The sequence below is a fragment of the Drosophila subobscura genome, chromosome O (genome assembly GCF_008121235.1).
Source record: "Drosophila subobscura isolate 14011-0131.10 chromosome O, UCBerk_Dsub_1.0, whole genome shotgun sequence".
NCBI classification, from domain to species: domain Eukaryota; kingdom Metazoa; phylum Arthropoda; class Insecta; order Diptera; family Drosophilidae; genus Drosophila; species Drosophila subobscura.
Window position 1 is genome coordinate 12,172,580 of NC_048533.1, and position 135,275 is coordinate 12,307,854.

The 135,275-nt window shown below is 44.7% G+C and overlaps 20 protein-coding genes across 22 annotated transcripts in view; 9 read left to right on the forward strand and 11 right to left on the reverse strand.

Moving 5' to 3' along the window:
• Positions 1-12,210: 12,210 nt before the first annotated feature.
• Positions 12,211-82,550, forward strand: LOC117897016 (acetylcholine receptor subunit alpha-like 1). The gene is made up of 11 exons (XM_034805587.1): positions 12,211-12,221; positions 25,749-25,757; positions 30,912-31,371; positions 60,458-60,667; positions 66,934-66,978; positions 71,788-71,897; positions 76,462-76,642; positions 79,309-79,769; positions 79,831-80,042; positions 81,050-81,360; positions 82,344-82,550. Exons 4-11 carry the CDS (start codon positions 60,476-60,478, stop codon positions 82,548-82,550), a joined length of 1,719 nt encoding a protein of 572 aa, XP_034661478.1. The 5' UTR covers positions 12,211-12,221; positions 25,749-25,757; positions 30,912-31,371; positions 60,458-60,475.
• LOC117897017 lies at positions 12,787-13,431 on the reverse strand. The gene is made up of 3 exons (XM_034805588.1): positions 13,362-13,431; positions 13,107-13,304; positions 12,787-13,045 (listed from the first exon to the last, which is right to left on the reverse strand). Exons 1-3 carry the CDS (start codon positions 13,420-13,422, stop codon positions 12,825-12,827), a joined length of 480 nt encoding a protein of 159 aa, XP_034661479.1. The 5' UTR covers positions 13,423-13,431; the 3' UTR covers positions 12,787-12,824.
• Positions 82,551-90,909: 8,359 nt separating the features above from the next.
• On the reverse strand, positions 90,910-91,913 carry LOC117896772. The gene is made up of 3 exons (XM_034805249.1): positions 91,583-91,913; positions 91,289-91,497; positions 90,910-91,235 (listed from the first exon to the last, which is right to left on the reverse strand). The coding sequence occupies exons 1-3, from the start codon at positions 91,802-91,804 to the stop codon at positions 90,923-90,925; spliced, it is 744 nt and encodes a 247-aa protein (XP_034661140.1). The 5' UTR covers positions 91,805-91,913; the 3' UTR covers positions 90,910-90,922.
• Positions 91,914-93,122: 1,209 nt separating this feature from the next.
• LOC117898887 (F-box only protein 11) lies at positions 93,123-94,221 on the reverse strand. The gene is made up of 3 exons (XM_034808570.1): positions 94,034-94,221; positions 93,459-93,973; positions 93,123-93,390 (listed from the first exon to the last, which is right to left on the reverse strand). Exons 1-3 carry the CDS (start codon positions 94,214-94,216, stop codon positions 93,123-93,125), a joined length of 966 nt encoding a protein of 321 aa, XP_034664461.1. The 5' UTR covers positions 94,217-94,221.
• A 58-nt stretch (positions 94,222-94,279) lies between these two features.
• Positions 94,280-98,702, forward strand: LOC117897195. 2 transcript variants are annotated; one of them, XM_034805896.1, is made up of 6 exons: positions 94,280-94,791; positions 94,849-95,060; positions 97,816-97,975; positions 98,035-98,246; positions 98,333-98,443; positions 98,500-98,702. In XM_034805896.1, the coding sequence occupies exons 1-6, from the start codon at positions 94,492-94,494 to the stop codon at positions 98,681-98,683; spliced, it is 1,179 nt and encodes a 392-aa protein (XP_034661787.1). In that variant the 5' UTR covers positions 94,280-94,491; the 3' UTR covers positions 98,684-98,702. The 2 variants fall into 2 exon arrangements, with proteins under 2 accessions (XP_034661787.1, XP_034661788.1); XM_034805897.1 differs by lacking the exons at positions 97,816-97,975; positions 98,035-98,246.
• A 1,587-nt stretch (positions 98,703-100,289) lies between these two features.
• On the forward strand, positions 100,290-102,232 carry LOC117896997. The gene is given in 7 exon segments (XM_034805557.1): positions 100,290-100,915; positions 101,003-101,158; positions 101,160-101,179; positions 101,231-101,347; positions 101,568-101,619; positions 101,621-101,934; positions 101,999-102,232. Coding segments are annotated over 7 exon segments (1,095 nt in total). The 5' UTR covers positions 100,290-100,600; the 3' UTR covers positions 102,120-102,232.
• Positions 102,233-109,833: 7,601 nt separating this feature from the next.
• On the reverse strand, positions 109,834-110,951 carry LOC117897210. Its single transcript, XM_034805914.1, has 4 exons — positions 110,511-110,951; positions 110,212-110,438; positions 110,044-110,154; positions 109,834-109,986 (listed from the first exon to the last, which is right to left on the reverse strand). The coding sequence occupies exons 1-4, from the start codon at positions 110,712-110,714 to the stop codon at positions 109,845-109,847; spliced, it is 684 nt and encodes a 227-aa protein (XP_034661805.1). The 5' UTR covers positions 110,715-110,951; the 3' UTR covers positions 109,834-109,844.
• Positions 110,952-113,419: 2,468 nt separating this feature from the next.
• Positions 113,420-114,973, forward strand: LOC117898825. The gene is made up of 3 exons (XM_034808492.1): positions 113,420-114,285; positions 114,354-114,563; positions 114,650-114,973. The coding sequence occupies exons 1-3, from the start codon at positions 113,420-113,422 to the stop codon at positions 114,930-114,932; spliced, it is 1,359 nt and encodes a 452-aa protein (XP_034664383.1). The 3' UTR covers positions 114,933-114,973.
• A 1,061-nt stretch (positions 114,974-116,034) lies between these two features.
• On the forward strand, positions 116,035-117,894 carry LOC117898824. Its single transcript, XM_034808491.1, has 4 exons — positions 116,035-116,417; positions 116,663-117,170; positions 117,230-117,538; positions 117,607-117,894. The coding sequence occupies exons 1-4, from the start codon at positions 116,069-116,071 to the stop codon at positions 117,860-117,862; spliced, it is 1,422 nt and encodes a 473-aa protein (XP_034664382.1). The 5' UTR covers positions 116,035-116,068; the 3' UTR covers positions 117,863-117,894.
• On the reverse strand, positions 117,889-119,174 carry LOC117898827. The gene is made up of 3 exons (XM_034808493.1): positions 118,270-119,174; positions 118,101-118,211; positions 117,889-118,046 (listed from the first exon to the last, which is right to left on the reverse strand). Exons 1-3 carry the CDS (start codon positions 119,172-119,174, stop codon positions 117,911-117,913), a joined length of 1,152 nt encoding a protein of 383 aa, XP_034664384.1. The 3' UTR covers positions 117,889-117,910.
• Positions 119,175-119,531: 357 nt separating this feature from the next.
• On the reverse strand, positions 119,532-120,595 carry LOC117898902. The gene is made up of 3 exons (XM_034808584.1): positions 119,898-120,595; positions 119,725-119,835; positions 119,532-119,667 (listed from the first exon to the last, which is right to left on the reverse strand). The coding sequence occupies exons 1-3, from the start codon at positions 120,593-120,595 to the stop codon at positions 119,532-119,534; spliced, it is 945 nt and encodes a 314-aa protein (XP_034664475.1).
• A 245-nt stretch (positions 120,596-120,840) lies between these two features.
• LOC117898903 lies at positions 120,841-121,549 on the forward strand. Its single transcript, XM_034808585.1, has 2 exons — positions 120,841-120,933; positions 120,989-121,549. Exons 1-2 carry the CDS (start codon positions 120,841-120,843, stop codon positions 121,547-121,549), a joined length of 654 nt encoding a protein of 217 aa, XP_034664476.1.
• Positions 121,550-122,419: 870 nt separating this feature from the next.
• LOC117898912 lies at positions 122,420-123,134 on the forward strand. The gene is made up of 2 exons (XM_034808601.1): positions 122,420-122,889; positions 122,951-123,134. Exons 1-2 carry the CDS (start codon positions 122,420-122,422, stop codon positions 123,105-123,107), a joined length of 627 nt encoding a protein of 208 aa, XP_034664492.1. The 3' UTR covers positions 123,108-123,134.
• A 95-nt stretch (positions 123,135-123,229) lies between these two features.
• LOC117898830 lies at positions 123,230-124,087 on the reverse strand. The gene is made up of 2 exons (XM_034808497.1): positions 123,471-124,087; positions 123,230-123,409 (listed from the first exon to the last, which is right to left on the reverse strand). The coding sequence occupies exons 1-2, from the start codon at positions 123,962-123,964 to the stop codon at positions 123,253-123,255; spliced, it is 651 nt and encodes a 216-aa protein (XP_034664388.1). The 5' UTR covers positions 123,965-124,087; the 3' UTR covers positions 123,230-123,252.
• A 512-nt stretch (positions 124,088-124,599) lies between these two features.
• Positions 124,600-125,497, forward strand: LOC117898916. Its single transcript, XM_034808625.1, has 3 exons — positions 124,600-125,036; positions 125,098-125,208; positions 125,265-125,497. The coding sequence occupies exons 1-3, from the start codon at positions 124,600-124,602 to the stop codon at positions 125,404-125,406; spliced, it is 690 nt and encodes a 229-aa protein (XP_034664516.1). The 3' UTR covers positions 125,407-125,497.
• On the reverse strand, positions 125,430-126,315 carry LOC117898829. The gene has a single exon (XM_034808495.1). The coding sequence runs from the start codon at positions 126,201-126,203 to the stop codon at positions 125,502-125,504; it is 702 nt and encodes a 233-aa protein (XP_034664386.1). The 5' UTR covers positions 126,204-126,315; the 3' UTR covers positions 125,430-125,501.
• A 9-nt stretch (positions 126,316-126,324) lies between these two features.
• Positions 126,325-127,484, reverse strand: LOC117898828. The gene is made up of 4 exons (XM_034808494.1): positions 126,967-127,484; positions 126,722-126,910; positions 126,558-126,662; positions 126,325-126,503 (listed from the first exon to the last, which is right to left on the reverse strand). The coding sequence occupies exons 1-4, from the start codon at positions 127,347-127,349 to the stop codon at positions 126,365-126,367; spliced, it is 816 nt and encodes a 271-aa protein (XP_034664385.1). The 5' UTR covers positions 127,350-127,484; the 3' UTR covers positions 126,325-126,364.
• Positions 127,485-128,578: 1,094 nt separating this feature from the next.
• LOC117898822 (tRNA modification GTPase GTPBP3, mitochondrial) lies at positions 128,579-130,290 on the reverse strand. The gene is given in 3 exon segments (XM_034808486.1): positions 128,579-129,169; positions 129,171-129,653; positions 129,720-130,290. Coding segments are annotated over 3 exon segments (1,482 nt in total). The 5' UTR covers positions 130,215-130,290; the 3' UTR covers positions 128,579-128,665.
• Positions 130,291-130,601: 311 nt separating this feature from the next.
• LOC117898821 (golgin-84) lies at positions 130,602-132,562 on the forward strand. Its single transcript, XM_034808485.1, has 2 exons — positions 130,602-132,001; positions 132,063-132,562. Exons 1-2 carry the CDS (start codon positions 130,651-130,653, stop codon positions 132,275-132,277), a joined length of 1,566 nt encoding a protein of 521 aa, XP_034664376.1. The 5' UTR covers positions 130,602-130,650; the 3' UTR covers positions 132,278-132,562.
• A 32-nt stretch (positions 132,563-132,594) lies between these two features.
• Positions 132,595-135,275, reverse strand: part of LOC117898820 (C2 domain-containing protein 5) — a 7,207-nt gene continuing 4,526 nt past the window's right edge. Inside the window, exons 5-10 of one of the 2 annotated variants that reach the window (XM_034808482.1) lie at positions 135,216-135,275; positions 134,041-135,153; positions 133,890-133,977; positions 133,446-133,829; positions 133,118-133,390; positions 132,595-133,039 (exon numbers count right to left, since the gene is read on the reverse strand). The exon at positions 135,216-135,275 is cut by the window's right edge and continues 280 nt beyond it. In XM_034808482.1, the coding sequence (XP_034664373.1) occupies positions 132,977-133,039; positions 133,118-133,390; positions 133,446-133,829; positions 133,890-133,977; positions 134,041-135,153; positions 135,216-135,275 (1,981 nt within the window). In that variant the 3' untranslated portion in view covers positions 132,595-132,976. The remainder of the gene's footprint in view (positions 133,040-133,117; positions 133,391-133,445; positions 133,830-133,889; positions 133,978-134,040; positions 135,154-135,215) is intronic. The other variant, XM_034808483.1, reaches the window with a different exon arrangement.

A 135,275-nucleotide genomic window follows, 5' to 3' on the forward strand; every position in this document is an offset into this window, starting at 1 on the left:
ACTGGGAGGTGCCCTGTGCCTGGGCTCCTTTTGGGTGTTCAGTTCGGTCAAGTCAATTAATTGCCGGGGAAGCTATCAGTTTTATGACGAGCAGTGACAAGTCGTGTTGAAAATGGAGGCGCATTACATGCCCCATTCGGTGGCGTGTTTATGGCACCGTAAAATTGCCGCTGCTCAGCATCAGAATGTTGCATAGTTCTTTTTGGGCCGCTAGGCGGATGTCATTAATTGCGCATTAGTTTGGCGAAATCAAAGTGGGAAACAGCCAACAAGGCGTATGCGCAATCTAATTTGAACCGCTGCGAGAGCGCTGAGTGTTGCCCACTTGAATTTGTGGTTGAATCTTTAGCTGCGTATGTGATGGGGATTTAAACGGGAAATAATAATGATATAATATTATTATTATTATTATAATATTTTCGAGCAGTGACAGCCACGCCCTGCAGCTTAAGCACACGTTAACGCCCCAACAGTTACGCTAGAGCAAAGCAAAGAAAAGGAGAACGAGAATCAAAGAGCTAGAAACAGAGGGAGCGAGTGGCAGAGGGAGCGCGAGGCAGCGAGGCAACGAGAGCGAGTGGCCGCCCGAGCGAGAGACTTATCTGCTGCGAGTGCGGGTGACGTCGCGTCATCAGGCTTCTTTCTTTCTTTCTGACTTAACAACTTTCCACTGACAAGTTTCAATGTCCTCTACCCCCCCCCAACCCACCGCTTAACTATGAATACTTTGTCAAGTTTTTCGCCTTTTTGGAGGAGCGACCAACTCATTGTCGTTGTCATCATCAGCATCAGCGTCAGCATCCTTCTTCAGTGTTTTTTTTTGCCAGCCACTCTGCTGTCTCCTCAACTGTGAGATTTGCAGCTTGGACTCGCAGCTCTGCAGCTCAACTGCGGATGAGATTTCCAGCTGGACTGAGCTGTGATTTCCAGCGCTCCTGCGGCGAGTGTGATTTGCTCAAGTCAGTGCAAAACATGCAAAATAAATTAGCTGTAACAAATGTGGATGCAATTGGCTGTTTGTGGGCGTGCCAAAGGCTTTAGACTGATGATTCTATGTCTAGAAATCAGGCAAAAAGTAGAGGCACCCACTAATCATTTGATATTCCCCCTGTTTAAGTTGCTGCACAAAATCCTGCACACAGGCTGCTGTGTAAATGTTTTGGCAACTTCTTTGCAGCCAGCACTCAATTTACACAGCAAATTGCCATTGCCATTGTCTTGGCTTCTCCTTATTTTGTGTCGCAGCAGCAAAGTCCAAGTCGAAGTCGAAGTCGTTGGCTCTGCCGCTTGGCATTTCCTGCTTCCGGTCTGTTGTTGGCAGCGCCACGTAGTCAGCTTTATGACTGACCCACTGGCACGACCACCCAGCAGCAGTCTCCTCCCTTCCTTTATCTTATGCCGCTTGCCTTTTGCCTCTTGCTCTTGAAATATTTGCGCTTCATTATCATAAAAGAAATTTATACAAATTGACAAAAATCCAAGCAAATGCAAGAAATCCCTCACAGATTTCGAAAGTTTTAATTGCGCGTCTTGGATTTTATGGATGTCAATATATGCGCGGTGCAAAGAGATCCCTTTGAAAATTCATTGTCAGGCTCATCAATATTGGAGGGGCAGAGGCCAGGGGCAGAGGCCAGGGGCAGAGGCACAGGCAAAAGGAATGGAGGCCAGGAGCTGCCTGCGACATTATTGCGGCCACTCACTTTTATTGTTATTTTGTCATGGCATTTCGGGGGCTGACAGCTACGATGGGCATGAAGCTGAGGCTGCGATTGGGCTTGGGATTGAGTTTGTTGCGGTAGGCACAGATTTGATTGAATGCCATTTGTTTGGCAGGTGCTGCGCTCTCTCCACTCCACTCTCCCCCTGTCCTTTGCCGTTGATTTATGTGCTGCTTATGAAATAGTCTGTAAATTGGCCTGACATTGATTTCGTCTTCGCTGGCATTCAGCCATTAGTCATCAGCGTAGCGTATTGATTGACATATGATAACCAGCAGCAGCAACGGCAGCAGCAAAGCTTTTATCCTTGCAACACAAGCACAAGAGAGAACACACACAAAAAATATGCTCCAAATTGCATTCAAGCGTTGACACCCATTAGTCGACGAGCAAAAGTGGGGGGAGAAAAAAACTGAAGCGAAATCCAACAAACGGAAAATGGAAATGTGTAAAGCGAGCGGAGGGAGAGCTTCAGCAAGGCCTGCACTTGGCATCAATTTTTATATTTTAAGCCACAGGCTGCCTAACACTTGAGTCGTGAGAACAATGCAATGGCAATGCCCATGCAGCAGTGGCAGCAGCAGCAGCAGCAGCATCAGAATGCGAGATTGCAGAATGCACAAGGGAGAAAGGCACAGAGAGAGAGAGAGAGAGAGAGAGAGGCAGCAGCAGGCACTGGGGAGACGGCAGCAGCAGGCACATGATGGCAGAAATGCGAGAAATCCCCCGAAAAACGTAAAATGCAAAACGAAACCAACAGCAACAGCAAAGCGGCAACTGCAACTCGAGATATCCAACAGTTTTGATGTTGTTGCCGCCCAAAGACAAAGGAGGAGACATCTTTCGGGGCAAGCCTGGAAAAGTAACCGAATGAAAATCAGTGCGAAATGCTTTGGAAATTTTTAGCAACCCGAACCCGCACTTCCTCGTGCTGCAGCTGCAGCTCCTGCTCTAGCTCCTGCTCTAGCTCCTGCACCTCCTCCTTTAGCTCCTTGCTACTCCATAGTCGCTCCAACTGCCAAGTGCTTGGCATCTGCTGGCCTGCACTGCCTGCCACTGCTTTGTTGCTATGCCTTTTGTGGGGATTTATTAACTAAGTGATCGGATTTGTGACTGAATTTAGCTCAAAACTGAGTCGGGGTTGGGCTTGGTATTTCATAGAATTATAATTTTTAAGGGACATAAAGTTAGAATATAATTGGTTGGAGGGGAAATCCAAACTCAAGCAAATAATTGGTGGTGAAGGGATTGATATCTGTGAACCCCTTGATGCAGTCATTTCCCTATTGCAGCGAGAATTTATATGACTCCAATCAACAGACTCTTCTTGAAACTAATCCCTGATCGAAATTCGAACAATCAGAGTTCTGGAATTAGTGTGTGGAAAAGAGCTAAGATTTCGAATTTAATTCCTAATAGATTAATTTTCTAAGATAAACAACAAAATGTATTTCAAGTCTGATCAAACTCAATTTTTCATGTGTTTATAATGAGACTTTTAAGGCATTTTTACAACATATATTTAGGACCTTAACGATCGGCTTTCCTTATATTTTTGGGCAACTTGCGTACATCTCACGGAATTTCCTTTTCATAATTCCCTTTAATATTTTTAATAATCAAAAATTAAGTATCCCTTGCCCTAATAATTTCCTAACTAAAAGAGCTCCACCAAGAGCATCTAATTGGCGACTCGCTGGCGCTCATTTCGCTCAGTTTGATATTTGTTTTTTGCTTTTTGCCTGGGTGTCGGTCGGAGTGCGTGCTTTTGGCGTTTATGTCAAATGCAGAATTTCCGTTTTCATACTTTCTGCACTTGCTGTTTATTGTTTGCCCTCGGTGTGCGCCTCTGTATTTGTATCTGCGTATCTGTATCTACGTATCTGTGTGTGCATTCCGCATTGCTTTGCATCTGTGGGCTGTTGGCTTGCACGAGTATTTTATAACTTGTTGGCTTAACTTCCATGGAGTTTTGTCTGTTTTGTTTTGCCTCAGCCCCAGCTCCAGCCCCATCCCCAGCCCTCGAAAACTGCACCCAAGTGCTTGTGTTTGTGTCTGTGGTTTGCGCTTAGTTTTGGCAATTGTTTTTCGAAAATTCTTCCTTAAGCTGCAAAATGTTTGTTAACAAACAAATTTTTTTGTGTGGTCTGCCACGGCTGTTGCCAGTGCCCCACTGCTGGCGCTCTCTAATGAGAACGATTTCAGCTGGAGTTTCGCTCCTAATTAGTTTGATTCTAATAGGTGCAGTTAGGCAGGCACTTGCCACGAATTGTTCGCTGCGAATAATTGTAACGAAATCATTTGCATACGGTCGAGGGCTGAGCCTCAAAATTGATGAGTTTTTTAGCTGTCAGAAAATAATGGAAAATTCTCTTCATGCACCCAGCTGCTGCCTCAAGCCAGAGCATTGCTGCAGCAATTCGATTATCAAGTTATGTGGCCAATATCAATATTGGGACAAGCGTTTGTGCCATTGATAATTGAAAAGTGTGCGGCCAACGATACGTATGAGTAATGTGCACTGGGAAATCTTTCCATTGTTTGAGCTGCAACACTAGCTGAGAGTGTGTGGGTGTGTGTGTGGGTGTGTGTGTTGAAGGATTTCCGTGCACGTATCTAAAATGAAAATCAAATATCAAGTGGAAAGCGATTCGAGGTAGTGGCCCAGGCAAAGGCAGGACGAAATTAATTTGTGTGCAAATATTTTAGTATATTTTCGGGATGTTCTATCTCTCCCCTGTGTGGGGCTTGTGCTGCTGGCAATTTCAATTTCTTTTCGTAAGTAATGCTTCAACAATTCGCCACGCTAGGAGGCACTCACGTGCACGTTCGGTCGGTCGGTCGGTCGGTCTGCTGATTAAGGTAAGGATTGCCAGCTGGCAAACATGTCTTGGGCTTGCATTTTGTGCAACACAAATGGGGCAGCGAGGCAAGGTAGCGTGTCCTTGCTGGCTGGGGCTGCTTCATGGTGAAACATTAAATTGTATTAGCCTAAAAAACATTTCATTACCTCGGTCGGACAGAGCCCCAACCTAAAGCAATCAGCCTGAAACAGCATTGGGGAGATTTAAGTAAAATCCAAAAGGGAACAGGCAAGAGAGGGAAAGGAAATGGACTACCCGTAGCATGCTTTGCCGTGTTACTTGCCCCTGGGCGTGCAGCTAATAAAAAGGAAAATATTATGCAACAAGTAAGCAAAAGTATACAGCAACCATCCCCAAACCCTCCTCAATGGCTGCCAGGCAGACTGCAACGAGTGGCGCTTTATTAGCTGACCCAACCCGCGGCAGCCTGCCTCCCGCCCACTCATAATCCCGTGTAAAATTGTTTTCAAACTGCTGCAGAGTGCATCGCATTTCGTGTAGCACTAGTTCGGTGCTGCGGGGCAGGCATTGCTGCTTGTAGCTTCTTTTGTTGCTCAGACAAAACGAGTGGCAAAAAAAAAGTAGATAAAAATACGTTTGTGTGTGTGTGTGTGTGTGTGTGTGTGTGTGTGTGTGTGTGTGTGTGGGGCAGGAACATAGAAATAATTTCAATCATGGCACAGTAATTCCCACAGCACCTTCAATAGCCCCAAAACGAGACACGACCCGGTCTCAGAACTGCTTTGCAGCCTCTTAAAGATGCAGAAATGAATGCCAGACACTTGGAGGTTGGCTGGTTCCCATTTAATTGCCAGAGTGCTGCCACAGTTGCAGCTCAAGTAGCCAAACAGAAGGAAAAAATATATGGAGAGTCGGGTGGATGTATTCTGTGTAGAGTGTGTGTGTATTTAAGTAGCTATTCAGGTTGCTCTCGCTGTATGGGAAGTGTATTTTCCAGCTAAACAAAATGTGAATGGCTGCAAAGAAATTGCTAGAGCGGATGGCAGGCGCTTTAAAGATTTAATAGAAATATGAAAGAGCAAAGAAAGTAGTCAGGGAGAGACTTAAAATTTGTTATTTAATTTTTATAATATTTTTAGCAGCACGGAACCAAGGGGGAAAGTCGAGAGAGCTGCAGAAAAATATATTTTATGTTTTATAATATTTGATATTTAATTTTGAAAGAATTCTATGCATAACAGGAGCAAGGCACAAGCAGGAAAGAGCCACAGGAAAATTTATTTTGCAATTTTTTCACCATTAATTTTGGGTCTCTTTGCTTTTTCTTTATTTATTGCAAACATAAATCAACTAAGAAAAATTAAGATCAGCTCAAAAATTCCTAAAAATGAGTCAATCTTTAGAGCATTTGCTGCAGTTTGGGAAAGTGCTTTAATTATTGTACACATGACTCTATTTGTAGTCATTTTTGTTTGCTCTTCCAAGATTTCTCCACTCTCTGCCTTCATTGATTCCACGCTCTGCTCCTTCTATTTAAACATTGTATATTTAATTAAATAACTTCCTTGTTAGGGCAGCGGTTCCAGGCATCTCTGTGTTAGCCAACAACTAACTAATTTGCTGTATTGAGTGCACACGCTCAAAAACATATTTCCACTAAATAAATTTTAATTTGCTTGAAGCAGTTCATGCACGAATTTCCCATACAGCCACACGAAGCAAAAAAAGGACCTGCACAGGATATGCCAACACATTGCTATTTATGAGTTAATCAACCATGAACTTTAAAGCAACTGCAACAAAAAAAACGAAGGGAGACACCAAAGCCACGAAACCAGCCACAACCGCACTCCAGAAGCCCGATAATGAATTTGCATTTTCTCTCTACAGTTTCTAGAGGCATTTTCCGGGCTGTTGTTTTCGAGCTGGACATGACCACGAAACAAAAAGCAAAAACAAAAAACAAATGAAAACCAATTAAAATTTAATGATTATGCAGTTCGCATAGAAAACGGAGCACAAAAAACACTTTGGATTTGGTTTTTTGTTGCCGTTGATTGTAATGCATTTAGGCAATCATTTTTGGGCTACTGTCTGTGGGTTTGACTAGCTGGAAGCTGCGTGGTAGCTGTGCCATGCTCAACTTTGATTAAACAATTACTTAAGCAATGATTAAAAAGTGCTAAAATATTTAGGTATTCACTTGGCCTATGTCCCTTTACTCATGGAAAGTATCCACTTGCCCATGCCTTATGGAGTATCCACTTCTGCCCACTTGCCTCTTGCAGCATTTCCCTCCCCCGTTCTGCATTGGCATATTGTGAATACCTCGTCATGAGCAAGCAGCAAAGGAAACGATTCAGAGACAAACAGGAAATCAAACGCAAGCCACAGCTGAAAGGCAATACCGAGAGCCGCGCCGCGGAAGTGCCCAAGATGAAGAGACACAACAACAGACGGACGAAGGAGTGGATGAAGAAGCATAAGAATAAGTAACTGTAGCCAGCCTGCTGCTGCTGCTGCTGCTGCTGCTGCTGCTGCTGGTGGCCACGGGGTTGATGACAAGCAGATTACGTTTCCGTTGCCGCTGACAAGCGAAACCGAAACCGAAACCGGAAGCGGAATGAGTAGCGTATAAATGTATTTATAATACACAGTGAAAATATGTCAAACAGAGTCCGAACTTTTCACTTGAGTTGAAAATGCTGTTACTTAAAGCAAAGCCAGAGGCCCAGGCCCAGGCCCAGGCCCAGGCCCAGGACGCATTGCAAATTAGCAATTGCCTATGTGAAAAGTGAAATGAACGGAAACCTCCACACCCAAAAGGGACAGAGTAAACACAGAGAGAGAACCACTACAAAAAAAATAGAACCAAGGGATAAATGTATGAGCTGAAGGCCAAGTGTAAATGTGGCCATCAATTAGAGGGCGGGGCAGATCGATGCTTGGGCTGGATTTAGCCATTTGTTGGACAGCCAGCGCTGCGCTTCATTGACTGCCCTAAGGCGAAGCAGGACTGCCGCTTGTAGAGTATCTGCTGTTCGCCTCAACCAAGGACCACCGCTCGTTTGTCTATTTTTGCCTGCTTACAGGCAATTTAAAGTGCAAGTTTCGAGTGGCCAGGCCTGGTCCGGGTTCAGGTCTTGGGTCTGACCGGAAGCAGCGGCCAACAAGCAAAAGGCTTAGGCCCAAGGAACTCAAGTTGCTATTGACAGCACACCCTCATGTGTGTGTGTGTGTGTGTGTGTGTGTGCGAAAGTATGCATGTCACTGTGGTTGAGTGTAGGAAATGAGTTTCAAAGTGCTTAAAAGTGCCCGCCCGCCTGCCTGCCTGGATGCCTGGATGCCTGACTGCTTGCTGGCTGCTGTTTGGCTTTCAGTGCGCTGGCCCGGAGTGTCAGCGTTGCGCTACATTAGATTAAACAGCTTAAGAAGTCAGCGAGGAATAGCAGGAACATGGCACAGCAAACTGAAATTCATGGCAACGTATCGTATGAGCAATGCTGCCTGCCCTCTGACTTGGAGGGGTTGCTGCTGCCGCTGCTGCTGCTGCTGATGCGGTCTTCTTGTGCGATGTGGCAGAAAAATTAGTGACCCTGAATTAAATTGTCATTATTTTCAACTCACTCGAAAAGATGCGCAAAATACACACACACACACAGCACACACACACTCGTACACTCGCCCAAGTGTTAGTATTTTGGAGGGTTTGCTGCAAAGCGGATTTAATATGAAAATTCCGCATTACGAGTTGTTTGTCGTCACACTTTGTGTGTACTCCACACACACACAGACACACATATGTAGTCTGTGTGTGTGCGTGAGTTTTGCGATTGAAATTCAATTACTTGTGTCCCTTTTTGCTGCCGCTCCCCCAAAAAAAAGTGGAAAAAAATAAACCATAACGTGAAGCGGGGCTGCAAAAGTTTTTTGCCGAAAAAAAAAAAACCAGAATGTTGCCATATTCAGTGCTTGTGTGCGTTGCTCTGTTTGTGTGTGTGTGTGTGTCTCTGTAAGCTTTATATCTGGTGAATGTCATCTCGCCAGAGAGAGGGAGGGAGAGCTCTCCGCAGCATAACTTTGAACAACTGTCAGCGGGTGGGCTGGGAGTGGCTGCCCCTTTGAGGTTGGTTAACTGTCTCATGCGTGGTCCGACATTTACAGTTGCTGCAGCTTTTAGGCTGCCGCTGTGCGCACGCTTTTGTGTGTGACTGTAATCTAGGCAACAGAAAAAGAGACACACCGAGAGACATGCCCAAAACATGACACATGGAAGTTACTGCCGAGAGACGAGCCTCGGCCAACGCATAAATCAAACTTTTGCCTTGCAGGTGGCCAGGAGGTCAGTCAGTCGAATGCTCGGAAGGGGTTCCAATAGAGAGACTCAGCTCAGTTTTTGTGTTTATTTTGCCACAGAAATCGGTAATTCATTTTGCAATTCGTTTGCACTTTTCAATGGCTTTTCACCTTCATTCGGAACAAATTACTCTCACGAATATTTAATAAACTTAAATGCGATTAAGCAAGAGAGCGGAGAGGCTCTATATTAAATATATTTTTAACAGAGTTACAGACAAAAATGATTAAAAAAAACCATTTAATAATAAATTAATTACCGCTTGAGCAAAGCGGAAAATGCATTTTAAATAAACTAAATAAATAAATTAAAATAATTTGAGTAAAATCTGTTTGAATATAAATTGTTGAAGAGTCCAAGTGGGTAAATTAATAAATTTGAAGAAAACCAGCGATAAATAAAAATAAATAAAAATTTATACAAATATAAATATTCTTTTGCTAAGCCTGCAGGCGCTTAATTCAGACATTTATTGTTATTAATTTTGGTTTATTCATTCGATTTTTCGCATTTTTGCGATGATAAAAGTTCTTCGTTGCTTTGAAAATGATTTCTTCTATCACTTATGTACCCTTCTTTTCGCTCAGTGTATGCCACACACCATGCCCCCATTGCTGTCTGATCGACACATGCTTTTTCAATCATAAAACCGCCTTCGGTGGCAAGCTGCTTTCTGCCCGGGATTGGGGCGCACATAAAATTAATGAGACGCAAATGCAAATTGTACGAAATAAATCCATAAAATTATATTTTAAACACGTGGCCCTATCCCTCACCTTTCCCATACACATGTGCCAAATCATTTATATTTTTTGAGCTATTTGTTGTTGTTGTACCTTTCACATCCATGGGAATGCCATACATTTGAATGATTACAACGCGCAAATATTCAATCAACTGTTTGCCTGCTTCTGGCTGCCTAGAAGCAGCTCCCAAATATTCTCTCCTCCTGATTGTTCAATTTTATTCATTTCTTGCACGTTTATTATTTTAAATAATCGATTGTGGGGCCACATATATTTATGTGAATATTTTGAGAGAGCGAGAGGAAGAGAGATCAAGTTGTTGTTTGGGTCTTGTATTTTATGGCCGCAAGCTAAGGACACTCATTATGCGGTTCGGCCAGTAATAATAATGTGTATAAGACACAAGAGCAATTGTGTGTGTGTCGCAGCTGTGGCAAAGCCGAAGCAGCAATGCTCTATCCATAGAGAGTAGCTAAAAGTAGTAATATTACACTGAAATGGTGCCCAAACTGAACCGATTGGTCGTAGTTGCCCGCCTTTCTGTCAATTTTGTTTGTGGCCACTAAATTGGCCAACAACTCTGCCCCGTACCCTCTGCCCCTGCCCTGCCCCTGTGTGTGTTTGTGTGTGAGGCGTCACAGCTGCGGTTCATAAATAAAAATAAATACATCGCTTGATTTATATGGCCCTAATGAGCTCAGCGGCTCCCCAACTCAGTTCAGTTCAGTCGACTTTGAATGCCGCAACAAACAGGAAAAAAAAAAAAAAAAAGGAAAAACCACCAAAATAAATAAATAAAATCCGCCAGCCACATCATGTAAATGCTGTGCAAATAAAAAGATACTCACGGCCAGGGATCGGTGCTGGAATCCGGCCATAAAAGATGGCTATGCAGTTGTCGAAGAGTCGCAGTGTTGCCTACTTTTCAGCTGCTTAGCCGGCAGGGCAGAGGCCGTTTATTTGATACGTGCGATACACACACAAACACACACACATAATCCAAGGGGGCTGGATCGGGGGGAGACACCATCTACACGTACTGGCAGGCAGCGAGCTCCTCCACTCTATTCGACCAATTTGGCGTTCAGCATTTTGCTCTACGTTTGATTTGCTTTCAGTGCGTGCCCATCATCATCAGCATTAGGCATGATTGTTGTTGTTATTAGACAAATATCTAAAGAAAGAGATAGCTGTCAATGGAGCCAGATAAAGAGGGAGGCGGAGGGGGAGGCTGAGATGAAGTCGCACAACAACTGCTTCGGGCAAATAATGACGCTAATTTTGTATGGTCCGGTAACATTACCATTCCACAGCCCCAAAGCGAAACGAAACGAAACAAAATAACTTATGTGGCGCATATATTTCAAGTCTGCGCCGCATCCCATCTTAATGTCAGGTGATTTGACAATGGCATTTATTAATTAAAACATGTGTCGCACGCACGAGCGCACAGGCAGACAGGCACAGAGAGGCACAGGTCAGGTTTAGGCTCAGACATTCATTGATTTGTCGTCGCCACTCAGACTAAGAAAAAAATGGTCGGAAAACAAAGCAGTTTATAACACAAAAGGCTAAGGAAGCTATGGAACAGGTTTATTGGAGGGAGAAGCTATAACTAAATCTATTTTTTGAAGTCAAACTATGGATGGGGCACAAGAAAATCAAGCGATTTTCATTTATATCAGTGATCATCCCCTTTGATCATTCAAAGACTGACCTAAACGGTCGAAAATACTTTTTTTAATTATAAATCAAAATACGTTAATCAATATTAACCCCTCTTTTCACTAAAGCGCTCTCTAAATATTTAATAATTATTTTTTAGCCCGCAAAAGTAAATTCTTTAAACTATAAAACAGTCAAAACCCATCGAAATGTGGCAGAATGCGCTGAAAAAATTGATACCAAGATCGATTGATTGTCGCTTGGCAGCCCTGTTGGTCCGCGATTGTTGGCAGCCCTGTCCTACCAGTTACTGCTGACAACTCTGGCCACTGCTTGCACTGCTTGTTGGGCACAAGAGCTCGACACGGCACGGGACAGCACAGAACTCACCGCAGGCCATGGGACAGAGAGAGCGAGCGCAAAGCAAATGAAGTCACGTACGTGCGATTTTTCTTCTGCTTTGGGGGCACATATTAAAATACGTGCGTCTTGCTTTTACTATAACTTTTACACACAAACACAAACACACACACACATGCACATCCGCATTAATGGTGGCATGATGAGGCTGGCAAGTTAGCGTGTTTGTTGCCCCACTCACAAAAGGGCTACAAATGACTTAGGCGCTGCTGCCCGTCGCCCGTCGCCCGTTCCGCTTTTCTTTGGGTTTTTTGTTGCTGTTTTTTCTTGTGGTTTTACGAGCATGTGCGTGTGTGTGTGTATACTCGTATTTGTTTCAATTTCAATGACTGCAAGCAACATTTGCACTTAGTAAATAAAAGATATAACAACAAGAACAACTTTTGCTGTGGCTGTGCTCGGCTTCGTTTAAAGTTTCTGCCACATATTTTTGCTAAATATTTTGCTTTGTTCTCTGTTCGTCGTTGGACAGCAGCCAGAGAACAGCGACAAGGGAGTCCAGAGACCAGAACCAGAGCAAACCCAGCGCCACTCATTTGCATTTTGGCTGTTTGCAGGCAGTGTCAGTGCTCGGCAAACACAAAAGTGGCAAGTGGGCAGCAGTGGGCAGTAGGCAGTGGGAAATGGGCCAATGAACTTGCAGACAAAAGACGGGCACAAGGCCTGGAGCGGGGCCACCAAACAGTAGGACATAGTCTGCTCCATTTTTTGGCAGAGGGAAGCACTGTCCAAAAGTTGATCACTATTTTGGGATCACATCGAGGCAGCAATTTCAATAAGGCAAGAAGCACTGACCCAGCAGCGATGCAGCGATTCCCTTTTGTAGATAAAGGACATCCCCACCCAAAAACACTCTCCAAACAATATCACAGCCGCCTCTCGCCTGTAGTCTGTGTGCCGTGTCCTGTGTTGGCCATTGTTGACTTGATTTGTATGCGCCTTGGCCTGGGCCAATGGCCAGTTTGTTTTGGTTTTTCCCCCAGCTTTATTGAATTTCCTGTGATATGTAAAGTAAGATTTCTCCAGGCAATCCCCAAGCCACTGGGGGCAGCACAAAAGTTTATAATATTTTCTTAAACAAAAGGCACTTTCATAGCTCCCAATAAATGCCCAAAATAGTGAGGCAGAGCAGGAAGAGTACACTGCTGAGGCAGCTCCTAGCTGCTGCTGAGTTTTTTGTTTCACATTCACACGAGTGCAGGCAGAGCTCACAGGTTTCATGCCAGTCGGAATGCTGCTGGTAGTAGCTGCCCGTCAGCTGTTGACAGCCAATTGCTGGATTCCAAAAGCAACACCAGTCCGTTATGTCGGCTGTAAGTGAACCAAAATCAAGCCACCAATACTCAGTTCGAACTGTAACCCCAAGGCTTACCGGTGACCTCATAATAACTGGGCACACATGCCGCCAGTGTGCCATTGTTGGCGGTTTCATTTGGATGCGAGTAGGCTCGGATTTTCTCACGATCTGCTAGACTGTCACAGAAGATGCCGCTCTGGGTAACCTCCGGACATTCGCTCTTAATCTTGTGACAGCCGCCGCACTTGGAGATTTGCACTTTGGCAGCGGAGACTGTTGGAAGGTGAATTTTATACTTAGTTAAAGGTTTTAATTGCAACTGAAACTTACCAAAGAATGTGCTCAATAGTGTCACAAAAGCCAATTTGACAATCATTATGGCTGAACACATTTTTAGATATTGAAAGGAAACTGACAGACTGTGAAATTTCTTTTTTGAAAAATATTTTCGTAAAGGTTATTTATGTGCTCAGCGACCTTTTACGTGCGTGTTCATGTGTGCTGGAGAATGGTGTGAAAGGTGAGAGCTGAGACAGGAGTGCTGAGAGCTACAAGCGGGAAGCGGAAGGCTGGAAGCAGGCATCGGAAAGCTCGGCTGTGCTGGCGGTGAGAGCTAGGGGGGCCGTCCTCCAAAACTGATGAGGGTTAATTTGCCAACGGCTCAACAATTCATCAGCCAGTCCAATTAACTAAGCGCGACCCATTTCCCGTGCGCTGCCACTCCTCGGATGTTATAAATTTAAATTTAAAAGCCAAACAAAACTCGCATTCCCATTTGCCGACTGTCTGGATGTTATCACTGCTGCTGCTGTCGGCACAGCAGATGCTCTAGAAATTAAGAAAAACTGCCAACCGGTTGCAGGAGACACTGAAATGGAGAGTGATTCTCTGCTCCAGTTGCGCTCGAAGCAGGAGGAGCCATCTCTGTGTAGCACCTCGGATGACACCGTTTGCACTTTATCCTTGTCCGTTGTTATCGTTTATTGCTGCCCCGCCACGGCCAAGGAGTCCGTGGTCCGAGGCGAGCTTCTTTGAGAAATTGTGGCACAATAGTCAACGTGTAACGAGAAAATAATAAATGCCATTAATACAGGCAGGGAGCAGAGCAGGAGGCAGACCAGGGAGACGTGCAGACAGTGACAGAAAGGGGAAACAAAAAAGACAGAAAGGTGCACAACAAAAAGAGAGAGAGAGAGAGCAAAAGCGTGCCGGATGAAAACGAATGGAGTATGAAATTGAAAACCACAAAGCAGAGTAGCAAAAAGAACAAAAAAATAAAATAAAAAAATAAAATAAATACAAAATAAAACACTACGAAAGTAAACTAAAACAAAATAGTAAAATAAACATTAAAAAAAAGTGTGGAATAATAAACAGGATGAAAACGAAAAATGGTCAATGGTCAAAATGGTTTCACACACACTCATGCGGCGGTGGCAAACGGAATATTAAATAATAATTTCACACACTAAAAAGTAAAAAAAAAAATTTGAAGATTTTTCTTTGATATATTTGAAATTATATTTAGATCAATTTTGCCAGCTACCCAGCCTCCCACGCCGCCCTGTCTGCCAGGTGGCGATTGTCACGCACTGGCCGGGGGCCTGAGGCTCGAGCCAAATGCTCTTCCACTTTTATTGACAAAACTCGACGAGAATTTGTGTGAAATGTGCGTGCGCGACTTGGGCCACGGCTATCCTTTATCCTTTGAGGCTCTGGGTAGCTCTTCATGTGTGTTGGCAGGGTTGGGCGTGGCACACAGGACACACGAAATTGTTGTTGCTGCTGTTGTTGTTGTGTCTTTTGTTTCCAGACTCTTGTGCCACTTGACATTGCTTGCGGTTTGTTAGCTTGAGGGGAGGGGAGGGGCAAACGAAATTCCAGTGTGCAACAATCTCGTGCGGAACATTTTGTTATTCAAAACACGACGGATTACCGTTCATTCCGCTTACACAGAGAGAGAGAGAGAGAGAGCGTAGAGAGGAGCCGGCACCTTGCTCGTTCTCATGTCGCTGGCGTTGTCACACGGCGCACATTTGTTAGACACTAAGCCCGGTGTGTGTAGGCTCCTACACTGCCAGGGATAAGAATGTTTATTATCTTTATCACACACACACACATAGAGAGAGCGAGACGCACACAACTACATGGCAGTCGCAAACCGCAAAGCAACCGCACGTACAAAAAACTTAAAGGAGCGCCGCCTGATGGCCCAAAAGTGACAGACAACAACACAACAAAATGAAGCCGCCGCATCCGAATACCGTAACCGTATCCGCATCCGCATTCAACTTGCCTTTATTTTCTCGTTTTGCTGGCCATTGTCTTGCGTAACTAACTTCAAAATGGCGCCACGCCGCGTCACGCAATTATGGCCACGCCTGCATCTTGCTCGGCTCCTTTTTTCCTACACATTTTCCAGTTTTTATTTTCGCTTTATTAAATGCTTCAGGTAGCTACTTAAACACGTTTTCGATTAGAGCAGCTGCTGTCATTACTCAAAGTCGAAGGGGGTTTGCGGGGGTTTGCGGGGGGGCATCGACGGGGGATTTCGGGACGAGTCTCGTCAGTCTTTCACCTGTAGAAAGATGGCGGCGTTTACCTTTGCCTTTTACTCTTGGCTGCTGTGGCTGCTTGCGCTTCTTTTTTTCTTTCTTTTTTTTTGTGCTTATTTTTTTGTGCTTTCTGTACATCTTCAATATTTTATAATAAAGCGAAATTCCAGGAAGAGCTAAACAAAAATGTGCAGCAACAGCGGCAGCAGGCGGGTGCCAAGAGGGGGCTAAGTTGCGGGCTGCTTGAGGAGAGGCCAAGATGCGGGTGTGGGCTAAGTCGGTGTGTTCTCGGTGGTTACTGGAGTGTGCTGATAAGGCTTAGGATCAGCTTAAAAAGCAAAGCAAAATTTGCTGCATTAAAAACTAAGGCGACCCCGGCCCGGCAGCAGCACAGCACAGCATTCGGGGGTATTATTTTCTTTTAATCAGTGGGCTTTACTTTTTATTTTTTGAACATTTAATGTGGAGTTTTTTAAGGCATTTTATTGATGGTCCTGATGCATATGTTCTATGTCTTTATGCCTTAAATTTGAGCATTATCTGGAGGGACTTACTGGCACAAATTCAGCTTGATAGTAGGCAATGAAAAGTTTATGGCCCAACCACAGCAGCTGGAGCTAGAACACAGAGAACCCGCTGGAACCCTACGAATCTGAGAATCTGTGCAGTCACGAGATGAATGCCACAACCTGTCATAATTTTATATTTTTAAGCCGCAGAATGGCCCACCCGGAAGTGAAGTGGGGGTTGCTGGTGCGGGAATCTTTAAGAGTAAATCTCAGAGTAGCTGCTTTAATGTTGTCTCCTGTATCCTGTTATCACTGGCGACGTGCAGCTGTCGCTATTAGCGTTCGACACACACCGAGGCTGAGGTGCTGCTTGTCTGCTCCTTTCATTTCTTTCATTCGTTCGTTGCTGGTGGGGGTGGGAGTGTTGACAGGATATTTACAGGATTTCTATCAATATGCCGGCATTAGCACGTACGCCTGCAAAATGAACGTGAATGTTAGTAATGCCACAGGCAGAAAAACACTGTGAAAACGTATGGACTGGCACGCAGGGAAAACAATGTCACAGGAAAACTGGAGCACCCCAAGACTGGCTGCCTGCTAATATAATCATGTTTCAGGGCAATACTACACGAGCTATTAGTATGCAGATTAAACAACAAATAGGCAGTAGAGATAGTTGCAGTTTATTTATTTACTCATTAATTTTAAAGCAAAACTGACTGCAGATTATGTTCGCAGAAACTGGAAAAAATGCACCCAATTTTAGCTTGATTTTTAATACTCTTCACCCATATTTATCCTGATTTATTTTTGATTTTTATCAAGTTTTATTGAGATCTTATTTCATTTAATTGAACTTTTTACTGAATCATTTTCACATTTCTCTCAATTTTAGCTTGATTTAATTTCCCTTTTTGGCCAATTTCGGCTTGATTTGATTTTATTTTCTTGTCAAATTTTAGCTAGGTTTAATTGCAATTTTTAGCTTATTTTGGCTCAATTTATTTTTGCTTTTTACCAAATTGTATCTTGAATTATTTTCCCTTTTCACTAAGTTTTAGTTAAATTTGGTTTCACTTTTTAACCATTTTATTTGGATTTAATTCCACTTTTCGGCAAGATTTAGATTATTATCTTTTTAGTTTTCATCAAATTTTAGCTGAATTTAATTTCTTTTTTCACCCAATTTTAGCTTGATTTATTTTCCCGCCCAGTTTTGCTGATTGCTGCCACGATTTCACACGATTTCTTTGGGCAAATTGAAAGATCAACAGGGAACATGCAGAACCCTTCAACTTATTTCCCTTGAATTATTTACTTTTCATTTGCAGCCTTTCCTGGCAGGTGGCTCAACGGGTTTAAAAACGAGCGCCCGCCAGTGGGCCACAGTCAATTGTTGTCGGTCAAACAAAAAACTGGCACAACACGAACAAGGAACAACGCAGAACGAAACAACTCAGAACTCAGAGCGAACAACGAAGAGCTCAAGTATTTGTGCTATTTAAAATTTGCTTTACGAAACGTCAAGTGGTTGGCAGCAGCCGCAGCCTCCGCCTCCAGCCTCCAGCCGCCCACTCGAAGCTGAAAGCTTCAGCTGCCCCTTGGGCTGGCAGCTGGCAGCTGGCTGTGTGGGACTTGGCTGGTGAGCCTATTGGCCGTAAATTATTAATGATTACTAGCCCGAAATTACAGTTAACTCACTTATTTGCTCATTCGCAAATGAAGGCCAATTGCAGCAGAGGCGAAGCGTGGCAGCGTGGCAGCGCGGGGGCACTGGGAACTCATTTATTTTTACCACAAACTGGCCAAAAGAGATAGGCAATAAAGGGGGTGTGGGGCATGTTTAAGGTCTCTGGCTAATTGTGGGTCCGATTATGTTTAAATATTTATTTTGATTGTTTGAAATTTGCGACCGAGAAGCAAAACCCGAAAACTTCTCTCATTTATACGCACGAAAAATCCATTTGATATTCATAAGAGCTTGCTGCAGAACTTTTTGTGTTATTTATATTTGATGTGTATAATTTTATGCCTGCTGCGTATAAAACAGAATTTAGTCCAAAAATTATGTAGAAATATTTGCCAGAGACACAAGGGAGAGGGAAGAGATTGAGGCTCTGTCTCTGTGTTTATTTTTTTGCTGTGTACTTCCGACTGAATTGATTTTCATTAGGTACATAGGATAGGCCCACATCCGAATCAAAATTCAATTTTCTGGGGATACATTTGACGCTGATTGTTTGATTGAGGGCCGCGTACTCCGGCCTCGTAATTCGCTGACTCTATTATGCCGTCTCTGAATTGTCAATGAAGCTGAAAGCAGCAACGAATTTTCACTGATCTGGAAGCTGATTTGGTGCTGTTTGCTTCTTGCTCACAGCCCATGCAGAACCTGCTCTTATCCACTTCTATTGCTACGTTTTAGAAACGCATTTGAAATATAATTAAAGTCCAATACGAATGCTGCTTCGAGCACTTTTCGAGTGAGAGAGTTGTCCCCAAAACAGGGACAAACACACACAAAAAACATGAATGGAAAGCGGAGAAAGCGGAGAGAGTGAAGAGTGAGCAAAAAAGGAAGCCTGCAGATTAAGAGAGTGTTGGGGACAAACTATTGAAGAACTATTGAAAAGTATTCAGGCAAAGTCGAAGCTGGGGGGGTGGGGCCTGTGTGGGGAGCTACGAGTGGCCTGACACAGAGACCCAAGAATGTGAACAAAAACAAAAATTTCTTTCTAAAGCACTCAAAAGCCCAAAAAGCGTGGATGCAAGCAGAGCAGCAGGCACACAGAGACACACACACAGAAGCAAGCAGTAGGCAAGCAGTGCAGAAACAGAGGGAGACAGAGACAGCGAGAGAGAGAGCCTCGGCCTCAGTTAGTTGCACTGAAAAGAGGATAAACTGAATTTTTATCTTTAAACACACTTCAAGTGCCATAGGCGTCAGTCAGTGCACGAGTGGGAGTGGCACGAAAAACAAACACAAGTGCAGTGCAGTGCAGTCTCTGTGTGTGTGTGTGTGTGTGTGCTGAGTGTGGCAGCTGCAGCAGGTGTGGGCGCAGGTGTGTGCTTTTGTCAGAGCCATGTCCTTGTTACTACTCTGATTATTATTCAAGTCATCAACGATGGAGCATAAAGCAAGTTTTGAAGGGGATTTCAGCTCTGTCACCACCCACCCACACCCCCACAGTCGCTGCACTTGAAGCTCAATGAGAGCAGCGCTGAAGCCGCCGCCAAGTTTGGAGCGTAATGTCGCAGATTTCCATTAAATTTTAGCTGCTTTGGGATCATCTGCCAAACTATTTTTGCTACAGCAACTATTTATGATATTTGTTGAGCATTGTGGAGGCATGTTGGAGGCTGCCGATGAAGCTGTTTAAGTCAGCCGCGACAAACGCTTGCCAGCCACACCCACGGGGCACACTGGGGAGGCACATTATGCGATAAGCCTCAAGGTAACGACGACATTGCTGCAGCGCGCTTCTACACTCCACTACACCATCTCCTTTTTTTTTTGGCAATTTATTGCCAACCTTCAAAAGGCGAACTATGCCAATCTCAGCGGCTGAGACTGAGACTGTGTGCGCGAGTTGGCAGCCAAAAAGGGGCAGCAAAGAATGAACAAAAAAACTGAAGAGGTTTTTGCATAACGGCAAGAATTAATTTTTTAACACGCACACGGAGCAGCTCGAGAGTGAGAGAGAGAGAGCGACTCAAGACGAGGAGCGGATACGGACACGGATACGGGACACGGGATACACGCTGCGCGTTGACACTGATTTTGACGCATTGCTCCCCGAGGATGTGACCCAAAAAGTCAGTGCGGCAAATGAGCAAAATTGTGGGCGGAGGAGGAGCCGGTTAAGTGTTCAACTGAAGATCTAAGCATGAGCAAAATATGAGACATGCCAGCACGGGTGGAGGAGGAGAGCGAGTAGCGGTCGTTAGTTGGGTTTCTTTTTTTTAATTTGCGCGCTTAGATTCTGACAGTGTGAAAGGTAGACAGGCAGACAGGCAGACGGACAGACGCAGAATTTTAATATGCAAATGGAAGAGCCAAAGAGCGCAGAACGCAACGAAAAATCTAGGAATGTGGCAAACCGCTTTGACTCGCACTCGAACAAGGCTGCCAGCAATTGATGGAACCACGAGCAAAGGAATGCAATGCAGTGCACCAAAAGGGGTTCAATGCCAGCCTCCAAATGCTCTGCTGAGCTGTGGGAGCTGTAGCCATAGCTCTGGGGGCGTTGCCAGTGAAATGAAACAGTGTGTTCCCGGGCCAAAAAAAAAAGAAAAACAAAAAAAAACCTGCAGACTTCTTGAAGCAGCGGCCCAAGCCCAAGCAACAAGATGCGCGCTCCGAGCGTCACGCAAGTGCTTCAACGAGCCCGAGCAAAAGGAGAAAAGGAAAGGAGAAAGGGGTTGCAGTGGGGGGAAAAGAGTAAGGAAAATGCTGAAAAGCATGTCAGTTTCATGCTCGCGGCCGCACTTAACATTATTTTTGCTGCAACAAGAACCCCACTTCTTTTGTGGACGCGCAACAACGGGGAGGGGGAGGGGGAGCTGCAGCCCACCCAGCATAACGCATACGCAGCGTGGTACGTGCGCGAGCAGGTCAAACTTAAATATTTAATGAAGCGCTTAATGTGCGACTTCCCCCGTGCTATAGCGACCCTCTTCACCACGCCTTACCCCCTTGAGCAGCCTTAATTGCCGAGCTCACGGCAAGGCATATTTCACTCTCGCTCTCGCTTACTCTCTCTCTCTCTCTCTCTCTCTCTCTCTCTCTCTCTCTCTCTCTCTCTCTCTCTCTCTCTCTCTCTTTCACTCTTTGTTGCTGGTCAAGCCTGGCAGCAAAAAACCTGCAAATATTTTTGAGCAAATTTTTGCCTAATGCAAAAAATATTTTATTGTCCGCTCGCTACCTGAAAGCGGGGGACAGATGGGGCAGAAAATTCAGTACCATAAATTTGAACAGAGACAAAAAAGAAATACGTAGAGTACAGTGTGGCAGAGGGTGGGAAGGGCCGGGAGCGAAGGGTAAGCAAAAGGGAGAAACGGTAAAGCGTTCTCAGTGGGTAAGCAGCCCCAAAAAATATTTGCGGCGGTCCTCTAAGCCCAGGCATGCGGTTGGCCCAGGCATGTGCAGCATTTCAAGCAGCGCACTTCACACAAAAGCAAAACAATAATACATACACAGACGCACACACACACATATGTATATACATTCTCCAACACACAAACAATGGACGCTGGGGGAAGCCCATTGCCATACAATTTTTGGACGTTGCTCCCGTCGCCCACGCAAGGCAACTAGATGCGATGCAGGTGCTGGATTAGATATGTCCCGGCTGAGAATAAACTCGCACAGGCCAAGCGTGTGCCCCAAACAGTTGGCTAGAAACAATTTACACCTTCTTGGGGGTCTGCAAAAAACAAAAGGGTGGATGGAGCAGGGCAGCAGAATTCGAGAAACTGTGGCAGATGGAAAATAAAAGAAGAAAAATTCCGAGGGATCAAGAATCATTGGAGGTGTAGCTTATTCTTTTTTAAAAATATAAATAATATTTGTGGACTCTTGATTATGATTTTAATAATAATTATAGATTATAGACGACAGAGAGAACACATTGGAAAATTTGATTTAAGAGTCGACAACAGTAGGCAAAAATAAAAAAAAATAGTTAGGTGCCCGGAGACAATTCAGTTTGAAATTTAGTTAAATAATTATCTTTAAATTGTTTTTTACTACTACTACTACTAGTAGATACCTATTAAACCTGTCTATAATTGATAGATTAAAGTAATTCTGTTGTGTTGATCCTCTGCCTTGTGCTTTGCTATATTCTTTCTTGTATTAATGTTCCCTTTCTTCCTTTAAATCTTTTAATGTTTTCTTATTATCAAAACAAATCTCCATCCTAATACAAAATCTTACTCTCATATTTTAGTAGACCGTAAACTGCTTTTAATGCAATTATTTACTGCTCTCGAGTGTTGTAAAAACGAACACCGACTTTTGTGTACATTTTATGTGCCACTTTTAGCGGGAAATCAGCCGCCAAGCCAGCACTGAGCCTCACCATGGCGACAAGGCATTAAAACATTTGCACGAATTCTGCTGGCCAGCATTCTTTTAGCCAGAACAATGCAATGGCTGGGCCTGTTTAACATTTAAAGTGAACAATGAAATATGTGCGCCAGACTGGCTCAGACTCAGTCTGTGGGGGACGAAGGGATTCGCTCTAGGATTTATCCATTTACTACACATCAAAAGTACCAAGTCAAGGTGTTTTGTGCCAAGTGCGCTGTTTATGCGCTGTGTGTGCCGCTGAATGGACTGGCAGCTTGTCCACAAGTTAGCCAGCCACACACACACTTACACATGTACCTCCTGGAGAGATGGGGTGGGGGGTTTCTTTTTTGGTCACGACATAAAGGGGGAAGGAAGGGAAAGGGCTTGCCAACGGAACGAAATTCGGTCAACATGTTGGCCATGACGGCGACCGTTGGCTCCAGCTCAGCTTAGTGGTCATACTGCCCACATGTGGCCATAATTTTTAAGCGCCAAATGAGCGGCCATCCATTGGCCATGATGTCCGGCATTTGCCGTTTGCCGTTTGTCCTTACAGTCCAGTACAGTGCGACATTGTCCTCGCTCCGGCCGAACACGAATACCTTTGGGACGTGGGCCAAAATGGTCAAATACCGTGGACGTTGGCCGGGAGCTTGAGGCCAACAGCAAACCAGCATTAAAGAGGGGAATATATTGTGGCTTTTTTTTCTCTAATTGTTGTGGGTTGACCTCTAGATAAATCTTTACACTATAATTGGCCAGGGAAACTATGCCAATAAATTGTTTAATATTCTGCCAATAGACTGTTCAATATTGAACAATATTTCCTTTATTTGACTTCCTTGATTTCATTTCAGTGCACGATTTAGTGCCTTTTCCTGCACCTAATCACAGGCAGAGAACTTTAACCCTTTTGAGTCAAGAGGGCTACGCCCAAAAAATACCATTGGATTCATTCATGTGTTGCACAAATAGAATAAAGTTAGCTTGGGACACATTAAACTTGTAAATATTGTCACACACGTACACGTGCACGTGCAGGAATAAACGTGTGTGTACATGTAAATATAGGCAACCTGAATCGGAAGGTCTCGAAAATGTAAGGTCAGTTTAGTTGTCGTTGGAAAAATGTTGTTTTTTCTAATCATTTGTGCTTGTTGTTCTTGAAGTACGTTGAAAATATAAGCTAAGAGTACGATTTGGGACACTCTAAGTGGCATACTAAATGTGACAATATTTTTAATTGACAGCATTGATGTTGGAATGCAAAAGAAAATGGAATTTTTCACACATTCAATAGAAAAATAATATTTACAAATATTTTAAATAGAAAAATAAAATGGAAAGAGAAAGAGAGAGGGTTTTGAATTGAATTTATTTTATTTTATAATTAATTATTAATTTTTAATTTATTTATTTTTATAATTGTTATTATTTTTTTGTTAAATTTGTTGATTGCATATCTATAATTATTTGTCCTACTTTTTTTATTTTTTGTTTTGTTTTCTTAAAATTAATTAAGGAAAGAGTCACAAGCGATTAAGTAAAATGGAAATTTTGAAAATTAATTAACAACATGCAAATAGTCAAAAAATATTAAAACATTTTAAGATTGTTCAGAAATTAAATGTTCAAGCACTCTTCAGTGCTTCATTAATTTCATCCATGCTGACTAAAATTTCCATAGTGCTTAAAATGAGTTAAAAAATTAATTTGTTTTAAAATTAAAAAACTGCTTGGACAAGTAGTTGCTTGGTCTGCAGTTGCACCTCCATCCACTGGTTGCCTGAATGAAAAAGAGCTGGACAAATTACACCTGTAAATATTGCCACGTGTCTGCACACTCACACACACACACACACAGGGAAATCCAGATAAATACCTGGGAAATGTTTCCTCTATCTACGCACCCTGAATGCATTAAAAAAACAGCGCCAGGAGCAGCAGCAGCAGCAGAAGGGGGAGAGAAAAAACCCAATCGCATGCAACACGAAGTGGCAGGGCGCTGGACAAGGCAAAGTGGGTCGAGCCGCACATTTTGTCAAAATTCCGACCCACTGCCCACACCCAACACAGCAGACAAATGGAAGCCAAACAAAAAGAGGCACAAGGCAGCAGCGACAGCAGCAGCAGCAAAAACAAAGAACAACAAAGATAAAGAGCGAAAGAGGATGGGCCAAAAGGGAGAGAGAGAGCGGGAGAGCGGGAGTTGGGAGGCTGTCGAGGGGCAAAGAAACCACAATCGAGACCATTATCAATTACACGCACAGCAGGACACGGTGGCAGGACACAGAAACACATGCAGACCGACGAGGAAGAGGAGAAGCAGGGAAAATGAGAATGGAGATAGAAAGAGTGTAGGCAGGGGGAATGGGAGGGTGCGGGTAGAGAAACGCAAACGAAATGAAAATACGCATAAAATTGCAATTTACATCACATCCATTTGCACACACACAACACACTCACACACACACTCACTGACAAACACAACAGAGTTACAAATAAAATTCATTCATACGCATAATGAAACTCGCTCTCTTTCGCACTCCCAAGCAGCTTCCTCTCTCCCCATCCCGCCCACTGGGTGGCAAAATTGCAAAGCGGCAACAAAGGAACACCCAAAATAACGACAACAATGTTTAGAAATAAACAAACAAATGCCACTGGACGAATGAGTGTGGATGGATAGATGAGTGGAGATGGTCAGAGCAGAGTCAGATGAAGACCAGCAAGCGGAGACGGGGACTGGGGCAGTACTCTCGATTAGGTATGGGAACGCATTCTCGCTGGAGAGTTTGGCCGGAGAAAAATCCACGCCCTATATGTAAATTATTAGCCAGGCCAGGGCACTTTTTTGTGTTCGCCCAAAACTGAAGCTGTAGATGAAGCGACAGAGTCGTTGCCAAGAGCGGTGCGCCGAGTTCCTGGAGTTTACCCAGAAAGAGCATAAAGAGAGCGCAAAAATGAGCTGGAGCCACAAAAAGAGAGAGAGAGAGCAAGTGGGAGAGCGAGTGTCAACGCAAATGTGAGTTGCGTGGGGATGCTGTCGCCTGTCGCTTGTCGCTTTGTAGACTTTTTGCTATGTGTGTGGCTCGAAAGTAAAACGCCCTTTTGGAGTTTTGCTGCCGTTTGGGGAGCTAAGAGAGAGCGCTGATCAAAAGAGAGTTACAGTTACAGCTGGAAGTTGTAAGCGAAATGAGGGAGAATGTAATGGAAACAGAAATCCTCAGCTACTATGAACTATAGCCCCCAATTAACTAATATTTCTAAGCCTCAAATAAAAACATTTTCTTACCTCCAAGCTGCTGCTTAAAGCACTACACACTTTTGCTTGTAGGCCTGCCAACAAAAAAAAACAAAAGAGAGTCTTGGAGTTGGACTACGAGAGAGCGCTTGCCGCTCTTCTGCTTCTGTCGCTTTGTGGCCCACAGCATGCGCAGAGTGTCGCGCGCCACACGACCACAAAACCCGAGCAGCAGCAGCGGCAGCATCCGCAGCACAGCAGCATCAGCGACAGCGGCGGCCCCAGCTGCGAAAAACTCTGCCATGCAGCGGCGGCCATCAGTAGTTGCCTCAGAGCCCGCGGGTTGAAGAAATCGTACGCATCGAGCGAGAGGCAAGCGCCGCGTCCAAACCAAACAAAAGAAAAAGGAAAAAGCAAAGCAAAAAAGAAAAGAGAAAAAAAAGTACACATCAATGAAAGGCGAATAACAACAAAAGTGCAACACAACAGACAGCAAATGGGCAAAATTTTGAATTGAACTGGATTAGGATTTAGCGCCCCCTCACACCCCGCCCCCCACAACTGTGTTCAAGCCAAATGACCAAAATGTTGCCACAAATTGCAGGCAAATGAGCCCGCAGCCGAAAGACGACTCCTCCAGTACGTTGCCGTTGCCGTTGCTGCCGCTGCTGCTGCTGCTCCAGCGGCCGCTGCTGCCGAGGAGTAGCGTGTGTCCCGAGCCCGATCCGGTAGCGTGCCAGACAGCGTAACCACCCAAACACGCACCCTGGGCGACGCTTTTTTCGAGAGCAGGGCGTGTTCCGGTTCGCTTTGGTTGGTGTCCGTGTTTAGTGCCAGTGCTTAAATAATTCGCTAGTGCCCGTGCCAGTGCCAGTGCCTGTGGCAGTGCAAATCTTGAATCACATTTTCAGTAAACTAAATCCTCCTCGAGTGCTGTTGAAGCTCGTTTCCGGTAACGTGGTCGTCCGCTCCCCTCGGTCGCTTTGGTCTGTCCTCTGAGTGTGTATCGCTGTGTCGGTGTGTGTCCGTGTAACGGTCGAACGGACTGTCTGTCGGTGTTTTCAGCTGCTCAAAAATTGATGCCCAGCAGCAGCAAAGTAGAGCCCCCAGTGACAGTCGCCTAGGCAGCGCTGTAATGTAAGTTATTGTACTCCCCCCAAAAAAAGTCCAGGCAGCCAACTCCCCATAAACCTCCACTTCAAACTCCCCAAACACCTTCCCTTCCCGTGAAACCAACCCTGAGCACTGCCTGTAAATGTGCTACATGATTCCTGCTTAACTGTTGCTCCAACTGCGGCAAACGTTCAACGCCCCAGACAGCCAGCCGGTCCATCGGAAATGTGTGTCAGTGTGCGAGCCTCACTGTACTTGAGCGAGTGGCAGGCAGAAGAGCGGCCTGGCCTGTGTGTTTATGGCAGTCGAAAGTCGTGAAATCTATTGGAAAGTAATTTTTGTAACCGTGGTTTATTGTGGGAATTGGACAGATGGAAGTTTTAGGCATTTTTTGTGAAATTTAGGTACTTCAACTAGGTATCTTTTTAGGCTTTTTAGAGGCCTTAAAAATGCACATTTTAGACATTTTTGGTACACTTAAAAATTATAATTTAATTAGGTAAACAATTACACTTTTATTTATTTATTTCCATTAACAATTATCTGCTAGTTGTGGACTAGGAATAAATATTTATTAGATATCTCAATATTTGAATATCTAATAGCTCAAATTTGAAAAAGATTTTAGAAACATTTTCATTTATTTATTATCAATATAATTATAGTTTATGGCAAGATTGCAGAAAAGACTGAAGGCTGCAAAAGGTTTCTCTCACAGCTAGAAACACTACGAACTTCCAGCTTTTTAAATTTCTAATCTTATTTATTGTCTTATAATTGTTTTTTATGCTTAATATTTACATGCATTTTTGGTTCGTCTTACACCTCATTCTTCACCCTTCCAACTTGTAATTCTCATGTTATTTTTGTTCACAATTTAGTGTTGCGCATAAGCAAATGCGAATGGGGCACGACATTTTGCTCCACACATGTCTGGCTGGCTGGCTGGCTGGCTTTTGTGTTGATTTTCCCCATTTTATTATTACCTCAAACGTTTTTCTCGTTTGCTCTAATGAATGCGCCGCTCCGACCTGTTATCCCAGTTTGTGCCAGTCGCCCTGGCAGGTCCTCCTCCTGCCAACCAGCCATCCTCCAGTCAGTCCCTCAGTCAGTCAGTCAGACAGCCTCTCAGCCTCTCTCCAGCTTGTCGCGCTTGGCTTTTGCCTGCTTTCTTCTCCTTTTTTTCGTTCGTTCGTATTCGTTTTCATTTTCGCTTTTGGCTTTGTTTTTTTTGCTGTTATTGTTTTTAACGTAAATTCCCCACTTGCTCAGGAGACTCTGACAGCAGAGTCCCCGTCCCTGTTCTGTTCTGTTCTGCTTTTGGTTTTGTTTTCTATACTCCACTGGGGTAGGCTGTGGCACGCTGTTGCCATTGTCTTTCTACTGACACAGAAATGCTTCTTTATACACACGCACATTGCTCTGTGTTCTGTGTGTGTGTGTGTGTGTGTGTGTGTGTGTCAGTCTTTGTGTGTCACATCTTTGTCCCCTTAGCGTCTTGTTGTTGTGCAAATATTTGCCTTTTTTCAAGTTGATTTTTGGTCTCCATCGAAGCGTCTTTTGTTGGCAGTTCAAGTCCCAGTCCCAGCCCCAGCCACGGCACCCCCACCGCGGCCACAATATGCTGATGAATCGTTGCTAAATTGAATATCGAGTGTTTATTTAGATTGGCCAGCAAGTGTCACGCCTGCCCAATGCCCCACTGCCTCGCTGCCTGCAGCTCGAAGTTCTGTAAATAATTTGAAATTGATGTATTATCCTGCCGAGAACGTGGCACGTCCGACGACAATTGTTTCAGTTGTGCGTTTGTCTGTGTCTTCCACATTTTATTGTTGCACGCTTAAGTAGTTTGTGCAGCGCAAACAAAATTAAGCAAGTTGCAAGTTTGTTTGCACAAAAGTTGCTGTCACAATTGTTATTTTAGCGATTCGTGGGAGGATGGGCGGGAGGCAGCAGCAGCAGCAGCAGCAGCAGACGGGGCAAACAATTTATAAAATAAAGTTTGAAGCGCCGGAAAATATTATGTGTACATTTCTCTCTGGCATTTTCCAGAGGGTGCCCCTCCGATCAATACACAAATGAATCAAGCTCCAAGGAGACGCTGGAGCAGGAAACTTACCAAATTGTCTCGTCATTTATAACTGAGAAGCAAAATCTGTCGCAATACGATTTGCGGTCGCAGTTGCCATGCAATTGTTTTGTCGAATTTATGGCCAAACTGTGGCTCCAGGACTACTACTCCTCTGTCTCTGACAATGCAATTTATGCTTCCGCTGCAGCTTCTGCTGCAACTAAATGTTTGAGCCAACTCATTAGTTGAAGACTCACCCCCGTTGAGGATGCACCCCCGAACGTGCTCTAGCATTAAATCTGCGCTTTAAGCAACAAACTTTGAGCCACTCACAGACAGGATTCGAGTGCATTATGTGCCACTTCTGGGTGTCCATTGTTTGGCTGCGTTGCACTTAGCTGACCCGCAGCGAGCGACGGAGACTGCAGCTAAAAAAGAAAAAAAGCAAAAGCAGAAAGCGCCCGCTGCTGCTGCTGCTGCTGCTGCTGCTGTCTCGCTGGCTATCTCGCTGCTATCCTGCCTATTCCACTGGCCGACTGCTCCACAGTTCACTGTTCGCTGTTCTTTTATGCTACCAGCACACAGAGACACAGATACACACCCAGAGAGATTGCCATTGGCTGTAGTTGTTGATGGACATTTGCTGGCAGCTCTTTTGCCTGCTGCCTGGCGCTGTCCTTTATGCGCCACAAATGAAAATGCAGACAGACAACGGGCGCCAGCAATGGGGCAACGGCAACGGCAACGGCAACGTCCATGTCTGACGATGACGTCGCATTTCTGGAGACAATGAAACAAACTGAACCCGGCACAGATCCACCAGCCGAGTTCGTTGACAACTGTGGCTGTCTGTCGTGTCTGTCGTGTCTGTCGTGTCTGTCGGTCTGCCTGTCGTTCGCTCTATCCCATTTTCTGTTGCTGCTTTTTCCATTTATTTCCTGTCTCGCTCTTGCTGCATATTTATTTAACATGCATTTGAATTATGAGCGCCAACAAAAAAGGAATATGAAAACCAGACACAAAAAACAAATGCAAATGCAAAAAAAAAGCTAAACAACTTTGCTTTTAATTCATAATTATTTTTATGTCAGCGCACTCATTAAGAGTTGCATTTTGTACAGCATTTCAGCCACCCCCTGCTGCTCCACATTTCCCCATTTTTCCTGCTCTTTTTCCCATCCATTTTCCCCATGCACTTGCTCTGGCTTTGTCATTTGCATTTCACATTTGAAACCCTTTTTAGCATTTTTCAAACTGCACATTTTTCGCCTCAGTTCTGTCCCTTGTTTTGTGACTCCTAATTGCAGTTTTCCATTACTGGAGACTAATAGACTGCCAGCCAAATGGAAGGACATAAATTTGTGCCGCTTTTGTTGGACAATTTCTGTCATTATTTCCTTCAGCTAGAAATCAATTACCTTTTGCGAAAAGTGTGGCAAATAAATTCGTGGCAATGTCTCGTTGCAAAATTTAAAAAACTTGCCCAAAAAAATTATTTAATATTTGTGCTGGCAATTTGTCAACTGGGTGTGGCCCCTTTTTGTGCCAGACACAGACAGGCACAACTTACAGATACAAGTAACAGATACACACACAGACACACACACAGAGCAGTCGTGTGCTACATATATAAATTATCATTGCCAGCCAAAACTCAAATACGATAAATTGTCAGGCAGGCAGTGGAAAAATCTATAATTTACACACAAAATTCGCTTCCGCATGCGAATGAACGAGAACGTCCCTGTCGCCTGTGTGCTGTGTAAAATATGCATATTGATGGCAAGCAGATATGGCAATAATCTGGCAGACAGGCAGACCAGCGACCTTAGTCAACGCCAGCATAGGACGAGTGCCAAGAAAAAGTTCTCCACCATTTGGCAGCAATTTTTGGTTAATTTCATTTTGTGTAGCATACATTTGGGGGCCATTTTCAATGCTAATTGATTGTGAAACTAATTTATTCATATTTGTATCCTCTTTTCTGCTTTGCAGCCATGCCAACATTCAAGACTGCTAAACTGGAATTGTTTCAACAAAAATATAACATAGTGCTGCCAGCAACAACAAATAACAAATAGCAAAGAAAAACAAAACAAAAACGTAATCAGGAATTTAAACAAAACAAAGCCCAAGCCCAAAGAACAAGCACTAAATAAACAAAACCGGACAAACATGTTCATCGAATTGTCATTGATAACGAGCAACAGCTAGAGGCATGTGGCAGCAACAGCAACAGCAACAGCGACAGCGACATTGAGCGGCAGCTACAACTCGCAGCTGGTAGCGGTAGCAGGTGCAACTCCCTTTAGATACAAGCGAGCAGGTGGCGTGCTGCTATACAGCAGCACCATTGCTGCCATTAAAATAGACGCCGCAGCGCAACAGCAACGCTGCCGTCGTCACAATCAGCGCCAGCGACAGCATCATCCACATCATCGACATCGTAGACGACGACGGCGCAGCAGCGGACACAACAACTGCAATTGCAGCGGCAATCAAAGCATTGGCAACAGCAACACCGGCAGCAGCAGCAGCAGCAGCAGCAGCCTGTTGGCCGTAGTGGGTGTGGCAAGCAGCTGCCCCTTGCTCGCCACTCAGCAGCTCATTGACGACAGTGGCAGCGGCAGCGACGACGAGAGCGGCGCAGCGACAACGCAGCGGCTGCAACATTGCCAGGCGGAGGAGCAGCAGCAACCAGTACGACGGCAACGCCGACACCACAACGGCCTGTCATTTGTAGGCAATGCAACGCTCTCAGCAGCAACGGTGAGTGGCAGCACGGCTCTAAAAATCATTTTTATATAATTTTCGGCAGCCCCCGAGCGACTTTACAAGTCACTTCCACTTCCCAGAACTTTTGCCACAAAAACCATTCCATTACGTGAGATCTCCAGCTTCAATCTGTGCTCCCGCCTGCCCATTAGCTGTCAGGTTAATGCACCCAAAATGTTCATAAAACCAGGCCTACAGCCACGGCACATCTCTACATATGAATTTATGATAAGCACACGCTGGGGGCCAGGCAGGATGTCTGTGTGGGGAACAGGCACTTTAAAGTTGCGACAGCGTGGCAGCCGCTCTCTTTGCCTTTTGGGTCGTGTGCTAATGAATTCCCCAGCACAACCGCACGCGCGCATACAAACACACACACACACACTCTCACACACACTCACAAACCCTCACAGTCAGTCGTATAATTTCTAATGCGATGCTTTTATGATCGCCATGGAAAAAAACACACCCACGGGTGCTGGCTGCTGGCTGCTGGCTGCTCGTAGTGGCTGAGGCTCTATCTGTGGGTTTGCTGAAAATTAAAATGCATAAAAGGATAACAGAGAAGCTGGCGCCTTTGACTGTCAGCATTGTCATTGTAGTCAGAGATTGCAGCAACGCCGAAAACCGAACCCAACAAATTGTGCTGCTGGGAAAAATTGTGATTTTTCGCGCTCATCAAGAGCAGCAGCAAAAGCAACAGAAACAACAACAATTGTCGCCCAAAGTGCACGTGTTGCTGAGACGAAAGCCACGTCTGGTTTAATTTTAGCAAAACGGGGCCGGGGCCAACGACAGAGTCGAGGTCCCTGTGCAGAGAGGCAGAGGCAGTCGCTCTGCCTGCCTTGACACTACGGCTCCAGCTCGTATACGTAATATACATGGCATACTATTAGGCGCACATAAAAATGTAACAACACATAAAAATAGATGCCAAAGCTCACGTAGCGAAAACTGTCGCTGCCTGCTGCTGCCGCTGTCCCTGCTGCGGCTTAGTAAAAAATAAACCATGCATAATGCCCTCGCCCCACAGCCAAACATTGTCATCGCCCATCATCAGCATTTCAGATATAAATTTTTATATGATTTGAGGGAGCGATGCCCGTGCCGCACCCTACCATAATTATGTTTAACAACGATGACAAAATGTTCAACTTTCTTTTATGGGCGCACTTCCAGTTTTTCGTGTGCGTAGTTTAGAGCCTTCATGTGTGCTGTGTGCTGTGAGGCACTGTGATTGCGTCTCACTTGAGGCAGATTGGGTTCCGTTTTGGCCCCGGGGTTGCCAGGAACACAGCGATTATTATTGCCAATCAAGTGGAGTGCCATGACGCCGCCTCCAGCTAGTTTCGATCTCTGATTGCACACAGAGAGAGAGAGAGAGAGAGAGAGAGAGAGAAAATTGACTACGAGAAATGGCCAAAAGGCAGGCAGGCGTCAGTGCAAAAATAGAAATAGAATCAAATGTAGATGTAGCCTCAAATGATAGTTGGGAGAAGGAAGATGTGTGCTGATTTCGGGTTAAATATTTTCAGGCGTTTACCTCCTCGCCTTTTTCCCTCAGTGAAGCAATCTTCCAGCGACTCTTTCTCCGCCCCTCTGTTATCTTTCAACTCTTATGCAATGTACTCGTAATTCATAAGCCACTTGGCTGCTCTGTCCCCTGTAATATGCTTTCGATAACATTTTGCTCGTGTGACAAATTTTTTGCGGACAAAAAAATAGATTTGAGTGAAACAGGAAAAGTTTGCCACAAGCAGAGCAGGAAGGAAAAATTGGAAGGAAGGTCCTGGACAAAGTGTTAAATGTTGACATGTCATGGCATAGAGAGAGAGAGAGAGAGAGAGAGCAGATGGGCATAGCCCTTAGCTTTAGCCTCAGCTAACGAACGCAGGATGTTCGCAGGAGCAGAAAATGATGAAGAAGAGCAAGCAAGATTGGTCAACAAAATGTGCAGAAAGGGAGGAAGGGAGAGAGATGAAGTGTGAGAGTGAGAGCGGAGGTGCGGAGCGCAGCGTAGCGGCTTACGTGCTGACAGCTGACAGGCAAACCAATGAACTACGATATGACATGGCCACCAATGTTCTCCACTCCCGTTTCCGTTTCCATCACTTCCCCTACAACGCTCCTTCGGCTCGTCTTGAAATAACATTTGCTAGCTGCCAGTCGCTGTCTGTATCTGTGTGTGTGTGTGTGTGTGTGTGTGTGTGTGTGTGTCTGTCTCTGTGTGTGTGTGGAACATCAACTAATATTGTCAACGCAACATTCGACTTGTTATCCCTTCCGCTTGCCCGGGCTCCTGCCCTTCCTCGCTGCTTAATTTCGTTTTGAACTGCTTGGCCGCCATTTTGTGACTGTCTCTGTCTCTGTCTCTCTCACTCTATATGGCTGACTTCCCGTCTCAGTCTCAGTTATTTGCAGAAATTTATTGAAATTGTTTGTCAAATTCCGTTTACTTGTTTTTCGCATTTTGGACAAGAACAAAAAAAAGGCGAAAGAAATTTTTCGCTCTTTTTGCTCGCATCCAAAAATGATGACAAGGACAACCAGACTTCCGTCGAGAATGTCCTCTTGCGACATTTTCTTTGCTGTCTATTCTCTCATTTCATTTTCTCCATGTTTTTTTTTTGGTGCTTGGCAGTTAATCTAAGAACTCGAACTCGCTCTCTGTCGTTCTCTATGGCCGCTTCGTGCCATATCAACTACAAGTTTTGCTCCTTACAGCCATCCCCCCAATCCACGCCCTTCTTTTTGTATATTTCTCTTTTATAAGTTGGCACTATAAAATGTTGCGCCATTTCCCCCATATGCATGATGTGCGTCTCGAACATCCACGCTGACATTTATCCCCCCCATCAGTTGCTTGTTTTTGCATGCAATTTTCGCCTTGCTCCTTTTTTGTGCTTACTTCTCGCTTCATTTGTAAAGCGAAAATATTATATAGATGGGAGTACATATTCGTAGACATATTTAGGAAGCGCTTCAAGATTTCTATTGATGCTGCCTGAATTTGTATGACATTGTAAAATTATACGCAAATACTCAACAAGAGAGGACAACCACACAGCCAGCTTAGCCCGCTGCTCGAATAACCGAAAAACTTGTGAAAAAAACATAAATAAAACTAAAGAAAAAAACTTAAAACTGAATGCCAAAAGAAATAGAACAAAAATGGCAAAAGAAATAGAACAAAAATGGCAAAAGAAATAGAACAAAAATAGCAAAAGAAATAGGAAAAAAAGAATGGAAAATGTATTGTGAAAAGTTTTATGTGTATATCTATTAAAACTTTGAAAAGTATGAGTATGGAAATGCGCGTGAGTGTGTGTGCCATGAGTGCATGGGAATGTGTGTCATATTGGACAACAGTCATGTACGAAAGAAAAACCACTCATATATTTACGAGCTATTGTACGAGTGTGTGGGCATGTGCCTGCTTAAACAAAAATAAAAACTACTAAAGGCTGAGTGTAAGTGGAAGTTCTGTGGGTGGTTTCAAGCATTTTCTGGTTATTTATGGATTTCGCATTATGCAAAGCGACAGCCAGCAGAGGAGCAAACTCTTTTAATGATCAATGTGAGCAGGGTAGTGGGTTTATGTTTGAGGAAACTCAAGCTGAAGTGCAGCAGGGTGTACTTTATGCGATTTTATTGCAGGTTTAAGGTGTGGGAAATGTGAAGGAAATTTATAGAAAATTTCTATAAAATAGAGACTTTTGCTGCAGCTTATTTTGGCGCACTCAACAGCTCGCATGACAGCTCACAAAATTCGTTGACTGATTAAATTAACTGAAGTCTACTTCCAAACAGAATTGTTGAAAATATTTCACAGAAAACTCTTTTGCTCTGCCTTCCAGCCTGCACCTTCCGCTTTTGTGGCACTTCTTTCCTTGTCTCACTAGTTGAGTGGCTTCCTCTTGTTCCATTAAGTCATCTTTGGCAGCTTTTGCACACTTAGGAGATTTGCCCTGTTGCAATCTGTTCGATGTAGAGGAATTAAGTGGCAGCACAGCAAAATCAGAGCAAAATCAGGGCAGCATTGGCAGGTCTTTGAGTCGGGGAAACGCTTTTTTGTCAAGTTAAGCAAGTCATGGGTGGAAGCAAAAATTGCACGATAACACTACACACACACACACACACACACACTACGCACACTCTCATCTAAATATGGGCTATGGCCATAATAGGCTCAAGACGCTTTTATTCAACACTTTTCACAGGCAGCCAAAATGGCGCCAGCCTGAAAAGCATAGCCAGCCCCAATACACACAGCAACAAGGAGAGCGAGAGAGAGAGAGCGAGAGCGAGGGAGAGAGCGAGTAAAGAAAGAGAGTGGAAAAATGTAGCACCGAATGAATGGGGCATAAGGACAAGGAGCGGAGCATGGATGGGGCACCAAAAAGAAGTACTCGCAATAGGCACACACACGCACACGAAAGACAAAGCCTAAGAAGAAGGACTCAGGAGCAGGACCCAGCAGCAGGACGAAACAAAAGCAGGGAGCCCCGAAACCTCTTTCAAATTTCCATTTGATTTTTCTTGCTTTGTTTTCTTTCTGTGAATTTTTGCTGTTGGTTTTTTTTTTTTGCTTATATTTCCCCTGCCGGACAAAAGGACTCGCTGCCAAGTGGAAAGTAATTTCCGAAATATTGTACTTCAGACGCACACACACACATACATCCGCACCAGCAGCACACACACACAGAGACAGCCGCAAAGAGTTATATAGATATACAAAAAGCCAACCCCCAAAAAGCCGCAAAAAATGATATACAAAAAGAAAACCAAAGAAAATTTCCTCGGGCAAGCGGCAACGAAAATGGTTATGGGGGGAACGGGCACTGGCAGCGCTCGTTATGTGTATGTAAAATATATCTTAAGCCCAGTCAGACTCGCAGTTATAGCCACACACACTCGCAGTCACATTTATAGCCACATCTAGACTCGCATTTAGCTGCCCTGCCACAGCCATTTAAATGATTTTTTAGCCGGAGAAATCTTTAGATTTCTGTCCAATTGCCAAGACTCGCTGTCGCTCCGCCTCGCTGTCGCCCTCTCTGTCTATAGCTTAAGCCTTTAGTTTAAAGTGTATTTAATTTAAATGGCTCAAAGGCTGGCAATTTGCTAGCACAAGGGAGGGCGGAGGACCATGGCGCATTTGCCAGACGGAAGGGTACAATTTGATGTAATGAGTTGAGCTCGTTTCGAGGGTGGGAATACCTATTTGGGGGGAGGGCAAATGAAGACCAACAAGTTTTGGTTGGTGGTGGGAAGCCCCAGCCCCAGCCCCAGCCCCAGCCCAGGACCTGTCAAAGACCTGACGCAAGAGGCAAAGTTTCACTCAAAAGAGAAAAAGAAACGCTTGAAGCTTAACTGCCATTTTGGCTTAGTTGCCTTGCAGTTGACGTATCGAGTAAAATGTTTGCTCCAAAAAGGTAAATTTATAAACTAAATGGATGCGAGAAACTCTCGTAACGCCATTTAAAATCCATCCTTTTGGCTTTTACGAGCTCAGAGGCTGCTGCTCCTTTAAGCTGCCTGCTCCAGTTGGATTCACTGGCCAATTTCGCTGCATTCAGTTTGGGTGGCGGGGACTGGCTGATTTCAGTTCGTTGACTGGAAGCAGTGCAATTCGCGCGTGCAACGTAATAAACTGTGTTGGCTGCACAGGCAGAAAGGGGAGCAGGAGGAGGAAAGAAAGGGAGTAAGAGAGGCGGAGTGTGAGGGCTGGGCGTGGCTGTGGGGCCTGCTGTAACCGCAGTCAGCAACACAGCCGCCGTGCCCGCAGGCGAGTCAGCAACTGGAAGCTGGAAAACTGGGCAAACTGGGTCCTGGCTGGCTGGCGTTTAAAAACTTACTTCCTTCCGGTTTGTTGGGCGGCAGAAATTGCCGAGGAAGAAGCAAAAATGCCAAATGCAGTGATACAAATGCGATTTTCTGGCAGCGCGCTGCAGGGCAAGGCGGAAGAGGTGTGTATTATACAGGGAGAAAGAGAGAGGCAGAGAGGGGACTGGCACACACAAAGTGGCAGGCAGAGATTTAAGGCTTTGCTTGCTGACACTTTTTCAAGTTGATGTCGCCCCAATACACACACACACACACAGGGGGACACACACAGACGTTACACTCTATTTGGCAACGGCGCCAGAGCCACGCACTGTGTGTGAGGGTAACGGCAACCCAACTCAAAATGCCATGCCGGAAATTATTGAACGAACAGAGACACACACGAACAGTGAGGGGAGGGAGCGGGACTTTGCACATATTTAAAATGCAAAAAGTCAACGACTGCGCAGAGAACAAGCCACTGGGAAGCCCAAGCGCTGAGCATTATAATGCGAGAAATATATTCATGCGATTACAATAAGAATCGAATAATGTGGAAGGGAGAGACACAGAGAGAGAGAGAGAGAGAGAGCAACCACAATCCAGCAGCTATCAGTGTGTGTGTGGCACATGTAACGAGCCGATGGATGCCACTGATTCTGATTCTGATTCTGATTCTGTTGCGCCAAAAAGGGGGCTTAACCAGACGGAAGTTGGCTTGTGCCAAAAAGAAGGCAGCTGTTGGGTTGGATTGAGCGATTAAAGTGGCGTGGCGTTGGATGGGCGTGAAATCAATGCAGAATGAAAGTCAATTGAATGCTGCAAATGGCACTGAATGTACAGCCAGATGGGAGTCCGATATGCCTTTGATTTATGGTTATTATTTGCCATAATTGATCAGCAGATCAGCAGCGGCAAAGTTCATTCAATTGGTTAAAGATCCGCGACTCCATTGACCTTAAATGAAGAGCAGCAAAGTGCACAGCATTGTGGCACTATCGCAGCACCATAAATAACACTTGGAACAATGCTAAATGCTTCTCTCTGGCCTCTCCTTAAACGTGTTTTTGTTTTGCATTGAAGCGCCGCAGTCTGGCATCGATTTCGATTGCTGTTTTCTGTCTTTTTTTTCTCTTTGCGCCGCGCCAGCTGTGCCATAACGAAATATTTATGCGTTGTCATTGGGGCATCATTTAAGTCGCACGCACACATATCTGTGTCTCTGTTTGTGTGTGTGTGTGTGCTCCAAATCTGTGGCCATCTGTTTTGGGCTTAGGGCTCAGGCCTTAATTTGAATTTAATTGAAGGCTCGCTCGAGCGGGGTTTGGCCACAGCCATGGCCGTAACTGGCACATCCCATTAATGGTGGTCCGAAAAAAAAAAAACTAGCGCTGAATGTGTGTCGAGTGCACGCAGAGAGAATGTTAAATAAAATATGTTGAAAGAGAGAGAGAGAGAGAGTGGGATAGAGAGAGCGAGGAGCCCGAGAGCAACAGAGTTCCAGCGCCCCCCGCCGTGCCCCTGGCTTGTGTTTGTTTGCCGCTTGTTTCGGTATTCGTTTGCTCTTTCCTCGCTTTTATTTTTTGTACTTTTTCGCATTTTTTGCTTACTTTTTTTTGCCTTTTTCCCCTTCTTTTTCTTATTTTTTCCATATATATTTTTCTTCCTTTTCCCCTTAGTTTTTGCTCTTTTCCTGCACATAAAATGCTTGAACAAAATGCGTGTGTGTGCCACTTAAGTTTACATTTTCATTTGCTTGCCCCAATGACTTTTGCCGTTTACAATGATTCTTTTTCTGCTCTCCCCCATGGAAAATTGCGCATTAAATTAATTTTCAGCTTGTTTGAAGTTTCTGACCCAAGCGGCAAAGCCAGCAAATAGAACATAAAATATTGTAGTTTATGCCACAGAAGCCACAAACCACAATGCCGAGTGTAGCCAAGTTTTCGCTGGCACTCACGGCCATTAGCTTTGGTTTTTTAGTGCGTTTTGCCGCCCCCGAAAATGCAAAGGCAGAGCGGCAGACTGGTGGGTGGCCAAATAGTAAAATGTCAGCGTAAAAGTGTAATTTGTGTGCATGTGTGTGTGTGTGTGGCTTTTTCCTTTTTTATTTGCAACTTTTGCCAGTGCGACGGGGGCTTGGGTTTCTCAGCGGCAAACATCAATCAATTCATTGACTTAAAACCCATCTTTTGGCCTAAGCAACAACAACCAGTAGCATGAGAAATTTTCATAGCTGTGGGTAATAAAACTTTTCGCCAGGAACCCCACAGACCTGGGCCCTTGATATATGGAATGCGGCAGAAGGAGGAGAAGGCAGGAGGAGCAGCAGCAGGACTCGCAGCACCTTTGCTCCAGCCATCCATCGATGGATACATTTGTACATTTGTAGTTTTATGTGTCTGAACAGCAGCGAACAGGCAGCCGTATGTGTGTCTGTCTGTGTAATTCATGGGCTGCCATCAAAAGTAATCCCTCTGTCATAATATCAGTCAAGGGCAGCATAAAACACGACAGCCCCCAAAGCCAGCAAAGCACAACGAAAGGGGTCGAAACTTTCTGGAAACTTTCTATAAAAGTGCAGGGTACGGGGTGCTCAATTTTATCGCAAAAATCATGTTAATTATTGCTGCAGGTTTGCCCAACAAAAAACCAAAAAAAAAAAGCAAAAAGCAACACATTTTGTGTGTATTTTGGAGTTTATTCGAGCGTGTTTGAAATATGTTTTGGGGCTATAATATTTTATTGCTGCTAGCGATCGATGGGAAAACTATTAATAAGATGGCAGGGCGGAGGAGGAGGCCAGGCAGCAGGACCCAAAAGCAGAGCGGAAACCAGGGCAGGACATGTTCACGGCCCACTTGTTAAGCAAAAGCACAAAAGCAGCAGCCAGGGCGCAGAGGAGCTGGGGCCACGTTTTTCTTGTGTAAACAAAACCGAAACGAACGTTCGCATAAATTTTGCGTTCTTTTTTGGGGTGGGGGCACATCAAAATGTATATAATTGAGCCGCGGCAGGCAGCAGGCGGCAGGCAGGCCTAAATGAGAAATCGAGAATAAAAGGATGCCAGGACACGCAGCAAAGATGCGGCACAAGTCTCAAAGGAAAAGCACACAGGCAGAGGCCGAAAACTGCAAAGAAAAGCTTCAAGCAAATCAGGAAAAACTTGACGATAAGCACGAGTTCCAGCGAACAGGCCAGGCACGCTGATTGGTATTCTCCTTCCTCAGTTTTTAGCCCTTTCTGGGTCTGTTTTCAGCCTCGTTTTTCTTCTCTTTTTTCCCCCTTTTTTCGTTTTAGACCATAAAATATTTGTACACACAAAAAACCATCAGAAATGCGCTGCTGCCGGAAATATGTTTGAAAAAGTGTTGCCTGAAATGTGTGGCATGCTTCAACCCTCGAAAGCTGCTCCATTGTGTGTGGCAAAACTTACCTGAAGCACCCACACCGCTGCCTGCCTCGTGGCTTACACGTAATTAAGCTGAAAATGTCTCAGGGATTAGACATTTTGTGTCTGCCGTTTGTGCGCTGTCATCGGGCAAACCGCGCCTGAACAGCTGTGACTGTCTTATTATGTTTATTATTAATAATTTTGAGGCAGCATTTGGCATTTGAAAACGCTTGCTGCAGGTCAGGTGTACGCTGAAAGGTAATGTGGAGCAGCAGCAAATAAATACTTGAGCAATGACATGTCAACGTTAATAAATGATTAACTTGTCATTTGGGGCACAGCATGGAATGAATGTCAGGCCGAGTGGAGGGCCAAGTGTGTGTAATCTTCGGCTCTCCCCATCTCTCTCTGTGTGAAGTTTTGTTTGCTTGTGTCTATGCCTGTCTTAGATTTCGTTTATGTGCGTACTTAAGTTGTCAGTTTGCATATTAGATACGAGTATCTGCAAATAGCTTCACTTGCCAGCAAAAGCAACGCCATTGCCACAGTTCCCTGCTCTGTCCCGTCCCTGTCCCTGTCCCTCTCTGTCCCTGCCCTGCCCTGCCTTTCCCCCTGTTCAACTCAATCAATGTTATGTCACACACGGCTCTCCCCTGCCAGCCGGAAAGTGTGGTCTCAAGGAAATAAAGTTTCCTCTCTCTGCTTGCGTGTGTTTCTGTGGCTGGACGCATAAATCTTATAAGCTGCTCTCACTCACTCACTCTCTGTGACTCTCTCTGTGTAAAAATGAAGACAGACATAATATTTATGATGGCAGCAAACAAACAGCAACAAAAAGAAGCTCAGAGCAAAATCAAATGGATACACGATAAAATACACAAAATAAAACACAAAATAATCACATAAAGAATCAAATATCCTGCTCAAAAAAGGGACACCTCAAGCAGCTCTGTTGCTAATTCATTTCACTGCAAATTTAAATGTAAAAAAAAGTGCCACAATGCCCATTTTGGGCGTGTTTTAATGGCCACCAAAAATCTTACAGCTTGGCCACACTTCTGGGACAAAAATATTACGTGCCATAAAATATAAATAAAAGCCAAAAGTAAAAGCAGCAAGCAAAGGCGGCCGAGAGGAGACCTCTTCTGGGTTTATGTCATTAATTAATGTTATGATTATTAGCTGAAAGCCACGCCCACTCTTCCACTCTTCCACTCTGACGTGTTGTTCCTCTCGTACTGCCAGGTAAACTTTCATAATTAGTTTTATTGCCATTGGAGCAGCAGCTGCCCTTCCCCTTTTCCCACGTGCATAAATCTGCACACACACGCACACAAATCACGCGCTATGATGGGGCCAAATGAATGAATGAATGACTCAAGCCCACACCAGCAATTACTTACACCAGCCAACACAAGTTTTGGGGCATTGAGCTGCAAGTGGGCATGTGTTGCCGCACATACAAATCGGATTACTGAGTTTTGTTGGCCAGTGCTTGCCGTTTGGTTGCCGCCGCGCAAAAGAATTACGAGCTCGGACTTGGTTCGACTTGGACATGGCAGGTCCTGGCGAAATTTATAAGCGCCACAGTTTCCTGTTTTTACGATTAGTAGTGAGCTGCTGCTACTCTATGGCACACCCCAACTTTGCTGTTTAGATTGATGATGTTGCAGGTGAGTTACGCAGCAGCAGCAGCAGCAGTAGCAGCCCTGCCCCGCCTGATATATGACTGCCGGAGAACGCTTTTAATTGAAAAGCAAAATGACTTTTGGCGCGGCAGCATGGGGGCGTGGTTTGCTGCTGATTTTATGCTAATCTGTGGCAGTCAGCAGCAGCTAGAGACAGCGCCAGAGCCGGAGCGGGAGCCAGAGATGGAGCCCGAGTGCCCCAAGTCGATTCATTGAAATTCTGCATAAAATTAAGCCACAGCAAAGTCGCTGCTTTTGTCTCCTTTTGGCTCTCGAATATGTCAAAGTAAAATAAACAGACTCGTTATAATTATGCGCAGCTAAGACCAGAGGAAGTCCCAGCACCAGCCACAGCCTCAGACCTCTCCCAGCCTTATCTCCTGGCTCTCCCACCCTTCAGGTGTTTGTCTCTCAGCTCAGTACTTTTTTTTTAATCTTCAGCTGCAGCTGCTCTTGCCACGTGGCAAAAACTTCAATTAAGATCCTCTAGAACTTATTATTTCTATGATAATTAGCTTGGGCTGTAACTTACCGACTTGACCACACGGCCATGCAAGCGGTCAAGGCAGGCGCTGATGATGATGCAACTGGCAGCGGGACAAAGGCAGCCGGCTTAGCCGCTTAGCTGCAGCTATCCAAAACTTTGCACCAAACAATGCCGCAACTTTGGCCGCAAGTTGCAGGGAGAGAGATGTGGCAGGCTTCAGCCCTTCCAGCATGCACTGTTCGGCCGCTTAATTGGCTTTAAGCCCTCACCAAAAATCAATTTATGCGCTCAAACAAAAGTCGGCCACAGCCCAAGTTTCGGCTGCAGTCGGGCGGTTCCAGTGTGAGGGCTAGAGCTTCAGCCGAGGGTCTGGGCTCCCCCAACTCAGCTTTGATTGGCAGCTGGCACACGAATCGATGGCCTGTACGCAGCGAGCAAGTTAATCGAGCGGCCTTAGCCTCAGCCAAAGCAGCTCCAATGACACTTATAAACCAACTTAACTTTGTCTTAAAACCAACTTAAAAATGTCCCCAAACTTGAACGTTTTATAATAATTATTCCCTGTCTTATCTGTAGCAAAAGTTTCGCTGCGAAAAAACTGTGCAACTTTTTAGCTGGATAATTTATTTAGAAAAAACCCAAAAAATGCGCTAAAAATTGCAAATGATTTATCTGGGCTCATGCTCTATCTGATGCAGTTTTAATTATTTTTTCCTCCGACATTTTCTTTGCTTTGCCATTTTTAGGCGAAATTGTTTTCGCTCTAACTTTTGTGCAGCCGAATGAAATATTTTGATTTGCCGCTGCCGCTGCTGCTGCTGCCTGTGGCAAAAAGTTCGTTAAAATATTCATAATTACTTGGCGTGTGATGCGATGCCACTTCAGGCCTGCTCCCACAACTCCTGTCCCAGTTTTGCTCGGCTCCGTGCCGCACCCTCGACCAAACTTGCAAAAAGAAAACAGAAATTCTGCCACTTAATGAGCAAAGGATGGAGAAACTTTTGCACGAAAGTTTTGCGCGAAAAGCAAAATGGGGGCGTGGCCCCAGCCAGGGCAACATTTAAAATAATTACGAATTTATTTAAGCTGCTTTATGGTGCACAAGAAATCATTTACAATAGCTGGTCGAAGTCGTTGGCAAAGTTTTGCCTCCACCCTGGACAGCTACATACATTTTTTTTGTGTGTATTTATGCTTATGTCATAGATGTATCTACCAATTTGCTTAGTCGTAAAAATATATTTGTTTTCCTTTTTTACATTTTTAATGGGCTGCCAGGCTGCCATTTCAATGCCACGCAGACATAAGGGCAGTGGCTGCCGATGGCTAGAATATGTATAAATATGTATTTATGTATGTATTTATGTACGTACATATCTGCACACACAAAGACGCAATTATCTTGGGCCAGCCCTTTGCTGGAGCCCAAACTGAGGTCCTTTCCCTCCTCTCCTTTAACATGTGTATGGACAAGTTTCGCTTTCGCCAAGTCCATTTGCAGATTCAGCTGCTGAAAGCGGTTTAAAAGTAGCAACAAAACCGGGAACTCCGACTGGTATTCAGAGTCGAGCACAGAGCCAAAGCTGGACGCAGACTCCCGCCCGCCTGCCATTTGTATTGTGTGCCAGCGCTGTCTCTGTCCCTCTTTGTGCCTTTTACATTTTTGTGTATTTGTGCGTAAGAGCCTTATAAATAAGTTATACACGTGGCGGGCGGGCAACTGCGGGTAAGGGCAACAGGAACAGGAACTGCCACTGGAACTGTATTGACATGCAATGGGAATGTTTTCCCTTTAAATCCCATATATTTCTCAGCTAGAAATTTCACAGAGCTGAACTCTTTGCTGCGGTCAGAGACGTGTATTTGCCTTGAATTTGATTCTTTATCTTTAATCTAATCGCATTATCAGGAGAGCATTTTTCAAGTCATGCAGCCAACACACACTCTGACACTTACTAGCCAAAAAAAAAAAAATGGTATTATCTGTGGCCCTTCGCTGGCCCATTAGGGCTCAAGTGTGAAATGGCAAAAAATCGACTGCAAATTCCAGCAACAAAAGCAAAAGTCATGCCGAAGCTCATTTATAATTTACAATTTATTTATTTCACACATACGAAGGGTAGAAGTGGGTAGAAGTTGCCATCGGTTTGTGGGCGGCTGCTTTGCATGGAAATTGAAAATTACTGCCGCCTGCCAGATCACACTCCTGCTCAGCGATACGTTTGCCATTCAGAGAGCACAGGCTTAGTGGTGGCTCAAATGAAATTTACACAAGTAGACCTAATTGTGAGAGAGTTTTCAAGGCAGCAGCAGGCAGGCAGTCGGCAGTCGGCAGTCGGCGAAGGCAATTGAAGTGAGCAATTAGCAGGCAGCCAGGCAGCCCAGCCCAGCCCAGCCCAGCCCTCGCCTCGTCATATTGATTTGCAATTAAGCGCAGAGTGAAGCCTTGTGCAACAACAACAACGAAAATATATCTACTCATAGGAATATTTGTATTTTTTCTTCTTTTTGTTGAGCGGCGTGGGTGGGCGGCTCCTTTCCCTGCAATTCAACTTAATGATGCGCGAACTATTAAGCGCATTAAGAGCCATTTTTTGCCACTCTACTTTGCTTTTGTTCGAACCTTAACCCTTGTGGCAGTGGCCATAAAAAGTGGGTACATTTATTACCTTTGACACGAGCCATTAAATAATTTAACGCGAAAACAGAGCGAACACCTGGCGGCACACACGTGAGTGTCAGCGCGGAAATTAAATTAATATTTCTTTTGCTATTGCTGTTGCCTAACTACTTATAAAGCTTTTAGCGGGGATCTTTACTGGAAATTCACTGAGTAAAACCCACCAGTCGTGCCGGGCTGAGCTGCTGTGCCTAATCGAATTTGAACTCTCAGTCGCTGTGGGATAAGCAATTGAATTACGCTAGAAGCTAGGCTGGAGCAGTTAGGAATTGGAAATTTCATTTAAAAGACATCAAGCGGGGCATTAAGGGTGATGGCAAAGACAAAGCACCAGCCAAACATGCAGCAAATAAGCACAAAAAGACAGCAGGAGAGGGAGCTGGAGAGCGAGTTGACATATGACATTTAGTTTAGTGTCTTTTTGGTATGTTCTGCCTTCGCCTCGTCCTGCTGCTGGTGCTGGGCACACTGCCAAAAGCATTTGCTCGCATTCATTAATTTTCATTTTCGCCAAAAAAAAGAGCAAGAGCAGAAATGTGACACAACGAACGGCGCATACCCTAACCCACAGGCCCCCCGTTCATTATGCTTAAAGTTTCATCATTGCTGGCAAGGAATCCCCACTTCCATGTCGCAAATTTATGGCCAAAAGTAAGGCGAATGCTTTTCTGCTGTGTTTGAGTTGAGTGGCAGGCTTTTTTTTCTGCCCCCTGCCCCCTGCCCATGCTGTGAGTGCAGTTCGCTGGCTAATAAAATATTTTATGCCGGAGCTTATCTGCCATATCAAAAGCATGAGTTTTGCAGCTGCGACAAGCGCACAAGAACAGTCGAGGCCCAGCGACAACGAATTATTAACAGACTGGCCCCGCGCCGCCAGTGCCACACCTCACCCTGGCCATTAGGCAGCGATACACACCAGCGCAGCTCCTACGCCCCACAGCAACCCACTTTGGCAGCAAACATAAACAAAAACCAAGCACCAAAAAGTACAACAAAAAGTTGCCCAAGACACACACACACACACACAGCACACACACACACACATTGGAGTTTATGAGTGCGGTGGATGGAATGGAATGTTCGTGAGGGTCGCGGTGGGTTGCTCGCTAATTCAGGCTCAGTTTTTGGTCAAGTGCAGCACGGCAAAAAATGCCATTTTGATGCCATGATAATAGCAACAACATGTGGCACTTTTCCCCGCTCTCTCTCTGCCCCCCTCTCTCACTCTTTCTTGCTTTCCCCGCTGCATAGTTGACGCGCAAAGTGTTTTCTCTCTCTCTTTTTTGCCGTAGCATCTGGCAGCTGCTTTTTTGCTAGGCGCTTTCAGCTGCTCGCTACTTCATTTCCGCAAAAATGTCTGTCATGTTGCAGCAGAAATTTGCAATTAAATTCGCACTTTAAGGCCGTACAACTTCGCATTTAGTCCATCTATTGACTTTTGTGTTTGTGGATTATGGGCGGAGAAGGCGTCTGCGCTGCATTTGTTCAACTAATCTTTTAAGAGCCTAAACCCAGAGCCCGACACTTTAGCATTGATTGTTAAAAAGGAATTTTTAAACGGCATTTGTGTTTAGTTTTTATTTATTTATATTTTTATCTGGCTTACATTTTAATCATTTTACTAATTGACTTTTGTGTTTTGTTTACTTGCAGGTGAGTTTCAGTCTTTTGTGCAGCTTTAATCTGGAATTTGTGCTGTGGATGGTGAGAGGATTTGGCCAGAGAATTTGACGCTTAAAGGATAGTAAATTTGGTGTAAAAAGCAGCAGCAAAAGGCATCAATGAAAAATGCAAAAATCCTTTCTTTGGTTCCCCTTTAAATGCCCCAAAATTCCGCTCAAGCTGCCCGTGCTCATGTTTATTTATAACATTTCAACTCGTGCCTTCATGGGAGAGGCAGACAGCAGCCGTGGCAGTGACAGCTAAACAATCACGCTCTCCTGTAGTTGCTCCTGCAGGATGCTGGCAAAGCCAATGCCATTGCATCATTTTATCCATCAATTTGATGCCTTTTTGCAAATTGTTTTGCTCTTATTTTCAAGCATTTTGTGTGCTTGCTACAAAATGGCAATTGTGTTAAGCGAGAGCGCAGCGGGGAGACAGGGAGACACATAGAAGGAGACATTGTAACTGCCACATAGACACATCAAGTAATTGAATGCAGTTGCGACACGCGGCGACAAAGGGCGCCAGAGGGAGTGGAAGGATGCTCGAAGGATGGTTGGCTGGCAGAGAGACTGTCGTCTCAGCTGGATATCGTGGGGGGTGCTTTGATTTTGAGCTCGTTCAATGCTATTAGCGCAAGTAAACTACATTTTGCCAGGGGTGGGGAGTGGTGGAGCTGTTCTACGTTTCCGTTTTGCTTTGACGTGAGAGCATGAGGAATGCGTATGTGGAATGGATTTATATACCGTAAGACGAGACTCAAATTTGGAGCTCGAAGAACTCATCGAAAATTAACATAAATTCCCCACTTAATTGAGGCGAATTCATTACTGGGAACTCCTTTTCAGCTGCTGTGCTCTGTCGCTCGGCGGGTCCTGGCATTGTCTCTGGCTCGGCTCCTCGGGTATTTGCTCAAGTGCTTTGAGTGCGACGCTGGGTCGCACTTGGTGTGCGGGGTTTGGGTGTGGGTTCTGTGTCAATAGATGCCATACATAGAAGGCATTTTATTCGAGAGAGAGGGGAGAGGGCACGGGCGGAGCAGAGTGGAAGCTGGAGTAGATTGAGTGAAGGATAGGGATAGTCATCGTCTACTTTGCATAGAATTGAAATTTGAAATTGGAAATTGAAAATCGCTTTTCGCCAACTGCTACGTCGAGTGCGGCTCGAAATGGGGGAGAGAGCAGCTCTCTGTCTGCCTGTCTGTCTCTCTGCCTGATTGACAATGCATTGGATTTGCATTAAATAATCGAACTACGCGCTTCTGTTGCGCATTCTCTTCAGCCATTAAGTTGCGCAAATAAGAGAAGAGAAACCCCACTCCCACTGCCACTGCCACTGCCATCCAATCACGTCATACGTGGCACATTATCAAAACTACTGGCTGGATTACTGTGCAATCGGCAATTTATCAATTGGCAGTGGCTGCCAGCAGCAACCAGCTACCCAGCTCAAAGTTATCCATCGTAGGCTGCGCCCTGGGATGCCATGGAGCCATGTGGAATTGGAGTTTCTTTTTTTTTTGTGTGTGTTATTTGTGTAATCGATTTTGTAGCTGGCTCTCAGCCGCTCTGTGGTTCTGTTTGCTTGTTTATTCACTGCAAGATTTCGTTTATTTGAGTGGGAGAGGGCGGGCGAGGGAGTGTGCCAGACCCTCTGTAAATTTCTGCACTCAAATCAAATTCAAATGAAAATGTTTTCTGCACATCATAATTCTGTTTTTGCCCATGTCATAGATGCCTGCCCCCCAGTTTTTGCGGTGCATCCAGCCAGCCAGAAGCAGCATGAAGCCCGAGCGAAAATCGGGTGGGCCACAGTTGTTGCAGTTGCAGTTGCAGTTGCAGTTCGAGTGGCTTTGAGTTTTGGGCTCTCGTTTTGCCAGCTTCGAGCTGCCAGCTATGCATGTGCCATGTGCCATGAGTGGATCTATTCAGTTTTGAATAATTCATGCGTGGCAAATGCATAAGTCAGAGGCAAAGCCACAGCCACAGCTAGGCAAAAGTCAGCTGGAACATTGCCTGGCGTTGTCCATTTTATTCAGGAGCTTCAGACCCAATCAGCATGGAGCCTGAGCAGCAGTGTAAGGAGCCAACGCTTGAGGGCTGCAAACTGCTGAGTTGAGTCAATAAGGACTCTGAAATTGGACTGCCCCCAGGCCGCAATTGATGGAAAAATTATACCCAAAATAGCAATCGATCTGATGTCGATCTGCTGCTGCTGCTGCTGCTGCTTAATTGAAAGTTTTATTGCACTTTCCGGGCATACATCCGAGCGGTGTCCCGATGCTAATGAATTTTTAATGCATTCGCCATTTGCCGTGCGCATAAAAGTTGCATTCAAAAATGACACAAGGACGGCATGGAAATGTCTACAATGATTGTCTGTGTGTGTGTGTGCTTGTGTGTGTGGATTAATTAGCTGTCATTTATTCATTTATCGATTACATCGTCCGGCAGGTTCAAACATTAATCAAGCGCCAAACTTTCGACCTCCGATATCGAGCCTAATTAAATAACAATGAAGTGGGAGCGGAAACAGCTGTTTTACAATATCAATTCCCGCAAATAATGTGAACAAAATATGCCCATGCTCAGTCCGGAATGCCCAGTCCCCGACCCCCAACAATCAATCAATCAATTGAAACATTCCGCAACTCGGCACATAATTAGTCAAAGGCATCTAAGCCGAGGCTGTAATATATTGGCTCCATGTGTAAACATATACAATTATTATATATTGTATATAAACTGGTATATAGAATTGTATTTATATGCATAGATATATTTTTTAGCAGCCAGCTGTTGTCCTCTTTTCTGTACACATTTCGCAATCGCAGCTGCTGTGCCGCCTGTCAGTTGCTTTTGATTTGAATTTATGACTGTGTTTTGTCCGCACAAGAAATATAATATCTGTCCAAGCAAATGGACAGTGAAGGAAAGAACACGACTGGTAGATGCTCTAGTGAGATGAAAGCTAAAAAAATGGAATAAAATATAATAAAAATAAAATAAAATACAAAGAAAATAAAGTAAAGTCATAAGGTTTCATTCACACATATAGAAGTAAAAGATTTAAGGACTTTTTGTTTTAAGTTTGAATGTTTTTTAATTTTAAACTTAATTTTTTTTAGTTTTCTTTTTTAATTTTTTTTTAGTTTTTTTTAAATATAAGTTGAATTTAACATTTTTTTTTGTAAATATTTTAAAGTTTTTGAATTTAAATATATGTTTTCATTTTGTAATTTGTAATATTTTATTGTTTGTTCATTTTTAAATGTAATTTTTTATTTTGAGTACTTCAAAGGGTTTTTTAATTTTAAATTGAAGCTATTAATTTGAAATAGTGAGATTAATAATAGTGCGAGACGCCTGTCCATAAATTACTCTATTGATATGCCTTTGTATACTCTTTTAAGACACACAAATACTCGTCCATTATGTCTCTAAAAAGTGTTCTTTCCTTTCCCCACATCAACCACCAGTTTTTACCCCACAAGGGCAAGAAAATCCCTTACTTTACTGGACACTTGAAAGGTTTTTCGTGCTGCTGTCGATAAGATATACAAGAATTATGATGCTGCAGTTAGTGTCCGAGTGTCAGCCCCACATAATGAATGGGCACGCCCGCAACGATTGCTCCCAGCTTCATTTTAAATTCAGTACAAACTGCGGATAGAGCGCTGTAATTTGTGTGAATTTTAAATGCACTACAAACTAGGGATATGGCGAGTGAATTTTTATGAATTGACCCACAGCCGAGAGGGGGGGAAGCATCTTCAGCTCGTTCGCCATTTTCTAAGTGTGTCAACTTCCGGTGCAGCAGGGGCAGCAGGGGCAAGCAGCAGCAGCCATAATCAATAAACCTGATGGCGAGTGGCAGTGGCGTGCACTTTTTACCACAGTTTATGTTAAACTATTAACAGGATACTCGGCTTCCGTAATGAAGCAGCTGCCGCCGCAGTCGTAGTGCTCGTCGGAGTCCTCGTCGTCGAAGTCCTCATCCTCGAACAAAAAGCGGGTCGCAGAAAATAGAGCAAGAAAGGAAAAAACAGCTGCATTGTTCACAGACACAGAGGCAGAGACACAGCCACAGACATAAATATATATACGGAGCACAAAGGGAGAGCAGAGAGGGCTGGGGTGCGGTGTGCACATTGGTGCAATGTCCTGGGCTAGTGTGGTGGAAAATCGACACTCAATATTAGCACCGTTTATGAGCTATGAATGAGTTACGAGCCACGAGCTGCGAGCAAGTGATGCGGCAACGTCGGCCGACTGCCTGCCTGCCTGCCTGCCTGCTGGCAACCGCATTTCCTGTCATGGTTCGCTCTCGCTCTCTCTCGCTGACCCACTTTGATGCCACGCCACTAATACAGCATAAAGTTCACACTTTGTTGATACTTTAAAGCTAAGACGCGACCTGCGAACAGTCGGCGCTGCCAACAGTTTCATTTCCGCTGCCGGCAGCGGCTGCGGCTGCGGCAGTAACCGAAAAATGTCAAGCACATTAATCATACTCAACAATGAGAGGCACCTCCTCCCCTCGATGCTTGCCACATTAATTAACTCATAATTCTTTTGTGCATATCAAACGAACAGAAATTGGCAGCGGCCGGCCACGGGTGTGAGGCCTCTGCCCTCATATATAAGCAATTATTTCTGCTCAAATCACTCGACATAGGTGGGAGATAGACACAGGGAGAGAGCGATAGACAGAGAGTGTTAGAGCGAGAGAGTGAGCGACCCCATTGGCAATTTGATTAATGTACGAGTGGCCGCACCTCTGAAATATTGACATGCCCTGGCAGCTGTCGGCATTGTTTTTTGCCCTCAGTTTTTCACTCTGGCTCTGCACTCACCCAGCCATACATCCATCTATCCATCTATCAGCATGGGTAAAAGTCATTTCAACAGCCTGTTCTGTGTATTTCCCCTGGCCAAGTGTTGAAAATCGAAACTGGGCTTCTATCAATTGTTGTCGGCCTGTCAGCGGCGAGCGCTTGAAAGATGAAAGTGCCGCCCGGCAATTTATGAAAGTTGTGGCAGCTACGAGAGTGGATTTGCGCTGCAGGTGGAGAAATTTGGCTTGTTATTGAGAAATAAATAAATATAATTGAAAATGAAAGTGGTGGCAGCAGAAATTCTGTTTGAAAATCGATGAGGTCAGGCTTTAGAAATTCTTTGAAATCCTAACTATAGTTGGTGGAGGCTAATAAATATTTAGATGCAATTAAAATATGATTAAAACTGAAATGAAATAAGCCAAGAAGCGGGTACATTTTTCGTTGAATATTCGCGTAAAATAAATGTCCTCGATGGACCGCTATTTAATACGAATTTACGATCAAATTATTTTGAAGTTCAAACAACAAAAGTGTGCAAAAATTGAACATTTAATTACTTAAATACATAATAAATAATTACGTTTAAATGTTGACATTTCATTGTTGAAATTTGGGAATTTCGGAGTACATTTTGATGTTGTTTTGGTCAAAAATGAAATTTTAACCTTAAAAATGCATTAAAAAAGTCCAAGTCCAACCGCCAAATAAATTCTGCACTTAAATACTTGATAAATCGCGGCCCATCAAGGGTTTATTTGACTTCTTTGTATTTACGGAATATTTAACTATTTTTTCGCTTTTGTAAGTGAACGAAAATGTTTCCTGTTCATGGCAGTTCTCCCTGTTCTCTGAGCGTAATTGCATCTTCTATAAGGCCATTAAACTCCCTCCGATTTGTGCTATTGTAGACGTAACAACAGCGGCAAGTAATAACTTTTTAGCTCTATGCACATTATGCTGGAATTAGATGACAGTCGCCCCCGAGCTCCTGCAGCGGAGGTGCCTGCGAAATGTCGTGTGTCTTGATTTGATGTCGTGTCGAGTTGCTCAGGCTAAGTCCACATTTGCCATCACCGCTGCCTGTTCCATCACCATTTGCAGTTAGTGCATCATTTGTATGCATTAAAGATAAACACGCGACACGTGCAGCGTGCAACCTGTACCTGTACAGCCACACATTAAATGCGCGCCCTGAAATTTTCGGCAGCTGCGGGTTGCTCCATCAAAGGTGACATCAAATGAGATGGAGAATGGGGACAGAGACTGGAGACTGAGGCTCTCCGACTGCTCTTGGAAGTGCGAATGTTTTGCGGCTTTCGCATTGTGTGGCAGCACAACTAGTGTGTGGGTGTGGCATGTATGCCTGTCGCTGTGTGTGTCTCTATGGAGTACTTATCATGATGATTATAATCAGAGAACAGCAAGCAAAAAGCAGCAGCGGCAGCGGCAGCAGCAGGGCCACTTGGATTCCTGGTAATGTTGTTTGTTGCTTGCTGGCTGCTGCTGCTGGCGGCACTTTGCGACGGCGACGGCGACGGCGACGGCTTGCTGCACATCAAAGGCACCGCGTAATGAGCAGCGCACACGCTCTCAGTGCCCGCAACTTTCTACACTCTCCAGCATCGCATTGCCATTGCCATCCGCCGCTCCCTCTCCCTCTCCCTCTATCTTCTCCTCCTCGTCTGCTAGCGCAAATTGACTTTGTCTGTGTGTTTTTGACACCTGCGGCAATTCGTTTTCATGCCCAGCCCACGCCCACGCCCACCCCTCCGCCCAGCACCCACGGGCGGCTTTCGCATCAAAGATAATTTAAAGCGAACGCGAAACTAGTTCACGGGTAGAACGTAGCGTGGCGTAGAGGGTGTGGCCGGGGGGGCAACCTACATATTTTTGCCTTGCCTGCCTGCCTGCTACTTTCGGGGCGTGTGTCAGGGGGCCGTGGATCACTATTTGCTTTTTGGCATGCTGCTACATAGCCGCAAGACCCAACATTCTTTAGTTTGTTAGTTGCAGAGCAGCAGGAGGAGCAGCGGCAGAGGCAGCGGCAGCGGCAGCGGCAGCGTAGTTTCAGTTGCGCTGCCCCGGAAAGTATGCCACGAATTTTAGCTGCGTGCATGAAAACAATTTCTCGAGAGCGCCTCAGCCTGGCCGTCAGTCCCTTGCCTTTGTGGATAGGGAACCAAGAGCTATGCAGGTTCCAGGCCCGTGTGGATTGCAGCAACCTTAGACCCTGCCCCTCTCCCCTCACACACACAAATTACTTAGCATCTTTGTTGATTAGCGGAAGTTTTTGCTTTTATGCTAAGGAGATATCTGTCGGCGGGGCATTAGCATTTGCCGTGTGACATTTGCCATTCAATTTGCTTATTAAGTTTACACCTCCGGCCATTTATGCATCTACTTTTGTAGCCCACTGTCTGCAACTTTGATGTACAACAAGCGGGCAGCATTTTGTGTCTGTCTTTTGCTCTCTTCTTTTTTGTTGTTGCTTATGCAAATGGGATGCCATAAACATAATTAACTTTGGCCGGCTTGGAAGAGCTTTAACATTAGCCACGGGCTTGGCTTTTTTCTTTTGAGTTGAAGTTTTGGCCATAAAGCCGCGCGGCACACATACAAACTATCGAAGAAAATCTTGCAGCTGCGGCAGCAATAGTTTAGGCAACTTTTGGGCAGGGAGAGACTGCGACAGAAGGGGCATAAAGTGACAGAGAGCAGGGGGAAGAAAGTAGCCGAAAGTAGAGGCAAGGAACTGACAGAGAGCTGGGGGGAAGCGAGTGTCCAGAGAGCCCTGCCCAGCCACCGCCTGCCATGTGTGCCAGCAAACAGTTTTGGCATTTTTCGCATTGTCCTCCTGTCGGGTCCTCCTGGGGCAGTGCAGCTTATTGATAAGCAGCGGGGATAATGCAAGTGCCAAGTGCCTGAAAAGCCAAGCCCTGAGTGGCCGCGTGCAGCGGCAGCTCACAAATTGAAGTCAACGGGCCATAAGTGAGATGCATTTCCCAGCACAAGCCATAGCCATATAACCCCCATTGTGTGAGGGCACCCATGCTCCCCCCAGCTGAGCGCTGTCACTGCAGCCGATTGTTCTGGGTTACTGTGTGGCCCTTGCTCTGTGGCTCCCCGTCTCTGTTTAAAGCTCAATTGGTTCAAGTGCGAAGTGCCCCTGGCCCCGCCAGCTCCTACAGAAAGGGAGCGACTGCCGCATGAATCCCCACTGGCTGGCTGTCAGTTATTTGTGTGGCCTTAAAGCAGCCAATGAGCTGCGGGTAGACGCTGACTAATGAAGCAGTTACGCCGCACCGACACAATATCCATTGAATCATGGCCAGGGGAAGCCACATAGATTGGAGTAGAGCTCTCTCCCCAATCCTCATTTGGAGTTCACAAATAGCAGCGCTGGCAAGTGCTTAAAGGGTTCAACTTCCTGCCGCTGCCACTGCCGCAGCTACAAACATTGCACCTGGGCTCGGGCCAGAAACCCTTTTGCATAGCACTTAGAGCGAGTTACGAGTTCCATTTGCTGCTCCAGGGCCGCGCTCCATGCACTTCCCAGCCCCCTGCTGCTCCACCTAAATACTCCGCTGAGTGCAGAGGGCAATAAATGCTAATATTTTATTTAAAACGCTGATGCTGAAAGCAAATGCATTTCATGTCCCCAACACACACACACACACACACACACACACACACAGAGGCACCGCCCGAACCCACTTCGTGTCGTGTGGGGAAGCGCAAAAATTAGCTTTGTCTGGGCGGAAGCACTTGAAATTAAATATTGCGCATACGCCACATTGTACCGGGGATAGGGCGCTGTGTGTGCTGTGCACTTGACGCACATTTGCACATCATTTGGATGGGACTTCAGCGACTGCTCTGCCTTTGCCTCTGCTTCTACGCTGTCTCTGCTCTGGCTCTAGCTCTGCCTCCACCTTTTCCTCTTTTTCGTTTCGCTGCCCAAAGTTTCTGCTTCAAATTTCCAGCTCCCCTGTGCGCGCTGCTAATGCCTCAATGTTTCAGCTCATTTGCAACCCTTTGGGCACCTGCGAAGACTTCAAAAAACGTTCTTCTATTTATGCAGAAATAATTTTCAAATGCCTCGCATATTCCGGCACATGCCGCATATTCATAACCTCAGTGGGCCAGTCCAGCCGCAGGAGTGGCGTCGGCCGCCCTGTTTTCTTTTTCACGAATCAAGAATCTAATAAAACTTTTGGCAGCAGGAAGGGTGGGAGGGAGGGGCAGTGGCAGGAGCAATACATCTGCTTATTTGCTTATCGTATGCAAATTTGCATGTTTCAAGTTGAAGTTTTCTTTGGTCGTGGAGCAAAAAGTACGCGCAGGAACAGGACACAGGCACACCTATACACACACACACACACACATATGTATATGTGTGTATTTTGTATTTGTATATGTATATTTATGTAGCCAAAGAATGTTTAACAAGCTACCTGAGGGCGCTCATGAGCAAAAGTTCAAATAACACACAGAAATGTTGCTGCTTTTACTTTTACGCTCAACGGGGACCTACAAAAAAGGGCGGCACACACATACACATACACATACATGTATATATTTTCTAAAAAAAAAAAATTACACACAAAACTCTGGCTGGCATTTTGGCTTAGCTCTTTTTTCGGGGTCCCCTCTGCAGCTCCTTCTGCCTTTTGCCTTCTGCTTGATGAATACGCTGCGTTTGTGTGTGTGTGTGCGAGCCTTTGATTATACAAGTTTCTTCCCATCCCCATCCCTATACCTCTCCCTGCGGCTATCTCTATGCTGCCATCGATTTAGGCACCGCCTCTGGGCACTGCCTCAGCCTCTGCCTCTGCCTCTGCAACTCTCTCTCTCTCTTTGGGCGTATTTGCACAGCCAAATGATTGTTAAAAAATATGTAAAAATTATGCATGCATCAAGATCTAGCACAGCATTCTCGCAGCTCAATGAAATTTGCATAATTGAACGAAAAAGTGCAGTCAGCCGACTAATAACAGGGCAGGGGGCAGGTGCAAACTTGCCAATTACACAACAAATAAATGTGTATAAAACACCCGCAATCCACAGCAACTTTTAGAGCTGAGCTGCACACTTGAGTGCACTCGAGCTGCCGTTGAATTATCACACTGGAAAGCCGCATCGAGACTGCAGTTGAGAGTTCCACAATTGAGTGCGGAATCGGGGATTCCCCTTGGGTGCTGCTGGCTCTGCTCCTTTGAGCAGACTTTTTGTTGGCATGTCCCGAAAAATGAAAATTCAATTACAACGAACGGAGAGACAAAAGCAATTACAACAGCAATGCCAAAGCAATGGGCAGCTGCCATTGGGGGGGCGTGTTAATACATCAGCAGCCGAAAAAAGTTGCAAAAAGAAAGCAGGGAAGGGGGTGCAGGGGCAGGCAGCGCATGCAAAACAAATAACACGGAAATGAAAAACGAACTCAACTGGAAAATTGCAAGAGAAAGCCGCCACCCCACACACACACACACACACACACAGACAGACAGAGAACAAACGGAAGTTGACTCGCCAGCCTTGTTGCCGTCGACGCCGTTTCCGGCAGAGCATTTCCACTTGCTTATTGTTGCCGTTGCTGCCGCTGCCGCTGCCTACTAAAAAATTTACTGGCGCTTAAAACTGGCAAACAAAGGGAAAACAAGCAAGAGGGAGGGGTAGGGTGGGGAGGGGAGGGGAGAAGCGAAAAGAATGACAGGAAAAAAAGAGGCAACTACAAGTCGCCCACAAAAGACGTGCAGCAAGAAGAATGACATAAAATATTTACCACGCTGAAAGACATTTTCATTTGGGCTACAGCCACAGCTACAGCAATGGCAACAAAAATGGCAAAAAAAAACAACAAAGACAAGGCTCAAGCCTGAGACTCGTGGCCGCAGCTCATTACGAACGAATTGACGGGGAGAGCTAACAAATAGTTGCCGTTGCCGTTGCCTGTTTCAAACAGTTTCAGTTCAATATTTGCTGCAAAATGGAGCAAAAAGGAGAAGCAAAGGAGACACTTCAGTGGCAGCAAGAGCAGCCCAAAAACCAGAGTTCTTCCCCCCGCTAAAACCTCGCTTCATTCTCATTTTTACGAGTGTTTTTTAATGCCACTTTTTCGGCTGCCATTTGCTGCAGTTTTTGCTGCTGCTGCTGCTGCTGTTGGGTTGTGATTGAAATTGTAGCTGCTGCCGCTGGACACGTCGAGTGCATTCATTCTCGTGCGACACTCATTCTCTTTATGGCCCCAGTGCTGGTCAGTTATTTTTGATACTTATTATTTTTATGCGGCCATCGCGCTCTCACTTATCCTCACTGCAACAGTCCGCCAAAGAGCGGAACTTGAGCAGCAGCGTGGCGCAGTGCAGACCAACAAGTGATAATAAAACTGGCAGCAAAACGAAGGGGGAGATGTCAGTGTCATATTACAAAAGACAGAACAATATATCCCAACCATCTATACATATATATAAATATATCTATATACAGCCAGCAATTACATAACAATTTGCTGTGTGCTGAAGTGCTTTTGGCTGGGGGTAAAAGGACTCTAATCGCGCTTGCAATTGAGTGCGGGGAGTGGACTCGTATCAGGTTTAGCCAGCAGTGAATTATGTTTCAATTCTCTGCTACAATTCCAGCAGTCAATGCCAAATGAAACATTTGTGTAATTAAAACGAGTTTCAGTTGTTTTTCCTAGACGAAACTTTTTGCCAAAACGAAAAAGCGAACCACATGCGAGAGCTCCAATAATTTCCAGGCAAAAGTGTTTTTGCAGTTTACATTTTTCTGGACGCGTCATCGTTGGGTTTTTATGGCAGCCAAACACATGTCTGTCTGTCTGTCTGTCTTTTTATTAATAAACAGTCAGCAAAATAATATTGCGCATACGCAGCGTTGACAGCCGCCCAGCCCAGAGACAGCCCAAACTTGTGGCCAAGAATGTGCGTGCGTAAATAATAAATAACTATAAATTGTACATATGGAAATGAAATGAAATAATCTGCCAACTAAGAGGCGCATAAATAGCCCACGAAATGACATTTATTTTTGGGGCATTTTTGTCGTTTGCTTCTCGTTGGTCGTTGTCCTGCCGCCCTGTCACCATATCATGTCCTTCCCCCCTGCTCTTGTGGCCATTATTATTGTGTGTGTTTGTTGCGGCTGCGGTCAAAGACACGGGTTTTATGGCGCCAAATTATGCAAAGGACCAACTTTGATTTGATTTAGAATTTTTTGGTGTGGAGAGCGGGAACAGACACGCAATTTTGATCAAATCAATGCACAAATTACAAACAATTTACACATGAAATTAGCATAATTAATGCACGTAAATGGATAAATATTATTTGCCCAGCGGCTCCTCCTGCGCAGCCCCCAAAAACTATTCGAATATTCGTTTTGTGCACATCCCAAATTATAGTAAATTTCGAGGACTTTGTGGCCCTTTTTTGCTGCTGACACGTAAAATCTTTTGCCCCAAAAAACTTTTTGCCTGTGCAGACAAAAAATGCGAATCTGAGAGAATTTTCCAACTCGGAAGAAAGTTTTCTGGGCAGTCGAAAGTTACAGTTTTAGGTTACACTTTGGGCCGCTTTGCCTTGAGTCGTTGGGCAGTGGCAAAATTGAAAGAGTTGTGTCATGAATTGCACATAAACAAGAGCAGTTTATTTGCATTGAGTGTGAACGGATTTGTACAGGTGCTTGCCACTGGATGGCACTTGAGCCAGAGCCAGGGGAACAGCGGGACAGAGGGGTTTGGCACTTTTTGCATGGCCAAACAATATTCTAATGGAAGACATCTCAATGACTGGGGGACAGTTACGAGTGTGAATAAAGTCAATATTTGTGGTGTGGATTTTTGGTTATTTTTCTGTGTGCACTTCGACTAATTGGCCAATGACAAAGACATTGATTGTAATGGTTTTGTTGGTAGCTTCATGTGAACTGCTGTACATGACAGCACGGCATTTTTATGCATAAAATGCAGAAACGTTGAATGTGCGGAGGGAGCAGCAGCAGGAGGGCAGCAGCTAGGGGTAGCAGTCCTCCCCCAGACATTGTCCCCCTGCCAATTGAACAATGGCAAAAATGTTGAGCTCATGTGTGTCTGGCAGCAAAGAAAACGCAAGGAGCCAAATGGATATGCAGCAGCCCAAGCACACGCAGACACAGGGAACGGAGGGGCACATGCATTTGCCTCGCCTGCTGGATTGTGTCTTGAGTGTTTGAGCCAAAGATTAAATGGTGTTTATGGTCTGCAAGCCCAACAAAAAAAGCGAACACAAAGCCCTAAGACTTTTGACACTTTTGCTGAATTTACGACTTGCCACAGACCCCACCCCTTGCCCCCCTTTCGCACTCTGTTTCACCCGCACAATTGCAGCGCAAAAGTTTTTATGTTTTATGTTGAAATAATGCTAATGCAAGCGCAACTAAAGCGAACAGACACTTGCCCAACCGAAAACTTATCTTTGCATATTTATTTCAAACATTTTTCCAGGGTTGGACCTGGCCTAAGATGGGTAGCGTGCTCTTCGCAGCTGTATTCATCGCATTGCACTTTGCCACCGGCGGCCTGGCCAACCCAGATGCAAAGCGCCTCTACGACGATTTGCTGAGCAATTACAATCGCCTCATACGACCCGTGGGCAACAATTCGGATCGACTCACCGTCAAAATGGGGCTGCGACTATCACAGCTGATCGATGTGGTAAGTACAACAAACATTAAACCAAAGACTATATTTGTATTTAACAAGGAGAGGGAAAGGATGGAGGTGGAAGATCGGAATTAAATCTTCTTAAAACAAAGCTACACTTGCACCTTTAAATGTATAATGATAATGTTTAAAAAGTATTTAAATAATACTTAACTAAAGTAACGAATGCCATGGGTAATGTTTGATAGAGAACATAAATATTTGAAGCCATAGGAAATATCTATTTTGTGGTTTAAGGCGTACATAAATGTATAATAATTTCAAATAAATCAGAGGGCAACAGCAGCTTAAATTTACACTCCTAAATGTCTAGAGATCTTTCCAAAAGGTATATAAATAATACTTAAATAAAGGCTAATGGCCATGGCTAATGATTGATAGAGAAAATGAATTAAAAGTTCGTTTAAAAAAGGAAAGAATTGAATCATAACATCAGAGACTTGCAGCAGCTTTAATTTACCCACCTAAAAGTCTGTTTATCTTGTTAAAAATTACGTAAATAATACAAATTTAAAGCACCGATAGCCCTGCCCAATGATTGATTGACAAAAATGAGTAATTGAAGTGAGCAAAAGCTTAGCCACAGCTTTCTCCGCTGATCCCTAGAAGCCTGCTGCTAATATTTACTGCAAAACTCACTTTAATTTGTTGTTAATGATGGCCTCAAGTTGAGCCAATCATTTGTTTGACAACAACAACGGGCAGGCAGGCAGGCAGGCAGGCAGGCAGGCAGGCAGGCAGGCAGACACCAGCGACAGCGGCGGCAGCCGCTTATCAAATGACAATCATAACAGATTAATACGCTAAAGCCCCGGCACGCCGGTAAGCGGCCAATGGCATTTGGTATAAGCCAGAGCCAAGCAATCGGCGACGTAATTAATAACTGTTTACCGAGCGATTAAAAATGGCAAACAAAAACTAAGCCAGAGCCGGCGCCCACTTTCTGTACTCTCTCTCAATCTCTCTTTTCCGCATTCATTATTGTTTGCACAATAAATCAATGGGCTTTTGCCGCTGTTGATTGTTTTTCTTGATTAACAATGGAATTGCTGTGGTGTTAGTGCAAGCAGTTGAAAGCAGTGGCAGTTGCAAGCAGTAGAAATGCTGCCATACCAGATCGCCTGGCCTTAGCTGCTGCACAATCTTCTGCTCGGTTTGGCTGCACCTGACAGCCGGAAATGGGAAGCCGGGCTAACAGTTACGTGCTGTTGGCCACACTGTAATAGTAGCTCCCCCTGCCCCTCCCCCCCCCCCTGGATTTCTGCTCTATGGCACTGCTTGCTGCTTGAGCTTTACTTTTTTTTCTGCGCTCTCTTGCCTGTTTTTTTTTGCTGTTATAAATCACGCGCTAAGCACCAGCAGACCAAACCAGACCACTGAGGGGCATGCCAGGCCAACAACCAGCAGCAGTCAGATGCAGAAATAGCCATGGAAAATGCACACTGGGCTGGGATACACTTTAGATTAAATTCTAAAAATACTTTAAATATATTATTAATATATTTTATGCCTAATGCAGTGCCCCAAAATGTATCCTTCAGCTTATGGTATTTAATTGCAAATATTTCCCAAACTATTTCTTTAATTTCTTAGCTGATCTGAGTCTGCAGTACAAGCGGGCGATTATTTTCCCAACAAATAATAAAGGTACAACTTAGGCAATGTTCGACAGCAGTTGAATTCCATTCGAATCATTGAAGAGAAATTGCATTCCATTTACTTATCGTACTGTGGCATTTAATACTTCACTTCATGCAGCAGATTCTGCGATTTTTATGGCATTCAAATTATAATAATTATTCTTTTGTTTTCGGTAATTTACGTTGCAGTTATTCTGACTTTTAATTTAATCACTTTTCAGCACAAAGTGAAGCTTTATTTTATGATAATTAAAGAGTGCTGAGATCTGCATTCAATTTCATTTAAATCTCTTGCAAGACTTCCACTTTGAGCGCTTGCCTTGCCCCTTTGTGTGTTCGCTTGTGTGTTCGTGCCACTGTGGATTGTGTACTGTGGCATTTGGGCATCTGGCATAAGGTGCTTATATCGAAATTGCTTTTCCCCTGTGTGTGTGTGTGTGTGTGTGTGTGTGTGTGTTACTGTACAGAAATAACATCCTGCCTGCCCTGCCCCTCTGTGCTTGACTGGCTTGAAATATTCGCAGAATTTCTCTTATTGCAATAGTCCACTGTGTAGTGTAGTTCACGTTCCTTTCTACCGCTTCTCCAGCTCCAGCTCCATCTCTGTTCTCTTTTTTATTCTTTCGTTCTTGCTTTACGTTTTTTCCTGTGGCTGTCGGAGGGTAACACACGTGTTGCCTGCCCTTCTCCTTATTGGCATACAATTGCTTGTAAATTCTCCACACAGAAATCAGTGCCTCGTTTTCCTTCTCTTTTTAGTTGTTGTTGCTGCAGTGGAAATTGCAATCAACTGTCAGAGAGTGAGTGAAAGAGGGAGAGGGTGAGGCAGAGCGCCAGAGTGGTATGTGAACATGACCAACAACATCAAGTCAGAAATGCGTTTTGGCCATAGAATTTGTAATTTTGCAATTTTCCATCTGCCTGGCCACAGTCTCAGCCTCACAGCCTCACAGCGTTTTGATCCATGGCTGCTTGGTACGTTTGCTCCTTGGGTGCCTTGGGCTTATTAGTTGCATAACTGCTGCCCAGCCAGGTGACACATTTTGTGGCCAGGTCCTGCCCTACGAAACGCATTCAAATGGCAAATGTTGCACATTTTCCAAGCCTGTTAATTGCATGCCTGCTCATAAATTTTAAATATTAGTCAGGGGTGTTGCGGTGGGTCGGTGCAGAATCGAGCATGGAATCGAATCCTAAATTGAGTCCTTGACTTGGGCCCTTTGCCATTATTTGTTGGGAGCCTTTGTGTGCGTGTGTGTGGGAAATTATATTCGAGTATTATTAACTTTGCTGCTGGCCAAAATCGAGCATTCGAAATATGTATGGGACTTGGGGTCCGATGATTGGACTGCATTTGGGGAAATTATAAACACAGTTACTGCGAGAGCAGTGACTCCACGTAGGAGACTTTGGTACGGTAAAGGTACGGTGTTAATGATTGGATGATTAAGCTGTTAAAAGTAAATGCCACGAAGGAATTAAAGTATAAAAATGGGAAGACATTAAAGAAGAAATATTAAATAGAAGAGTAATAGAAACGTAAATAATTGTATAAAACCTGCAGTTTATCTCAATATAACTTCGCTTACAGACATGCCATCAATGAGTATAAAATATTCAATGAAAGGTCGGGCAATTCCCTGCGCAGCTCATAAATTGTTTTGAATATTGGCACTGCAAATGTTGAGAGAAAAAGATAAAATAGCAAACAGACACTACAACGATGTTTTTCAATTTTTAGAAAATACTTTCGGGTGTAAAGGGAATACTTTGAATATCTATAAAACAATTTTTGTCTCGTGCCAAGTACACTGAAAACGCTTCTTCCTGTAGCAAAATAAACCTCAAATCAAACTTCTGCTGATTTAAAAACATTTAAACACCAAGAGACTCTATTCAGTGCCTGAACTTTTGCCATCTTATTTGTGTTTGATAATTGCACTGACTGAAATGACCAACATTGAGGCACAGGATGGCCATGGCCAGCAGCACAAAATCATTTAGAGAAGCTTTTGCTGTAAATTAATTTACCTTTCAGCTGCTGCCACAGGACGACACTTTTTTCTTGTTTTTTTGTATGACAAGTGGAAGGTGTGGATAGAGGCTGCTGCAAACTTTATTTACAGCAAGCAGGAAATTCGATTTAAATTGTAAACAAACCGAGTTGGAGCGGGGCAGTGTCCTCCTGCCACTTTACTCAAGTGGCCACAAACACACACTCACAGACAGACAGACAGAATGCAAATCCAGTTGCAGGACGAATGCTTAAAGGTTAAGCAATTTAAATGCTGTATATCCTGCATCCTGTGTAGGGTAATGCAAGCCGACAGACGACGTTTCCTTTTGCCGCCGCCTCCCTTCAACGCTGAATAAGCCAGAGACAGACAAGGGAAAGAGAAGCAGAATTAACAGCAACAGCAAGAGAAGCAGAATTAACAGCTACAGCAGCAACAACAGCAAGAGAACCAGAAATAACAGCAGCAATAACAGAGACAATAACAGCAGCAAAAGCAGCTAGAGAATAAGCTATAACAGCAGCAGCAACAGAGACGATAACAGCAACAGCAACAACAGACACAACAACAGATGCAGCTACAGAGGCAAAGCTGCTGCAAGAGAAGCAACAACAACAGCAACAGGAATTAGGAAAGCAACACCAATTACTGTCCCAGCTGCGTGTGAGTGTGTGTGTAAGTGTAGGTGTGAAGTGCCTTAGGGCAGCCTCCACAGTGGAGGTGGCTCTGCTGTCGCTGTCCCCTGATTGCAAATTTCTCAATTTCTTACGGGATAAGCTCTGAGCTAACCACTGTGCCGCCATGCCGTTGCTGTTGTTGCTGTTGCCAGCACTGAATGCAGCGGATGCCACACATAAAGCATAAAGGATGCGCGCAAAGCTTTGGCTCCGGCTTCGTCTTTTGCCTTTGGCTCCTTGTGTTGCCTGTGCTGCGGCTGCACATTTGAGCCCTTCCTTACGCTATTCCCCAACGCTCTCATGCTCATGCTCGTGCGCGTCCTAGTCGTTGCTGTCATTGTGCCCTGGCTCTTGGCTTTGTCGTTTTATTGCCGGGCTTCCGCCTCGCCCTCGCCTAATGACCCTAGCACGGGGAGGGTACATGACCAAGAGCAAGGCCCACACTCAGTCCCAGTTCTGAGCTGGTGAGCTGGTGAGACTCTGTCCTGTGCGCTGAGCGGGTGATTAGTAAATAGGATGGGCGCCCCCACAGTGCGTGGCTGGGAAAATCTATTTACACTGCGTGCCACGACATATTGTCTCTGCTGAGGTCTCTGAGGTTTTCCATTTCCCTCCCCCACCCCCTCTGTCAGTGGAAAAAGGAAGACACAAAAATGCGTTACGACGCATCATTATCATTCTGTCGTTAATTACATTTTTCAACGCGTTAAGTGATTTATTCCGCAATTTTATCGTTTTCTAATTTTTCCCATTGAGCGGGAGCTCCCCACTTTCCTGCTGCTACTTCCCAGTTCCTGCTACAACTCCCAGCTCCTCCTACGTTTAATGAGTTTAGCTCTTGCTGCGTAAATTAATATGAAGTGGAAGACACAGCCAAGCGTGTGCCACAAAAGTAATGGGAGCCGCTTCCCCAGAGATGCCAGATATGTGCCTGTCGCCTACAACCGGGTATCCATTACCATGGGCGGATCCTTCTGCGTGCCTTGATGCATTGCGTGTGTGTGTGTGCTAAGACGAGCATTAGAGCACTTCCTTTGACGCCTGATGATATGCTTGAAATATTTATAGCTTCAGGTAGCTGACATTACAGGCATTAATTAATTACATATATCCGAAAGCAAGGTATCCTATTTGACATTTCAAACAATTGTAATGTTGTGAAATAAATATATAAAAATAGGCAGTTGAAGCTGCTGGAAGAGAGCGCCTTTTGACATGTCTGGAAGAGAGCGTACTCTTTCGCATGTCTAGAAGAAAAGAGAGAGAGCGAGTGTTTTCGATTCTGGAAGAGAGAGAGAGCGCTTGCTCAAGTCTGGAAGAGAGCCCTCTTTCCCCCTGTCTGCTTGAGAGCTTTCTTGGCCCATGTCTGACGAAACTTTTCATTAAATTCTCTGCTTACCGCAATGGCTGCTTAAACTTGATGCTTCTTTTAGCTGCTCTTAAACTTAATTGCAATGCAAAAAGACAAAAGAGAGAGCGGAGCAGAAAGACTAAGCGAGCGGGGAGCAGGAGAGATTGTGTTCGCTGCACCACATAAATTGATTAAAACTCAATGAAGCTTTAAGACGGCAGCCAAGACAACGACTCAACCGACCAGACCAACCAAATCCCTCTATGACCCACTTCTACACTGAAGCACTTTAAAATGCATTTGTTAAGCGACACGAACTGAGGGGCTGCGAACGATCCAACAGCAGGGGACTGACTGACAGTAGGAGCAGCAGGGGGTCTGACACGGAGCAGCAGTTCAGTTCACTAAAACAACATTAGATCTGAGCATCTTTTCAATTTGATGATTGCCACGCCCAACCCCGCATCAGACTGCATGCCACACTTGAGTTGCAATTGCTGCACAAGTGGCAACTGTCTGACTAAAATTAATGAAAATTCTTGTCTAAAAAATGCTTTCTTCTCTTTATTTGCAGAACTTGAAGAATCAAATTATGACCACCAATGTCTGGGTGGAGCAGGTAAGCTCAACATCATATAAATAAATAACAAAACGCTTTAAGATGTTCGCTCTCTACTCGTATATAAATAAATATTTGATTCAACTGGAAGTGGGTTTGCTCAACTGTGATTTTGGCTGCCGCCATCGAGCAACATGATTTTGCCATTTGCATGCCTCGCTGACGTCGAATGCGAAATAATTTTGGCTCTGCCCAGGCAATTCCAACGCGCTCTCGCATTATGCCAAAAATTTCTAACTTCTGGCCAAGTGGCTGGCCAAGCACTGACTGGATGACTCCAACCAGTCTCTACCCCCACCCTCTGCGACTCGACATGTCCATTGGCTTTGCACTAATGCGCGGAGCAGCAGCAGCGGCAGCCAGCAGTTGGTTGAAAAAACAAAAGAGGAATATCAATTGGTCCGCAATCCCGAGTTTCATCCGAGCTGCTCTTAAACACTCAGTGGCTGTGTTGGGCTGGGCTCTGAGGGAAATGGCAAATGGGAAAGCTTTAAACTTTTCTGGTTTTTGCATAAAACATGCATAGTAAATTCCTCGCTGCCTCGCCACTCTGCCAAATTGCAGTCAATAGTGCGCACAGCTTATCCAAAGTATTTCGGTTTGAAAATCGACAGAGAACAGAGAATGGAAACAGACACAAATGCGGCATTCCAAATTAGATATAAATTATGCATTCGCCATTGTTTGTTGCTGCTGCTGCTGTTAGATTTGTATTTTCAATTTGGCAAAATGTGGCAGTGTGGATTTAAGCCTCATTATGAGGAGGCTTCATGGCTGCTTTGTGTGTTCCGCAAAATAGTTTCGGCCTGGCAAAATCACTTCACAGAAAGTTTAATGCTGTTTGGCATAGTGGAGTAGTAAAATGATGTGTGATAAAATGTTGTTATATTATTTACAGCGCTTTCGGGCTTTCGCACTTGTTTGTACATCGATACAGGACACAGTTTACATTTTATTTAGCTTTTATTTGTAGTCTTAAGTAATACACTGCCAATCAGACGAATAGACTCACGAGTTTTCCAAGTGAAAAGAGGTTTCTAAAAGTCCAGCAGCGAATGATAGTGGAGCAAATTTATTTTTCCATTAATCAAGATTCTTTTCCTTATTTAAAAAGTAAAGAATTCGACTTCTAAGTGGAAAGGTTTTTTTTGTATGAATTATTTTGTGTAAATACCCCCAAAAAAAGGCCCGTTTTAGCGATCACTCGAATAGACTCAATGATGAATTTTTAGCAAAATCTTTCAAAAGCTTTGTAATAAATATTTTTTTTATGATGTTTGGAGCTTAACTAATAATGTTTGTGGAAAATTTTTTTGGAATTGCTCGGTAATGTCCTTCAGGACATTAAAATGAAGGGGATTTCGAAGGGTTCAATTAAAGCTCGCTGCAGGCCTGTCTGATGCAATTATGTAATGGTTTAACTTCCTAAAATTATTGACAGGACTCATATCCTTTACGTAAAAGCTATCCCTATGCGATCCCTGCAAAATTCTGATCAGGAGAGAAAAAAAACTTCCAAATTAGGTGAAAATTTGAGTCTTTCATCCACTTCTTTATCAATTTACCGTTATATTTCGTGCGAGTATCCTGGTGAAAGTAGCACGACCGTGTGACAAAAATGTTGCAGAATCTCACCAAAGGACTTTAAGAGTAGCTTTCCCACTGATTTACTCAACATCCACGAAACAAATCGGGTGTCAAGTGCGCCATAAAAGCAAAGGGAACCCAACACCATTATGGTCCTCAAAGGACTATTGTAACGAGTCAAAAAATTTTCTTTTTTTCTTAGATCATGAAAGAATTATTAAATCGACCTATTCTTTTCAAATTAAAACTTTTTTTAAAAAAAAAAACGGATACAAAAAATTCGGTTTCCGGCGTCATGACACGCGCGACAACAATGCAAGAATCCTTGCGAGACCCAGTAAGAGGATAACTTTTGTCTAATTTCAATTATACCACAATGCTAATAACATTTTTGTCACATAGAAAGGCTAGTTTCACCAGGATACTCGCACGAAATATAACGGTAAATTGATAAAGAAGTGGATGAAAGACTCAAATTTTCACCTAATTTGGAAGTTTTTTTTCTCTCCTGATCAGAATTTTGCAGGGATCGCATAGGGATAGCTTTTACGTAAAGGATATGAGTCCTGTCAATAATTTTAGGAAGTTAAACCATTACATAATTGCATCAGACAGGCCTGCAGCGAGCTTTAATTGAACCCTTCGAAATCCCCTTCATTTTAATGTCCTGAAGGACATTACCGAGCAATTCCAAAAAAATTTTCCACAAACATTATTAGTTAAGCTCCAAACATCATAAAAAAAATATTTATTACAAAGCTTTTGAAAGATTTTGCTAAAAATTCATCATTGAGTCTATTCGAGTGATCGCTAAAACGGGCCTTTTTTTGGGGGTATTTACACAAAATAATTCATACAAAAAAAACCTTTCCACTTAGAAGTCGAATTCTTTACTTTTCAAACAAGGAAAAGAATCTTGATTAATGGAAAAATAAATTTGCTCCACTATCATTCGCTGCTGGATTTTTAGAAACCTTTTTTCACTTGGAAAACTCGTGAGTCTATTCGTCTGATTGGCAGTGTATTTTCTCTTGCTTGCGCTTTTTCTTTTGCGTGCTTCGCGAGAGAGCTTTCGGCAACGATCGTGGAAGCTTGGTTCTGCTCTCTTCCCGTGGTTAGGCGTCCGCTTCTTAGCTCTCTTTCTCGCTGTTAATCGTTCTGTTATGGGCTCTGTTAACGCCACAGACTCTGTTACTCTCAGTGGCTGCCCACCAAATGCTTCAAAAACTCCATGTTAATCGATGAATTTTGTTAAGCAAAGAATAGATTTTATAAATATATCTTTATTCTTTTATTTAAAGCAACAAAAATATATTTTTCATAATTTGCGTATTAAATGGAAAATACTTTCAAGAACACCTCATTGCCTCAAATAATTCAGCTTCCTGCAATGTTTATTTTCGCATTTGGTTTCGTGGCACGCCACGCCCATTCATAAATGAGGCAACAGTCTGTCAATAAAGCCGCAAACGCTTGCGCACGTACATGTGTATGCCCCCCGCTACACCATAAATGTTTGGGTTTGTTTGCTCCCTGCAACTGTGTGTGTGTGTGAGTGCTGAGTGTCGGTGTGTGCAGATGCCATACGGCTCTGGGCAACCGCAATTAAATGTGCAATGATGTATTTTACTGCAACGTCCAACAGAGCTCAGGCGAAAATTGAAAACACAATTCAATGGCGCTCATAGTTATCGATTTCTGTGCACTTTGCCAACGTTTAATTCAATTAATTTATGTCTGCTTGAGTTCGGACACGAAAGTGTTTGTAAATATTAATTGCAGACATTTAAGGATGCTCGATGGCACTCCGATTTCCGTTGCATTAGCTTTCCTTGCGACTGCTCACGTTTGATTTTTCATAGCAGAGGAAAAAGATAATTGCTGGAACTCATGTAATCACAATTAAAGCCCCGATGTTCGTGTGTAAATCGGATCAATATTAAACACAGTTGGGAATGCCACTCCACAATTATATTTGCAATTATCGAGAATTTCATGCTTGGTCAGCCAACAAGCGTATCTGCCACCCCATCCCATCCCGCCTCTTAATCCCCAGTGTCCTGAGTCCCGCATGTCATGCACAGCAGATAAATATATAAGCGTACTCGTATGTTTTATTACATGGAATGGTATGTGGCAATCGATATACATAATTACAATGCAGATAATTACAAATATACACATGTAATAAATGTAGATTCGAGGGAAGCGACTGTGTGATACCTCAAATAGAGTGAATAAATGTTTGGCATAAATATTTTCTATTCTGAGTATTCATTGGAGACTCTTTTTCCCCATTTGTTAAATAAAAAAATATCTAGACTCATAAAAAAATGTTTAAACTAATTCCTAAAAATAGTTTAAAGCCAAAAAAAATATTCTGAATACTTTTTATTTATTTTTACGAAATATAATAATTATATTTGGGTGAACCTAAGCCAATGAAATATCGAACAAAATGCGTAATATATTTTTTAGCATTACACTTGTGTTTTTGTCTTTTATTGCATGAAGTGCAAACATAAATCAACACATAAAAGTAAACATCAGCGCAAAGACTCCTTCAAATAGTAATTTTATAGAGCATTTTCTGAAGAATTTGTGTGTTCCAAAAAAAAATTATAAATATTCTTTCACAATTAATTTAGAGTTTTCTACCTTAACTTTATTTCGTGCAAACATAAACCAACAAATAAAAACAAAGATCAGCTCAAAAACTACCTCAAAATAGTAATTTTATGGAGCACTTGCTGTAGCGTGTCCAATTATCCTTACACAGGACTGTACCGTTAATTTTCAACGGCTGCTCAGTATTCACACACACCCAAAACACAAAAGGGAACTGCAAACATTGAGGACACAATTGTATTATGAAAATGTAATTGAATGCCAACAGCTTAGCGGCCAATGAATTAATTCATAATTAACGAAATTGAAAATTTGCAACAAAACACGAGAGTTAAATGCTCAGCACCGCAACATTCATGAAATATTCATGTAGAGAGAGAGAGGGAGAGAGAGAGAGAGCCACGCCCAACCCCTTACATTTGCCACATTTTCTTTTATTATTTTTCTATTATTCATTGCAATCAGGCATAAATAATTGTCACGGCGTTTTGCTGTTATGGCCATTAGCATATTTTGCCATTTTGCCATTCTCCATTAGAAATTGTTCTTCCCCTTTCGCTATTCTACATTTAAATTTTATATTTACAATTTCAGGAATGGAATGACTATAAATTGAAATGGAATCCCGACGATTACGGCGGCGTGGACACGCTGCATGTGCCCTCTGAGCATATATGGCTGCCGGATATTGTGCTCTATAACAAGTAAGTGCCAAACTAATTTTCGCACAGCTCCAGCGAAAACCCCACCCCAAGGCAGCTTTCTTGCTGGCTGGCTGGGCCATTTGCATAATTGGCCCGAATGGGGCGGGCGGGCAGGCATAAATCAAAGCAAACTGTTTCTTTGCGCCGGCCATTTATCAGCCGATGATTAACGTATTTTTATTTCAATGTAACTTGAGCATTGCGGCTTGCCGCGGCTCTCCAGCCTGCTGTAGGCCTCGCAGCAAGCATCTGGAGTGGGCTATTAGGCTGGCCTTTATCCTGCGTATCCCTCTGCCTGCCCTCGTGCCTGCTGCTGTTTCTGTTTGGCTGCTCTCAAATTGGACGGTTTTGTTTTGCTATTCGTGCTTTAATTATTATAATTTGCCCTGTGTCGTATTCTGCTGCTTGGAATGGAGCCAAAGCAATGAAACTGGAAGAGATGAACAGTGGCATGGTAGCGAAAATAAAGCAATAAACAAAGCAAAACAGTTAAGTGAATCTCAGGCTGAATTTTGTGCTGCTTAAAGTTCATTTTAGATTTAAAGAAAATTTATTTTTTGTAGCCGTAAAAATTCGCGTAAATGTAAAACCAATTTCTTGGTACAAATTTGTGCCTGCAACTGATGTTTTGGAAACTATTTTGCAGTGGTTGCCCACTGTGTCTTCAGTTTGAGTGGCCAAAACACTTGAATTTTCGGTGGATGTGCCAAGCGGCCCAGGACATCGGTCAGGATATGGCTTTGGCTGCTGCTATTTGCTGTTGCTTTTGGCAGATCGGCTTACGCGCTTTATGTGCTCTTTATATACACACACATAGAGGGGGGGAATGGCTTTGGCTTGGCAACGGCAACTATACGCATACCAGAGCTCTCTCCTTTTTTTCTTCCTTTTTTTTTGGGGCGTTTCGCTGGCAGTGTCATAAAAAGTCGTAATTTATCGCCTGGAAAAAGCTTAAATTTCATTTGCCAGCCAACGACAAAAGCATTGTATTGCCGTTGTAGCTGTGAGTAACTATAACCACACACACACACACACACACACACTTAGCCGCACACCCATTGAAGGAGTGTTACTTGAGCGCAGTGCGTGTTGGCTGGCCTCTGGTCGAAGGGCTTTTTCTTTTATTTTAAACTGCAAATAATTTGTACGCAACATAATAAAGCCCTGGCTTAGTTGGTTGCCTTCTTTTTGTGCCTCCTTAATTGTGTTTGGCCTTGGCAAAAGTCTATTTCATTTAGTGGCAAGTTGAGACATTTTTTTTTATGGCATTTCGGCTGTAAAATCGTAATCTCTGCGCGGCAATTCATAAAAAACCAATGAATCATTGGTGCAATATTTATTTTTTGGTCGTTAAGGATAAGCATCCATTTCCAATGCATAATAAACGTAAGTTCAAAGTCAACTTTTGCTGAGATTTGCTTGTTCGAGAAGCCTCCACAGCTGTTTGGGTGCTGCGGCAAACAAATGGTTGGAAAATGTGCAGAAAAACTTCAGAAATTAAGCAGAAGGCAAAGCTGCAGCTCTCTTGGAAAAACATCGCTTGGAAGAGCTCTTGTGGCAGCACCGTTTGTTGTAATTTTAAATGCAAATACAGCGGCAGGGTGTGGGCAAGAAAAAACGCGGGCACAGGATACACACACACACATACGCACAGCACAGACGCAGAACAAGGACAATCGCCAGTCGACAACGATGGCAATCTATTTTGCGTTGCAACTGCGCGGGGACCGGGCGGGGGCTGCTGCCATTTGTATGCAATGAAAAATGTTTAATTGTCTGCTAAACGCGCGGCAATGCGCGACGCAAAATAAATAGTTTGGTCGGCGTTGGGCCTGGTCCTGGGGCCTTTTGTAAATGACCGAAATTTGTGGCAGCAGCAACCGGCACAAATACCTGCGTGCATGGGGCACTTAAACCGCATGCCACACAGGCGCACGAACACCACAAACGAATTTGAAACAAGCGTCAAAAGTTGTAATTTATTGCACAGAGAGCACAGAAAAATGTTTTGGCAACAAACAAACATTCCTGGCTGAACATTTTGTCAATTTTTAATTGCAAACATGCCCTGCATTTGTGCACGAACGGAACAGGGCCAAAGGGACCGCAAGTAGCCAGAAGGGAAAGCGGCGAGGTACATCATTTGCCATGTAGCCATCGTGTGAGCGAGCTCATCAGCGGCGCATTCAAGCGGCAGCAGACGTGACTGCCAAGCGGAGTCCTTCGCGTAGAATACACATATAATAGATTCGTCTGCCTATGCCAGTCCCTGCCGCCTGCCATGCCCTAATTTTACCCACTGTGTGCGTATTTGTGGAAGCCGCTTAATTCCAGCAATTAATTTTCATGTTGATCCGAGAAATTAAAATCGCACTCGACTTACTCCAAAGACTATGCGCCGCGAAGTAAACACGGACTTGGGTCGCCGCTCGTCTGTGCCTGAGTGTGTGTGGCACTGCTTTTGGTCTACCAGCCAGACCCAGAGCGCCACAAATTCCAGCCGCACTTAGTGGTTTATGCGATTGGTTATTATTCTGGCATGTGGGTAAGGTGACAGCTTTAAGTGATTACCAACACAACTGACTGGCCATTCAATACAGTTTAAAAGGCGGCAGCAGCACCCGAATCTCTCCCTCCCTCCATCAGTTTCGGGTTCTGTGTTAAATCCCTCGCACATTGCCAGCGTCTGTGCATTAACATTTTGAGCGGCAAGCAGCATAAATCTCAGCTAAGCATTAGACCAACGCACACTCCACCCCCCTGCAGCACTCCACATACTCTTAATACTATTCCCAGAGTGCTTTCTGCTTGGCTCTTGTTTTTCTTTAATTAAATGAATGTTTGTTGTTGACAACTTTATTATCAGCTGAACTTTTGGCGAAAAAGTCGCCGAGCCTGCGACCGGCAGCCACTTTAATTCTATTATTGGATGTCACTGGATGGGCGGATCCTGCTGGCAGCTACTTCTAGGGCCCCCTCCCTGCTGGCGTATCTATGATTCTTTTTCAACTGCTGTTTGGCTCTTAGTTTTGCAGCTTGAAAGCTGACGACAACTGCGTTGAAATCAAAAGAAACGAAATAAAATTTCATTATCTTTCATTAGATTTATAAAAATAAAACTGGCATGGAGCACATACCAGCTGTGGGCACGGACGGGGTTTCAGGGTTGAGAGTGGAATTTGGGCTTGGGGTAGGGGCAGGGGAAGCGGCAACAAAGTCAGCAAAAAGTTTTTCTGGGCCGGGCAGCGGGTTGCTTCGGGTTGCTCCCTTGATTTGGTTTTTGGGTCGGCACAGGGCACAGTGGGTTATATTTTGATTTGGTTTCGGATTAGGCATTGTGCGGCGTGGAGTTGTAATTTTTCTGGAATAAAATTCGCTGCTCTTTGAGGCATTTTTTCAAGCTATAAATAATATTTTTATTCAGGTTTAATTATATTTTAAAAGATTTGTTCAGCTCTTTCGCTGCTTTCTTGGGCTTGTCATTTCTGAGCAAACTCTTTTCCCTGCGCCTTGCCACACTGTGGTCTGCCTCGGCCTCTGTCGCTGCCTCTGCCTCAAAAACTTTGACTGTGGGCTCCACACAGATACAAAGATGGCGCTCGCTGTGCGGCGCTCAGATTAACGCGCTGATAGACGCGGCAGGCGCCATCGGCTTGGGCTTGGGCCTGCCTCGACCACAGCGATGACACTCATCCGCCCCATTGTCCAGCTGTATGTTTGTATATAAATGTGTGTGTGTGTGTGTTTGTGTGTGTTTGTATGTGTGAATCACCGTTAAGATAATGGCTGCAATTGCGGTGACCCCCAGGCGTGGTTTTGGCTTCTATCTTTCTTTTTTTTCGGCTTCGGTTATAAACTTTTGTTCTCTTTGTTGATTTTCTTGCTCTGTCGCTGGCCCAGCCACCGCCGCACCTCTCCCACAGTCTCTTATCTTCATCTCTTTACCCCTGTGACCAGCCATGCCACTGCCAGTTCCTGTGTCTGTGACTGTGCATTGCCGACAGCCATTTTAAATGGTTTTTAGCCATTAATGGTTTGCTGCTCGTTGCTCGAATCTGCTGCTGGTGGTGGCACTGCACTGCCACTGCTGCTGCTGCTGCCACTGCCACTGCCACTGCTGTTGTTGTAATAACATTTTAAAATGCTTTGCTTCGGATTTAGATTTAGTGTATGTCTGGCCAGTGGCTATGGCCAAAGGAGATCGGCAAAGGACCTTGCCAGCTAATGGACTACAGCGGTCCACTGCTGCTGCTGATGCTGCACAGTCTACGAGTGCTGATACGGGGCGCAGTGGAAGCATTTTCTTTATTTTTTTGTATTTAAAATGAATTTGTAATTAGCAGCTGAAATGTATTTTTAATTAGTTCAGCACTTTTAGTGGACCATTTCGTGCGGATGTTGGGGGAATGTTATATGACGCGGCATTTGGCTAGTTTTTGAAACTCAATAAAATGAAATGGCTGAAACAGCATTAGCTGGAGCACTCAGCCAAAGATGTTTTGTATCTTTTGGTAATTAAAATGGAACCTAAACTAAATGAACTAAATGTATTTCTTGTTTCCAGCGCCGATGGCAACTATGAAGTGACAATAATGACAAAGGCAATTCTGCATCACACCGGCAAGGTGGTGTGGAAACCGCCGGCCATTTACAAATCCTTTTGCGAAATTGATGTCGAATACTTTCCCTTCGATGAGCAGACATGTTTCATGAAATTCGGCTCCTGGACATACGATGGTTATATGGTAAGTGAAACAAAACTCACAGCACAGTCTGTCAATCAAGTGTATCCACGGCAACAGCTGGCAGCACTGCCGCCGCGCAGATTAAGTCTCGGGCCCATCCATCAAAATCGAGGCAGCTGGCAACACAACAAAAAATGAGAAAAAAGTTAAGTCGGGACTTTGGGAGTGCTAAACAAACGCTACACTCACTCGATTATAAAAGCATTAATATTAAAAAATTAGCTGCTGGCAGCGCTAAACCTTTTAAATGACTATTTGAATATGTTTAAAATAGAATGAGAAATTCAAGGTTATTTTTTTTTGCTGCAGGGATTTTCATTGATAAAATGTGTGTGCTTTTTATTCGGTTTCTGTCTCTGTTGTTAATGTTCATTTTGTTTTGGTACACTTGACACGTTTCACTTGCTGTCATGTGATAAATCACACGAATGTGCAGCCCCCTCTAGACTACCCCAATATATCTTCATATCTCTCGCTCCTGTACGTGGCCACATACGTGTGGACGTGAGTGTTTGCAAGATAACTGCCAGCAGCTGCGTTTAATGAACCAGCCACGCCCACGCCGAAGCCCAAGCCCTTGCCTTTTGAAAAAGTTTACGAATTTGGGCAACTGTTAAGTGGGGAAGCAGGATGGAAGATGCGAGCTTAGAAAAGCTTAACGAAGCTTTGGTTACCCATCAAAGAAATTCGCTGCAGAAGTTCGATTTACACCAGAAAATATTCACCAAAAATACAACTCAGCTGCCAAAAGCGTTTCTCTTTCTACGCTTCCTGCAGGGTATTCGAATATTTTGTGTGTTAGGCACAACTGTTGCGCCCGTAGACAGCAAACACTACTCTTCGCTCTCTCTTGTTGTGTTCATTGTAAGCAATAAAGAAAAGAAAAGAACGCAAAGAAGCAACATCGAAAAATGACAGCACATTATTCTACATATAAATTTTCGTTTGCTTCCCTTTCACGCATCACAAATTTCGAACATGCTTCATTGACTTTCGACTTCCTTAGGGCCGCCGCATGTCAGAGTCGGCATTTCGGTTGTCGGCTGTCGGCTGTCGGCTGCCGGATATGGAATGAGATTTGTCGATGGAGTTTTGGGCATTTTACACTGTCAGCGCAAATGTGGGACGGACGAGGTATTAATGATGGCTGTCTCAGCTGCCTGAGAGGCTCATTTATTCCGTTCGGTTATTGTATTTGAAAAGTTGTTATGCAGTTTGCCAAGTAGCAAGTACCAAAACGTAAGAAAGTAAGCAAAACTCACAAGGCTGGATGGATGCTTGGCTGATTTCTTCAACTTTTGTAAAGGAAACTGCAAAGTTTCAAGTAACAAGTCGAGAGAGGGAACTTGAGTTAGTTTCTGTTGCGTAGATGTGATTGAATGGCAGCAAAAAGTTTATTCCAGTTAAATTAATTGAGACATTTCAATTATTAATATGGGAATCAGTCGCTCGACTCACAAAATCCACCCTCCAGAGAGCAACTCGGATAACTGAGTGCCAGACAGCAGCGACAATCAAGCCAAATGGAAATGAAATAAAGGTTACAAGCGTCGATGTCATTTGTGTTTTGTGTCTCGGGCGGCGCACGTGAGCCAAACTTATCACAGTTCCAGCCATCTGTCGCTGTGTTAGGAGCCGGAACAGGAATAGGAACCATTCTGGGCTCCTCCCTGCTCCTCAACAGCAACACGATGTGCAATTGACGATTGTCAGAAATTTGTCAAAAGTTACGTTTTCTCCCGTCCCACAGCACCTTTGATTTCCCCTTCGAGCAAACTCGTAGGAAGCCGTAAGCGACACTTGCGGCAAATTATGCTCGCAAGGAAGAGGAAGCTGAAGTCAAGTGGAAGGTGAAACGGACAACAAATCAAAATAAATAGATATACATTATATGGGTTTCGGCTTGTGTTATGGGTGAACAGCTGCAAAAATGTAGCAAAAGTTCAGAGGCACAAATCAGCAAGAAACTAAGGAGGCTAGGAAAGGGATTTGTGTACATTTTTAAGAAAAAACAAATGTCGAGGTGGTTCGATGCTACAGTGAATGGAAAATTAATAAAGAGCGAATGTAGGGGGGGCAATAAAAGTACAGCAACGAAGAAGGCGGGATAGGTAGACGAAAAAACGGACGCTGCCTCGCGTAAGCATATGCTAGAAATAAAAATAACAACTCAAAGCTATGACAAGACTACCTGCAGGCCCAGTGGTCTGATTTTCCCGTTTCCTATGCCGAACTTTTGGGTAGCGAGCGAGAGAAAGCGATCGAAAGAGAGCGTTGGAGCAGGTAGATACTGCTGCTAAGCTGAGCCTTAGCTAGAGCGAGAGAGTAGTGCTGTAACGAAGGAGGCGGGATAGATAGGCGAGAGAACGGTTAAATGACGATCAGCGTCAGCGACTACCTGCCCGAGCGAGCGAGAGCAAGAGAGAGCTTTGGAGTAGAACGGGGCTTCTGCAAAGCTGTTCATGCACGCCAGCTAGAGGGGGCAATAAAAGTACAGCAACGAAGAAGGCGGGATAGGTAGACGAAAAAACCGACGCTGCGGCGCGTAAGCATATGATAAAACTGTGTATACAGTGAGTCATACAAAATTGCGAACAGTAGGGATAATTTATATAAGGATATCAATAATATTATTTATTTATTTATTAATATTCCGTGTATTACAGGTTGACTTGCGGCACTTGAAGCAAACCGCCGACTCGGATAACATCGAAGTGGGCATAGATCTGCAGGATTACTATATATCCGTTGAGTGGGACATTATGCGTGTGCCGGCGGTGCGCAACGAAAAGTTCTACAGCTGCTGCGAGGAGCCCTATCTGGACATTGTGTTCAATCTGACGCTGCGGCGAAAGACGCTCTTCTACACCGTTAACCTAATCATTCCCTGCGTGGGCATCTCGTTCCTGTCCGTGCTCGTGTTTTATCTGCCCAGCGACTCGGGCGAGAAGATCTCACTGTGTATCAGCATTCTGCTGTCGCTCACTGTGTTCTTCCTGCTGCTGGCCGAAATTATTCCGCCGACCTCGCTGACAGTGCCGCTGCTCGGGAAATATCTACTCTTTACCATGATGCTGGTTACGCTCTCCGTTGTGGTCACCATTGCGGTGCTTAATGTGAACTTTAGGTGGGTGCAAAGTGATGAATTTCCCAAGAATTTCCTTAATAATTATCCCTGTTTTTCTTAGATCTCCTGTTACGCATCGCATGGCGCCGTGGGTGCAGCGTGTCTTCATACAAATCCTGCCCAAGTTGCTGTGCATTGAGCGGCCTAAGAAGGAGGAGCCCGAGGACGATCAGCCGCCCGAAGTGCTCACCGACGTCTTTCACCTGCCGCCGGATGTGGATAAGTTTGTCAACTACGACACGAAGCGTTTCAGTGGCGACTACGGCATACCAGGTAGGCCAGCAGTCCACAATCCCCAATCCCCAGGCAGACTCTTAACAATTGTATTGTGCCGCCTCCCCCTAGTCAAAGAGAATCTTACGGAAAAACAAGCAAAAGTTTACCCACGATTTTCTCGCTCTGCTTGAGGCAAAGTTTCTGTGTAGGAACTTTGTCGCTACTCGTGCCCGCTGCCTGGAAATTTATGCATGTTTCCAACTGGCTTTAGTGGGGCACATTACCAGAGGTACATCGAGCGAGAAACGTGCAACGTGCAACGTGCAACGTGAAGCCTGCAACTTGCAACTTGCCAGTTTATATTCCCATTTTAAATATGCACAACAACATTGAGCCAGCGCTTTATAATGATGCTGTGTGGCTGTGTGGGCGATATAATTTATGACAATTAACAACTGCATCCCACAAGGACCTTGCAAAATGAAAACTTTCTGCAGCGCTGAATTATAAGTTTCACAAAATTGGCTTCGTATCATCTTTGTCAACGCCCGACTGACAGCATTTAGATGAGTCATTAAAGTGAGGCCAAGAAGTTGGCAAAGAAAGAAAATTAAGAATCCATGAAACGTATGAAAAATGAAACTGAACTGCAACTGTTTGAAGCTCACCAAATATAATAATTTCCTGCCACCCGACAGCCGCTCTCCAAGTGGTTTCAGCAAAAAGAAAAAATAAAAGGAACGACTGCAAGCGAAAAGGAAAATAAAGGGAATGACTGCAAGAAGCGCTGAAACTTTGAAATGGCCAAGCGAAATAAATGGAAAACAGAATGCTGAAAACTATTTATTGAGTTTCCTTATTGCAGCTCGCTTCTGTGCTCGCTTGGGCTTGGACTGGGATGTTCCTTTTGTCCAGTCACTTCCTTCGGGGACTTTGTGCCAAAGACAAAGCAGAAAAGTTACAAATTGCATTTACAACTTTATTTGCCTAATGCTGTTAAGGTTTCCCCCCCACCCGCGCTCATAAGTACCTCTTTCTGTGTTCTTTTTCGCTCATTTCCGCAGCACTACCCGCCTCCCATCGCTTCGATTTGGCCGCAGCGGGCGGCATTAGCGCCCATTGCTTTGCGGAACCACCGCTGGCCTCCTCACTGCCACTGCCAGGCGCCGACGATGATCTGTTCAGTCCAGCGGGGCTCAACGATCTCAGTCCGGGCTGCTGTCCGGCAGCTGCAGCTGCTGCTGCTGCTGCGGCCGCTGCTGCCGCCGATCTCAGCCCTACGTTCGAGAAGCCCTATGCCCGGGAAATGGAAAAGACCATCGAGGGATCACGCTTCATAGCCCAGCATGTAAAGAACAAGGATAAGTTTGAGAGTGTAAGTACACAGAGAGCATGTCCAATCAGTTCATATCGAATATTTGCACGAAAAATGAAAGTTTACTGCCCCCATAGCCTGTCTCTATTTCAAACTTCAAATCTGTAAGCACCAATTTGAACGCGATTGGATTTTGTTGGCGGAACATGCCGAATGTAATTAATTTTCCATGCAAAGAGCAAAATGTAATAATCCATGGCAGCTCTACCACAACGTACGCTGCTCGCTGGCATCCATGCAACGAGTGTTGTGCGGTTGAATTTCTCGCCTTCTATTTTGCCAATCGGTTGCAATCATTGTCTGACAAACACGACCAGAACTGCCAGGGCAACCACACCAGAGAACCAGAGAACCAGAGAACACCCAACCATTCTGCAGCATTTCTGCCACTGACTGGGCTTCGTGTTTGCGTCTGCTCTTGATGGCCCGCATTAGCCCGGTGTCGGCGGGTCAGACACGACACCCCGGACCCGGACACCCCAGTCAGCAGTCAGCAGGCAGCAGGCAGCAGCCACCAGCCACCGACCAAAACCAGTTAAATCACGTTGCCTGCGTTTTCTCTAATCAAAAATCGTAAACGAGAATGACGCTGGTAGTTCCGCTTCCGCCAGCGATGCTGCAAACGGAGATCCCGGAGATGGCGATGCGATGCAATGCGAGGTGAAGGCCAATCCAATCCAATGCCTCCTCTGCCCTGCCCAGCTCTGCTCTGCGCTCTGTGGAGTTGAGTTGAGTGATGTGATTGAGTTGTTTGTGCGCAAATAGTAAGAATTTGCTACATGTGGTTTTTCCCATGCGGAGGAGTGTGTGTGCGCCATCGAACAGAGGAATCTATGTAGATGTTTGCTCTGGGAACTTTCCAATTGAAACTGTTGCCGCGGAAACACAAATTTCGAATTTGATTTGCCAAAAGGATTTTATATTAACGAAATGAACATACTTTGAAGCCTTACTTATGCGATTTATTTATATGTGTGTTGCAGGTGGAAGAGGATTGGAAGTACGTTGCCATGGTATTGGATCGTATGTTTCTTTGGATTTTCGCAATCGCTTGCGTGGTCGGAACAGCGCTTATTATATTGCAAGCGCCTAGTCTGTACGATCAATCGCAGCCGATTGATATACTCTATTCGAAAATTGCCAAAAAGAAATTCGAGCTGCTCAAAATGGGTAGCGATAATACCTTATAGCGACCGCTAGGGTTCGCAGCTGGCTGGTGGAACTTAATCATCAGCTCGTTGCGAACCCTGTTCGCCGCACGCGACGATGATCGTGGATAATATATAATGAGCCAACCCATGAGCATTTCATCAGCGTTGTACAACACTAGCGGCAGCACCAACAATAGCAGCAATAGCAATGACAGTGGCAGTGTCATGGGCAGTGTTAACACCGCCAGCGGAAGCGAAAACCCAAACGAAACCTCATGGAGCCCATTGTAGAAGACCCCCCACGAACAGAGCGGAGCGAAGTGAACATTGCGAAATGAATTGAACAATCGAATAGGTAGAGTGCAAGCAGTTTTTGGAGCAGTTGATCAAAATATGTATGTAATGTAATGCAAAGATGCTGTAGTGTTGATTAACGGTGGACCCTGCGCTGGAGGACGACGGCGACTGCGACTGCAAGAAGATCAAGTGTGACGCGTGTGACCAGCGCAGCCAAAACGATGTTTAGTTTGTAAGTGTCAGAGGAGTACGGGTACGGATACGGGTACGACCAGTGTTGTAAAAAGCGGATGGAGTTTTGTAATTTATATTGTATTTTTGAGCGCCAAAAAGTTCCTTGTTACATTTTTTAGTTTTAGCGTTTCACACACAACTCACACACAAGAACGGAAACGGAAATCGAAACAAAAACTAAAACATAAACAACAACAACAAAAACCAAAAAGAAAATGTTTTAAAATTGCATTTTAAATTCAAATCTGACTGTATGTGTTCAATGTGTGCGTGACTGTATCGGTGTGATAGCTTTGTCTGTGTGCTTGTGAGAGTACACGCGGGTGTGCCTGTGTATGTGTACGTGTGTGCATGTATTTGTAAGCGAAAATCAATTTTAATTGTTTATTTATTTGTGCATATTTTTCACATTATTTTTAGCAAAAGCGCAGATACACGTCGCATGGGTTAAATGATGCTGCATAAAAGTCAAAGAAAAAATAAACTATTTTTAGCATAAATAAGTAAACTAATTACGATAAACTCTACATTTAAATTAGTCAATAAGTCATACGTAGTTGTAGCTTAGCTAAGCAAATAAATATTACGATAAGTGAACTCTAAAAAAATCTAACATTAAAGAGCATAAAATAACAAAAAAAAAACGAATGCCGGACAGTGGGCCGCAAGGCAAACTCGGTACGTAGAAGCGCGAAATTCTGAACTAAATTTAGTTGGATGTTGTTCGAAACGTCGAGACACATCATCACACACACACACACACACACATTTTTACCATTACTATCGAGACACCACTCAGCATACACTCCCAAACACACACGAATATTTATATTATTATATATCGAGCTCTATTATACATACAAAAATATATCTAGGTATATATATAGAGTACGTATTTATAGGATTGCAGCTAGTAAAATCACATACTACCAACCAAATACTCGTGCTATATGGAAAACAACAATTTCAATTAAAAAAACACACACACAATCTCACAGACAGACGGAACAACAATAATAATAACTAAAAACCCATTTCATTGGTGCATTTTGAGCACTTTGTTTGTATCATTTGAAGCAATTTGAATCAATTAAATTATTGAGAGTTATACGAAGTCCATTCGGTTCGTTTTGATGGATTTTTGTGTGTGTTTCCCATTCGATTTAAATTATTTGTATATATCTACTCTTTATAGGAGAGTTTTTGCCCTCTGAAGCGTAGCCTCATTAAGCATTCAGCGTGGCATTCCAAAAACCTTTGGCAAGTTCAATTTAAAATAAAACTTTTTAATTACTTTCAACGGGTTCTGGGAACACCTTCAATTTCGAATGCCAAAGCCAACGAAACTTGCCACAAGGTTGGCCCCCAAATATTTCTGCATTTTTAATTGATTTTGCAAAAGTTGTTCGCCACTCCAGCAACAAGAACAGTAAACATTAACCAAAATGCTGCGAATGGGCATGGCCTGCCAGCTGTGTGGCACTGGCAGCAATACCGCGAGGCATGCAACAAATTAAGTACGGAATGCAATTTGCATTTGCATAAGGTTGTGGGTGTGCGCTTCTGTGTGTGTATTTGTAGTTAATAAAAAGCGAAAAGTAAACGAAAACGAAAATGAAATTGAAAACGAAAACACACACAATCCGAGCTGAAAATACAGAGAAAAGTTGGCAAAGCCACAATAAATGAAAAGTGCAGAAAACTATTAGCCAAGAATGCCGCGACAACGACAACGGCAGCTCAGGCTCGTCGACCGACTGGCAGGAGGCGGGGACGAACTGGGAGGCATTATTGTGTGCGAGTGTGCGTGCGAATGTGGGCTGGCAAAAGTTTAATTAAAATTCCTAATCGAAAATATTCAGCATTTGTGAATGTGAATTAATTAAAATAGTTTTCCCAGCGAAACGATTGTGGCACACCAACGAAGAGAGAGAGAGAAAGTGCAACAGTGGGGAGATAAAGATTATTTTCTGCGCGACTACGAATGGGCTGGGTATATATGTATGCAGGAATTCTTTATACCCAATCTAAACGTCACAGAAGTGCAGCAACTTTTAAATGTAATAAATTTCTTGACCGCAAACTGTTCAAATTTTATAAACAGAGTCGCTCCATGCCCAAAAACAACACACAAAAAATAATACAATTAGAGAAAAGAAGAGGATGAGTCGTGACTAAAAGCGAAGAAACAAATTTAAATCGAGAAATGCCAAGTTTGGGTGTATTAAATGTAAAGTGCATAAAAATCAACAGTTAACATTTTTTAAATACTTAGCTATTAAACTAAACGTAATATAAATGTAACGAGATAAACAACAAATATCATAAATGAAGTAATTAAATGCAAAATGCAACAAAAACTTAAGCGAAAAGTCACATTTAAAATTTAAACGGTGGATAACTAAGAGAAAACTGCAACAACAACACACACACACAAAACACTATTAAACCAACACAAAGAAAAAAAAAACATCAGCTCCACACACACACGGCATTATAATTGTGCATCAAATATTAAAAGTATTAAACTGAGCTTATAAAATTTAAACAAAACCATAAAAAAGAGAAAAAACTACACAAATGCCAACGCAAATTGGACACAAAAAAAAAAAGAGGGGAAAAAAAACAGTTTGACACAAGTCTCGACATCCGTTTGGAAAAGCATACCGCATAATAAAAAAAAAGTCTGAAAAAATATATAGAAAACAGAAACACCACACACGACGACACCTACGATGTATGTATACATACAAATACATACATAGAATATATGTATCTGTATGCAAAACTGAATAACCACTAAATAAAAAGCATCAGCAGCAGCACGAACATAAAAATGAAATAAATAAAGCAACTAATTGCTAGCAGATGCAAGCAATTGGGAATAAATGGTAAAACGTTCGAGTACGAAGAAAATCCATAAAAAAATAGCACTCAACCAATCCCAACAATTAGGCAAAATGGAGAGGCACTCGTACATTCAGTCTTTTTTTTCCATCTCTTAAATCACTAAATAAAAAAGAGATCTTTTTAGTGTGTGTGCTTGTAAATACGAATATATTTATGTATACAAAAATATTGATGTAGTGGAATTTGCTTTTGTACCGTTTTTGTATTTCATTTAAACTTGTATCTATAATTCCAACATTTTCGGTGTTACTTTTGCATTTTTATTCAAGCTTGACAAATTTGTTTGTTATAGTTTTAGACAATCAACTATTAAAGTATATAAACAATAAAGCAAACAAATGAAAAAAAAAAAAAACAAAGAACTAATGACAAGTAAATGGCGTAACTTTTCTGTGAATAAATTTAACTAATGAAACGGATTAATGCATATTTAAATTGAATAATGTGCATGGCGAAAAGGGAGAAAATCTAAGGCAAGAATTCATTTCACAAACGAAAAACCATTTTTGTAAATTGTTTCACTTGGGAAAATCGACACGCTAAAGCAAAAACCAAAAATAAATAGAGAGATAAATTAAAACACACATTTTACTGAATAATTAATAAAACAAAACGACACTAAACACACGCAAGAAGGAGTTGGAAGGAGGAAAGGGAAACACAACACACAAGGACAAGAAGGACAAAAATCGAAGAATTAAAGTCAAATACATAGACGTGTATATGCTCTCATTGGTTGTGTTTTTAGGTTATAAACAAATAGGTTTGCCTCCGTGTGTGTGTGTGTGCCCACACTCACCGCAACGGACAAACAGACAGACAAAACAATCGTTAATTCAATCAATCATTCAGTCAGTCAATCGTTGAGTCGCACCAAAGACTCCTAACTGTACAGTTCATTTTGCACATTGATTCATTGCAAACAACATTAATTCATAAATTAATTATACCTTAAATTTAGCTAACGAAAAGCGAGGAGCGAGGGGAGAATTCCTAGTTAAGTGTAAATTATGCTAATAATGTCAAACATTTTGAATTTGCCTTTTTAAAAACGTGTTTTTTGCTTTTCGCCGTCTTTTAGGTTTCTAGCTAAATATTTAGTCTGCTTGATATACAAACAAAAACACAAGGAAATTTCCAAAATTTAAACAAGCAACAGAAAACCAGAGAAAACAAATAGAGTGTAAATGTGAAGAGACCGTGTAATTTAAATACTGCCACAAACAAGACGAAATGAAATGCAAAAGAGTACATATAAAACAAATATACAATTATTATTGTATGCCCATTAACGATATACGAATTAGTTAGTTAAGTGCAAACAAAAACATTTTTGGAAGCGTGTCCACATCCAAGCACTCGACACTTACAATGTGGAGAAAATATAAAACAAAGCCAAAAATATAATGTATATTTAGGTGCAGCGAAATCAACTAATCAAGTAAGCTAGGAACCTGCAGAAGGTTGCTCGAAGTTAACATTTGTGGCTAAGTACTAAAACTAAATAGGAAAAACACTGTACATAGAGTAAAACTAACCACACACACACAGCAAAAGCAGAGGCCAGACAGCAACATTTCATTCTCGTAAACACACACAGACACATAACACATAAAGATAATGAATCGTTGAAGCAACAAGAATTTATTTCCCAGTACAATTCATTTTGCCCAATTACAGTTCAAGCAGACAACGAAATTGATAGATGGAGAAAAAAGCCAACCCGTAGATAAAGCACAGGGAAAGCTCTTGGCGAAAGGAGTCTGAAATTGCCCATTTGCGAAGAGATTTCTTCAGCATGACAACGCCAAGGGCCGACGTTCGAGCCACAAACGTGTTTCATTTTAAAGCCAGAAACAATTTTGAAGGCCCACAAAACACACACTTAGCACTAACAGTAAACATAATTAGTTAAACGAGAAAATAGTAACGAAAAACAAAACAAAAACTTATGATGTAATAAAGAGAAATGAGAGAACGTATTTGATATATATGCGGCTTGACCCTGAGATTCAAAAAACATAAAATCGTATGTCTTCCAAATCAAAGGTCGTCTTTTGTAGCAAACACAACAAGAATCAAAGTCTGCGTATTGCTAAACGAAAACAAAAACAAAAACCAGAAACAACAAACAGTCAAAACGAAGAGCAAAACTGGAAGAAAAGCCGCTGTGGAGCTGGTTAGAAAATAGCACACAAAAAACACTTAAAACTGTACCAACCACACACACACACACACACCCGACAGCAACACACACACACACACACAACTGCACCTGCAAATTCATTTACTTGCAAATACTTTTAAGGATTAGCAGCCAAATCGAAACACTTTAGGCAAACTGTCGCTCCACTTTCCACTTTCTCTCACACTCTTCAGTTCCACCCCCACTCCAGCAAACTAATCAAGTACCTGACAATAGATGAATGACAACCTTTCTAGAACTCTCTCGCCAACAGCTTCATAGACATGACTTCTGCTCCACACAAAAAGCTCGTCTTGTACATACAAAATGACAAATGTTTCATCCGATTTGGCTAGCCAATTTGCGTCAAGTAAAAACACAAACAAATAAACACACACACACATAAATTAATTATATTAAAAACGGTTTCAACAGCAGCAAACACACACAAGAAAAACAAAAACAAAGCGAACAAATTTCGAGCAACTCTCAGCTCCTCATCTCCCAGAAGTCAGCAAAGATTAATGACAGCAAAATGCAATTAAAACGAATTTGAAATGTTTTTTCCTGTATGCATAAACGAACAGTGACACAGTGACACCACACATGACTTTTGTAAAATATTTCTGAATACACAAAACCCTAATTGAGGACTATTCATGCCCAGCAACGCATGGGCATTCACTTTCCAGCAGTAGAATTTGTCGATGCATTTTCCAACAGTTTTGCAAGCAGCACCAGAGACACAACACAACACAACAAACCGAACACACATGTACACCCCACTCCCCCACAACAATCAATGTACTCTCAAGTAGCTAATGTATTTGTATTTATGCAACTGTGTGATGTGTGTGTGTGTGTGTGTGTGTGTGTGTGTGTGTGTGCGAACAGGAAACGGAAATCAAATGTATAAATTCATCAACTGCAAGCCACTCGAGTATAGGAGCGATAAACATACACATACATGTATATGTACATAAGCGAGTACGTATATATAAACGGGTATTTATATACATACAGCTAGTTATAGATACTATACAATATACTAAACTATATACACACGGGTATGTATATTTTTTGTATTAACTGTTAGGTGCCGCTAGATTGTAAGTGCGCTTCCGTTTGCAAACGTTTTCTGTTTTTTTTGTGTGAATTTTACTTTCAATTCGTTTAAAAGTGCAAAAGAAAATACGAAATAAAAACCAATTTTAGCAACAAGATTTTTAACTTAAAAACAAATGGTAAAACTTAAACGAAAGTCTTGCAACTCACTGGGGAAAACAACACCACAAACAATTAAATGTAAAAGAAAGAAACGAGCGCCAAGGCATGCGTGTATGTAACTAACTAATATTTGCTCAAAGAAAAAAACCAACAAAAAATATATGAATAATAAATATGCATACATATACGCAGCCGCAGCATTAGATATTTATAGCATAGATATGTGGAAACGACTTTTAGTTAGGCGTTGGCCGAACGCTCACTAAAAAACAAAACTCTACACCCAGAATCAGTCTTGACTAAATTGAAAATTTAGTTAATGCAACACAAAAACACATAACGTAAGTAGGCTAAGGTGCGAATGGTGTGTAAGATATTTTGCAACTAAAACTAATACTAAAAATAAAACTAAAAAAAAACTAAAACAAAGTTAGAACTAAATTTAGTTTAAGTCAACTTTGAACACTGCAAATCACAACCAGCAAGAACCGAACACGAGGTTAATGAAAGAAGACATTTTGCGCATCAAATATTTCAAATAAATGTGTGAAAAAAACAATTAAATTAAATCTAAAAAAAAAGAAAGAAAAAACGTTGCATTTACATTTCACATAAACAAAGGAATACCTAACAATACATGCATAAATATGAATACGAGTATATACATATATATATACATATATATATATATATTAAATATATATTCGAAACTCTCTTGAACAACACAAAAACAAACAACAACAAACACACATTTAACACACAAACAGGCAACAAGAAACATGACACACAGGCGCAGACAGACACCCAGCAGACAATTGAAAAATTGAAAATTAAAATACTAAAACGAAAAAACTTGATCAAAATTAACAAAGCAAACGAAACGAAAATTCAACATAAAAATTATTAATACAAAAAAACAAATGCTAGAATAAAAATATGTTAACACAACAAAAACAATTTAAAAATGGAAATGGGAAATGAAAATGAAAAGAACGCATTCAAAACTTAAATGTAAGACACTAAATAAAAATAAAAAAAAGAAAAAAAAAAAAACTATGCTAAATGCAAGAACAAACGGAAATAATAGCAACAATTGCGAATGAATAACAACACTAAAATTGAAAACAATTTAAAAACAAAAACCAAAAAAACGACAACAAAACATAAAAAAGAAAAACAATTAATATATAAATAAATGTTACGCGTTATTAAATAAAGAAGAATGAAATAATTTGTTTTAAAAAAATGTGCCAGCTGTGTTTTTTTTTTAATGTGGGAGATGGGCAAGCATTGGACAAGGTAAAATAAAGTCTTGGGTTTTATTTTATAATATTTTGCCAGAGGTTTAGAGTCGAACTTGGAGCTAAATTGGCTTTAAAAATGAGAGTGCTCAGAGTTAAATTAATTTAAAATTTTCTAGTGGCACTCGTACCATTGAATTAACAGCCAAATCTAACATTTTTAAATTTATTTAATTTATTTTTTTAAGATTAATCAACTTAGTTTTTATTTTTTATTGATTTTTATATGTTTTTTATATTATATTCTCAGCCAAATTTCACATAAAATTAAATGCACTCAACTTGGTTGTGGTGCCGGCCATGTACTTGCCCAGCGCCAGGGCCAGCAGCGAGAACTGGCAGTCGGGATAGATTTCGTGGCACTCCCTGGCAGACCGCTTGGACCTGCGGTAGATGCGATCGTACTGATGATGGGCCTGTGGCTCATGGACTGCCACTGCTGTCGCAGGCAGGCTGAACACCGTGCGCACCAGTTCCTGCAGCATGTTGCCGCGCTGTCCCTGGGGCAGCCTGAACCTGGCGCTCTCGCAGAGCGCTCGAGCCACGCAGGAGTGTCCATTGAAGCCCATGCTGAGTGAAGAGTGTGAGCAAATGGCAGCCAATAAAGTAGAATTAGCACTCACTTATTGAAAATAGACTTCACTTCGTCGTAGAAGGCGCGCCGTGAGCGTCGCTGGATGTGTTCCTTGGATAGTGTGGCATTCAGCCCGTGGGCATGCTGTATGACCCACTCCCGGTTGGGCAGATCGTAGGCGACGCCCCAGTTGACAGCCCAGCTGAGAAAGTCCACATCGGGATTGCCAATCATGCCGATAGTCATGCAAATGGCTCCCTGCACACGCACACACAACCAACACACAAAAGATTAGTAGCCGTAAAGTAAAGTCCTGGACACCCACACACCCACACACTCACACCGAAACCGATGAGCCATCGGGAAATGCCAGATAACGTTTGTGACGCCGCAGAACTTTCACCTCCATTTGCGTGCCATTTACAGCTGTCAGTGGCAGGGATGGGTCCAGCGGCAGGCTCTGTGTCTGCACTCGCCCTTGCACCTGCACCTGCAGCTGCAGCTGTCCCAGTGCCAGGAGGCATAATGCCAGCAGATTGTAGTGGTAAGTCGCCGAGAGCCTCATTTTGTCGGCACCGCGTTCCGTTTCAAACTAAACTCATCGTCGATCGCTTTCCATTGGTTTCGTGTGCCGGTGCCGGGCTGCCGTCCGGTTATCGGCTTATTAGCTCAAGTACTGTGTTGATTGCTCTGATTAGCGGGTGTGTGCCAACTCGCTGACTGGCACTTCCCCCCCCCAGGTACTGCCCCACCGCTTACACTTGCCCGCTGGCTGCCTGTCAATACGGCCAACACTGATTGCAGTGGCATGTAAATTGTGTGTCAACAGTCGTGTACAATTCGCTTGTTTTGTTTCCACTTCCAGTCCAATTGTCAGCGCGCTGTAAAGTCAAAAAGCAAATAATACAAATTATGAAATTTACAGCAGGGAAGGCAATGTGTGCATAAAGGTAGCTGAGATTCCCCATTTGCAGTCGCTGAATGCTCTGCAATTAGCCAAGAGCTGTTCATGAATTTGGGACTGAAAAAAGTCGTTGAAAAAGCGAGAAATAAACGTAGTAAAAAGGTGTCTTTATCTTCCTCGCTCTTTATTTTATTCTGCTGTTTATTTATTGACAATTAACTGCAAATCATAACTCTAGTTCATGGGGAAATAATAAAACTAAGAATAAACTGAAAAAAAGGGTATTAATATGTGAAAAAAAAGGCATAGCATTACAAATTCGCTAAATTTAAATTATGGTAAATATTGAGGGACCATTCGGTGTATAAATTATGGTAAAAGAAATAATAATATTCATATAAAAAGCGAACGTTTCTGGCTGGGAATAGTTAGACCTAAAGGGAAAGCGGATAAACAGAAGGAATTTGTCCTGAAGGAACTTTTCCCAGTTCGAATTTTTGAGTCCACAATTTCGAGAATGAGCTTTATGCCAGTTTACAATTTATTTCAACTTATTATGATGCCTTTTTTTGGCATTTTTGTCAACGTATCCACAGTCTAAGCCGTAGTCTTAAAACAACCTAAAATTCAAGCTGTCCACAATACAACTTTTTGCATCCTTTAAAAATAATTTTTCCCCCATATAAATTCCCCCTTTCGCATGTTTTTATAGTCGTACCCCGTAGAGCCCATGCAGAGAGCTCTATTGTAGCGCACACACAAAAAAGTGTCAATAAAAATGTCACTTGGGATATTTACTTAATTTTCGCCCTCCACTTTTTGGCTTGTCATTTTTTGCAATAATTTTTGAAGCGAGGGGGAAATATTACCCAAATTTGTTTTGGGCATATCGATTTATAAATATTACATGGCAAACCCTGAACTGGCAGCCAGCCCAGTAAATGCATTGAAATGTTTTCCTCATTCCGATTTTATTTAATTAATGTGCCGCTTTCTGCCGAAATGGCTCCGTGAGCAGCAGCAAAAAACTTTGACGACAGTGCGGCCCGTACAGACTGGCGCACTCGTGGAGCGTGTGTCCGGCGGTGAAGGCCTCCCGATATTTGGGTTTATGGGCAATCTCCGGATGCACATAGCGCAGCATTATGCGGAAAATATCATGGAAGAGCGTCAGACCGGGCGGAGCCAGCAGCAGACGGGCCTCGCACAGCGTTCGCATGATGCAATAATTTGGATCGTAATTATACCTGGCAAAGGGGAGGGGCAAAACCTGGCAAAAAGGAAATGCAGTTAGCAGAGAGAACTTTCAGCTTACATGGTGGCCAGCAGGCTGACCATGTCGAAGAGCATGCTGTGCGGACTCTGACTCTCGTTCAGCACTTTGACTCCATTGCGCTGCAGTTCGCGTCGCAGGCGTCGGGACATGGCCGATGGGCGACAGTAGAAGGTGCCATACGGATCCTTGACCAGATGCGAGGCCGGGCAGCCTGCCTGCATTTGATGGGCAAAGGACTTGCGACGATTCTGTGTGGGTAGGCCTTGCGGATAGGCAAAGTAAAAGGATTGTATGGGATCCGTTGGACTGAGCGGCACAACAACAGTTTGTGGTTGCAGGGCAAAGGCGGAGGATGGAGGAGGAGGTGGTGGCGGCGGAGGAGGAGGCGGTGGTGGTGGTGGTACCGGAGCTGGTTTAACTTTTGGCTTGCCCACACGTCGTGGTATCCAATCCTCAACAGCCGCAGGTAGCTCGTAGATGCTCGTTGCCTCGGCCAGCCAAAGCAGGCCTCTGGGTATGGTCTCCAGCACGGCCTTGGCACAGTTGGCTGTCAGCTGTAAGATACGTAGAGATACTGCCTGTGTGTGTAAATAAATAATTTTGTTATGCCAAACCGTCATGGAGGAGCCCAGCTCAAAGGTTAGCCAACGCTTCTGGCGATGCAGAATGTGACTCGGCTGCTGCATGTAAGTGACGCGAGTGCTGCTGGAGCTGTTGCAGCTGTTGGCCTCTGCACCACAGACCAGCGACAGCAGCAAGCTGGCGAGGAGCAGCCTTAACCCATTTGTAAATGCCATAGCAGTGTCCACAGAAGAACTAAAGAGCCGCAGAGCCAGCGGTGCCAACAGATGTGGATCTTCAGCTCTCTTTTCCGTGTCGCTGCAATTTGTACGCAGCAAGTTCCATGTTTGAGCAACAAATTAGTCTTCGAATGGGGTCAGCTTCTAATTGAATTAACAGCTCTCGCAGCGCTTCGATGGCGCGTTAAAACAAAGGCAGAGATACCCCCTAAAAAACCCGCGACTGGCACTCACAAATCAATGGCCAAAAACTTCAAAATCAGTTGTGAAAAATGTCTACGAGCTGGCCGAAGCTGCTGCTCACAGCGTTGCTCTTGGGCCAATGCCAAAGTCAGTGGAAGAACGATGTGCCACATGTGTTTGCCACGCTGTTGCCACCGACGACAAGCAGTCACGATGCCGGCAAAGTCAACAATGTCACGCTGACTCCGCCAGGACTCATCAACCAAGGACGGGAGTTGGAGCAGGAGTTGGAGCTGCTGGGACTGGGACTGCCACCACATGCTGGCTCGCAGCGCAAACTCTCGAGAGGCAAACGCTTTGTGGCCTTTCCCGTGGGTTCATCAGCTTCGGTGAGTCAATGAACCCCCAAGTACATCCTGGATATTAAATCAAATATGTATTTGCAGGCCGCTGTCTGCCTGACCACCGGTGTCATCGGCAATCCCAACCTGCTGTATCTCAGCTTGGGCATCAATTGGGGCGTTGCCTACGATCTGCCCAATGTCACGTGGGTACTGCAGAATGCCCATGGCTGGACGACTAAGAAATCCGCCCAGGCACAAATCAAACGCAGACATCGACGTGAGCTCTACAGTCGACTGGAGACAATGATAGACAGGTGAGTGGGCAAGGGTTAGCAAAGGATATGGGTTTAAGGCAGGTTTAAGGAAGGTTTGAGGTAGGTTTAGGGTAGTTTTAGAGCAAGTCATCACAAGTTTTTGTGTGTGAAAATGTGCAGCACAGATTTTTACAGACTTTGTTGGCGTATTTTTAGTACATTTTTTGTTGAATTTTGGATTGATTTTGGATGGATTTTTTACAGACATTTTTCAGATATTTTGTAATATTTTTGAAAGATTTTTGATATAGTTTTCGTAGATTTTTGGTATATTTCTGGTACGTTTTTGCTATATTTTTTTGGGATATTTTGTTTAGTTTTTTGGTATATTTTTCATTCATTTTGATTGATTTTGGAAATATTTTTGGTACATTTTTGGTAACCTTTGGGTTTTAAATACTTATAAAAACATTTTATGCAGTCAAAGACTTGTCTCAGGTAAAGAATTTACACACGTAAATGTAGATATTTAGTCAATCATTAACTAAACACTTAACTAATTAAAAAACTGTCATTATTCGTGAGACATAAACGATGCCAGAGGATGGAAACTCAAAGGATTTTGTGGGCATACAAAGAAAATCAGGCAATTGTCTTCTATTTCCGAATCAAACCAACACATATGTATGTATATATCTATGCATATGTACATACATACATATGTAGTACATATTATGTACATAAATAAATGTATGTTTTTACCACTCACATGTGCATGCTTCAAGTGGCATGCCCTGCCCCCACTTACATATATGCCATTCAGCGAGCTGCCTCTTGGGTGGGGTGTGGCTGTGGCTGTGGCTGTCTGTGCCAAAATCATTGAAGCCACTTGGCTTATCACGCACAGTGCGACCAAGAAAACTTCGCACCCAAAGTGGTCGTTGGTCCCTAACCGCCGCCCTGCCGCCCTGCTGCCAGGGGAGAATGAGAGAGAGAGAGCGGAGTGGCTGCGTGCTCTTGGCATAATAATAAAATGTTGGTATTTTATATTAGCATTTAAATTGGCTTTTTGTATGCTTCGGAAATAGTTTAATATCCGTAGATGGGTAGAGACTCAGTCTCCTGGTCTTCCTGTGGTTTTTGGCAACTTTAACTTTGGGGCAAAAATCTGCACACAAAAAAAATGCATAACAAATTAGGCCATAATTGGGAGGCACGAGCTATGATCACGCTAAACTATCTGCAATCTGTAAAATGTCTTATCAAAAAGGCGGCACAGACCCGCACACACACACACAGAGAGAAACAGTGACTGTGACAAGTGACAGTGACAGTGACAGTGACAGGCATTGTCATGGTAATCAAAGGACTTTGAGGGGGCTCGTTCGAATTGAAGCGTCAATTTCAGAGCCTCGGCAAAGCTTCAAGTGGTCGTCGAGAAAGTTACCAAATTTGACTGTGACTTTGCCTTTGCCTTCATGTGTGTATCCTCATCCATATTCTTATCCGCAAACTCATCCGGCTTTGGTTTTTGACCTTAACACGGCGACCCAGCCGGGCCTTGATTCACGTGTCGAGGATTGTGGATTTGCTCGGGTGTCTTGTGTTCGTTCGTCTTGTGTTTCATGATTGTTTTCCCTCGATTGGTTTCGCTTTTTCGATTGTCTGCTTTGCTTAGCATCCCACTGGTCTCTGGCCCCCTGACTTTTGCCTCCTTTTCCCTCTTCTGCCTTCCGCTTTACGAGCGCTTTTTCCCCTCTAATGGGTCAGCTAAGCGTTTGCCTGGCCTCAATTGCCTCTATCCAATGTGTGTGTGTGGGTGTACGTTGTGTGTGTGTGTGTGTGTGTATTGGCTGTATGCCCTATGGGGTTAATGAAGTTGTTTGTTTGTTTGTTCTGTCGACATTGAAGTTGACAGTCACACAGCAGCCGCAGCCGCAGACGCAGCCACAACTCGCTGGGGAAGGGTGAAAAGTTTTTGCCAGGCCAATGAATGGGGAAACTTCTAAGGAAATTAAACAGCATAGTTATGGAAATACAAACGTACTTACAGATATAAACACACTGAGATATGTACTTGTATGGAAAAACAGAAGAAATATCACAGAACTTCCACTTAATTCCATTAAAAGTAAAACCCTTAAAGAGGGTAAATATTCTTTAATATTCTGCAGCTGGAAATCCACACCTGACAAGCTTCTCGTTGCAATCGTTTTATTATGACAATATCCTCTAGACCATTGGCAATTCAGTTGGCGAATATGAACACCATTTGGGTGCAGACTCAATGCCCCTGCCATGGCCATCGATCTTTGTCAGCGCAGGGCTTTGGCAGTGCCGACCCTCGACAGGTGCAGGCAATTCAATTAAGTTGCAGCCTGCGCCTTCGCCTTCGCACCTTTCCCTCCGTGTGTCCCCCGTCCCTCTGTGTTTATTGTAAACGTGACTGCTGCAAGTGTCTGCTGCAAAGAGCGAACGAACATTCTAAACGCTAACTGACAATTGACACATTTGCACTTTGGCAATTTTCCTGCCACGGCCAGAGCGTCTCTGGTTGCTCCTCCTCCAGTCTGTGTCTCGCCGCTTCTTGAGTACAGTTTTCAGTTGGTTTTCGTGCTGCAAGGCAAACGGCACGTGCCACATAGCTTTTTGCCATGATTTACGCGCACTTCGCATTGTTTAATTATCGTTTAATTGTTGCAAAGTTTTTGATTTACGATTTAATTGCAACGACAAATGCAACGCCCTCGTACGCAAGTACGAGTCCAAGTCCAGCTCCAGCTCCAGCTCTGTCTCTGGCTGCTGGCAATGTCAGTCATGATTTATGGCCGCCGCCAACATTGATGACTATGATGGAACGTGCAGCAGACAACCGGACTCCTCCATCCGCTCAGCTGTTGCTGCATGAACGCTGGCGTCGCTCACTCAGTCGTCCGAAGCGTTATCTCAGCTTTCCCGAGGGCTCCTCGTTGTCCGTATGTGCCATGCAACGACCAAAAAAAAAGCACTTTGTTACTGTTCTGTCCCTGGTCAGGTGGCTGTCTGCTTCACGGTGGGCCTCATCGGCAATCCCTACTATGCATACAACAGTTTCGGCATCAACTGGGGCACGGCCTACGATTTGCCCAACAGCACGTGGGTGCTGCAACATCTACATGGCTTCGCCACACATCCCGTGGCACCGGCTGTGCTCCGGCGACGCTCCCGCAGATTTATCTATCAGAAGATTGAGACAATTGTGGATAAGTAGGGGGGAGATCTATACCTTTTTTTGCATCTACTTTCTGCGGTCTTTATTCTCCAATTTCTTACTAATTTTTCTACCTTTCCAGCATGGGCTACAATGGCCGTGACTGCGTTTTGCGTACCCTCTGCGAGAGTCGCCAGTACTTTCAGCGCACCAAAATGAACATGGTCGGCGAAATGCTGCGCACTATATTCAGGTAAAGTTTGCAATACAAATTCGCCCAATCCAGCTTCATGTAACTCCCTTTTGCAGCCTACCCAAGCAGCGCATCTTTACACGCGAACTTCATGAAAACTCGGACATCGTGCACTATGACAAGGCCTATCGGGAAGCCCACAAAGATGACTGCGCCGCCCAGTATGACTGTCACTTTTCGCTGCTGGAATTGGCCTTTGGCAAATACACAACGCCGCCGAAAAATTATTATGCTCAATAAATTGTACGATACTTAAAAATGTGTGCTGTGCCCCGCCATCAAATTATTCTTGAGTGTCCACTCCGCCAGGCAGCGGCAGGGCAGGGGCTGGGGGCCACTTGTTGAGCGCCGTTAAAAAATGGCACTTCATATATCTTTTTTGCTCAGCTGCAACTTGGCTTGGCCTCACCTGCCTCCATCCTCCAGCTCCTCCATTGTCACAGCTGCCGCGGGGCGGGAAGTGGAATTGATGTTGTCTGTGCTGCGTGGCGCCTCCGTCTTCGGCTGACTGATGTGTGTGTCAGTTGTGCTGGCACCTTCTGCTTCCCATCATTATGCTGCCGGGCCACTGACGGACTTTAATTGAAAAGAAATAAAAATACGTTTGGGCAAACTTTTGTTGGCTCCCAAAAGCTGCCAAAAAGTTGTATTCAATCAACAGACTTGGAAGTTTTCTCAGGCTGGGAAATTTTAACGACTATTGCCCACAGGGACTGCAGCATTTTGTGGCTTTTGGAAATATGGCTACGCATTAATCGACCAATGAAAGAAATCGGAGACTGAAGGATTGCATTTTAATGATGCTGCTGCTGTTGCTGCTTTTTCTCTATGAAAAATGAGTTTAGAGATGAATGAAAGAGGAGTGGAATTCGGTCAATGAAATGTACTTCGGGAATATAGCAATTTTGTGCGCGTTGTGATAGTCAGAATTCAGATGTTTTGGGAGATAAATCTAGCTGAGTAAATTGTGCACTTTGCACAAGACAAAAATTAGGTTGTATGCCTCAAGTTTTATGAAATTTGAATGGTATGGTATGGTACAAGTGTTAGATGTGAACTAGTTTTTTTCATAAATTCTTAACAAAATAAGCCATAAATTATTTATATTTTTCAAAAACAAATGTTAAAATTATATTCAAAAGAAATATAGATCAGAATACCAAGACACATAAAAGTATAAGTCGAATGCATTACCTTTTTTCACACCTTTTTGCTATAATCTTCTCCACTCCTCGCTGCTTTGCTCCACTTCTAAGCGCTTCGTTAGCTCCCCTAGTCCCCGCTGCTTTGGTCCCCTTACTGCACGCTGCTTTGGCCCCATTCTTGGCTGGTAACCGGTGGGGAAATGGTGAACTTGTTGACGTCCACACGAGCAGCAGCAGCAGCAGCGCCCGGGAACGATGGATAAAAAGTGTTAACAAGTAAATGTCATGTCCAAGCAGTAGAATTCCAAATCAGAGCAAAACAGCAGGAGTGGCCGTGTGATGTGAAGACATAAATGGAGAAGACACGAGATGTCACCGTAGCCACATGGAGCCACAATAAATAAATAAGCAACGCCACCAACAAAAACACAAAGAATAAACCAATGCCTCACGTTCTTTCGTCGTTTGTTTGTTTGAATTGTCGAATGCTAGCCTCCAACTGGCTGTTTCCCATTCTTGTTTCTTGTATTTTTGTCAAGTAGATTGAAGATATGCGAGCTGACATCAGTAGCCTGGGATAAGTGGACAGCAGCGGACAGTCTCGAAGGTAGAAAGAAACGAAGATCGAAGGTAGAACAAAGAGAGTCGCGAAAGTAGAACGAAACGGAAGTTCAAAGGCAGAGCGAAGAGACGGAAGAGACAGAACGAAGAGAGGCGCGAAGGCAGAAAGAAACGGTGATCAAAGGAGGAACAAAGAGAGTCGCAAAGGAAGAACAAAGGAAGGGGCGAAACGAAGAGAGCCGCTAGGGCAGAAAGAAACGGTGATCAAAGGCGGAACAAAGAGAGTCGCCCGCAGAACAAGAGAACTCTCGAAGGCATAAAGAAACGGAACTCTGTGTAAAAATGTGAACAGCGTTTCAATTGAAATAAAAGCCAAAGTGAAGATAGATTTTAGAGCGCAATTCGAGTAGCCATCAAAAGTTTCAATTAGTTCCAATCAGAGTGTAGCTCCATGACTCAACTGTCAGCAGCGGCAATGCTCATACTGCAGCTCGTAGTGCCTGTCCTCCTCCTCCTCCAACAATTATCCACCTGCTCCGCTGTCAGTCAGATTGTTGACAATTTTGATGGGCTTGCTGATGGCTCCTACATGACCAGCAGGTCGAGCAGCCGCCCCCAGCACAGCTTTGACATGCATTATGACAACTCGAACACAGACTCCGACTCCGACTCCGACTCCAACTCCATTGGCAGTGCCAACAATGAAACGAGAATACTGCGACGTGGCAAACGATATCTGCAGTTCAGCAAGGGATCCCGTATGTCGGTGCGTTGCGTCCACTTTGGAACAGGCATTCCAGTTTTTAATTGGCATTCCCCCCCAATCATACGATTTCTGTGAATTCTTTTGCAGTGGCGCACCAATGGCAAGAACACGCTGCTCAAAATCAATACGTTGTACGCCTACGGCTATGGCTTTCGTACCAATTATCCTTTCCCCTCAATCGAAGAGCAAAAGAAGGATAATGCGGTATTCTTTCGCCTCTTTAAGCGGGATTTGTTCTCCAAACTTAGAGACCGCTTTGGATGGGTAAGTTCTGAGTGGTTTAGTTGATTTGCTGTAATTTGGTACCCTCTCCAGCCATGGCTTTGATGGTCGCGCCTGCATGCTGAAATCCTTTTGCACAGCTGTGCTGGATGTGGACAAGGCGGGGCAGAAGAGCGGCATGCTCTTCAAGCTGCTCAAATTGGTATTCAGGTGAGTGCAAGAGAGAGAGGGAGAGAGGTGTCTGATTAACACCTTACTGTTAACTACTAGAGCAGTTCGTTGCCATGTTATGCGACATCAATGTAAAGCTCTTGGCTTCTGTTAGTTGAGTTCTTTCATCGGCAACAATGTGCACGCTTCGTTTGGGTCTTCTTCTCAGCTTTCTCTGCCTTACCACGGCACTGGCGCATAACTCCAGCATACCCCATAGTCGCGCCAAGCGATATTTGGATATAATAGAAACCACACGCATATTTGTGGGTAATATTCGATAATTGCATCAGTCCAATTGCTTATAGAGTTGCTTCTCCCCTTTTCAAGTTCCGCGTTAATGCCAAAAACAATGTGATTGCCTCGCCCATTGTCTGGGCACATGGCTATGGCTTTCGTGCCAATACCCCAGTGCTGGTTAAGCGGGAGAATCGACCCTTCAGAAGGGACACCTATGAGCTGCTCCACGAGCTCATCGATCGCAGTGGCCTCGATGGGCGTGCGTGTGTCCTGAAGGCATATTGCACGGCTCTCGCGGGGGATCATGGTCAGGGTTTCTTGTTTAAGCTTTTAAAATATGTTTTTACGTAAGTGGCAGACTCCTACGAACTATTAGTAACTATCTGCTACACCAATCTAATATCATTTCAGCTTGGACGAACACGAAAAGCGTCATATGCCGCATCTACGCGAGCAAAACTGCGAACAAATCATGCACAGCCACTGCCCATTGAGCTTTGACAGCATTTCCCCCTACACAGACGATGTTTGATGTTAGCCATGCACACACATGCACGATGTGTATTTGTTTGCTTTTCGGCATGAAAAATAAACAACAACTGAGATTGAATTGAATGTGAAAATAGAAATATAAACACACGTTTTTAGCGCAAAAACCTAAAATAACAAAATGTTACAGAGTGTTTTAAGGACATGTCAGTAAAGTGCAATAGAATCATTGAGCTATTATTTACTACAATAAGCTACTTTATTGGTTGTTTAGCGTGGCTGCAGCTACAGTAGGACAACAGACTGTTAGATTTGCAGCTACAGCAGACTGTTAGAGTTGCAGCAGACTGTTGGCTCTCGCTCTCTCGTCTACTCTCGGTCTACTCTCGGGGTCTCTTTTTACAGCTACGATCCACACAGCTCCCACGCAGTTTTGGCTTGGGATTGCACATGATTAGCAGGACATAATTGAACACGATGGAACATGACTGAACGTTTTTGATTAGGAGTGAACAGTAATGAAAATGATTGAACATGATTTCAACGATTGATGTTTGGCCAACTTGACATGTCGAAAGGAACACGTAACGCGGGGCCCAAAATGACGCACTGGACATATTGCACGAGACAGAAAATATCGCATGGGACCCGAAATGTCGCACGGGACAATTCGTTGGCATTAAGCAATTCAAACATGTTCAATCGTGTTCGACAGTTGAGTCGATCATCTCATTGATGGAGTAACCGTTGCGTCTGTCTGCATCGAACCTTCGCCTTTGCAAAGCTTTCACCCAAGTCAAGACCATCAAAGTTGATATTCTCTTCGCAACTTTATTTATTAGTGTATCCACTTGTAATTATTACAGCATAGAGCATCCTTAGTGCTACTCTATGTCGTTTTTTTTGGCTGTTGTTTACTTAATATCCTCGATGGCATTGCACGTGGCTGCTAATGATATTTATTCGCTCTTGTTGCCATTTGTAATTTATAATAATTAACTGATGTGCTATTTGCAGGTTGTGTGCGTGTTTCGAGTGTTTTTCTTTACCGTTTTTTTCCCCGTACGTGCGGTGCAATCAGCAGCATGCATTTAATTGGCATTTTTATTAAACAGCTGAAAGTGAGCAGCAGCAGGAAGAAAAAAAAACAGATAAGGGCAAAATTATAGCATACACATACACATGCAGATATGTAGATATGTATGTAAAAAGTATTCCGTGTCCATTGTTGACCTCATTGCATGACAAAAGTTGCTGCTGCTGCTGGATGCTGCTGCTGGCTCTGCCTCTGATACTGCCCCAGTCTCGATGTTGCAGTTGCAGTTGCAGCTGTTTAATGTCACCAGCATGAAAATTGCGAGTGGTGTTAAAATGTTTGCGGGCGCCTTTGATGCACTTGTCACGCCCCCATGGCCACAGAGAGACCAGCAAACCTGTCGCCCGTCGCCCGTCGCCGTGGTGGCATTAAAAATTAACTTTAATTAAGTTGAAAAACATAAATTACATGCACGCATACAAGGACATTAAAATGCACAAAACGCACACACACACACGCAGAGGCACTTGGTCACACGCAGACACACGCAGACACACACGCAGGCAGGCAGGCAAGTCCTGCAAGTGCAATTTTCTGATGGTGCTGTTATTGCGGCTGCTGCTGCTGCTACCTCAAGAGCTGCTCAAGTTTGTTGCACACAAGGGGCAGAAAGGGTGAGAGAGAGAGAGAGAGAGAGAGTAGGTGAGAGATTAGAAAGAGAGGGAGAGTCGAGTGGCAGCCAGAGGTAAACTCCATCTTGGGCGCTGTCCGCAAAACTTTAAGCGTTTACCCCACAACTTTGTCAAGCACACACAGGGATAAGCGCCACAAAAGTACACACCGAATACGAATATATATACGATATATGTACATATTGTAGCCCCAACCTTAATCAAGTATTAATCATGTGGCTGTGCGTTGAATTGCTGCAGTGAAAGAGGTCAGGCACAGCACCCCACTGACCTGACCCAATGCAATCTTTCGTTTTCTTTCAACTCCATCGCCCACTCATTACACATTACCTTCACCTTCTTACGGCAGGGTGGGCACTATTATAGGTCAAGGGATATGCTGTGCGGCAGTGGATGGATGTAACGTAGGGAGAACTTTGGATGGAGCGTCATTTATCAGTGAAAATAAGGAACTAGACTGTTGCCAGTTGGGCTTCAGTTCAAACTGTTTCATTGCATCAATCAAGGATATAAAATTTGTTTAGATATATTTATATTTTTATTTGCTATTTTTAAGGAGTATTTTTCATTTCGTGGCATTCCCACTTGTTACATTTGCTGACAACACAAAACTTAAATTTCAGTTTGTTGCTGTTGCTGTTGCCGTTGCCGTTCTTGTTGCTGTTTGCTGGTTTCCGTTTAATTTTCTCATTTGGTGATGTTTGCATTTTTCGCCTCATTTTTCGTTTTTTTCCCCCAGCCAGTTTGTGCAATTATAATTAATTTTAAAATACGCTCGAAGTGTGGAAAATGTTCATTGCAAGTGACACTTAGCAGTAGGAAAAAGCCGAAAATGGAAATGAATATACGTAATGGTGCGGCTACGACTTTAACTAATTGAACTCTTGGCCAACATGGCAACATTCTCGTACGCAGATCAGTTATAATAAAAGTGAAATCAACAACAAACTTGAACCGATTATAGCGTTGATTCGATATAAAGTCTTTTGAAAGAAAAAGAATATTTGTTGAGCGATTAATCAACTGAAAGAATATGAATATAAATAAAGATTTGAAGTTGAATTTCTATAGATAACAAAGGGAACATGGAGAAGCATAGAAATCGCTTGTCCTTTCTACAATTTCTAGAATTTATTTGGTGGCAATCTGACAAGAAGCTGCGAGGATTATAATCATAAATAAAATATGATAAAGATAAGAAATATAAAGCCATAATTTTCGATAAACGTTTTTCGCACCGAAACAATTTGCTCTCTGGATTACATTTTTATTGTGTAATTTATTTTCATGTTTTAAATTTATTTTCCATATCCAATTAATGGCAAATGCCATTTAACGACTCTGCATAAAAGCATTTCAGTGTTTTCTAACCAGCAAATTAATACCAATCAAAGGACAACTATTAGACAATTAAATTTATAAATCAATACGCTAATTGTCAGCTGAATATGAAATGCAATATGCAGTGTCCAATCTCAATAATGTGAGCCAAAGCAGCTCCCCCCGACATACAGCTTTGACATGCAAAAGATATTTGACCAGGGGGTGAGGGGCAGTTGGCCTACAAATAATATACAACGAGATTAGCGCGACCCGAGGCACACCTCGTCTAATTTATTGGCCGTCAAGGAGCAACAAAATGCGCACCTGCCTCATTATGGATGCGTAAAGGGCCAATCGAAGTGTGTGGCATGGAATGGCCCCCCGCTCAAACCGCATCACACATTAGACTGGTTGGCATTTAGATGTGTCCACACACAGACACATTTTCAAATCGTTCATTCATTAATCGTTGTCTGGCGGCGGACTGAATGACTGGCATGCAAATTGATTTGATGCGTTGTCAATTAAAATGTGCAATTAATTTCGTTTGGTTTGCCTCACATTATCGAATAGGTAATTGGATAGAGCGATAGACACACAGAGAGATGTATGTACATGCAGTACATATGTACATACATACATATGTACATAGGTATGTACGGCTGGCGGAGTGGGAATATTTAGCCTGACAGCGGCTGCTAATGAGCTCAGTTAGACAATTCAGTTTGTGGCCATGAATGTGGCACACTCTCTGTGCGAGTGTGTGTGTGTGTGTGTGTGTGTGTGCCTTCCCCTCTCTCTCTCTCTTTCCCGCTGTATGTGTGTCTAAATTAAACCGTCTATGATATGGCAGAGAGCATAGCGTATACGCAATTAGTTAGTCAAACGCTGATTGCCAAGCGCTCTACACTGCAGTACATTCAAATAGAGACAGCTCACATGATAAGTAGTGTGTTAATGGCCCGATATTAAATACCTTTAAATCGAAAACACCATTCAGTCAGCGTCGCAGTAAATTAGAGCTAAGAAATATTTATTTATGGACAATAAATAAGAGCTGCAAGCAGCTGAAACAAATCTATTTCCCAAACAGAATTATTTTCCATGGAATATTCATAGATTTTAAGTGGCATTTGAAACTAGAACCATTTTGTTTCTGGTCAGATTCTAATTTTTGTTATATATATTTGGATGCACAGAAAAAGTAAAGTAACTAAAGAAATAGTTACGCACGTTTTAAATTAAATTCCACATATTTTTATTAAATTAATTCAACATAAAACCCAATAGAACTTCATTGAATTACAAAAAAAATAGTTTTAGAGCTTTTTTATAATTTTTAACTCTAATTTTTATATTTTTATTCCAACATTTTGATTATTTTTTTTTAATTTTGTAATTTGTTTTGAACGCCAAACAATTTTAATTTTTAGCATTTAATTAATTTTACATAAAAACTTATGGAAATTCATAAATTTAAAACCTTTTAATTATTTTTTAAATTTTTTTACTTTTATTTAGTAATTTTCAAATTTTCACTTTGTACTTAAGTCATATAATGACTCAAAATTACTCCAACAGTTTCATTTTTATTTTATTTGTTTTTTAGTAGCTTTTTCTAGTACCCAGCTCTAGTCGCATGGCCAGCATTATATGCCACCAATATGCCTAGACTTAATTTTAAAATGCCAAGACGTTGTTCTTCGTTTTCCTCTTTTTCAGTTTGCCTCTAAATTAGTTCAAGGATTAGTGCAATAAAACTAACGGGCCGCGGATTTGCGCAGCCCTTTTGTTGGCTTAGCGAATGGATGAAGGGGAGGGGGACGCCCGTGGGGCCTGCGAGGAAGGCATGTCACAATTTCCCAATTAGCCACTCATTGAGATAAATTTCTTATGCAAATGATGACAAGGCCAAGTAAGGCAATTGGGGGGGAAGCCAGAGCTGAGCAGGGGCAGGGGCAGGGGGAGGGCTGGATGCCGTGACAGGCGCTGAAGTGGCATTGGCATCCAAATACTCGTGCTCGTACTGGTCGGGGAGTTTGGGACACGACCTGAGCAGAACAGAACCAAACTGAATTCCCAGCAACGCCCTGACAACCACTGCCAGGAAGAACAACTAAAGCAGCGACAGCGACAGCGACAGCGACGGACAGCGGCAGTGGCGGCGGCAGAGTGACATTGAGTGACTCGCGATGACGCCGTTACGGCCTGGAGAAAATGAACAGCAGCCTTTGACTCTGTCACTCTCTCGCACTCTCTCTCTATCTCCCTCTCTCTGTCGCACCCTCTCTTAATTGGCTGCTGACATTTGAACAATAACAACAAGCAGAGCAGCGGCAAAATTTGACATAATTAAAATACAGGCAACAACATTTTTGGATGCGAAATGAGCGACAGGTCGAGGCAGCAGCAGCAGCAGCAGCGAACAACATTTTGCTAATTTCTTTGACTTATTAAAGCAGCGCGCTAATCACTTGCATCAACTAACCCATATTTCGAGATGAATTCAAATTGGAGCAGTCTCTCGTGATGAAATTCTGTTACCGTTACAAGCGCCACGTACTCGGAGAGATTTGCAGTTCATTGAACTTCGCACCAAAGTGTGAAGAGAACTTCACTGGCACTGACGCGGAGTCAGTGACTTGCTAAATGAAAGATCATGACTCTCGGGAGGTTCTGACAAGTAAAACAGTTTCTGGAGAATAATATTCTAGAGATCTGTAGCATGGCAACATGATGTCAGCTTTATTTTTGATAAAAGCAAATGAAAACAATTGAAATAAAATATTAAATTAAAAATATAACAGGTTAAAAAAAAAATAACACTTAATAATATTCTCAAAAATAAAATTCTTGCATATTTTGCCATAAAAATTAATTAATTAAAAGCAAATCCCCTCTTCTATAATCTAAAAAACTATTAAAACTAATTCAAAAGTTGTACGATTTTTTTCAGCTAAAAACGTTATAAATTAAACGTAAGTCATGGAAAATAAAATAATTAAAAATCAAAATAAAATTTGAAAATAAAAAGAAAGTTTAATATTCTAATTTAAAATTATTTTCAGCAGTAAAACACTTGCAGGAGAATATGATTCTTGAGATCACTTACATGACATCCCGATATCATTTATATTTTTTCCCTCATAAATGATATGAAAATAAAATTTAAAAAAAAATCCTTCTCAATTCCTAATTTTATGAGCATTCTCTTGCTCTCAGTGTAGCATTCGGAATGCAACTTCTTTTGTTGAATATCTGGCTGCGATAAAATTCACTTGAGAGCCACGCCCCGAACTTTTGTTTGTTGGCGAATGCAAATTGCTCATACGCCATGTGGACCGACCCATACACGAGCAGCAGAAATGGCGCTTATTAAAGTTGGACTTGTACTTTTCGGTTGGATGTTAGTTTATTTTTGTAATTTTTTGGTTTTGTTTGTGTGGGAGGGGAGGGGCGGAGCAGGCGGAGGGGTGCGGCAGGTGCAGTGAGGCAAAAGTTAAACTTTTGGATAACAAAAATTAAGCATTTGTCGTTTGCGTTCCATGATAATTGCGAACAATAGAGGCAGGCAAAAAGGATGGCAGGAGGCATGGAGAGTGGGGCACAAACCATGTTAATGCTTCCGCATTTGCGTTCAGCTGCAACATTGCACCAATGCCGGGCCATGTGTGTCTGTTTGTGTGTCTTTGCGTCCCATGTCCTGTGTCCTGTGTCCTGCGTCCTGTATACATGCAGAAGTTTTGTGTGTGTGCCAGCGACATTCACGCCTCGCTGCACTTTTTACATGCTGCATGTTGCCTGCGGGCATTAAGTGTGATTTTATGCGATTTGTGCCAGGCAAACACCAGCTCCAACCCCCCCGCCACACCTCCCACAGCGGGGCCATGGCTAAGAGGGAAAAACCACAGCAGCAGCAGCAGCAGCAGCGGTGGCAATGCCAAAGCCCTGCCTTGCCTTGCATTGCCTCCGCTCTGCCACAGTTCTTTGCTAATTTACATTTGACAAATGTTTTGCATGCTACAAAATTTTTGCCACTGCTGCGACGACGACGACGACTCCAACTACGACGAGGACTGCTGTTCGTTAGCCTCCGACTCCGGCCCGTGCCTGTGCCCGTGGGTGTTTTTGTTGGCTGCATTCGTTTTCATTTGGTTTCTCTGCTGACATTGTTTACAGTTCAACTTGGCTCTGGAAATTAGTAAAAATCTCACACGAGCAGCAACCCGCACACACGAGCAGGGAAACAATAAAACGGCACAAATAAAGCGAATCGAAAAATACAAGCGGAAACAAAGATACACACAAGAATGGGTATGGGTATGGGTATGGGTACGGGTACGGCTACGAGTACGTAGTAGCTGCAGGAGTGTTCCAAACACACAAATTTAAATTGATGTAAAACAAAGGTGTAGGGTTGGCAGTAGGTACACTGAGGGAAAGAAGTTTATAGCAGAAGAGGGAGCTAAAGGGGAAGATTTGTGTGTAGAATTTGTAGATAAAAATAAAGCAGAGGATATGGAAAAATTATATCGGAACGGAAAGCTAAACAAGTAGCTGAGCAATTAGCTTTCGGATCGGAGTTTCAGGCTACCAAAAAATATACCTCAAATGAGTTTAGCTTGCAGAATTAATTGGGCATTCTTTGGGCTTGTTTTCGACATTTCTTTCATATAATTCTTCAACTCTTTTCTCCCTGTTTCACACACTTCTGCGCTCAAAGCGTTATCCTAGCTGCATGGCTGAGATGTCGCCAAAGTTTATGGCTGCAATCGCTGTAGGTTCTGCGGCAGTCAGCGCCCGCACGTCCCCCATCCCGGGCATGCAGATACTTGTCCGCCACATTATCCAGAGGAGGTCTGTGAGGGAATAGTGCAGTGAATCAAAAGAGGAAACAGCTTCAAATAGTTACTTACACTAGAACCGCATTTAGTAGCTCGCTGAAGAGGTTGCTGGGCTGGAAGGGTCGCTGTGAGATCTCGCAGATGCTGCGCAGCAGGCACACAGCTCCACTCTCGGCATCCAATCTGTTGGAACATGGCTGGAGATCCACTTTAAACACTAATTTCACATTAGCTACTCACTGTTCCAGGCCCGTTTCAATGACATCGTAGAGCCAAGTGCGTGCCTCATCGTGTCCAAGCTGCGTGTGGATATCCCTGGCCACCGACTCAAAGCTGGAGGTGTTCCAAAAACTCCACCAATAAACGGGCACGGGTGGGGGCGTGAACTGATTTTGATAGTTGATGAAGCCCCAAACGGAAAGCACAGTGTCCTCCTGCGGTACGGGAAAGGCAATGCCACAGACAAACTGTGGGGGGGTTGGGCAATGAGAACAACGACTCAATCGATCGATTTGCCACATGTTTGATTAATGGCCCACCTTGAGCACGCCTTGACCGTTGAAGATGGCCACTCGCCGCGAGCGACTCAGCCTGTGGTTGCATGTGGCATTGCCAGCTGGTGTGAAGAGACTGCAACTAGCCACAGACAGGAGAGGCAGCAGCAGCAGCAGCAGCAGCAGCAGCAGCAGCAGCTGTGCGAGGCGAAATCTGAAGGTTACCAACTTCTTGCTGGCAGCGTGCATGGTCAACTAATTTCTGCAGCGCTTGCAACTTGTGGCAGCAATGGCACATGGCGTACATTCTTGGGTTTGCTTAAGGAATTCACGGCTAAAGAATTGCAAAGGCTAAGAGATGAAGCTGCAGATTTGCGGTGCCACAAAGTGCAACTCCTGGCAAATTGTGGTGTGGTGCAGCTCCTGGCTGTTTGCCACATATTTGTGGAACGTATGCTGTGGCTCTTTCAACTCCAACAAGCATGTCATGACGGTTGGCTTCTCAGTTAAGAGATTGTGTGAAAACTTAGACGAATTGGTACGTAGCTGTTCGAATTGTGCAAATAATGGCACCTCATGCTTCAATTTCCTGGACGCTGATTAGCTCCCAAACGTATGGGTTTGGTTTTGAGCTACAAAAGAATTTTAAAATATATTTAAACATGCTTTAACAATTAAAATGTAATAATGAATGCATGCATAAGCACTTACCTGTGCCATTTAATCAGCATACAAATACGAGCCCACGAAATCTCCCTCTGCATCTCTCTCTCCCGTGACAACCCAACGACGCATCGACGCCCTGAATCTGCCCTGAATTCCAGCGTAGGCCAGAAAAGCAATCGCCTCTAGGCCGGGGACTTATCCGCCGCTGCAGTCGCTATCTCTGTTGCTCTGTGGCTCTGCAGTGAATGCGACGCCTGTGCCACTCTGCTGCAAGCACCTGCGGCTCTTTGTGTGCGCGTGTGTGTGTGTTGGGTTGCCCACAACAAGATCTGTGCCGGCAGCGTTGATGATGGCGGTGCTTTTGTACGGGCTTGCAACAGTAAATTGATTGGTTGTCACCTCAATTGTCCACACAAAGAGGTGGAAAAGTCAGCAGTTGCCACCAAAACTTTGACAGCCAGCGAGTGTACGTGTTGCGGCTGGAAGTGCAATGGGAAAGGGAATATTTAGTCAGACTTAGCAAGGATAATTTGAATAATAATAAAGAGCAAATAAGTACTAGCTCTTTTTGTTTGCCTACATGCAAATATTTGCTGCAGAAAAAAAAGATAAATGCGTTTTATCTATTTTATAATATTTTCCGGCTTTATGCACATAATCTTTATAGAGTTTTGGCATTTATTTAGCACTAAATCAAGTGTTGGATTCATTAAAGTTTATTTATGGCAATCAATAGTTGCCAACAGGCGAACTGTCATCAAAAGTCAACACGAAACGGCGTCTTTTTTTTCACGTTACACAATTATTCAACGATTTATGAATAAACGGAAATGTAGGAAAAATCGTTCTATATTTGCTGCTGCTCTGGGTTATAAATGGTTCGATTCAGTGAGGCCAACTATTTAGCACCTTTTAAAGAGCATTTTAAATGACACAAAAACGAGTTAACGACACTCAATTGGGTGCTAATTGTACAATTAAACTTTGCTGGACCCAAACTGTACACGAGATCGAAGCGCCGCTGGGCATCAGAGCAGGGATTGTGCTGCGACGATGGCACCATCATCAGTATGACTCGGACAGCTAATGGCATCAACATATCGTAAAAATACAAAAAAAAACAAAAAACATAAAGGGACCTAAGGACCAAGGCAAAACCAAACCAAACCAAACGAAATCGAGAGACCCATTCGCCGGACACTCGTCGCTGCCTCTAATGGTAATTATCTGCTTCATAAATTCTCGTTCAATTGCGCTCAGTGCGGCGGCATTCCGGCATGGAAGTGTTTTAATTGTGGCAGCGCTGGTTCGGTGTCCCGGTCCCGGGGTCGCTACGTTTCACCATTTCTCTCGCATCGAATGTTGTTGAAAATTGCATTAATTTAACGCATGATTGGCAGAGCCAGCAAATGGAAGTAGCTGCCGTCGCAGATAGAGTGAAATTATGCAAATTTCGCATTTGCGTTTGCGTTTTTTTTTTTCCTTTTCCTTTTTCGAATGTGAGTGCTCGGCCAGGCAGAGAGAAGCCAAAGTATTGACTGTTCAATTGCTCAATTACACTGGCACACAAAAGAGTGGAGTTAAAAGGAGTGGAGTGCCAGAACTTAGCGCGACAATTTGCTGTAATTATTTTCTTACCTTCCTTTGTTATTATTGTCAGGCTGCCCAGCGTGATTAACCAGCAACTGTACTTAAAACACAGTTCCCGCATGTGCTTATGCCCGGCAGCGGCCGTTCTTTCGTTTACCTGTCCCGCCTTCTTCGTTACTGCACTTTTCTCGCTCTCTGGTTGACGTTCGTGCTGAGCTTAGCAGCGCTCTCTTGATATGGCTTTTTCTGGCTCTCTTCTAAAAATATATGCGTAGGGCGCGAGCAATGCGGCGTCGGCGTCGGCAAGCAGGTAGTTTTGCGCTGATCTTCATGTACATGTATGTATGTACATATACATATATATATATGTATATATATATGTATTTACGTATGCAAGTGTAGCTGCACGCTTTGTTTACATGGCTGCAGCATTCTTGCAAGCAGCTTTTATCATAGAGAGGGCAGAAAGGGAGAGGCATAGCTCAAAGCTCAAAGCACATGTATGTATGTGGGAAAAGAGATAACAAACGTCACACGTACACATACTGCTGGGTACTTGTTGCTTAAGAATTTACTTTAAAAATGCTGAAATTTGATATATGATTCAATTTTAATCAACTAGAAAATATAAATGAACTCACAACCTTGTTGTCTAGTGTTTTACTTTAGTAACTTTTGCTCGCTTTCATTTCAGAAAAATGGCAAAAACAATCAGAGTAATTGGATGTGCTGGAGTCACAGCGATGCTAATTTTGCTGCTGCCACTTTGCCTGCTCCGCAATGACAGGCCAGCGAACACTGAGGGTCACAACTCGAATAGATCACATCAGGTGGTGGTCAGCAGCAGCACTCCTCTTTCTCCTCCTTCCACTTCTTTATTGGGTGCGCCAGCCAACGATTCGTGGCGCCAGCAGATGCTGCGACTGCATCGACAGAAGCGCTATCTGCTCTTCCCGGAGGGCAGCTCGTTCCAGCTTGTGTTCGACATAATCATACCCATTGTGGGGTACACGAACTACGCCATCCTGGGCATCACATGTGCCGTGGCCTGGGAGCTGCCCAGCAAGGCGCCCAGCGAGCTGATTGAAAACGTGCTCACTCGCATCAATGACGGCACCATCGGAACTGTCCGTCGCAATGGCAGTGCCCCCGACCCAGACCCCGTTCCGTATCCCAATCGAAGCCCTGCTAATTGGCAGCCAGTGCACGCACCAACGGCAGTGCCGCGGCCACCAGATCGTCCAGCATATACAGCCAATAGCCACGGCTCCTACTACACGAACATCCTGCGCTCCGGTTCGACGGCAGCGGCGGCGACGGCGGCAGCCACTTCTGCATATGCAAATGCGAATGGGAATGCAAATGCAAATGGACAGCAGGCGACGTGGCCGGGTCCGGCTAATTGGCATGCGCGACAGTCGGTCCAGAAGTGGCAGCAACCGCGAACGGGAGACGGAACAGCAGACCCAACACCGCCGGACAATTGGTGGCGGCGCAACAAGGACCGGCTGCAGCAGAATTGGCGTGAAAAGCAACGCATATGGACGGACCAGCCAAAGTGGGAGTGAGTAAAGAGTAAATGCCGAAATAAATATACTCCTCATATTTTAACTATATTCATTCCCTCCACAGCATCGACTACAGTCAACGTCCTCGACGTTTGCTGAAATCCCCGCCTCAGCATCACATTTATCCTGTTTTCGGCAAGCGACGGCGACGACGACGACGACGTGGGGAGAGCGAGAGCCTGGAGCTGGATCCCCACTTTGAGCGTCTCCATTTGCAGCAGCATCTCAGCTCTAGGCAGCTGCTCTTTGGCAAAATCGAACGGCTATACAGGGCGTAAGTGAAATCTTATCAGCTCGAAACTTTTGGCAAACTTTGATCTACTCAATCCGTGCTCCTCCTCCTCCCTCCCTCCCACACAGTCGGCAACTCAATGGCACGGCCTGTGTGCTTCGAGCTCTTTGTGAGTCTGCCCAGCGCCAGCAGCAATCAGGCGGTGGCAATGGCAGGAAGGCCGCTCAACCGCAGAGCTTTATCATGGAACTGCTGTCGGCCATCTTTCAGCTGCCTGCCAGCGATGATGGGCAGGAGGTCGACTCATTGGCACTCGAGCACATTTCGCCACATTACCTGGAGGCACATCGCCAGCAGGGCAACTGTTTGGAACACTACAGCGATTGTCAACACGCATTTTGGATGGCTTAAGGTGGAAAAGATAATAAAAATTGCTAAAGAAAATTATGGAATAGTATTGTTGAGGCTTTTCCATTATTTTAAAATGATGAAAAGGATAAGGAAAGCTGAGAGATGATTTAGACTGTCTGTAGATAAAGAAATTCTGCAAGAACAATGGAAGAAATTCTAATTTATTATAAGGTTAATGCTTTTTATATTTTTCATACATTTTCAAACCATTTTCGACTTTCTTTTGCGAACTTTTCTAAAGTTAATCCGATGATTTTACATACCCAAAGCTGCAGTTTTAATTATGTAGAAAGCTTCTTATATTAGAGCTAATTTCAACGCCTTACTTCATATTCCTTTGGCAACTTTTTGTCATTCCTTTTGGCAGCTCATTCATGGCGAGGAGCGACTCGAATATTTTAGAGCAGGAGGCAATAAGCTCGATTATACACAAAAGTCATTTGGAAGTTTGTGCGCAGCTGAAAGCATTCCACGAGTCAACACGACCTTCCAAGTCCAAGTTTATCCGCTATTGGGGTAGGAGTGGATAAGTGGAAGGTGGAAAAAGTGCGACTAGTGATCACATTACTTCAGCTTGAATTCCTTCAGCTGTGGAATCAGCAGCAGCAGCAACTCAGCTTCTGCTGCAGCATCTCAGCTTCACCTTCAGCTGCCTCGGCAGCTCTTCTTCCATTTTCTGTGTGCTAAAGAGCAAAGACAAAAGTGTGCTACTTTTGAGATAGAAAGAATAAAGTTGAAGAAGCCAAAGTTGGGAGCGTGAAAAAGTAATTTGAACCTTTAAATAGTCCAATGAGCAGCGCAGAGCAGACGCAAGACAAACTACTTGCCGAAACACCAGCGAAGACGAAAGCAAAGAAGACGAGAGCAGACGAGAAGTGTGAAAACTAATGAAAGAAACAAAAGCAGAGAGAGAGAAGGAAAGAACTTTAACGAACGGAGAAGAAACTCAAACATGAAAGTTTCTGACCAAAACCGGGCGGTGGGAAGTGAAGAGAGGAAGTGGCAGAGGCCAATAGAAAGAAGATGGCAGAGTGGTCTTACAATTAACAACAGCCACAACACAGTGCCTGACAATGGTCAGTGCCGTGTCGTGAGACTTTGCCCGACAGTTGGCGCATAGACAACGCGTGAAGGAGATGTGCAACAACAGTGGCAAAATCAGTAGTGGCTGCAGTGGCGAACCCACGAGTAGCTGTAGCTGTGTATGGACATGCAGCGTCAGTTTACTGCCTGCTATGGTGCTGTTTCTGGCCTGTCTCCTTGCCGGACATGCCGGAGATGCATTGAAAGTCACTTCAGCCATCGAGCACGCACCAGCAGTCGTTGGCGCATCACTCACAGACATAGACAATGCCGACAGCAGCCTGGAGCAGCTCATCGAGCAAAAGTTGAATGAGTCGAGCAGCAGAGCTGCGCAATCCTCTGAGCTGTTGTCTCGGAAACGGCGCTATTTGGTATTTCCGGAGGGTAGCTCCTTTCAAATGGGTAAGTTGCTGCCGGGTCCCAGCCTATGGGCAGTCATAAGTGAATGCAAATTACGCGACTCACTGACCCCCACTCCTGCCCACTCTCTTGTCTCTTCCGCCGCTCCGTTCTTCGTTTTGTGTTCACCGTTCTGCCTTCTACGCTCTTCGTACTTCGTTCTGTGTTCTCCGCTCTGCATACTCCGTTCCGTGTTCTCCGTTCCATGTTCTCTCTTTCGTGTTCCATGTTCTCTGTTCCCTCTTAAGTCTACGATGAGATTGTGGGCGTTGTGGACCACACGAACTATTTGATTCTCGGCATAACTGTGGCTCTGGCTTGGGAGCTGCCGAGCAAGCCGCCCAGCGAGGAGCTGGATGATCTGCTGACCAAACTGGAAGACGGCACGCTGGATGTTAGTCGCAACGATACCGTGTCCAACATTACCTACGTGGACGATGCCGCGGAAACAACCACCAAAGCGACGTACTACAAGCCAAATTACATCAACCTGAGCAGCAGCTCTGTGTCGGGTGCTGCCAGCGACTCCTACTACAGCTCCTCCCCTGTGTTCCGTACGCCCATGCATCCATCCCATCAGTATGCAGACAGTTATTACAGCCGGCCCAAGGGTGGCAGGCGCAAGGACAATCACTACTATTACAGCCGCCCGGGGGCTAGTGCCAGCAATCCATTCGCCAAGTGGTCAAGACCAAGACCAAGACCCTACACCACAGCACAGAACTCACGTTATCCCTACTGGGCGCTGAATTCGCGGTAAGTACGAGGCTCTGGGCACACACACACAACTGCAGCTTCTCCTTTACTCCCGACAGCCTCAAAGATCGTTATTACGGACAGCAAACGGCACCCCCGCAGGCACAGCGACGCCAGGACCCACCAACGACTACGACTACTACCAGTCGCCCCACACGGAAACCGGCACCACGTCATCATCACATATATCCGGTGTTTGGCAAACGCAGCCTGCCGGATGCAGCCAATCCGCATCAACGTCAGCGACGCAGTGGAGTGGCCAGCCACCATGAGGATGCTGGCATCAGCCGCCTGGAACAGCTGCAGATCAAGCATCATCGCAGCAGTCGCCAGGCGCTGTATGAGCGCATTGAAAAGTATTTGGATAAGTGAGTAACAGGACTCCAGCAGTTGCTCCAACTCTCTCCCATTCTGCTCTTGCATTTGCCTCTCTCAGACGCGGCCATCCTGGCTATCATTGTGTCCTGCGCACCCTTTGTGAAACTGGCCAGAAATCGAAGCAGGAGCAAGAGCCCGGCACCTTTGTGGGTGAACTGATGCGTGCGGTCTTCACCATACCCGAGGCCCTGGACCACGAGCCTGTGGCCTATCGGGACAGCCACTATGACAAAGCGCATGCCTCCAGCGGTGACTGTGCCGCGCTCTATCCCGAGTGCAAGCAGTCCATGTGGCAGGCACAATTCATACAATAAAACTGCGATGACCCACAAGGGTTTTTAGGTGCTCAAAGTGTGTTTTATTCAATGCCATTTGGCGCCCAACAGCCAGCCCAGCAGATTGAACTTGCAGGAGTCACGGAACTGGCGATCACAGTCGTCCGGCTGCAGGCGCATGGTGCGGCTGTAGTCATCCTCCACGCCTGATATGGTGGGTAAGCTAGGGGAGAATTGTGTTTTAGCAAAGGGTAAAAAAGAAGCTTTAATAACTTACGTAAAGATCAGTCGCACAATATCTTGGATCATGGAATAACCTTGTGGCAAAAGCAACCGCTTGCTATCACAAATGGCACGCAGCACACAGGCTTTGGTGTCGATTCCTAGACTGTGGGGAGAACACGGATGCAGGATTCAGGGAACCATGTTTACAGATGTTAACTTACAGCTTCTGAAACCCATCGAAATGCTCAAACAACTGTCGACGATCGCGGTGTCCATTGTAGAGCCGAATGTCCTCCACGTGTGCCAGCTCCGCATAGTGTGGTGGCTTGTGCGGTGCCATGTCTGGATCGTGTGGATCTACCAAATGCTGGGACTGCTCTGATCTAACATCTTCGTAGGGCGTCACCTCGGGATCGTAGTATTCGTTCTCAGCCGATCTGTGCCAACGCTTTGACCAATGCGGCGACTCTGTGGTCCATTTGCTCCAACGCTGCGGCTGACTGTACTTGCTCCAGGACTGCGGCTGTGGCTGACTGTACTTCTTCCAGGACTCTGTCTGCGGCTGACTGTACTTGCTCCAGGACTGTGGCTGATTGTACTTCTCATACTTTTGTCCCACTGCTGGCGTCCAATTCTCATAGCGTTGTCCATACTTTGACCAATGTGCCCACTGGCCAGGATCGGCATAGGATTTCTTTGGTGGCCTCTCATCGATGCGCGAGTGCAGCCTTACGGGCGTGGGTTTCTTCACTGGAGTGGCCTTAAATCTCCAATTTGTGCCCGGTATCCACACATACGTGGGCTCTGCTGTGGTCTTTGGTTTCTGTGTTGTTGTCGTCCTAGCACGATAGCGCTTCGGGTAGACATCCTCGCGTTTTGAGGGCACCGGATAGTAGCAGGCCTGCTCTATGTTCATGGACACACCTTTGGGAAACGCTGAGATCAATCCTTTGCTTAGTTGGCCCGTAAATTTCAAATTGGAGCCAGGGGGAAAGAGCACAAAGCGCTTGCGACGTGAAAAGACGCGTTCCACTACATGACTGAGCTGACTCTGGTTTTTATCAGCTTGGGCCAGGGCCAAGAGGAGTGATATGAGGGCAAAGATTAACACCAGAACACAGCGCATGGTGGAAGATCACTGATTGAGACATCGCGTTGGGAGGCAGCTTGTGGTGATTGGATTTCAATTGATTTGTTTGCTGGCAAATGGAAATTGATCTGATTGTGGGTGTGAATTGTTTGGTAAATAATTGAAGAAGAAATCTCTCTTTGCTGCTTTCAGTTCAAGCGAAGAATGTGCCAGAAAAGCAAACAAAAATTGGGTGCATAATAATGAGAAACCGCTTACAAGAGCTACTTAGAACTCGAACCGAACTGCCCCAAATTCGATGTATTTTAATTTAAATTTACAGCAATGCCACGCTCAATATTTAAAGCTATTTATTACACATTTTCCAAGTAAATATTTCTTATAAAAATATGTTTATTCCTTTCTACCGCTTAGCAGCCAAATCAACAAGTTCATATTGCATTTAGTCTTTAAATCAGCAGCACAGCCCTCGGCATCTTGATCCATTAAGCGACTATATTCATCCTCCACACCATCCAAACGCGGCATGCTAGAATCAAACATCGTTTTACATCTTTCAAAGTGTAGAAGTCTATTCCAAACTCACGTGAAAACCACTCGCAGCATATCCTGTAACATGGAATATCCAGGCGGCAGCAGCAGACGTTTGCTGTCACAGATGGTGCGCAATATGCAGGACTTGAGATCCATTTTAAACCTTCAAGAGGGGAAATATGAGGGCATGAAATGTGTGGATATAAAAGCTCTATGTCTACCCACAGCGAACTCAGTTGGTTGAAGCGTTCAAACAGATCTCTGCGATCCCTGTGACCATGATAATGATGGGACTGCCATGTGCGGCTGGGTGGGTCTCTCCATTTGGTTGCTGGAGTGCCTTGGAACCACTGCTTCTTTTCCCACTTGGCTGCTGCTGTGTTGTGGTTCCACTTGGGTGCCGGCGTCATCCACTTCGACTCTTTCCAGTATGGTTTCTGCCACTTTTGTTCCTGCTGCTTGGCATATTCGCTCCACTGCTGCCACTTGGCTGGATTCGCATAGCTCCCATCATCGATGCGATGCGTCTTAGGGGGTGGTGGCCGCCACTTGGGCTTGGGCAAAGTCTGCGCCTTGAAACGCCAATCGGGTATAAACACATAAGAGTCCGGCAATTTCTCGGGCTTCTTTGTAGTCGTTTTGGGCAGATATCGCTTGGGGTAAAGATCATTTACTGAACCGGGAACGGGAAAGTAGACAGCTTCCTCGAGGGCAAAACTAACGCCACGCGGATATGTGGCCAGCAGTCCAGTGCCCAAGTTGCAGGTAAATTTCAGAAAAGAACCCGGTGGAAACAGCACGGCTCTGCTTTTGCGTACAAATACGCGCTCCACAATCGAATTCAGTTGAGTTTTCTTTTGCACTTGGGCCAGACTTGCAGCGGTCAATGCGAGAAATACCAGAAAGAACTGCGCTCGTCGCATCTTGAGAGCACACCACGCGCCTGGGGAATTCAACTGAAAATAATAATAACAAAATGTGGCGTGAGTTCTGTATTGCCTGGTGATTCTGTAGCTGCAAAGAGATAGCACAAATATTTACCCACAACTGATTGATGTCTTGATTCCATTTCGTGTTGCTGACCCAATTTCCGGCAGCAATTGTTGGACTCTGTGTACTTGGTACTTGGCCAGTTTTCGACTCTGACTCAAGCTGAACAGTTCTCAAAATGAAATTCCTGCGGATCACAACATTTCTTTGTATTTTGTCACTTGTGCAGCACTCGAAGTCGTTGCTCTGGCCTTCCTCCTCCAATTTGGGTGTAAGTAAGAGCCATAGAAAGCTACAAAATCCAGCTGAAAGTATACCTCTCTCAGCTCACACTTTCAGTTTCCACGCCCATTGCTGAACTGTATCCAGAGCGGCGTATCCTGATCGATTGGTGCTTTGCCATCTCCTACAACTACCCGTACAACCTAAGCGAATTCTACAGCATACCCATCTGGCCGGGCTTTGCCAACAACAACAGGAAACGTGAAGCTCCACAATTGCAGCAAACGGACGCCAATTTCTACACCAAATACGGACACGATGTGAGCTCAGGCATACATCCGAAGGATTTCTCAGCTGCGGAGCTTTATGCCTTCCTGGAGAGCACGCTGGCGGGCTATGGCTACCATGAGACATGCCTACTGCGCAGTGTCTGCGAACTGGCTCAGCATCCCTTCGATGACAATCATCAGCACATGTTGATGGATGTTGTGACATTTGTGCTGAGTCCCTCGCAGCATGAGGGCTTCCGCGAGGATGAGACGATCTACAGGCACGCCTACGAGCAGGCCGAACAGGATGGCTTTCTGGGCAGGGACTGCCGGCAGTTGTACTCCCTGTGCAAGCATGACATCTTAAAGCACTTTAGCCAGGTGATGTTTCACTAGAACGAATAAAAGACAATGCAACACTGAGAAAGTGCATGAGGAGCAAAAGTTTGATGGTTCCCAGGTACGCGCGCGTGTTGTTGGTTCTTCATTTCTCTTTTAGGCTAACCTTCGCCTTTGAAATGCTACTCAGATTCGCCTATGCATTGCGCGCGTTCCTAGATCTGCACTTCCCTTTTAAGCTAACCTTCGCCACTGCATCGATCAGCGCTAAAGTTTTGGCGCGGCACAGTGACTGCTAAGCCGAAAAGAAGTGGCAAAATTTAAACAATTCTTTGAGCGCTTTGGAAATAATAATAAATATACGCCCATAAAGATAATTTTCTAGAGCTTAAAAAATGTCACTAAACTGCACTCATTAACACTTAAAGTTTTAAATAGTTTGAGTGGGAAAAAATATTTAAACTCTCATTCAGTACATATGTATTCATTTAGCAAGCTAAAATGCTCCACTGTGCGACGGAGCTGTGGCTCGAGAATCGAGACTTCTACCTGTGTCTGTCGCTGGGGTGTGTGCAGGCATTGACATGCTGGGTCTCGGTCAAAGACAAAGCATAGGGGAAAAGATAACTGTGACATCGCGCGCGCTCCCTCTGTCTACGGTGCGAATCGAAACACCCCGCCATAGAAAAGCTTTTTGGCGGTTTATGCATGGGCATGTTGGTGTTGCATTTTCTTTGGTTTTGTATTGTCTTTGCTGGAACGAATAAAAGACACGGGCCTAGGCCTACAGCTGTAAATTGCAGCGTCTGTGTCCGGTGCGCGTTTCATTAGCAACTACTGTTTTTGGGTGGCACTAATTAACGCAGTGTGTTCGTCACAGATTGTCGTAAACTCCACGTGTGACGGCCCAATGGAAGTCACAACAAAATGTATCTCAAGCGCGTCCACTTGTCCGTTTGTGCGCTGCTTTCAGTGGTCTACGCGGAGTTTCCACTACTCTTTCCGGCCTCATCCGTGTACCAGATCACCTCCTCGCTGTCCGTGCCCGTGGTTATACCCGATCGTAAGTTGTTCTGGGATTGGGGTCTACAAATGAACTATGCGCTGCCCAATAAGCCGGCGTCCTTCTATGCCGCTACCATTTGGCCGGATGAGTTCTCGCGGCGTGGCAAGCGGCAGCTGCGCAATGAGACGAGCAAGTACGTGCCACAGGGAAGCTCAGACATGCACCCCAGCGATTTCACAGCGGGAGAACTCTACGAGAGCCTGGAGAGCATGCTCACTCGCTACGGCTTCGACGAGTCCTGTCTGCTGCGCAGCGTGTGCGAGCTGGCGCGGCATCCCTTTGACGACTCCCAACAGAACATGCTGACGGGACTGCTGACCTTTACACTAACGTGAGTAGCTTTTGGCACTAGCAGTGGGGCAGACAGCACATTGATTTCTCTCAAATTGCAGGCCATCGCTGCACGAGGCTTTTGCGCCCAGCGAGACGCTCTATCGAGAGGTCTACGAGCAGGCCGAACAGCAGGGATTTCTGGGTCAAAATTGTGCCGAACTTTATCCCAATTGCAAGGTGGATTTTCTCTCTGGTATAAGCAGTCTACTAAGCTAACACATAGCTAACCCTGGTAATATTAGCAAGTAAATAGATTAACTAACGAGTGACTGGAACGAGTCTCTGAGGGAATCAGCGACTATTTTGCTGTTAAATAAAAGCCAAAGACACTCGTAAAATTAAACTAAAATCCAAGTTTATTTCATCTGACTATGCGCGTGACTAGATTTACGATATCTATCGCACAATCGGAATATTCACGCTGACAGTCGCCGCCCAGGAAGCCCAGCTGCTCCGCACGCTCATAGCTCTCGCGATAGAGGTGCTCACCAGCCGCAAAGCCTTCGTGCTGCGAGGGTCTGGAATGGAGAATAATAAAATAAAATCTCGCAGAGCAGATGGAGCAACACTTGAACTTACGTGAGCAGAAAGGTTATGACTTGGGTGACCAGCCCGTAGCTGTGATCCTCGGCAAAGGGATGCAGCGAGAGCTCACAGACACTGCGCAGCAGACAGGACCTGTGGTAGCCATAGCTCTGCAGCATGTGCTCCAAGCCCGCGTACAACTGTCCTGCCGTGAAGTCACTCGGATGGAATCCACTCTGCAGTTCTGTCTGGTTGCCCAACTGACGCTTCTGGCGTCGCGACAGCTCATCCGCCCAAATGGCCGAGTTGTAGAAGGACGACAGCAGATTGGGCAAATTGTAGTTCATCTGGAAGCCCATGTCCATGAAGACTTTGGTGCGCGTGGGCAGATCCAGCGGTATCGATATGGAGGAGGTTATTTGCAGCACCGTGCTGACAGGAAACAACAGCAGGCCGTGTGCGGATTTAAGCGGATTGAGGCCCAAGATCAGGCCAAACCATATTAGAGCCGCGTACAGTCTGACGTTGTGCTGCCTTGTGCGACGCATGGCGACGTTGTGTGCCACTTGACAGTCACTGAACGGCAGCCATCAGCCGGAATTCTGCTTTGTCTTTGTCTTTGTCTATTTGGATCTTTAATTAGACAAACTTACGAGGGACCGGAGACCGGCGGCCATGCGTGAGCAGCAATTAGAATGCTTCACGAAACTGGAGCGCATGCTGCTCCCAAAAGATGGTTCCACAATAAAGCGTGATCGAGGTAATCAAATCGAATGAGCAGCTATCATGTGTCATCTTTTGTATCATAAATCCCCAAACATTATACCCGGTATTACCGCTACCACAGCCAAGTTTTTCCACCTTTCCATCCCAATTGTTGCTCTCACAATTCTGAAGTCAGAGCGCTGTAATTTATTGATCCATGAACTCAATTGATTTTTACACACACCTAAAGATTTCCTTTGCCACATTGTTTTTATCTTGAGCGTGTCATAAGGGATCAAAACTTCATCTTAAGCATTAAAAATTCCCCCAATTAACAGCAGCAACAAATCCGATTTGTGCTCCATCGCTGGAGCTGTCAATTTCTTAGACAAACAAATGCGATTAAAGATTATTTCTAGATAAATCCAAAGAGAATCGAAGCCTGCTACCCACGGAGCTTCGAATTTAGTTGGAAAAGATGTTGCACAGTGCTCCGACCTACCTGTGGCTCTGGCTCTGCCTCACCGCGATCTGCAGCCTCTCTTTGGTAGCGGGCCACACGAAGACCTTAGATGAAACCAATGTCAGCAGCTGGAACAGCAGCTACAGTCACAGTCATAGCACGCTGAGTCGCTCCAAGCGAGTGGCCATATTCGATGGTCAAGGAGTAGTCAAGTTCGTGCCCAGCTTGGCTTATCCCGTGAAGCAAGTGGATAAGGAGCAATCCTTCTGGTGGTTCTTCAACTTTCAGTGCCAATGGATACCCACAACAATCCCACTCTACTGGTGGAGCTTCTGGAACACCACAGCCTTTGTGTCCACAGCGCGTGAGTGGCGCAAGGATATGCAAACGAAGCTGCTGCACGATGAGGCGCGCGCTTGGGTGTACGATGCCATAGAAACGGGCATGGAGCAGTGAGTAGAGCAGTGAGACTGCAGCTACCACCTGGACTTATCTCACTTTTGCTGCTTACAGATTGGATGCCAAAAACGGCGGCGCTTGCCTGCTGCGCAGCATCTGTGAGATCTCACAGCGGCCCTTTCAGAACAGCAACATTTTCAGCGAGATACTCAATGCGGTGTTGGTGTAAGTAACCATTTGAAGCTTCCCAAGAAACATAAACCCAGAACTCCATTCTGTAGCCCCACGCTGGACAATGTCTCGGACAAATATCTGCACGCGCGGGATGCAGGTCTCGCTGGTGCGGACTGTCGCAGAACCTACAGCGAGTGCAGTCCGTTACTCTGGACACTCGTCACGAACATGGCCAAGAATCCCTTCTAAATAAAGTCTACAAAAATCCCTGCTTAAGTTCGCAACTTTCCTTTATTTATTCCATGTAAAAACCCACAGATCCAGACCTTGCTCCGTTAATTTTGCTATTTTTTCCGTAGTGCGCGCAGCCGAAACTCTGCCCAGGCCTCGCACATCATGGGACTCTTGTAGCAGGCGCACTCGCTGAGGGGCAGCGCCCCAGGTTTGAGTCTGCGACACTCGGAGAATGAGGGATAGGGTGTTAGAGGTTTGCGGCAATCCGAGGGCGAAGGATAGGCTATGCACGAGGGCGGTATGCGCCCCTTCCTGTGGCAGCGACGCTTCAACTTGGGGCAGTCCAGCGAGTCTGGGTCCGGGCACGGTGGCGGCTCGCAGGCGGTCTTCGGCTTGCGATGCTTGCGACGCTTCACTGGCGGCCCCCTGGCACGCTCAAAGCAACAGATTTTCTTCTCCTTCATCTTCATGGGTGGACACGAGACCCAGGTCTGCCAGTAGCGACGCTTCGCCTTGTCCGACTCCACGTAGTAGATGTCATCGAAGCGGGGATTGAACGGACAGTGAGCCTCGTGGGGATCACAGAACGGATTCAGCCACATTGACTTGAATTTCTGTTTGGGCTTGGGCTTTGGCTTCTTGCGCTGCAGCTTCGGCCTGCCGCAGGGAGACTTTGTGCCCGTCTTCTTGCATCTGGAATCCTGATCCTCCTGGCAGCCCTTAAACGAGGACGACAAACGGCTGCACTGCCCCATGGCACGCAGCAGCCTTTGTGGCAGCAGCAAATCGCGCACTAACGAAAGGCCAACCATTTTCGTTGTTTCTCAATTTTAATGCCAAAAACTTGATTTTTGCGAACTTAAATTTGGGGCTGAAATTTTGAATAAAATGTTTTGTGTGCTGTTCGGAGCGGTCTGGACGCTGTACTGAGGCAAATGGCACTCTGGCATGCCCTAGAGTTTCGACAGACAGCCTACTTGGCGCCTGATTTCTGGTAATTTTGTGTCAGGAAATCCAAAACATTGTAGGGGCAGCTCAGGGCATAGAAGCGCACACAGTCTTGGATGTCACTGGGATGTTTGTACTTGTCATCGGTTAGCTCTTCAGGCACGCTAGAAGTGGGGTACAAAAAGCTAAAATATAGCAGGAAAAATTTCCAAACTTACGTGAGGATAATCCGCATGAGATCCTCCATGAGAAAGCCTCCTTTGAGGCGCGTTCTTAGCTCACACATGGCGCGCTTTATGCAGCTGCGAATGTCCAATTGGAAGCTGTGAAGGAGCAAAATTTGATTAAACTTCATTTGGGTTTAGTTCCTCCCGCAGCTTACACTCTCCCTAAGGCCTCAAACTGATCGAAGATGTCCCTGCGTTCTCTGTAGCCGCGATGCAGCTTCCATTGTGGCACATGCGACCAGGACTCATAGGTCTCCTCTTGCGGCTGTTGCTGGATTTTCCATGGGGTCTCCGTGGACAAGTGCCAGGGTGATTGATAGAACGAATTCGCAGTGCGTTGGGGACTGTAATGGATTAATTTTTAAGCAATTTCTTTGATTTATTGATGCATTTTTTGTACCTGTAATATGGCGCTCTTCCATACGCTTCTTGCTGCATCGGAATCCGGGGTCTTTGATAGTCATTCCAATCCCAGCGTCTACTCGTCTTGGGTTTATGTTTCAGGTTCTTCAAAATCTTTGGCTGCCAACCCTCCACCGTATCCGGCAGTGGCACGTACAAATCAAATTCCAGACTATACTGCAGCCCACTCGGCCGTCCACCCACAATGATCTTGGTCAGGGCAGCTGTGAGCAGCAGCGAGGCCTTGTCCGGAAAGACCAAACCCCGCACACGACGCGACAGCAGCGCATCCCTTGGGCTCACAGCTTGCTGACAAAGTTGGGTTTGATTTTCAGCCCAAACGATGTGGAGATAAAGTAGCAGCAAGGTAACGCACCTCATGGCAACGTAATCAGAAATCAACTGATCTGTGACCAAGTTCTAAGTCTGTCACAGCAAATTAGCGCCAGGCGAGAGACGAGAGGCAAAAGTGCGCTAATTGAAGCCAGAGGCGGGACGGGGCGGTGCTCTTGCAGAACTTTTGGGCCTGGAAGAATAATTTTCAATCTCTTACATGGCACGTGGAAAATACACAAAAAATAAATAAAAATTCAGTTTGGGTTTGCGAAGGATTGCAATGTAATTTTTGCTTTGCAAAATGATCAACATTCAGTGCAAAACCCCCACCAAAACGTTGAAATATTTCTCATTTGTATGCCCAAAGCTTCCAGTCAACAAAGCAAGCTTGTGCCTTAAAATTAAACACCCAAAAAATATGTCTAATATCAACAGTTTAGGAACAACAAATAAAATCAAAACACAGCTCTAGAGTTTATAGCCAAAAATCAGCCAAGATGTCGCTCGTTGCCTTTGTGGGTCGATTGGTGCGTCGCAGCTTTGTGGCGCCATCGCTGCTGCAGCTATCGGGCAATCGTGGACCACGCAAGATACCGCATATGCCCATCAAGGGTCCCAGGGACTATGACTACTGGCGAGAGTTGAAGCGCGAGAGAACTCCGAAGCCGTCCCGGATGGTGGGGAAACGCATCCCGAAGAAATCCCAAAAGTTCAGGAAAATTGAAAGGGAAACGGAAAGAAAACGGTAGGGGGCAGGAGGAGCAACCGATAACTGATCAAAATGCAATCATATTTGAGCTAATTAATGTGTTTTTTTGAACGAAATTTACTGGCATTGTTTTAATTCGATTAAAATAAAAACCTAACCAATATTTGTGACATTATCCCAAACCAAAAGCTGCTTTCAATTTAAATGTGCCGCCAAGTTAACAGTCGATCAGAAGACAGCCAAATTAACAGCTTAGCTCTGTTATCTATGCCGCCCTGTCAGCTGTAAGAATTACCTCCATGTAAGCGTAAAAAAATGCTGTTTGCATATCCAAATATATCCCTATAGATGCTCTAATATTCTCCACCAATATCATCAACCCAAGAGCACTTTTTTATGCAGTTTATGACAATATTTATCATTTTTGGTTATACAGCTCTAACACACGCGTAACAGCAAGCTGTTATTATTAACAGCACATGCAACTATGCGCCTTACAGCACGCTGGTACCAATAACAGCACACGGTGAAACAGTGCTGCCCATTGCTGTTAGCTGAGAAATTTAAATTCAAATTCCAAAAATATATTTATAAATTATTGCAGACTTTGCGCTTAGTAGCTATCAACTATCTAATCTACTATAATATCAAGTCATTTACCAATACAAAAGTCTTTGAACACCACATCGAGTATATCTTCGCAGCTGACGTGACCCGTGATGCGTTCAATGCAGCGCACGGCATTCCGCAGCTTTGCGGCGGCAATGGCCATGTCGGGGAAAACATCTGGCTTGTAATCTCTTAGGAATATATCAATGTTCTCAATGCAGCGCTCCAGTTGCTGGCGGTAGCGTGTGTTCGTGATGCGCGGATGCTCGGCGCGTGGTGTGCCGCAAAGCTGCTGCAGCTGCTGCTCGAGGGCGCCCAGAAAAGTGGGCATATTGGCAGGCTGATGGCAGGAGATGGATAAAACGTTGCTCAGCTGCTCCAAGCGCTGGCACTCCTCTGCGGAGAGTGTGTCCGTTTTGTTGGCCACCAGCTGCACTCGCTTGCCGCTGCACAGCTCCGTGGGTATGTCCAAATCTTTGAGGTAGCGCTCCACATAGGCAGCAACCATCTCGTTGCTGGACAGTTCGCTCACAGCCTTCGCATCGGTTCAAGAGGAGTATTAAATCCGATTCCTCCACACATTTCCTTGCTCTCTTCATGCCCTCCCGTTCTATGCTGTCCGCCGTGTGCCTGCGCAGGCCTGCAGTGTCCGAGAATATCACCGGATAGCCGTCAAAGTTGTGCATCGTCTCGATAATGTCGCGCGTTGTGCCCGCCTGGTCGGTGACAATCGAAACGGAGCGCTGGCACAGCAGATTCAGCAGACTGCTCTTGCCCACATTGGGCGCTCCAACGATGACGGTGCGCACGCCCTCGCGCAGCAGTTCGCCCTGCCGCTGGTCATTCAAATGCTCGCGTATCTCGCCACGCACCGCCTTCAGTTCCTTGGTCAGCTGCAGGATGACGCCGCCCTCGATTTGCTCCTCCTCGGCAAAGTCTATGAAGGCCTCCAGGTGGGCGGCACAGCGGATGAGACGCTTGCGCCACTTGTTGTACAGGCGGCCCAAGGCGCCCGTGCTCTGCAGCAGTGCCTGAAAGAGAGAAAAAGAATCCTCAGTGGCTGCCTATAAATTGCTTTTCCTCTTGGCATCTCTCACTTGTTTCCTTTGTGCCTCGGTCTCCGCGTGTATCAGATCCGCCAGACCCTCGACCTCTGTTAAGTCCAGTTTGCCGCCAAAGAACGCACGCTTTGTAAACTCGCCCGGTTCGGCCTGTCGCAGTCCATCCAGCCGTCCGAGAGCGTCCAGCATGGCCGCAATGACTGCCAGGGAGCCGTGCACCTGAAACTCGCACGCATCCTCGCCGGTGAAGGAGGCTGGCCCGGGAAACCACAGCAGCAGACCCCTGTCAATCATTTCATTGCTGATGGGATGAAAAAATGACTTTAGATACGCCTGCCGCGCCTTGGGCTCGTAGTCGCTGCATCCGACGATGGCGCGCAGCGCTCTCTTTGTCTGTGGACCGGAGACGCGTATCACGGAGACGCCGCACTTGACGTGGCCCGAGCTGAGGCTGTATATGGTGCAGCCGCTGCTCGCATATCGCCGAAAGCTGCTGCAAAAGCTGTTTGTTATGTTCCGCAGCAGCGCCATTCAAACAATATTTAAACAATTCAACGTAAAAATTGGCAAAATTGCACCGGGAAGCAGACCCTACCCCACCATCAGAAATATACTGTAATATACCATTTATGGTATATAACTGAGAGCTGAGTGAAGAACTAACCCTCTAAAGCCCCCAATAATTAAACAGCTGAGTATTCATCTTGGTAAATTCTTCCTGTGCATACAATCTTCCTCCTTGCTTACAAAAAAAAACTCCCAACAATATCTTTCCCTGAACTGACCTAGAGTCAAAGAAGTTTCAAGCATAAAATACCACTCGAATTTACAAAGATTTCACCTGTTGTAATAGAGCGGTGTTTATAGGGCTAACTTTGTTATTTGTACAGTATATTTTAAAATTAATTAAGTATATTTTGGTATATTTCTGGTCAGACGCACTGTTTACGTGTTTTTTTCGTTTAAAATGTCATCCTGGATCACAGGATTGGCGGACAAGGCCGAGAATATTCTGAACAAGCTTGACCAAAATGCAGCCACAGCCCTGCAGTTGGAAACACCAGTGTCCGCCACCGGGGAAGCCACGAGTGCAATGAAGAGGAGCATGACCAGCAGTACCAACTCTTTGTCTCTGAAGTCGACGACGCTGTCGCCAGCGAAGCGATCGAGTGCCAGCGCCAGCGCCGCGTCCAGCGTGAAGAGCGACCAAGGCGCACCCGTGGTGACCAAGGAAATGAGCAAGCGAATGACCACATCCGCCAGCTTCTCCACGAATCCGGATAGCTATGGCAGCGCCATGGCCGACACCCATGAGCTGGCGGCCTTCAAGATCGCCCTGAACGAAATCACCGCCGAGCGGGACGAGCTGCGACTGCGGCTGCAGGAGCTGAACCACGACAGCGAGAACTTGGCGCTGCAGGAGCGCGCCCAGGAGCTGGAGACGCTGGCACAGACACTGTCCGAGGAGCGGGACAAGGCTGTGCACGATCTAAACGATGCCCACACCGCACACATGGCTTATGTGCACTCCATCTCGGAGCTGGAAACGAATCTGGCCAAGTTGCAGCAGGAGTACATGAGCGCGGCGCACAAACTGCAAATGCAAACCAAGGAGACGGAGCAGCATCGCCTCGAGCTGCACGAGTACCGCACCAAGGCACAGCGGGCGCTGCAGGCCAAGGATGCGCTGATAGCGGAGCTCAAGGCAAAGCCCACCGAAGAGGCAAGTGGAGAGGCCAAGGACAGTGAGAGCCGTCTGCTACAAATCGAACACGAGGCACTCAAACAGGAGCTGGAACATGCCCACGAAGAAGTGCACAAGATGCGCCTGCAGCTGGAGGATAACGTGGCGCAGGAGCAGCAACGCGAACTGGAGCTCAGCTCCGCGCGTCAGCGGGAAGAATCTCTGGCCAAGGAGCTGCGACAGGCACGCGAATACAGTCTAACCGCCGAATCCGAACAGCGCATGCTCACCCAGGAGCTCGCATCGATGCGGCAGCAGCTCAGCAATCAAATGGCCGCAGCCGCCACACGCCTGCAGGAACGCGAGCAACAGGTGCAGCAGCTGCGGCAGCGTCTCAGCGGAGAGGTGCACACCAGTGCCAAGAACGACTACGAGAGCAGACTGAAGGCGCTGACACAGTCGCTGGTCGAGCGGCAGGGTCTGTTGGAGCGTGTGACGGGCGAGCGGAATGCGCTGCGGCTGCAGCACGAGCAGATCCAAATGCAGCTGCAACAGAAGCAGCACATGGTGCAGATTGAAAGCCAGCAGCGAGGGAACCGCAACTCCTCCATGCTCTCCAACAGCACAGATGATGGTGGGTAAACCTTAGCTGCTTCCCGAACTTTTATCAGCATTAATTCCGTACCTTTCCACAGCCAAGGCTCAGTTCCCGGTGCTGATGCATCCCAGTCCGTTTGATAATCGTGTGGCGCGTCGCTTCAAGCGTGCCCTACGCCAGGCCGACTCAATGGGCATACGCGTGGGCACCTTTCTGCGTCGCTATCCGATGATGCGGGTCTCTGTGATTGTCTATGTGGCGCTGCTGCATATTTGGGTGATGTTTGTGCTGCTCTCCACGACGCCCAATTAAGCCTAAGAGGTCATAGGTTAAACTATCTGAGCAATTGTTTTATTTTGCAATTATTTAATTATTTTATACATAAGCTGACGTCGTGGGCCTTCGCGGCTGTAGCCAAAATTGGGGCTACAGCTGCAACGAGGCGGAGCACGAATTGTGTGTCATGTTAGTGTCATGTTTTTGTAGGTGTTGCAACAAGTTGTAGCGTATATATCATATATTATATATGTATCGTATCGTGTGTGTTTTTAGGTGTTCTAAATTCAATAAACATCCACTAGGCTATGTAGAGAAAAATTGCATTTGGCTGCTTTAAACACTAGAAACAATTAATAACAAGGGCCAAGAATATAATTCACACTACTAAGTTAAGTAAAAAGAACGTTGTTTCGTCACAGTTCGAATATTGCATACAGAAATTCCACTAACCAACCGCCAAAGAGCATATAAAGAGAGCTAGCGCAAGGTGGTTTGCCTACAAGGTGACTTTTTCCCGCTGTGGGGAGCACCATTAACATATTCACCACGCACAGGCAGACTGCAGACTTCACCTTGTATGTAAATACACCTTGCATGGGCACACCTTTAACCCATGCTGAAGTTGATAGAGAGACAAATAGAGAGGAAGCGAGCGGGGATTTGGCATCAGTAGCAGAGGCTTTTGGGGCGATTCGCGTAAAATGAACGCTAGATGCCCCGCAGGCGCTTATATCAGTCATCAGAGTAATAGCTCACATAAACGGCATCGCCGCCAATGCTAATCAAACACTGGCCCTAAAACGCAGAATAAAGAAGGGGTTGCAAAAGGGTTAATAAAAACAGCTGTGCATGGCTTAACGGTGCTTTGCTTACCTGATTCTTGTGCTGATTATCAAACAATATTAATTCGGTGATGTAAAAGGAGACCATGGCATTGCCGCCCAACGATGCTATATGCGCACGCACCACTGCCAGCAGTTCGGTGATGAAGCCATGCACAAAGCCACTTATGCCGCCAATTTCACGTATCGAAGTGCTCTCCCGTATAAAGAAGAAATTGAGGTTGCCCAAATACTTTTCAATGCGTCCGCCGGGTATGAAGCTCAGCGGCGTCAAGTCCACGCCATAACGATCGCGCAAGGGGAACTGCAAGAAAGCGAATTACTTAGCTATCCATAGCCAGTGATGGTCTCACACTTACATAACGATTCCTGGAGACTGTTGTGCCCAAATTCAGCGACTTGATGCCTGTGGAGGTTGCCGGCACGCCCGAGGAGAGGTTGCCAAGGCGCGAGGGCGATGTTTTGCGCATTTTAAACGAACTCATGCCAAAAGGCGGTATGGCTGTGCTGGTGGGCGTTGGTGTGTCCACCATTTGATCTTCGTCCAATGGGAATATGTAATCCTCTTCCTGCAGCATACGTTTGCCATTTGACAGCTCTGGCTGGGAGTGTGCGGCATGCACTGTGGTGGCAGCCTCATGGAAGCCATTCTGCTGTGGTTGCGCCGGTCGTCGACGATATTTCATTTTATTGGCATCGCTCAGACCCATGGCCATGCCGGTGACCAAAAGTTGAATTTGATCCTAAAAGAAGACAGAAAAAAATTAAGTTTTGATGCCAAGGGGAATGCCTCGCCCACTTACCGACTCGGGTAGTTCCAGCCTAAAGCGTAAATCACAAATGGCACAGGGTATCATGGTGCGCAGCTTAAAGTAGATCGTCTGCAGCAAACTGTGAACAAAAGAGAGATTAGTTCTGTGGCTACACTTAGGAGGGGCACCTCCCTGTACTCACCGCTGAAAGTGCTTGGGAAATCCATTGACACTTTGCCCCACTTCCAGACGAGCACGCCACACTTGTGTAAACATTTGCAAATTCTTCACCGTGTCCATTTCAAGCATGCCCGGCACCTGCTGTGTGTTGACCACGTGGAAGCCCTCGGGCGGATATGGTTCCATGAGCAGCGATATAATCTCCAGATCCTCTATATCATCCACTTCCAGCACACAAAGCTCTTTGTTGCCGCAATTCAAATCGATTTCGTTCATTTCCTCCTCATCCGAGTCGTCCGTGTCCGACTGCTTATCGCCAGAGGCTGCCGTTGCTGGTGTCGCATTTGCAGCCAAGTCGGGGTCCAGGATCTTCAGCTGATAAATCTCCTGATTGCGCTCGAACGTCTCCTGCAATTTCTTTTGCAACTCATTCAACTTCTGCTTGTCCGTCCACGTGTTGCCGGCGACTATTTTCGGCACCTGCGGCACTGGCAGCGCTGTGAGGAAGAGCGCCGTGCCCGTGGCTATCAAGGCAATCATGCGCTCACCAATGGCCACTTGGGTGCGCAGTCCGAAAATGGCATTCATGCCCTTGGCCTTGAGCTTGTTGATCAGCACGCGGTGCAGTTCGTACTCCAAAAATGGCAACCCGTCGGATATTTCCTTGGCATTTAGTTCGGCGCGCAGATCCCGCTTGGCGCGCACCACTTGGGCCTGCATGAAGCAGCCGCGTCCTGTGACCTGCATATACTCGGGCACCTCCAGCGTGGCAAGCAGCACATCGGGCACCCGTCCCTTGCGGCAAATGGCGCATTTCTTCATCTTAACATTGAACGGCACGGAGCTGAGGTTGTAGGGTATGTGGCAGATGGCGCAGGCATTGCGCGGTCCATTCAGCGGTGGCATGCCGTAACGCTTGCCACCCGAACTGTTGCCAGTGCCCACGGAGCCGCTGTCCTTGCTGGCACTCGGCTCGCCGCTGCTGCTGCCATTTGCCTCCTCCAGGGAATTCGTCATGGCATTGCCCGTCGTGGCCTTGGACATGGCATACAGATCGGTTTGCGACACCGAACGATTGAAGACCATATTGATGACGGCCGCTGTGCCAGTGGCAGATAAAACACAAACATCATCGCTGCAAGCAAACCAAAGTTTGGGGATTATTTAAGGAAAGATTTTGGATATGGAAACTCTTACGAAATGGTTGTCGCCTCCGCATAACCCAAGACCACATTACAGCCCAGGGAACGCGCGTGC

What these genes read in the sequence shown, in the direction of transcription:
- LOC117897017 (XM_034805588.1), bottom strand. Translation starts at nt 13,422, where the DNA reads ATGTGTTCAGCCATAATGATTGTCAAATTGGCTTTTGTGACACTATTG. An exon ending in ACTATTGAGCACATTCTTTG is followed by an intron (nt 13,305 to 13,361) that starts GTAAGTTTCAGT and finishes ACCTTCCAACAG; the next exon opens with TCTCCGCTGCCAAAGTGCAA. An exon ending in CAGTTATTATGAGGTCACCG is followed by an intron (nt 13,046 to 13,106) that starts GTAAGCCTTGGG and finishes GTTCACTTACAG; the next exon opens with CCGACATAACGGACTGGTGT.
- LOC117897016 (XM_034805587.1), top strand. Translation starts at nt 60,476, where the DNA reads ATGGGTAGCGTGCTCTTCGCAGCTGTATTCATCGCATTGCACTTTGCC. An exon ending in CCAATGTCTGGGTGGAGCAG is followed by an intron (nt 66,979 to 71,787) that starts GTAAGCTCAACA and finishes TTACAATTTCAG; the next exon opens with GAATGGAATGACTATAAATT. An exon ending in GTGCTTAATGTGAACTTTAG is followed by an intron (nt 79,770 to 79,830) that starts GTGGGTGCAAAG and finishes TGTTTTTCTTAG; the next exon opens with ATCTCCTGTTACGCATCGCA.
- LOC117896772 (XM_034805249.1), bottom strand. Translation starts at nt 91,804, where the DNA reads ATGAGGCTCTCGGCGACTTACCACTACAATCTGCTGGCATTATGCCTC. An exon ending in CCGATGGCTCATCGGTTTCG is followed by an intron (nt 91,498 to 91,582) that starts GTGTGAGTGTGT and finishes GTGCGTGTGCAG; the next exon opens with GGAGCCATTTGCATGACTAT. An exon ending in GTGAAGTCTATTTTCAATAA is followed by an intron (nt 91,236 to 91,288) that starts GTGAGTGCTAAT and finishes CTCTTCACTCAG; the next exon opens with CATGGGCTTCAATGGACACT.
- LOC117898887 (XM_034808570.1), bottom strand. Translation starts at nt 94,216, where the DNA reads ATGGCATTTACAAATGGGTTAAGGCTGCTCCTCGCCAGCTTGCTGCTG. An exon ending in AGCTGGGCTCCTCCATGACG is followed by an intron (nt 93,974 to 94,033) that starts GTTTGGCATAAC and finishes CGTATCTTACAG; the next exon opens with CTGACAGCCAACTGTGCCAA. An exon ending in GTCAGCCTGCTGGCCACCAT is followed by an intron (nt 93,391 to 93,458) that starts GTAAGCTGAAAG and finishes CCCCTTTGCCAG; the next exon opens with GTATAATTACGATCCAAATT.
- LOC117897195 (XM_034805896.1), top strand. Translation starts at nt 94,492, where the DNA reads ATGTCTACGAGCTGGCCGAAGCTGCTGCTCACAGCGTTGCTCTTGGGC. An exon ending in CTGGAGACAATGATAGACAG is followed by an intron (nt 95,061 to 97,815) that starts GTGAGTGGGCAA and finishes TGGCAATGTCAG; the next exon opens with TCATGATTTATGGCCGCCGC. An exon ending in ATTGAGACAATTGTGGATAA is followed by an intron (nt 98,247 to 98,332) that starts GTAGGGGGGAGA and finishes CTACCTTTCCAG; the next exon opens with CATGGGCTACAATGGCCGTG.
- LOC117897210 (XM_034805914.1), bottom strand. Translation starts at nt 110,714, where the DNA reads ATGCACGCTGCCAGCAAGAAGTTGGTAACCTTCAGATTTCGCCTCGCA. An exon ending in ATTGAAACGGGCCTGGAACA is followed by an intron (nt 110,155 to 110,211) that starts GTGAGTAGCTAA and finishes ATGTTCCAACAG; the next exon opens with ATTGGATGCCGAGAGTGGAG. An exon ending in CTACTAAATGCGGTTCTAGT is followed by an intron (nt 109,987 to 110,043) that starts GTAAGTAACTAT and finishes ATTCCCTCACAG; the next exon opens with ACCTCCTCTGGATAATGTGG.
- LOC117898825 (XM_034808492.1), top strand. Translation starts at nt 113,420, where the DNA reads ATGGCAAAAACAATCAGAGTAATTGGATGTGCTGGAGTCACAGCGATG. An exon ending in ACGGACCAGCCAAAGTGGGA is followed by an intron (nt 114,286 to 114,353) that starts GTGAGTAAAGAG and finishes TTCCCTCCACAG; the next exon opens with CATCGACTACAGTCAACGTC. An exon ending in ATCGAACGGCTATACAGGGC is followed by an intron (nt 114,564 to 114,649) that starts GTAAGTGAAATC and finishes CCTCCCACACAG; the next exon opens with TCGGCAACTCAATGGCACGG.
- LOC117898824 (XM_034808491.1), top strand. Translation starts at nt 116,069, where the DNA reads ATGTGCAACAACAGTGGCAAAATCAGTAGTGGCTGCAGTGGCGAACCC. An exon ending in GGGTAGCTCCTTTCAAATGG is followed by an intron (nt 116,418 to 116,662) that starts GTAAGTTGCTGC and finishes TTCCCTCTTAAG; the next exon opens with TCTACGATGAGATTGTGGGC. An exon ending in TACTGGGCGCTGAATTCGCG is followed by an intron (nt 117,171 to 117,229) that starts GTAAGTACGAGG and finishes TACTCCCGACAG; the next exon opens with CCTCAAAGATCGTTATTACG.
- LOC117898827 (XM_034808493.1), bottom strand. Translation starts at nt 119,174, where the DNA reads ATGCGCTGTGTTCTGGTGTTAATCTTTGCCCTCATATCACTCCTCTTG. An exon ending in TTCGATGGGTTTCAGAAGCT is followed by an intron (nt 118,212 to 118,269) that starts GTAAGTTAACAT and finishes TTCTCCCCACAG; the next exon opens with TCTAGGAATCGACACCAAAG. An exon ending in ATTGTGCGACTGATCTTTAC is followed by an intron (nt 118,047 to 118,100) that starts GTAAGTTATTAA and finishes ATTCTCCCCTAG; the next exon opens with CTTACCCACCATATCAGGCG.
- LOC117898902 (XM_034808584.1), bottom strand. Translation starts at nt 120,595, where the DNA reads ATGCGACGAGCGCAGTTCTTTCTGGTATTTCTCGCATTGACCGCTGCA. An exon ending in TTCAACCAACTGAGTTCGCT is followed by an intron (nt 119,836 to 119,897) that starts GTGGGTAGACAT and finishes CCCCTCTTGAAG; the next exon opens with GTTTAAAATGGATCTCAAGT. An exon ending in ATGCTGCGAGTGGTTTTCAC is followed by an intron (nt 119,668 to 119,724) that starts GTGAGTTTGGAA and finishes GTTTGATTCTAG; the next exon opens with CATGCCGCGTTTGGATGGTG.
- LOC117898903 (XM_034808585.1), top strand. Translation starts at nt 120,841, where the DNA reads ATGAAATTCCTGCGGATCACAACATTTCTTTGTATTTTGTCACTTGTG. An exon ending in CTTCCTCCTCCAATTTGGGT is followed by an intron (nt 120,934 to 120,988) that starts GTAAGTAAGAGC and finishes TACCTCTCTCAG; the next exon opens with CTCACACTTTCAGTTTCCAC.
- LOC117898912 (XM_034808601.1), top strand. Translation starts at nt 122,420, where the DNA reads ATGTATCTCAAGCGCGTCCACTTGTCCGTTTGTGCGCTGCTTTCAGTG. An exon ending in CTGCTGACCTTTACACTAAC is followed by an intron (nt 122,890 to 122,950) that starts GTGAGTAGCTTT and finishes CTCAAATTGCAG; the next exon opens with GCCATCGCTGCACGAGGCTT.
- LOC117898830 (XM_034808497.1), bottom strand. Translation starts at nt 123,964, where the DNA reads ATGCGTCGCACAAGGCAGCACAACGTCAGACTGTACGCGGCTCTAATA. An exon ending in GTCATAACCTTTCTGCTCAC is followed by an intron (nt 123,410 to 123,470) that starts GTAAGTTCAAGT and finishes TCTCCATTCCAG; the next exon opens with ACCCTCGCAGCACGAAGGCT.
- LOC117898916 (XM_034808625.1), top strand. Translation starts at nt 124,600, where the DNA reads ATGTTGCACAGTGCTCCGACCTACCTGTGGCTCTGGCTCTGCCTCACC. An exon ending in ATAGAAACGGGCATGGAGCA is followed by an intron (nt 125,037 to 125,097) that starts GTGAGTAGAGCA and finishes TGCTGCTTACAG; the next exon opens with ATTGGATGCCAAAAACGGCG. An exon ending in ATACTCAATGCGGTGTTGGT is followed by an intron (nt 125,209 to 125,264) that starts GTAAGTAACCAT and finishes TCCATTCTGTAG; the next exon opens with CCCCACGCTGGACAATGTCT.
- LOC117898829 (XM_034808495.1), bottom strand. Translation starts at nt 126,203, where the DNA reads ATGGTTGGCCTTTCGTTAGTGCGCGATTTGCTGCTGCCACAAAGGCTG.
- LOC117898828 (XM_034808494.1), bottom strand. Translation starts at nt 127,349, where the DNA reads ATGAGGTGCGTTACCTTGCTGCTACTTTATCTCCACATCGTTTGGGCT. An exon ending in GGAAGAGCGCCATATTACAG is followed by an intron (nt 126,911 to 126,966) that starts GTACAAAAAATG and finishes AATCCATTACAG; the next exon opens with TCCCCAACGCACTGCGAATT. An exon ending in TTTGAGGCCTTAGGGAGAGT is followed by an intron (nt 126,663 to 126,721) that starts GTAAGCTGCGGG and finishes GCTCCTTCACAG; the next exon opens with CTTCCAATTGGACATTCGCA.
- LOC117898821 (XM_034808485.1), top strand. Translation starts at nt 130,651, where the DNA reads ATGTCATCCTGGATCACAGGATTGGCGGACAAGGCCGAGAATATTCTG. An exon ending in CTCCAACAGCACAGATGATG is followed by an intron (nt 132,002 to 132,062) that starts GTGGGTAAACCT and finishes ACCTTTCCACAG; the next exon opens with CCAAGGCTCAGTTCCCGGTG.